Source organism: Mytilus californianus, unplaced genomic scaffold, assembly GCF_021869535.1.
Source record: "Mytilus californianus isolate M0D057914Y unplaced genomic scaffold, xbMytCali1.0.p SCAF_2, whole genome shotgun sequence".
NCBI lineage: Eukaryota > Metazoa > Mollusca > Bivalvia > Mytilida > Mytilidae > Mytilus > Mytilus californianus.
Genome location: NW_026262668.1, coordinates 68,748,116 through 68,872,096, shown reverse-complemented (window position 1 = coordinate 68,872,096; position 123,981 = coordinate 68,748,116). Strand labels below are relative to the sequence as shown.

The 123,981-nt window shown below is 32.3% G+C and overlaps 3 protein-coding genes and 1 pseudogene across 4 annotated transcripts; 1 reads left to right on the top strand and 3 right to left on the bottom strand.

The window, feature by feature from the left end:
* Positions 1-4,128: 4,128 nt before the first annotated feature.
* Positions 4,129-39,537, bottom strand: LOC127728046 (programmed cell death 6-interacting protein-like). Of its 2 annotated transcripts, XM_052235219.1 has the most exons (18): positions 39,305-39,537; positions 33,933-33,987; positions 33,039-33,108; positions 31,767-31,894; positions 31,318-31,471; positions 30,050-30,159; positions 25,584-25,700; positions 24,329-24,554; positions 23,453-23,576; positions 22,352-22,532; positions 20,140-20,361; positions 17,721-17,880; positions 15,195-15,343; positions 14,385-14,519; positions 13,626-13,794; positions 9,853-9,957; positions 7,752-7,796; positions 4,129-6,397 (listed from the first exon to the last, which is right to left on the bottom strand). In XM_052235219.1, the coding sequence occupies exons 1-18, from the start codon at positions 39,505-39,507 to the stop codon at positions 6,159-6,161; spliced, it is 2,592 nt and encodes an 863-aa protein (XP_052091179.1). In that variant the 5' UTR covers positions 39,508-39,537; the 3' UTR covers positions 4,129-6,158. The 2 variants fall into 2 exon arrangements, with proteins under 2 accessions (XP_052091179.1, XP_052091180.1); XM_052235220.1 differs by lacking the exon at positions 9,853-9,957.
* A 12,013-nt stretch (positions 39,538-51,550) lies between these two features.
* On the bottom strand, positions 51,551-85,521 carry LOC127728116 (probable 39S ribosomal protein L45, mitochondrial). Its single transcript, XM_052235353.1, has 8 exons — positions 85,435-85,521; positions 76,716-76,832; positions 74,362-74,503; positions 72,816-72,880; positions 62,173-62,324; positions 59,163-59,217; positions 58,126-58,275; positions 51,551-52,066 (listed from the first exon to the last, which is right to left on the bottom strand). The coding sequence occupies exons 1-8, from the start codon at positions 85,489-85,491 to the stop codon at positions 51,815-51,817; spliced, it is 990 nt and encodes a 329-aa protein (XP_052091313.1). The 5' UTR covers positions 85,492-85,521; the 3' UTR covers positions 51,551-51,814.
* A 114-nt stretch (positions 85,522-85,635) lies between these two features.
* LOC127728099 (eIF5-mimic protein 2-A-like) lies at positions 85,636-119,070 on the top strand. Its single transcript, XM_052235327.1, has 14 exons — positions 85,636-85,760; positions 91,266-91,333; positions 92,204-92,286; positions 92,957-93,050; positions 93,617-93,726; positions 97,868-97,933; positions 98,468-98,603; positions 99,385-99,494; positions 99,845-99,931; positions 101,645-101,728; positions 107,153-107,218; positions 107,920-108,139; positions 115,323-115,445; positions 116,378-119,070. Exons 2-14 carry the CDS (start codon positions 91,273-91,275, stop codon positions 116,395-116,397), a joined length of 1,260 nt encoding a protein of 419 aa, XP_052091287.1. The 5' UTR covers positions 85,636-85,760; positions 91,266-91,272; the 3' UTR covers positions 116,398-119,070.
* LOC127728159 (uncharacterized) lies at positions 94,768-96,289 on the bottom strand (annotated as a pseudogene).
* Positions 119,071-123,981: the final 4,911 nt, after the last annotated feature.

The window sequence follows — 123,981 nt, the reverse complement described above, 5'->3', positions numbered from 1 at the left end:
ATAGTAAGGTGCACATTCCGTCTGGTAGGGTTCATCCGATTTTGACCTCTTTATTTTTGGTTCATTGGTCAAATGTTTTTGTGGTTTGGTCTATTTCTCATACACAAATTATAGCAATGGACGAACTACATTTGATATAAGGTGTATATGTTTCATTCTGTCCAGCAGACTTCATCTGACCATGACCTCATTTTCATGGTCATTGTTACGTATGTGATACTTGTAGAACCTTTTATCTTGGGAGATTTTAAAAATAAAATAATTTGATCATGATCAATCAAGTGCGTGGGACATTACTCACAGAATGCTTGTTTAAATATGTTTCTACGTTTGGATCTGGTGTAGAAGATTGATAATGTTTATGTTATTTATATTGAAATTCAATTTTATTTTTTGTTTTCTCTGGCTCATTAAGTGGTAATTAAGACTCCTAAAAGGATGTAGTACTTCAGATTATGGATGAGCTAAATATACATGGAAACAGGATTTTTCTTCAAAATATAAAACAAAAGGCTTTTAGATTGACAGCAAACTGGATTTTCCTGCATCAAAATGATATTTGCAAATCTGGACCCCCATACTGGATCAAGTAAAAAAATAAATGAATTTTTTGAGGGTTCAGAAATGGAAAGGCCAAAATCAATCGACTTCCTATAATATTGGAATTTAAGAGAGCATATAAGTACACATACATTTGTTCCACAGGGGTGGGTGGGTGGGTAGGCAGAAATCATGAAGTCAATAATGAAAGAAATATATTATGAGATTATAACCTTATTTACTATGAAACCATAGAATCTTGTGGTCACTCAAATTTCCAGTAACCCACTTCAATGATCGAATTTTGGAATGCACTGTATGTCTATAGGATTTTGTACTGGCATTAGTTAAATCTGTTTTTCACAACAGCATATCAGTCTGTCAACATCACTATACAGACTACTGCAGCAATAAATACAGATAAAATTTAGTTGCATAAATGGCAAGAGTGCACTTTTTGGTGTGTGAAAAAATGTTTGTTGTTCTTTTTGAAAAAGTAAAATTTTCCAAGCACCTAGTTTTGTATACCTGGTAAATCTAATATGAAATTGGGCAAGTTTCAATTTTAATTGAATGAAGTTGAACATCAATGATCATGTAGCATCAGATCTATGGTTGATGCCATCCTGTATGTCAAACATACTGTCTTCATGTTAAACTTTTTCACAGACTTGCAATAGGGGCAAGTTAAGTGGTTACTTTATATGTATCTAAACATATTCTATACAAACTTCATAAAGCCTGATAAATAAGTGTAAGGATTCACCATATTACAGATATTTTCTCAAGGTTTGATTAATGATAAAAAAGAAGGCTGTCATGGTATAAAAGATATTAAAAATATATTTTTAACATCCAGAAGACAAAGTTACTTTTAGTATTAAAAAAAAAAGAACCTTCAAAAGAAAATAAGACCCTGTTTCACTTCAATGTTTCCTATTTTGAAATCTTTTCATAAATATCACAATATTTACAAACTGAAAATATTTTTAGTATTTCATTAAACTTGTCATCACAAAAAATGTTTGTTGTTCTTTTTGAAAAAGTAAAATTTTCCAAGCACCTAGTTTTGTATACCTGGTAAATCTAATATGAAATTGGGCAAGTGGAAACATATGGCGTTTAAATTAATGCAGCTGTCCTGGATTAAACTTAAATGCACAACCACCAAAAATTATGCAGACATGTAGTCAATTAAGTTGAAATAACATGAAAATTTGAAGACAAGTAGATATGGTATTATCAATGAGACAATATCCCAAAAATACCATGAGGGACACCTTTTGCAAACAACAATTAATACTTGGTAGACAAGACTCATAAGTCAGTGACAATTGATTCTAACCACTGTTTGTGTCATACATCACAAAATTCTTCAGGATTTGTGTTTGCTGTAGGAAAATGTGTGTCATGTGAAATAGCAGATCAACAAGTTTTAACTTGCAAGGTGATTTAAAAATTTGAGGTGGATAATTCTGCTACACTGTACTTGGTTCAAGGTAGGCCCAACTCATCTTTTCTTCTCCTGTGTGTTGTATAGTTGAGAAAGTATTTGAATACTAAGACTCTATCTTCAGTATTGACATACAGTTTTAACTTTATTTCAACAAGCATTCTGCGAGTATTGCCTGGCAATACATAGTCCCCTACCGCTTAAAAATTCATTGTACTGGAACAAAATGCTAATTTGATCCATAACTTGTCATGGTGTAAACTATATAACAAATATCAAGTCAATATCTTCAAGCATGAAAATTGATTATTTGAGTGAATTTTCTAAGTCCAAGGACCATAACTCTGCACAAAATCATCAGACCGGAACACAATTCGAATTTGATCTGTAACTTGTCATGATAAAACTATATACCAAACATCAAATCATTATCTTCAAGCATGACGAAAAAAAGTGAGGAAAACTGATTATTTGAGTGAATTTTCGAAGTCCAAGGACCATAACTCTGCACATAATCATTAGACTGGAAAAAAATTCGAACTTGATCTGTAACTTGTCATGATAAAACTATATACCAAACATCAAATTAATATCTTCAAGCATGACAAAAAAAAGTGCAGAAAACTGATTATTTGAGTGAATTTTCTAAGTTCAAGGACCATAACTCTGCACAAAAATCGTCAGACAGGAACAAAAATTGAATCTGATCTGTAACTTGTCATGATTAAACAATAAAACAAATATCAAATCAATATCTTCAAGCACTAAGAAAAAAGTATGGAAAACTGATTTGCCGGACTGACGGACGGACAGACAGACAGACAGACAGACAGACAGACAGACAGACAGACAGACAGACAGACAGACAGACAGACAGACGGACGGACGGACGGACGGACGGACGGACAGACAGACAGACGGACGGACGATGTGCAAACCTAAAGTTCCCTTCGACTTTGTCGGTAGGGGACTAACTAGCTGATTTACCTAAAACCATGTTGGTAACGGTGTCTTGAGCACTGCCAAAACCCATACTTTTTCCAGTTTAATGAAGCTTTTCAGTCCCCACTTTTTGTTGATTTGAAATTAACATTAAGGTCACCTTGAAGTAGTCTGTACTGGGATTCATCATATCATGAAACAACAGATAACGAGAGATCTTTATCATATGGTACTAGTACACTACCGTATCAAGATACTTGTAAATAAATGAAAGATGTCGGATATGTGGTGATGAGGCAATAGCTTAAAATTGTCCAGAGACCTTGATGAGTGAAAAAATGACAAGATATAATAAGAACTAATTAATGGCAATAATTTTGCATCGATTTGTAAACTTTATTCATAAATCTTCTCCAATTGAAAGCAAATTATAAGTTTTGTTCTGGTTGACCTACTGATCATTGGATTTTATTAAAAGAAGTTTTCTTCTCTGCTGTTGGCTTTCTTTATAGGTATAAGGTTAAAATTGAAAGACAATTATTTCCAGATCTCAAACATTTTCATCTAGTTGACATAATTGCCATTAGACTTGGAAATTAACACCTTTCTCTTCTGTTGTAAGTATGAACAAGAAATGAGATGTCAAATTGACAGGTATTTCTGTATTGTGAAAGTTACCATTGTTGAACTTTATAAGAGTGCAGGTAGATTGAAATAAATTCCCTTTCGTAATCATTTACAAAATACTAAAATTTGAAAAGCCATGGTTGAACGCTTCATTAGGTATTGCATGGACATAAAGTGCCATTTTCTAATCAATTGAGGACCATAACTCCTGAACAGCAAAAGTGAAAATCGTCAATATCAAACTAGACTTCCAATTTGTCCTCAGTAACAACATATTAAAATTTGAAAAGTATTGATTGAATGGATTATAAGCTATTGCATGGACACAACTATGTTGCCTGTCTAAACAACCCTATTCAATAACCAGATTTCAATAACCCAGTTAATAAAAGGAGATGTGAGGTATACATCTATGAGACAGCTATTAAACACAAATATTCAAAACATCTCAAGGGCAACATCGTCTTCATCGCTAAACGGGTATCTATACAAAATGTCAAGATCTAAATCCTCCAGTCTAAAATACTAGCAAAGGAAAAAAGTATTAGCAATAACAATAAAACAGCTTATTTTCTTGTAGAAATAAGATAATTTAATGATGACAATAACATAATTTCACAATCAACAAATCAGAAAAATTGATATAAATTGTGTATAAATAATTATAACCATCCTGTGTACAACGGAGTGCATACATAACAATATCCCTTTTCTGTCACACATAGCTGATTTATCTGCAGTGCACATGCAGAAAGCAAAATTATAAATGAACCAAATTTTGTGTAAATCTAACATTCTTCAGAATACCATATAAATTAGCTTCAGAATAGAGCTAAAAAATCATTGTTTAGTTCCACATTCAACCCAAATTCTAAACTATTTATCATGTGATGCAAAGAAAGGAAAAAGCTTTCTCTATTACACATGGAATTCTCTATTATGTCAATCCTCTTTGATGTAACAACTGACATATGTATTATCTGTAAGTACTGTTAGAATTTCTGTCAGTCAAATATACACACCATCAAGAAATTCAGTGTTGATGATAACCATGACGGTTTCATTAAGAACAAGGAAAACTAGTTTTCTCCACTGATTCAATTGTCCTACCACAGGATTAAACTTTTACTACACCATGTCAAATACAGTATATCTCATCAAGATCTTTTCTTCTTGTCATACATTATTACTATTAATTATATATATTAAGAATAATTACTTTGAAGTTGCTAACTAGTTGCATAAAACTTTTTGACAATAAATCTACTCAACTACAAAAAAAAAAGAGAATTTCTGTGTAAATTTACATTCAAGGGGCAGTAACTCTTACTTTCAATTTTTCTGATGCAGAAAACAAACATTCTATTAGATGTATATTGAGATTGAATGGCAAAAGTTAAAAGCCACCAATACCACAATAGCTGCTATCAGTACATTTTGGGCAGTTGGTTCTGGAAAAAATCAAAATAACTTTATTGTCAAAGTAGACAAAAATCATTGTGACAACATTTGGTAAATAATATTTGCCAATATTATTTGATTGATACAAACAGTCATTAACTTGTTGTTCCGCTTATGTTTCCACTGAAAACTATTTTAAACAGTCAAACCTACAAATTATGTCAGCAAATATTCAAATAAAAAAACAATTTTTCCTAATAAGTAACACTTTTCAAATCAAATTCACTGAATTACTTATAAAATTAAAGAATGAGCAAAAATTCCTAGCAATTCTATTAAAACTTAAAGCTTGATTGTTTTGTTGCTTAACCTCCAACTAAATATATATCATGTATAGATAAGATGGTATTAAGTGATAGCTAATAATAGTATGCATGATCCTTGGAAATTATGTTTATCTTCAAAATTAAGAATATTTAAGAGATGGTGTACAAATAAACATGGCATTCAGCACTATTTAAAAAAATAGCCTAATTCTTATCTTAAACTAATAAATTAACTTCTTAATATGATTTGAAAGTAATGTTATTTGTGAGTTATCAATTTTTGTTAACAAATATTAAAAGCAAAAAGAAATCAATCTGTTACCAAACTCTTCTATAATAAACAAGATTATGATACCACAATTTTAAAGGTTGGGATTCAACTCTTTTCCATAACACATTCAATTCATTTTTCACAAACTTCCAAAGACATTTTTTCTTGTAATTACAATGTAATAACTGCTGACATAGTTTTATGGTTTCTTTTCATTAAAAAAAATATATCTACTGAAAAACAAATTACAAATTGTCCACTATAGCACTATCAGTTGCAAAATTACCAGCCTTAATGCTTAAAACTTACAATGCTAGGAAAAACATCAATGAATAAAATAGAGAAACCAGGGACACTGGATTCTGTTTTTTTAATGTGTCTAAGATGTAAAAAAAAAAAAGCAACTGTATGCACTGAAATAAACAAATAAATTGATAATTTTACTTCCATTAAATAACAGAACAATACACTGACTATGCATATGAACCAATATATTAACGTAACAACAAGGTTTAACAATGTGTGGTTTATACCAAACCATACAAAATCACCATGAAAAACGGAATATAAAAATCACTGCTGTTTATATATAAAATCATTAACGCCACTGTGGTTGTTGTGGATAGGGAGGATTTTGGTACTGTCCTGGATATGGCTGTTGTTGTCCTGGATACTGTAAAGGTTGTTGCCCAGGATAAGGCTGTTGTCCTGGATAAGGAGGTTGCTGTTGTCCTGGGTATGGTTGCATGTATGGGTTATATGCATTAAACCCTGATGGCATGGCCGGCATAGACATACTCAGTGGATATGGTGTCTGTCCCCAGGCACCAGGTTGTCCTACAAAGTAAGATACAAAATAAAATTGTGAAAACTCAAATCATGTGGAATAATGAAACATAAAGAACAAACATATTTCAGGTGTCAAAAATTTGGACATATAAAAAATAGAACTTTTATTTTATAATTAGTACATGTAGTTGCATTTAACCTTGGGTGATATTCAGATAAGAATTTTTTGTTAATTTTCATAGACAATGACAAGACTTAGCTTGCAATAGCTCTTGAGAAAAAATACTAATATCTCCCTTTATATTACCATGATTACCTTATATTACCTAAACTATCAGTACAAACATGGCTTATGCATTCATAAAAAAGATATTGGATTTGTATTTATAAGCTATCAAATGTCACCAGTCAACAGATGCAGATATCGCATTGAAACCTGTATATCCCTACTCAATAATTTTGTTGTATTTAACATGTGAATTCAGAAATTAATGTGATAAATGTGACAGGATGACCATCTCATTAAGGAATTTAATCTCAAACCTTAATATTTGCTAGTAATATTTACTTCAATAATATTCAAGAACTATATCAAACAATATCACAATATTGTAGACTGTTGAAGATTCACAATAACAAATGTATGCATTAAATTCTTAAATTTACGACAATAAAAAAAATTACAGCTAAAGTTCTCATTCATTTAGTCTCTGGTGATTGCTGAAGGGTAACAAATTCAACATGTTGATGAAAATTTTAAAAAGGCAGTGATAAGGATAAGCATTTGGTGAATTAGATATTATACTCACTTCTGATGTCTTCATTTTGTTTTCCTACATTTTGTGGTGTATATTTAGTAAATTTACGTACTTCTTTTGTTTAATCAAATTGTGCATCATTTTTTTAGTTGTAAGTATGCTTTAAAAGTTTATTAGAGTTTTTCAAAAATGCTTGTATGCATTCAAGATTTTTTTGTTAACAATATATCAATAGTACAATATTTTTCATAATTAATCATATAGTAGGTGTTAACATCTGATCACATACCCAGTACTATTGGTTCCACTTTGTTTGAAATCTTTTTGGTAAAACATGTTGAGTTTAATAATTTTGAAATCATAAAGTAAAATGGTGATAATTTTTTATGCCAGATGTTATAGTTGCTTCAAAAATATTTCACTTAGTTGTAAAATATTTTTTTATTTTCATAATAATAGTCAGGTACTTAGCTTACCTGAAACTCTGAAGAAGATCCAATTTGGAGTTAGAATGAATACCACATTGTTTCTGTTGCAATAAATGCTTTTTACGGTACCCTTTACAATTTCATTCATTTGAGGATAGTTTTGAAATAATTCTAAAATCTATGTTTTACATCAACTAAATGCTGTCATTTACTCACCATAGCTCTGTTGTGCTGGTTGTTCATGTGGGGGAGGAGCATTGGCTGCAAAATAAGGAATTAAGAACAATCTTAATAAAAGTGATTAAAATGTCGAATAATTATCTTTTCTAATAGAATAACTCTAGAATTGTAATAGCTACCACTTTGTATTATCTAAGAACATCAAGAACTTTGTTCCATACAAACTAAAGTAACTATCTGTTATGAAAATAAACGATTTCAACAATACTGGCTTAACTCAATGAAGTCACTGCAGTGATAGTAGCGAAATAAATCCTGACCGTTAATTTTACAGTATAAAGCATATATGAAAGTAGATGATTATTTGTATCAAATTAATTCAATAGGTTAGTGGTGATGTATACCCCTATCTAGTCTTTTGTATTGCTTGTTTCAAAATGATAATGTTTGACCTCTCAAAAGAACTTAACATCCTCAACCTGCTTAGTGGCATTACTACAATGTGTGTTGTTATGGTTTTTTGCCTTTATTTAGTTTGCTAGCAAATTTCTTTTTCTCCATATATGTTTTGTAGATGTCCTGTTTATTTTTTTAGATTTAGGCAGTTATTCCTTTATGTTCAGGTGGATTTATTGTAGGCTATCAAGAACGGAAGGCTACAAGGTCCCCAATGTTACGAAAAATACTGACCTGAGGAGTGTTATTTATGCTTTTCTTTTTTTTTATTTCAGAATAAGATTTGCTGTTCTCATAAGGGTCTCATTGCTTCATTTATGACATCAGTAAATGTACCTTATAACCAGATGTTTACTTGTATTGAGCAACAAAATGGATGCCAATAGTGGAGCAGAACCTTCCTTAGCATACAAGTTCAATCCCACTTTATGGTGGGTTGGTGTTGCTCATTCCTTAGCTTTCAGTGTTATGTCTTGTGGATTCATATTGTTTTTAATGTTTGTCTTTTTTCTTTTGGTAATTTTCAGTTTATAGTGTTTTCCAAAAGCCAGATTTAGTATGGTTAAAGTTCACTGGCCTTTCATAGCAGAACCTTACTGCCTAATGTACTTCTCTCTTAGTGCAATTCATTTTTCAGTAAATTTTGTTCAAACTTTTTCACTTCCCTATTGTTTTCTTTTAAATGCTCAGAGCAAATTGTAAGTCTTTTTAGTACACAGTTAGCTATTTTTTTTGTATTCTTCGCTATAGTAGTTGGAAATACCATATTATGTGCTTTTTTAGTGAAATTTAAATCCCCTTTCAAGTGCAAAAGTTCTGGCAGAAAGCACCAATTCAAATGCATGATCTTTCCATATTTTACCAGTATGTGACTCATTATATTTTGCATTTCTTACATATATGTGTTTAAAAATCAAGAACTTTATCTTCTCATGGTAATGCTACATGTATGTATGATTGGATAATGAATTGTTCCAGATGACGATGAAGACCTCAACGAAAAATACTTATTTTGCCAGGATGTTAACACAAAGTTTTAGCAGACTACTTAAAGTTTTAGTTTTCATAACAGATATTAGTCTGGGAATAAAACATAAGCTCAGCTGGCTAATGCCAAAAGTCATTGTGTGGTTTTTCTTTAAATTAAAGATAGGGTAGTCATTGTAAATTTTGTCTTATGTAGACATGGGTAAATTAGGCTAAACATGAATTATTTTTTACTTGGAGTTTAAATGAAAGGTGATGTGGAATGAACATGAATAAGCCTTTAATGAAATTTAGCTTAATTTATCTTAACATTTTAATCAAAAGCTTTCTTTTGTGATCTGTATATACCAAATACAATGATCAAATAATGATTTTAATGACTTGCGAAAAAATAATATGCATTCCTTTGAAATTTGGGACTGGATTCATTTAATTAAGTGGATTGAGGAAAAGTTGTACTTCTGGGGATACTTGACTTAATGGTTTTCATATTTCTGCAGACAAGTCTTAAGGTAATTTGTTTTTATTAAACAATGAAATTTGTGGATAATATATACCCAAGAACTTCAAGAAAAGTATTACCCCAATTGTAATTATGAATACACTGTAAGCATGCAGAAATACACATGAATTTTCTGGTTTTTTTTTTCCATGTAACTGAACAGTTCATTCAAACTTGAAAAAGAAAACTAACCCTGTGGCTGATTTAAACCCGGTGGGGCATAGCCAGGTGCTGTTCCTGGTGCAGTATAAGATGGAGGAGGTGGCCTCGGTGGTGGAACTCTACTCTGTGTGGACTCTATACAACACCAATGCAAATAAATAAGGTTAAAAAGCTGTGTACACAAAACTACAAAAATTATAAGTGTAGCCAATTTCTGCTAGTGCAAACTTTGAATAGCAAAACAGTGAAAATAACACGTTACCATAGTTAAAAGATTAAAAATACAAAAAATATACATCTAAGATGAATAGTAAATCAGAAATTAATGTGTGCATAATGTGATAATTGCAAATAGAAAATTTCAATACAAAACATCAATACTTCAATTGTAGATATGAACATGGTATTTATTAAGAATTCTAAAATAATTTGGACTAGGCTTCTTAATGAAGCACACATCTTTTATGTAATATGCACGCTCTTGTTTCCTAGAACATTTTGACTTTTGTGCATGTTCTACAGGACAATTCTTTATGAAAGTGTCTAGTTTTTTAAAAGTAAATAAATGGGGAATGTGTCCATAGAGACACAGATGATGCACCCGCTATCATATAATGATATAAAGGGACATAACTCAAGAACTGTAAAAGTGACTCTTCAAAAAATTGAACTTAAACTGAGTTTTGTGGTAAAAAGCATTATATATACATTTCAATACATTTAGTCGAGACAAACTCTAGTTAGAGAACGGAAACGAAAAATTCAGCAATGTTTTCATTTGTAAAGGGGCATAACCCTAGAATGGTAATCAAAGTGCTTGTAATCACTGAATGGTAAAGATTGCTTAAATTTATCAGCAGGAAGTAAAATTGAATATTGCATTGTATAAAGTATTGGTTGTATTTGATTCAACTACCATTCAGGACAAAGAAAGATAACTCAAATTTTAAAAGAAAACTTTAAAATATTTCTAGAAATGAAGGGTAAAAATTGCTTTAATTTATCAGTGGAAGGCAAAATTTAACATTGCATTGTATAAAGCATTGATTGTAGTTGAATCAACTATAATCATGGACAAAGGAAGATAACTCCAATTTTAAACCAGCACCAAAACTCAAACTTGATCTGTATATTGTGGTAATAAGCATTGTGTATAAGTTTCATAACATTTGGTTGAGGCAAACTTAAGTTAGAGAACGGAAACGAAAAATTTAGCAATTTTTTAATTTGTAAAGGGGCATAACTCTAGAACGGTAAAAGTGACGCCACCAAAATTCAAACTTGATCTGTACTTAGGTGTAATAAGCATTGTGTATAAGTTTCATAACATTTGGTTGAGGCAAACTAAAGTTAGAGAACGGAAACCAACTTTGGGACGTACGGACGGACGTACGTACAGACGGACAAGAGTAAAACTTAATGCCCCCTCCGCCACGGCGGGGGCATAACAAAATATGCACCAACACTCAATCATATTGTTTAAAAAGACACACCTCATTGTTCTTTTAAATGCCTCAAGTTACGGACCCAGCTGATTCAAAACAAAAATTCTCAAATTTAAAGTTGCTGCTTATCCACTAAACACAACAGTAAACAGTCTTTAATTTAAAGAGTAGAAGCAAAGACTGATTAACTCAGAGGCAGAATAGCGTGTCTGCATAAGGTGATATGTCTGCCATCTTACATTTTGATCTATCAACTTATACATCTGACTCTGGGTGTGGGTCTAGTACAAAGCAGGTACATTCATATGACATTATCATGTAATCATCTTGAAGATGCATGTTCATTTAATCAAAGAATGTTAATCACCAATCAATCAATTATTTTGTAAACTAGATGTGTGGAGATGAAACAAAATGTCTCAGTCTGCAATCTTAATTCCCAATTTAACATTATTATGATGATTTTTTAACCCTGACTTATAAATAAAAGAAAAACATATTTTCAGTCCCTTTGGTAAAAGAAAATGAGAAAACAAAGTGTCCTCAATACAAAAACGTTTTCCTCAAACCATGAAAGTTTGTAACCACCAGGGTAAGTGCCTCCACAGGATATAAAGTAACATTTTTTTTTATTATTGAGAGCAACACATTAATTTCTAAATTTACAATATATGAAATGTTTAACAAATAGCAAACAAATTCAAATCAAACTGCAAACTATGAAGCCTAAAAATAGCAACATAAAAAAATTAAGAGGCAGAAATCCATTCTGCATCAAAATCATACTTTGGGAGATTAATCTAAAGCATATTTTGTTGTGATTTTAGTACATAATTTGGAATAAACTGCTTTGCTAAGCGCAGCTAGATATGCCCGCAGAGGTCCAACCCTGAACAGTTGGGGCAAAAATGGACACATTATTCAAGCTTGATTCAGGTCTGAATTTGGATTGTAATTAAATATTTGACATATTATAGGTTTCTGAATAAATGTAGTCAAAGAATTTGAAATTGGTTATATGAATTGAATTTATATTCAATTAAAGATTTCTTGCTGTTGTGCAATACTTAGTAAATCTGTTGTCAGACTATAAACAAATAAAGTTCAATTAATTCTCAATGTCATATTAGAAATTTTTGAAAATAAAAAGGGAGCTTACATCAATAGATATAAACAATTCACCAAAGTTTCATGAGAATTGGTGACAGCCTTTTTGAGTTATTGATACGAAAACTGGAAAATCACCCCTTTTTTTAATGAATAAAACCCCATAACTCAGAAATGTAGGATGTAAAATTTATAAAATTCTAAAGGGAGCTTACATCAATACATACAAACAATTCACCAAAGTTTCATAAGAATTGCTGAAAGCATTTTTGAGTTTTTGTCCGAAAACTGGAAAATCCCCCCTTTTTTTATGAATAAAACCCTGTAACTTGGAAACGTAAAATCTTAAATTTATAAAAATCCAAAGGGAGCTCATGTCAATAGATATAAACAATTCACCACAATTTCTTGCAAGTTGGTAAAAGCATTCTTGACTTATTGTCCGAAAACTGGAAAATCCCCCTTTTTTTAATGAATAAAACCCTATAACTCGGAAACTTAAAATCTAAATTTTATTAAAAACGAAAGGGAGCTCACGGCAATAGAAATAAACAATTCACCAAAGTTTTATGCAAATTGGTTAAAGCATTTTTGAGTTAATGTCCGACATGTTGACGATGGACGGACAGACGGACGGACAGATGGTGGGGTTGTTGCATTTATTCATAATAAGAATAAATGAGGAATGTGTCCATGGGACACAGATGATGCCCCCGCTTGCATACAATATAACTCAAGAACTGTAAAAGTGACGCTATCTAATTTGTACTTGATCTGTGTTTTGTGGTAATTAGCATTGTGTATAAGTTTCATAACATTTGGTTGAGGCAAACTAAAGTTAGAGTATGGAAACAATTTTTCCATTTGTAAAGGGGCATAACTCTACAACAGTAAAAGTAACGCCACCAAAATTCAAACTTGATCTGTGTTTTGTGGTAATAAGCATTGTGTATAAGTTTCATAACATTTGGTTGAGGCAAACTAAAGTTAGAGAACGGAAACCAATTTTGGGACGGACGTACGTACGTACAGATGGACAAGGGTAAAACTACGGCGGAGGCATAATTAACTCCTTGCTATTTAGAGATTTCCCATGGTTAAACACCATAAAGTGGCTCAAGATGTCCATTTCTGTGAACTTTTTGATTCTAAGATGGAACCCTACTATCACTAAGCAAAACACAATCACTATGTAGCATTTACTTAGAGCTGGATTAGTAAAAAGGTTCCCTGTACTGTATGAGTGTTTACCTGGTGGGCTCTGATAACTTGGAGCTTTAGGGGCTGGTCCAGTTGGCTGACTTGCAATTCTCTTCTGTAAATCAGACATGAGTTCGTCTTTCTCTGTTTTACGAGCAAAACAGAAATCTGAGATTTTGTTCTGTAATTTCACTAACAATGGAGTCAAGTCATTGTAAAACTGTAAAACAGGAAATACAAGATTGCTGAAATATGGAATATTTGTAAAACAAATATATAACAATACAACAAAATTTAACAGATTTCCATGTGTCTATTTGCTTTATTATGAATACCATTAAAGGTATTTGAAAGCTAAGAAGTTAAAGCTATGCTAGTAACTACACACTGTAGACCATTTCATATTTAGGGTGATTTCTACTTTTTCCTTCTATTTGCTTTTTTGTTTTATGGAATCAACTATTAAACTTGACAAAAAAGACTACTTCTTTCAATCGATACATATGTTTTTCATGATTATTTATCTTCAAATTAATAGTTTTTCCTTCCTAATTTTCAAGGGAATAAAATTTGATATTTGTACACAACTCCATAACAATTCAAAACTTTCTGAACAATAACTTGTGTACAATTCTGAGGCTTGTAACTTTTGTCTCAGGCTCACTACACTCAATTGGAATCATCTAAAGAGACCAGCAGCCTTTTCCCTCATATTGAAAAAACTATTAATTTATTTTTAATGTAACTGAAGTATTTCCTATAATAGATAGGCCAGTAGATACAATGAATTTGAAAACTGGACAAACAAACCTTTGTCCCCTCTTCTAAATTGCTCTTCAATTCCATGTACATGTCAAATCCAGCAGCCAGGTCTTTTAATACTTGTTCTCTTTGTGCTGCTCCCTGATTGGATGCCTTTGCTTGACAGAACTCTGTATTTGTGTTCTGATAAAATAACAGTACAAAGTGCATATAAAGTATGTACTCTTCTTTCATACCTGATACAATGTTAGTTCACAGCTACTGAAGCAAGTACTGTGATTTTATTAAAAAAAAAATCATCTTTGCAATGTATTGCTATTTATGGCTGTTCCATAAAAACATGCATGGTACCCAAGTAAGGCACTTCAAAAATGTGGTAACCACCTATAAAGTGCAATTTTAAAATTATCCTAAAAAATTCAGTGTATTAAAAGTGTTTCATACCAACTCAAAAGCGTCACCCTATATGATTCCCATGTATGTGTTTATAACTTTATAGAACAGACCTATTATTTTATGTTTCTGGTCAAAGAACTTTTGAAAATTTTATAAAGTTTAAGTTGTCTAGAAGATTAAGTGCCAAAATTAATGTTTTCCACTATCAGGATTCATTTTTCTGGTTTTTAAATCATCTATGGTTTTTATGAGGAAGACCTTTTTATTTTTCTGTTGAACATAATGATTAGTTCATGTAAGATGTTTTGTAACTATCATCATCAATTTTGTTCTTTCAGGTGCTCAAATGTCACAAGCAATATTTCTGTTGTATCTGACCTGTAAAGATACATCTTTACTAATATGATTTGCCAAAATAACTAAGCAATTAATTACCAGTAATAACTATTTTATTCAACCTACCTGCACTCTTCCCATTAACATTTCTTGTCTCTGTATACTATCATTCACTTGTTCCCTCAGTGGACCATACATTCTGTCAAGTTCTCCAACAGATATAGATTCTTCATCTATTAAACCATCTGAAGCCATTGCACTGAAAAACTTGCTTGCTGAAAGAAATTCAAGTAAGTTAGGAAGAAATAAAATTGAACTTTTTCTCCAAATAAAACAAATTAAGTTATAAAATTGTAAAAAAGTATTTGAAATCCAAACTATGAAATTTTTATAATACCAACAACATATATCCCACTAAAACTATAAATAGATAGGAAAAGTCTTTCTAGAAATCAAGTTTTAACCACTGGTAACCAACAATACACAGCATGGGCTGTGCAGGAATAAAAATCTGTCAATAAAAACATCAGTCAAGTTTTGTCCCCCATTTTTTCTTTTTGGAGCTAAGGAATCTTGATGTTTTTAAGGATATCAAGTTCTAAACATTTTTTAATCTTCTTAGATATTTTTGTTTTATAGTTAGTTTTTAAACAAGATGTATTGAGCAGAAATCAGACACACATGCATGAACAAAAGAAAACACCAAAACCCATGGAAATCCACAGTAAATAAATCAAAATTTATTGGTTTTTAGATTGAAGAATATTTACCATTATACCATTAAATTTCACAAGTGAACCAGAAAAGACGGAAGGTAACTTTGGTGCTAAGGTTAATCTCAGGGGCCAGTGTTCTCCCCAGGATTTTTGGACAGCACCAGGGTAAAGCGTGTGGACTTCTTGGTGAAATATTTCATGCAATCAGTTGTGTCGCGTCTGGTAGCTCTAGTTACTGTAGTTTTTATGTCTCTTGTTTTGTTTTAATACTGTGGTACTGTGTTATGTAGACATTGATTCAGAAAATTATTGGTAAAAAAGAAGTAAATCAAAAAACAATTTGTATACCGGTACTTTAATATTTTTTTAAAATAAATAAATTATGATTCATAATAAAATATTCATCTGAATTTAAAGTAATTAAATCTTTTATAAAATCCAAAATCAATAAAAATAAAATATTCAAAAGAGAACAATAATGTTCAATTTAAAAAACTTTCTAGTTTCTAGAAAAAAACTTGTTGTATGTGAAAGGATTCCTGTCATAAGAAGATATAAAATTAACAAGAACAATTGCAAATATTGTTTTATTATTTGAACCAGTTTCTATCTTAGATTTTAATAAAAAGAAATTTTTCATAAATTTTAGAACATTTTGCCATAGATTTCATGTAAATATTAACCTTTCTTGTCTTTGGTGATAATCAAACATAGATACAGACTTAATACTGCCCTAAAATCTAAATCTTTATTTGTCATGAACCATTTAAAAAGAATTCCTAAATCTATAAATTTATCTTTGGTCTATAGATCTATAAGTAACCATATTCAATGTCAACAACTAAGTCTCCCTATTTTCCCGCCTAAATGACAGGAAGTAGATATAAATAGACTTAACTTGTGCTTATGGATAAAATTTGCAAGATTACTTCTGTTATTCATTAATTATGGATATAGATATCCAGTTTGAAGGTACAGTCATGTATTTTATTTATAAAATATAATAGATTGCAATTAATTGTAAATAAACTTGAATATTCTACGTGAACTAACTGGGTCATGTGATATGTACAGACAGATACTACAGTTTGAAACCTGACTATCATGCAATAACTATGTCATAATTAAAGATAATATTGGCCATGGTTTAATCAGAGACATATAATACTATAATATAAGAATTGGGAAATGTGTAATTGTCCATTATACGTAATGAGCCACCATTATGATGTACAAAAAATGTACCTATCGGGTCGACACTGTTTGTGTACAAAGTATTTGCCGACTTGTCACAGGTCAGTGCTTAGGTGGAGAGTGAAGCCATATAATAGTTATCTGTGATCATAAAGTTATGAACTCTTTATTAAAACACAAAAGAATCATGTTACAAGTGTTAATTACATCGATTAAATCCAATCAACAAGGTTAACCTCATAAGGTAAATCAATCACGTGGTGTAAACAATCTGTGTTGAACTGGTTTGAACTGGTCAAATTTCACCTGGAATTTTATACAGCACGGAAAATATTTAACAAGTCGTTTAAAACTTTACTGATTTACAATTTTTTAACTGAAAATTTTAGCACCACGGAGAAAATTATACATCACAGTAAGAACGATACCACCACGGTAAAAAATTATACATCGCGGGCCCGCGGTCCTTTAAGGACCTGGGGGCTTCAGTTTCCAAGTGATAACCTGAAAGCATTTGATTGTGACAATGACCAATTTTGATATTTTGTCATCATAACAATTTTAAGGGTACCAGAAAAAACACAAACAACAATTTTGTCACCTGATGATATAAAAAGAGACATATTGGAACTTTTATCCTTGAAAGAAAGCACCAATTTTTCCTTGTTTGCAAGGGCTATTATTAGAACAAATCTTTGTCCTACCATTATTGTCATCATGGTTTTTAATATCATATACTTACACATATCAAATGTAACATCTTTGATTTGTGTTTCTATAACCTCCCTTTCTGCCTTGATTGTGGCGACATCTTCCATCATTTTTTTCAGTTGTTGTACAGCACTATTATTCTGCAGTCCACCAGATGACCCAGCACTTGGTAATCCTTTCTCTATTTCAGCCTACACAGCAGTAAAACAATTGAATCAAATTTAAACTTTTATCTTTTAATAAATGCAATTTACTTATATATCACATCTCAGACTATGTTAATTGTGGAAATGGACTGGATGGCAACAAAAGGTGGTAAATTTCTGACACAAGTAAAGCAAAACTAGAGGCTCTAAAGAGCCTGTGTCGCTCACCTTGGTCTATGTGCATATTAAACAAAGGACACAGATGGATTCATGACAAAATTGTGTTTTGGTGATGGTGATGTGTTTGTAGATCTTACTTTACTGAACATTCTTGCTGCTTACAATTATCTCTATCTATAATGAACTTGGCCCAGTAGTCATGGTAGTTACAGTGGAAAATATTTTGTAAAAATTTACAAAAATTTACAAAATTTTTAGAAAATTGTAAAAAATTGACTATAAAGGGCAATAACTCCTTAAGGGTCAATTGACAATTTTGGTCATGTTGACTTATTTGTAGATCTTACTTTGCTGTACATTATTGCTGTTTACAGTTTATCTCTATCTATAATAATATTCAAGATAATAACCAAAAGCTGCAAAATTTTTTTAAAATTACCAATTCAGGGGCAGCAACCCAACAACGTGTTGCCTGATTGGCCTGAAAATTTCAGGGCAGATAGATCTTGACCTAATGAACAATTTTATCCTGTCAGATTTGCTCTAAATGCTTTGGTTTCAGAGATATGAGCCAAAAACTGCATTTTACCCTATGTACTATTTTTTAGCCATGTCGGCCATCTTGGTTCGCGGGAAGGGTCATCGAACACATTTTTTAAACTAGATACCCTAATGATGATTGTGGACAAGTCTGGTTAAATTTGTCTTAGTAGTTTCATAGGAGAAGATTTTTGTAAAAGATTACAAAAATTTACGAAAAATGGTTAAAAATTGACTATAAATGGCAATAACTCCTTAAGGGGTCAACTGACCATTTTAGTCAAGTTGACTTATTTGTAGATCTTACTTTGCTGAACATTATTGCTGTTTACAGTTTATCTCTATCTATAATATTATTCAAGAGAATAACCAAAAACGGCAAAATTTCCTTAAAATTACCAATTCAGGGGCAGCAACCCAACAACGGGTTGTCAGATTCATCTGAAAATTTCAGAGCAGATAGATCTTGACCTGATAAACAATTTTACCCCATGTCAGATTTGCTCTAAATGCTTTGGTTTCAGAGATATAAGCCAAAATCTACATTTTACCCCTATGTTCTATTTTTAGCCATGGCGGCCATCTTGGTTGGTTGGCCTGGTCATCGGACACATTTTTCAAACTAGATACCCCAATGATGATTGTGGCCAAGTTTGGTCAAATTTGGCCCAGTAGTTTCAGAGAAGATTTTTGTAAAAGTTTACGGACGATGGACGCCAAGTGATGAGAAAAGCTCACTTGGCCCTTTGGGACAGGTGAGCTAAAAAGGCTTCAAACTTAACCCATGTTATACAGCATGTATACAATAATTATTTTAATACCAGTTAAATCTAAATCACATGTGTTTCGGTCCTTTGTTATAAGACCCTTGATATAATTGATTGAAGAATATTGGATGTACAAGAGACAACAGCATCATGTAGCCTGTAATTCTGTGGTTGTCGTTTGTCGCTGTTTATCATATTTGTTTTTCTTTTATTGTTTTGTACATCAATCAGGCCGTTATTTTTCTTGTTCGAATTGTTTCATATTTGTCTATACTTGAGGCAATTTACAACCTGTTGTACAGTGAAGGTGCTTGCCAATAGCTGGAGAGTATGGTGACTAGTCCATGTCTGTCAAGTTGATATGCATTGTTGGCATTTACCTTATGTACCCCTCAATTTTGACCCATTATACTATGATTCAATATATATATGTGCCTGTTCCAAGTCAGGAGCCTGTAATTCAATGGTTGTTATAGGTTGCTGGCAATCATACTTGTTCTCCATTTATCATAAAAATAAGGAGATGTGGTATTGTTGCCAATGAGACAACTATCCACCAATGTTCAAATGAAGTGGATTATTGTTTTGTACATAAATCAGGCCATTTGTTGTTTTACATTTTGTCATGTCAGGGCTTTTTGAAGTTTACTATACAGTTTGGGTTATGCTCATTGTTGGCTGTAATGTGACCTATAGTTGCCTTAATCTACATCATTTGGTCTCTGTTGGATAGTTGTCTCATTGGCAATCATACACATCTTCTTATTTTTTTAAAGAAATTTTACTTCTTATAAATCAACAGATGACTTCAACTTACTGAGGGTTTAGATAACAAAGCAATCGCACTCTTATGCGCAGAATATTTCTGTTGTACAACTCTGTCAGCTCCAATGGCAGTATCTAATATATGTTTGTATTTCATACATTCATCTCTCATTGGTTTAGTTAATTTGTCTGATGGAGTCCTGCTCCATCTTTCTTTAAACTGTTCTCTTAACTGTTTATCTGACTGTTCTTCATCGTCTAGTTGTTTGATGCACTGAAATAACAAAATATCATTGAAGATCAAGGAAAGTAAATGGGCTATGGCATAGATTTTAGTAAGATTTTGCATACAACTTGGACATGTTGTACTCTAAAGAAAATAGAAAAATAATTCATTTAATTGTGATACTTGCTTAAACATCAGTTAATGAAAATCCTTAAAATAGGCAACTGTTGTTAAGAATGCAATGTTTAAAATCTGTGAAGAAATTACTTAAAAGAGAGGCGAAAGATACCAAAGGGACATTCAAACTCATAAGTAGAAAATAAACTGACAATGCCATGGCAAAAAAAGAAAAAGACCAAAAGACAAACAACTGTACACAAGACACAACATAGAAAACTAAAGACTGAGCAACTAGAACCCCTTCATAAACCAGGGGTGATCTCAGGTGCTCCAGAAGGGAAAGCAGATCCTGCTCCATATATGGCACCTGTTGTGTTGCTCATGTAAGTACAAACTCAGTGATAAGTCTAATTTGGTAGGTCACATTCGGGGAAAAGAGGACGGAATTGTGGTTACGACAATTGAAACATATCCGTCGTCATCTGTGAAACAGATATTCTATAATGGTCAACCAACATGTGATGGTGTCTGTAAAATTTTCGAAGGAATGATTTCAACTTCACTACTTGGAACTATTGGTTTAATAGCTTCCTTGTGAGCAGCAGCCCTCTATCAAGGAAATCATGATAGGAAATGCAAGCCCTGGAATATCGTTTCAACTGGGAGATATATACTCCATATAAAGGCGCTGCTGGAATGGAAATGGAAAGTTCACAATTGGGAAGCTGAAATCATCTCTTTTGTGGAAAAGTTTTGTTTAATTGACCCTCATTGTCAATTTCTAGATGTAAGTCAAGATATGAGGCAGACTTAATTGTATCTGTTGTATCCTTTATCTCAGGTTCAATGGGATAGATGTGTTCAACATTATCTGAATTATCAATATCTTTAAAAACTCCTCTCATAACCTGGACCATAGATTTTTTATTAAAGAATCAATATGTTGTTGCAAGATAAATGACCATTTGAATGATGTAAAATACTCGTAGAGTCACCAACTTGGTTTTTGGGGGTATAACATCGGTCAAATTGGTGTTCTTGGTAAAAAATACAAAAATAAACTTTGAAATAAGTGTAATGCCGTTGCACTGTTAAATTACAAAAGCTTTTTCCACTACCAACGCCTCAACAAATTGGTTACTACATCAAAACTGAAGTCCATGATGCATGATTATTTTATATCAATCAAACAAAAACTTATATATATCAGCAACATTTCAATTTATAAGAAAAAACTATGAATCTATGTTAGAGATTTGATGATTTTAGAAAAAAATTTCATCAATGCTACGTGCATGCTATAGAAATGTACAACTTCCTGTAAGTAATTATTCAATACTATTTTTAAATAGAAAATAAAAGAGATAAATGCATTATTTTTTTAATTTTTAGTTTAAAGATTAACATGCTGAAGTTGACTGCAAAATTTTATAAAAATCTGGGTTACAGATCATAATGTTTTTGAGATACTTGTATGTTTTCTTATTATGACCCCCACCCCATTTACTCTTACCAAAAAAACAAAAGAAAACACAAAACTAAAGGATACAAATGTACATAGAAGTTTAATGTTCATAAACAAATCATCAAATAGAGCAGTAGAAACTGAAGTAAACAACAATATCATTGTATGCTAGTATTGTGTATGTTATCATTTCTGATAAAAATGCTAAATCATACATTTGGTAAAATAAATTCAGAAAAGGCAGTCTTTTTTCTCAATAGGTTGTACAAAGGTAGGATGACTAAAGGAGAAAACATTAGTCAGGTTAATGAAATGATCTTGGTGCCTTTTATAGACAGTGATTTTCTAAACGTAGGTGCCTTCTAAGGCAGGTATAAAACAGTGATTTTCTAAACATAGGTGCCTTCTAAGACAGGCACCTCTCTTGCAAAGTTCATAATGGGTCTTACTCACATCATCTAAGATTTCTCTATTTCTACACAACAATTCTGGTAAATCATTAATTAACTTGTCTAGATGTTGCATTCCTCCCTGGTCTTGTACTTGTTTGGCCTTATCTAAGACAGATTGAGGAACTTTGTTACTGCCAGACACATCCTCTAATGCTGCTGGTAGATTTAATGAAGCTAACACACTGTAAAAAAAAAAAAGGCAATAACTATATTCTACCTTGTTCAGCTTTAAGGATATACTTAGGTGAGGTTTAGGAATTTTTGTCAAATGTTCGGACTCCTTGTTTTTTTTCCTACGATACAGGGTAAAATATTTTGCTCCATAACACCCATTTTCTTTTCATATAAGACTTCAATAGCTCATAAAAGGTCATTTACCAAAATTCAGCAGATTCTAGATTTCTTTTCTTTCAATTTGAGACCCAAATAATACCAATGCAAATATAAGGTAAAAGTCTGAGTCAGCCTTAATCTGCCATTTAAAAAAAAAATAAATATCTCGAAAAGGAGCTCCATAACCTCTTATTATTTTTAGCTTATTTTGTTCTTAACTAATGCTCTTCTGACTTATAGTATCAATTTTAAAATCTAGATTTTTTTAATTTCACCTAAGTACATCATTAAGGAAATAGGATATTACTTCTTACTCTTTTTGAGGCACCTCATTTTAAGTGTTTTGGAAATTATAGGATCTCAATATATATATATATTTTTATAATATTCTATGTATTCTACACATTATTTTAAGGAGTTTTCACATTTACCAAATACAGTTATCCTATTACTCATAATACGTGAAAAATCACATGACAAAAACTTTTTTTTTTTCAAGCAGTTGCTGAACCATGAAAGTGAAGGCAAGGACAATGGACACATGAAAGACGAGACTTTGTAACATAAGGTATCTGCATTTTATAATTTTATAGGTTGTAAAAGTGTTAATCATGCATACATTTTTAAAATGCAGCCCTTCTGCACTTCTTACAAAATGTTCTTCTTTCAAAGCTTTTACTCCCCAATAAAATTATAAAAAGAAGCTTTCGTGTTTTAAATGAAGCTTAATAAAATACACAAAGTATCTGTAACTTAACTTAAAACTAACCTATTCATTAAAGTTGACGCTTCTCTAAGGCGACCTATTTCCCCACTTATGATTGTGTTCCTCCTGTTCTCAAATGCATTAAGGGCATCGTATACAGGTATTGGAACCAATTTTGAAAACAAATCTGAAAACATGTGATAATTCTAAAAATACAAGTATACATCAAAGCTATTTCATATTGTTTTTTTTTTTTTAATTTTTACTCAGTCATTGATAAAAATAAAGGATAGTAACAAATGGTAACAATATAAACTAGTAAATCCTACTTTTTTGGTTTGTCTGTCTAAAGTTATATATCAATTGTTTTTTTATTTTTCATTATGGTTTAAACAGTTGTTTTCTGTCATGTCTGTACGAGTTCTAAATTTCAACACAAAACATTCTTAAGCTGATTCGTAAGTATGAAAATATTCTAAATCAAAATAATATGACATAAACACTGAAATTTCATGGTAAAAATTCTATGCAAATTTACTTTATATCCCTGATTTTCTTAATCAAGCTACAGTAATTCAAACTGCTTTATACAAATGTCACCATTTTAATGATCTCAATAAAGAAATTGAAAATTATGATTTTCTATAATTGTGTTTCTTAAGGTTCAATTAAGAATATGTTTAAGGTTCAATTAAGAATATGTTCATACTTTACTTTTCCAGATGGGAACTAATGATCTGCTGGTTTTTGCTTTAATCGTGAATAAATTGAAAAATGTTGAGTTATAGTATAATGGCGCTTCAAAACAATCTTTGTTATGTCTAGTTGCAATTTGAACTATGAAAACTTTAAAATATTCAATTCATGTTTTACATTTTTTTGCATGATAATATTTCCGAGGTATTGAAATTAAGAAATATCACAATTTTAGGTTGATACCTTGAAATTTATCACTAAACTCTTTTGTAGGAAGTGGTGAAGGCTTAGCAATTTGTGCTTTCCCAATTGGATCTAATGTTTTCACATCAGGAACTTTATCATGATAAATAAAATCATTGTCTTTCTTTGCAGACTGCAACTCTCTCTGGATTCTTCCTTGTTCATTCCTAAAATTGAAAGTTGTTCCTCCCCTCTGACTTGATGCAGCCATTAAATCATTGGCATGCTAAAAATAGAATTTTAATTAATAAATCATCTATGAAAGAATGTCTCATTTCTACAATACTATGGATTCATTATCATTCCTGGGATACCATGTTTACGAAGATTTCGTGGGTACAGATAGGTGAACCAAGAATTCAGATGTTCAACAAAGTATAAATTTTCTATAAGCTAGTATGCAGACTTTTTAAAAACCATGAAAAATCAAATATATACAAAAATGCATTTTTTCCTCAATTCACGAAAATTGGTACCCACCAAAATAAGTGAATCCACAGTATCCTAAATAGTATTCTATAAGAATGTAACAAAGCAATGACAAATAAAACATGGTCACCAATAAAACAATACTGTTAGATAAATCTCAGTCAAATATCTGACATACACTAAAAATCATTCATACCAAGCTTGGTTTAAATTGCTATAGTAGCTTCAGATGTGTAGATTTACTCATTGCAAATAATGAGTAAAAATAATTCATTTCAGGGGAATAATTCAGTACTTATATGTGTCAGATTTATTTGTATATCTTGCTTTGTTTATGATAATCCTTTTCACTATTTACAGTTTCTGTCTTATCTATTAGCATTTCAAAAATAACAGACAAAAATGCTGAAATTGGTCAAAATTATCATTTAAGGGCAATACATCCTATAGGGAGTAAATTGATGGTTTTCATTCAATTGGCATTTTGGTAGATCTTAATCATATACATTTTTGCTGTTTACAGTTCTTTTTATTCATTATAGTTTTCAAAAAAAAAAAATTGCAATAACACTAAAATTGGTAATATTTGCAATAAATTTGGGTACAGAAAGGTAGATCTTTACATTTTGAGCATTTCTACCACTGTCAGATTTTCTCTTTCCAGTTTTCAAAATAAAAAAATAAAGTTTCATACAACTTGGGCTGTCTTTTTATTGCTCTTTGATCGGGTTGTTGTCTCTTTGACACATTCCCTGTTTCCATTCTCCATTCTATGTAACCAATATGTTTTTTTTAGGAAGAAACTTAATCAATTATTTTTCAATACCTGAAGTCTTGCTATTTGTTCTCCATAACTTCTTGCCTCTTTACAGACACAACTCTGATAAAATTCTGCCATTGCATGGAATGCTGCTTGTTTCATGACAACTGTAGGAATCCATTCCTGCAAATAAATTAATGATCAATGCAGTTAATTCATAATACCTTCTTTATTGTCTTTTTTCTTCGCTAAGGGCAAAACAATTCATTATTTCATGTAAGGGTCTGATGTATCAAATTCAGGCTTTTAAATACAAATCTGAGAAAAGAAATAAATGGGGAATGTGTCCATGGGACACAGATGATGCCCCCACTTGCATATCATATAAAGTTATAAAGGGACATAGCTAAAGAACGGTTAAAGTGACGCTACCCAAATTTGTTACTGATCTGAGTTTTGTAGTAATTAGTATTGTGTATAAGTTTCATAAAATTTGGTTGAGGCAAACGTAAGTTAGAGAATGGAAAGGAAAAACTCAGCTATTTTTCCATTTGTAAAGGGGCATAACTCTAGAACAGTTAAAGCGACTCCACCAAAATTCAAACTTGATCTGTGTTTTGTGGTAATAAGCATTGTGTATAAGTTTCACAACATTTGGTTGAGCAAACTTAAGTAAGAGAACGGAAATGAAAAATTTAGCAATTTTTCCAATTTTAAAGGGGCATAACTATAGAACGGTAAAAGTGATGCCACCAAAATTCAAACTTGATCTGTGTTTTGTGGTAATAAGCATTGTGTATAAGTTTCATAACATTTGGTTGAGCCAAACTCAAGTTGGAGAACTGAAACAAAAAATTCAGCAATTTTTCCATTGGTAAAGGGGCATAACTCTAGAACGGTAAAAGTGACGCCACCAAAATTCAAACTTGATCTGTGCTTTGTGGTAATAAGCATTGTGTATAAGTTTCATAACATTTGGTTAAGGCAAACTAAAGTTGGAGAACTGAAACAAAAAATTCAGCAATTTTTCCATTTGTAAAGGGGCATAACTCTAGAACAGTAAAAGTGATGCCACCAACATTCAAACTTGATCTGTGTCTTGTGGTAACAAGCCTTGTGTACCGGTATAAGTTTAATAACATTTGGTTGAGAAAAACTAAAGTTAGAGAACGGAAACCAATTTTGGGACGTACGGACGGATGTATGTACAGACAGACAAGGGTAAAACTTAATGTGTATAAGTTTCACAACATTTGGTTGAGGCAAACTTAAGTAAGATTAAAATAATTAGTGCAAGTGTTGAAATGTAACTGTACAGATTTTGGACTTAATATATGGACAATTTGAACAAAACTGGCAACAATGAAAGAACCTTTGTTAGCATGCTCACATACCCCAAACACCCATATTGTCACTGGGCAAACAAAATCTCACCAGATTCCCAAGTTCAAAGACAAAAGTCAACTGATCAAAATTTCTTGTGGGATATAAACATCTACATATTATATACTCATGAACTACAAAGTTTCATGAAATTCTGTTGTGTGGTTTCAGAGGAGATGCAGTAGAATATTAAGGCAAAAATTCTAAATTCAAATGGGACATAGCCCTAGAAAAAAAATTGAATCATAATTTCCTGTCGATATGCACATCAACATAGTATGTCCTTATTACAAAGTGTCATGAAATTCTGTTGTGTGGTTTCAGAGGAGTTGATATGATAAGAACAGGACTGATGGATAGACGGGACAAAAACATCATACAATATGCAACTTTGTTGCGTGGGGTATAATAATAAGTGGTACCTTGGTATAAAGATAACATCTCTTTATAAATACCGAAAACCAACAGATATTTCCCAAACAAAACATTTGAATAACACAGAAATGTACCAAGACCAACAAGAAGTTAAATATAAATGTAAACTATTTGGAAATTTAATAAATGTTCACCTGAAGATTAATTGTTTTACTCTCAGTCTAAGGGAGACAACAACTATCAATTTCAAATTATCTTTAGATGATAGTGTTTGCAATTTATAAAAACTTCTGATATTTTTATAGAAATCAAAACAACCTGTTCTGATAATAAAATGAATACCTCTATAATAGTATGACACACAATAAGAGACAATCAGGTGTTATAGCTTTAATGTTGCACATGTTACAAACAGCACAGTAAACTGTTGAATCATTGATACAATTTATGTCTCCTTGAACAGCCTAATCAATTGTAAAAGTTATTCAGTTGGGCTGTATTATTTACAGTGACATTAAACATGAATCAATTTCATGTAATATACCAAAAACTTAAAATCATCTCTTTTGTCGTAGCTGCACATAAGGACTCAACTCATAATATGTTAACAAAATTAGCTGATAAAATGGTATATAAAGAACAAATATTTTGCAAAAAAATTATTCAATATAATAATTTTTGGTGAGGTATTTACAAATGCTGAAATTTAATATAATTATCAACTTACTTCATGATAATATTTGCTTAAAAAATAAAGAATGAATTGTTTTTCTTTCAATAATAAATTTTCAATCAAAGGGACACAATCAATGTGAAATAATTTTTTGTTAATTTTATTTGTCTAAACAAGCTCAGTGTAGTTTCTTAAAGACCTGATGTCTATGAAATGTATTAGCGATGACTAAACTGACAATACTTCAATCATGCTTTTCACTATTGAATTCACAAGTTAATGTGTTCAAGCTTTGTTGACTGAAATTTATATGTACAAATTTCGAACATAACAAAAGAAGGTAAATGAAGTCTTTCTTAAGTATTTTGATTGAATCAAGCATTTGCTGTCTATATTCTAAAACATGAATCACAACAAACCCTTATGAAAAATTTATGTATCAATATGACCAATTATCACTATTTTACGAATTTTTCCTTTGATCTTGCTGACTGATAATTTCCATTCTCAGCGGAGTCCAGTGATATGAATTATCGCTAGACACTAAGGGAACACGTGCCGTTGTCAAGGAAATTAACAACATCTTCATAGGTAAAATAGCGATAAACAGATTATCATTGGTCATCTCAACTCAATTGCTTTTCTTGCTTTCGCCGTACCGGCTCAAGCGAGAAAACCATTCTCGTTGAGATAACCAACGATAATCTATAATTATATGTTGACTGAAATTTATATATACAAGTTTCGAAAATAACAAAATAAGGTAAATGAAGTCTTTCTTAAGTGTTTTGATAGAATCAAGCATTTGCTATCTATATTCTATAACATGAATCAAAACAAACCCTTAACAGTTTGAAATAATTAAGTTAATACTTTATAACAAATTAATTAGAAATGATAGAAGAAATAATTATTTTTAAGACCTTGTTGAAGTTGAAGCAGTCAATAAAACTCAGGAGTTTTGGTCAAGTTGAATTTTAAGGAAACATTATACCCATATAAATCTGGACTAAGAATTTTAAATCTAAATGAGGATAACAATGTCTTTTATTTTCAACTAACTATCCCCATTAAAAATTATGTTACTCCTGTACTACTACTCTTTCTAACATAAATACAATACTATACATGTATACTATCTTATAATACATGAGAACATTCCCATGTAATGAAACAAAAACTTAAAATCATCTCGTTTGTCATAAATTAAACCACCATAAGAATCATATAACAAAGTGAATATTTCTATGTATGTTTTATATGGTCAATATCGACAAAATATTTTGCTAAGGAATTCTTTACTTCTATCATATTTTAGCATAATGTAAAACAATGTATATCTTCAGAAATACACTTCTTCCTTCACAATAAAAAGTTCTTTTAATTTTAAAAATAATCTATCATATGACAAAAACATTAAACATACGAATTCAAGGGGAGGTAATCCAAGTTACATTTTTTTCTAATTTTTACAGAAATGTTGAAATCTCCATTACTCGTAAGATATAAAATCAAGAGTGTGTGGAAGGTAAAAACGACCATGTAAATAAAGTCATGTTTACTTCACACACATATATGTATTAAGTTGCTTAAACAACTCATCTCATTCAACTGATCAAGATATTGAGCTGGAAGGTGGCGTATTCATCAAAACTAGTTAACCCCTCCACATAGTAATATTCATCTAGTAGATAAGGAACAAAAACAGCGCATGATATAAAGGTTGTCTGATTGCCCCATTCAAGTGAAAGTCATTTTCGGGCAAGTAAAAGCTGCAGCGTACTTGTCAAACAGGAAGGTAAACTAGATTAATAGAGTCACTCTATTCAAATTTTTTTTGGTGGTAACATATGTTCTGAAGCATTACTGTATATTGATTTTAGAGAATCGCATTTCCTCGGTCAGCCAGTTATCAAAATTAGACAATAATGCTTTGCAGTTGGTGACTAATGAATAACATTACAGTCTTAATAATATATATGGTCATAACAAAAACATAAGCAGTAATTAAATACCATGGAAGATACATTTCCACTATCAATACAATCATTTTATTTTGGTTTTTTAACCAACCAACCCCCTTTTTTTTTACAATTGTTACCTTTGGCCAAAGTTCTTTCAAGGTAGACAACTGCATTAATTTCATAGCATCAGCATATAGTTCTGAACACTGATGTACAACTTTGGCTACCATAACATCTTTCATCTTATCTGAAATACAAATTATAATAGCTAAATATCTAATAGTGTTGATCAAAAATATTATTCAATTACTTTTTATTGAAGATTGGACATCGAACTAGATATTGTGATATCTATTTACCAGATTTTGAGTTTCTTTTTTCATTGAAGATTTTGTAAATAGCGATTCGTGGACAAGTTACTGTCTAATACGGGCTTGGAATGACTTCCTGCACAACTAGAATGCATCCCTTTTACTATGCATATTGAACAGTTTAGAAGAAAACTAAACAATAATGAAATAATCGTAGAAGATTTAAAAGAGCACGTGCTTAGAGAAGGAGGTATATGTCAAATCGTGACTTCTTATTGAAACACAGTTGTCCGACCAGAAATTCTCTCTTTAATTATCCCGCTTTGATTAGACAAGCAGGTTTCCGTTTGGGAACATTTTTTGTTTATATCGTGGGGGAAAGGGAAGAAATGGAATGGGATTCACTTCAAAATATTTTACAGTCGCCAGCTGGGCAATCAGGATGATAAAATATATTCGCCTAGACGAAAATCTGATCGCCTTGGACGACTCGGCGAGCGTTAAGTTAGTCCCTGGGAACTCTGTTCAAACTGAGACTAGAAGTAAAGGAGTAATAAACATAACAACATAATTACATTACATGTATGTTTCATTATAATACCTTATTTTGATTGGCTAACAGCAATCTCGCCTCATTCTGAAATTAACCTTCATTTCAAAATGAAATGTAACATTCATGATGACAGGAGCTTCCACAATAAAGTGCACAGTTAAATAAAAGAAAATCTTGATAGAAATCATGTTTTCATGATCCTAGCAAAAAAATTTTATTATAAGTATTGAATGCTTCTTTTAGTAATTTTATAGGGTTGTAAAAGCGTTGAGAGTGCGCAGAAGCTCTTCATACAAAATGTACTTCGGTCAATTCTTTTACACCCCAATAAATTTACAAAAAGAAGCATTCAATTCTTAAATGAAGATTCTGATAGTGCTTACACTAGCATGACTTTATTATTATGAATTATTTTGCCACTATTATATAATGGAAAAAAGTGATAGAAATATATCAAGAAAGTGATATAAACATAAATGATATAAAATATGACTAGAGAGAAAAAATAAAAATTCACTTAATAGAAGAGAAGGTAATTTACCATTTGCACATTTTCTGTAAATAGTTTCCTGGGCCTGAGCAACCATTAAGGCACTGAGAGCATTTAGGGAGTCTGGGTTCATGTCAGGAGTAGGATCCTGTTGTATATGTGACAATACAACATCCTTCAGGTGTCCAAAAATACCACTGGCAGACTGGAATCAAAAAATGATGTCTTAGAGATATGCGAAAAAAAATCCTTTTACTAATATACACTATTTTTAACACCTTTGTGTGTACATTATCCAACTGCAATATTCCTGAGAATTTGACAATAAAAAATCTTTATTATTTATATGATTTATTTATTTAATTATATTTGTTAGTCAAGAATAAGACAGATTCTGTTTGTTCAATCAGTAAGCATTTTTTTTTTATGTTCTATAGACGTTACAAGAATATCTAGACATTATGACCTTTGAAATTTCCTCCATTATTTCATATTCTTACCTGGAAATATTTTGCTGAAGTTTTAAGTCCTTCATCGCTATCATGATTCTGTACCTCAGCTATCTGTGTTTGTAGTGCAGCAATGTTAAACAACATACATACTTTCTCATAGGAACCCGAGGCTATAGCTGTAAGAATCATAATATAGTACTAAATGAAATGTACTGGGTAATTTCATGCCAAGAAACATGTGTAAAGCAAGTTAAAAAATAACTGACAGCATTGAAAACAATTTTTTTGTTTCATCATTTGTTTTGGTATATACATGTGTAACTCCATGATCAATATTTGTCTAATTGTGTTCTATCTTAAAGATGCATTTATCTTTTGAGATTTTGAGCTGTTTGTCTCCCAGAAATGATTTCTCTTTTATATTTCAAACTCAAAGTGAGTCTCCTCATATGAAATATAATTTATATCCAATAAATCAAAGTCGGTCTTTCCAATGGTATTCTTGTTGTTGATGAATATCTTGGTGAGGTTTTTCATCGCATTTATCTTGTGCACAGAGAAAACGAACATAGTGTTTTGTCACTGAACTCTTATCAAATGGCTTAAATCTCCTCCTTAAAGACCATTTGTTGTCATATTTACTCCTAGCTTATTCCAAATAATAGTAACATATAATGTAGACCAACTGTAAATAAATATTGTCTGCTATATGTATTACAAATAATAAGGGGTTTAAAACAGATTTGTTATTGTTTATATTTCATAATGATATATTCTTAAATACAACTTCAAAATGAGAAAACAAAAGTTGAGGTCTGTAGTTTTTCTAATTCATATTTGTATTACTATTATGAAAATCATTGAAAGGTGATAAGGACAGAAATATGATCAAAACATAAAATATAAGTTTAAATTACTTAATATTGATTCAAAACATTTAGATTATTTCAATTACTGATTATTAGCATCATTTAGTTTTTAAAAATAAATAATCAATCATCTGAGATAATTGTTACAATATTACATATATTTTTTCAATCAGTATAGATTGATATGATTCATTTTACATCATAATCATACTGAAGGATATCTGTTATCTGAAATATTTATTGATAATTACATTTGTTTCCTTATTTTTAATATTGGTGTTGTTTTGTACACTTTTTAGGCGTTTACATAATTTATTTATTGTGTACATGTATCGTTACTCGTAACGATCCAGCGCCCTCGTAAGAAAGATTGTTGACTAATATCTAGACGTTTTATATATATGTTATTTTTTTATCCAACTTTCTTTGCATTTGTGGATTTTGTTCTTACCCAAAATCCTCTTCCCAGAGAATAATGATTCTTTATCAAAAGCATCTCTCCACTTGAAATTTACTCTTATCTGAAAATCAATATGAAAAATATTGTAAAATAATATTTTTTCTTTTTAAATGGCCATTCTATATAAAAATAAGAAGGTATTCTATTATTGCACAAATGAATACATTTGTGGCAATTGCCCAAGATTCATATTGGGTTAAATTTACCATCTAAATACTGTTAAACTAAGCATAAGATAAATCCAACAGTATGCATATATAAAGGCACAAACAAAGGCACAAACATACACTATATTACAATTACAGATTTCAAAATATAGCTGAAAAAGGGTTTTTCTTCCAAGTTTTTTTTATTTTGTTTTTAAGGGCTGCATGAATTTTTTTTTCCGAGAGCTTCATGTATTCCATGCTACTGATCATTGCAGGGAAATTTTTTCACTTTCTACAGCTGTTCTTACTTTTTCCTCTAACATTTTGAATAAAGAAATCTGTTTGCTTCATTTCAAACATTTTAATTCAAGAAGATTATCTATTAACATGAAAACTAAAAAAAAAATAATAAAGACTATCACAATTGATTCCAACTCTATAAACACAAAAGCATGAAAAACATATTTTTCAAATGTGTATTCCTATTTAGTATATTTTATTAGTCTTTTTTAATACAACATGTGCAATACATTGTAGTTCTATTTATACATTTTAATATTTTTTTATCCCTGTTGTCCCATGATCAGAAATGGGAAGGGCCCCAAAATAATTCCAGCCTAATACTAGTTCTTAAGACAACCCCTGAGATAGACAAGGAAGACACTTTAATGCCATAAAATGACCACAAAACTTTGGTTTAATACAAAAAAATTCTATCTTTCTTTTTAATCCTCACCTGATTTTCTGCAATTGGTAATTTGTTTTCTATTGCAACAACTTGGTCATAATACCTACAAAAGAGTAAATACTTATAATCCAATTTATAAACATGATTATAAAACAATTAAACTTTGATTAAAAATATGTAAATTTAAAATGTAATACCTAAATATGTACATCAAAATCATGCGTCCATGGTCTCCCCAGATATTTTTGATACCATAATGTTTTTTAAAGTCATACTTTTGCAACGGTGTAAGCTTTGTACTGTCATAAACTTCGTTCTTGTATAATTATATGTTTTTTTGGACACATTTGCATAAAGTATTCATGTATCACACACAAGAATATGGTTACTTTTAAGCTAATGGGAGAACACCATTTTAACAGAGTTGTTTGTCAAGATCAAGATTTTTTTTATTCTTTAATAAAATGCTTCGCTGGGCGCAGCTTGATACGACCGCAGAGGTCGAACCCTGAACAGTTGGGGCAAGTATGGACACAACATTCAAGCTTGATAAAGCTTTGGATTTGGATTGTGATTAAATATTTGACACAGCATAGGTTTCTAACACAGATTGAATGTGGTCTAAGAACTTAAAAATTTTAAATTGGACATTCACCTATTATGGTCCAATATCCAAAATCTAAATACATGGTTAGATTCAGCATATCAAAGAACCCCAAGAATTCAATTTTTGATGAAATCAAACAAAGTTTAATTTTGGACCCTTTTGACCTCAATGTGGACAAAGTTGATAACGGGGCCCAAAAATCAAAAATCTAAATACATGGTTAGATTCAGCATATCAAAGAACCCCATATATTCAATTTTTGTTGAAATCAAACAAAGTTTAATTTTGGACCCCGATTTGGACCAACTTGAAAACTGGGCCCATAATCAAAAATCTAAATACATGTTTAGATTCAGCATATCAAAGAACCCTAAGAATTCAATTTTTGTTAAAATCAAACTAAGTTTAATTTTGGACCCTTTGGACCTTAATGTAGACCAATTTGAAAACGGAACCAAAAATTAAGAATCTAAATAAACGGTTAGATTCGGCATATCAAAGAACCCCAATAATTCAATTTTTGATGAAATCAAACAAAGTTTAATTTTGGACCCTTTTGACCTCAATGTGGACAAAGTTGATAATGGGGCCCAAAAATCAAAAATCTAAATACATGGTTAGATTCAGCATATCAAAGAACCCCATATATTCAATTTTTGTTGAAATCAAACAAAGTTTAATTTTGGACCCCGATTTGGACCAACTTGAAAACTGGGCCCATAATCAAAAATCTAAATACATGTTTAGATTCAGCATATCAAAGAACCCTAAGAATTCAATTTTTGTTAAAATCAAACTAAGTTTAATTTTTGACCCTTTGGACCTTAATGTAGACCAATTTGAAAACGGAACCAAAAATTAAGAATCTAAATACACGGTTAGATTCGGCATATCAAAGAACCCCAATAATTCAATTTTTGATGAAATCAAACAAAGTTTAATTTTGGACCCTTTTGACCTCAATGTGGACAAAGTTGATAACGGGGCCCAAAAATCAAAAATCTAAATACATAGTTAGATTCAGCATATCAAAGAACCCCATATATTCAATTTTTGTTGAAATCAAACAAAGTTTAATTTTGGACCCCGATTTGGACCAACTTGAAAACTGGGCCCATAATAAAAAATCTAAATACATTTTTAGATTCAGCATATCAAAGAACCCTAAGAATTCAATTTTTGTTAAAATCAAACTAAGTTTAATTTTGGACCCTTTGGACCTTAATGTAGACCAATTTGAAAACGGAACCAAAATTTAAGAATCTAAATACACAGTTAGATTCGGCATATCAAAGAACCCCAATAATTCAATTTTTGATGAAATCAAACAAAGTTTAATTTTGGACCCTTTGGACCTCAATGTGGACCAATTTAAAAACGGGGCCCAAAATCCAAAAACTTAATACACGGTTAGATTCAACATATTAAAGAACCCCATGAAATCAAGAATAAAACCCCATTGAAATTGGTCAAGAAATAAGCAATTTATAGGAAGTATCTTCTTTTGCACAATCCTGTGCTATTAAATATTTCTTGCTATTGCGCAATACTGTACAATTGACAATTTCTTGCTATTGCGCAATATTGTGCTATTGGATATTTCTTGCTATTGCGCAATACTGTGCAATTGAAGATTTCTTGCTATTGCGCAATACTGTGCAATTGAAGATTTCTTGCTATTGCGCAATACTGTGCAATTGAAGATTTCTTGCTATTGTGCAATACTGTGCAATTGAAAATTTCTTGCTATTGCACAATACTTATTATATAATAATTTACACATCCTGTTTGGTGTGTATCTCCTACTATATCATTATTATTTGATTTTAAATATAAATCAGAAATAACCAACTTAAAATGGAAAATTTTAAAAGAAACAAAAAAGGAAAAAAAGAAAAAAAAGGAAAAAAAATAAATCCCCCCCCAAAAATTTTTTGAACCCCCATTATGATTCATCACCCCCAAACTCAATCCCAGCCTTCCCTTTGTGGTATGGTACCTTGCAGTACAATTTCAGAGAGATCCATACACTTGAACACAAGTTATTGTCTGGAAACTAGAAAAAAATGTGTTTTGTGGCCCCTTTTTGGCCCCAAATTCCTAAACGTAAAACTAAATACACGGTTAGATTCAGCATATTAAAGAACCCCATGAAATCAAGCATAAAACCCCATTGAAATTGGTCAAGAAATAAGCAATTTATAGGAAGTATCTTCTTTTGCACAATCCTGTGCTATTAAATATTTCTTGCTATTGCGCAATACTGTACAATTGACAATTTCTTGCTATTGCGCAATATTGTGCTATTGGATATTTCTTGCTATTGCGCAATACTGTGCAATTGAAGATTTCTTGCTATTGCGCAATACTGTGCAATTGAAGATTTCTTGCTATTGTGCAATACTGTGCAATTGAAAATTTCTTGCTATTGCACAATACTTATTATATAATAATTTACACATCCTGTTTGGTGTGTATCTCCTACCATATCATTATTATTTGATTTTAAATATAAATCAGAAATAACCAACTTAAAATGGAAAATTTTAAAAGAAACAAAAAAGGAAAAAAAGAAAAAAAAAGGAAAAAAAAATAAATCCCCCCCCAAAATTTTTTGAACCCCCATTATGATTCATCACCCCCAAACTCAATCCCAGCCTTCCCTTTGTGGTATGGTACCTTGCAGTACAATTTCAGAGAGATCCATACACTTGAACACAAGTTATTGTCTGGAAACTAGAAAAAAATGTGTTTTTTGGCCCCTTTTTGGCCCCAAATTCCTAAACGTTTAGGGCAATTACCCCCAAACTCAAACCCAGCTTTCCCTTTGTGATATGGAACCTTGTAGTACAATTTCAGAAAGATCCATACACTTACACACAAGTTATTGTCATGAAACTAGAAAAATGCTTGTTTTTTGCCCCTTTTTGGCCCCTAATTCCTAAAATTTGGAGGCAATTACCCCCAAAATCAATCCCAGCATTCCTTTAGTGATATGGAACCTTGTGGTACAATGTCAAAGAGATCCATACACTAACACACAAGTTATGTCTGGAAGTTACAAAAATGCTTATTTTTGGCCCCTTTTTGGCCCCTAATTCCTTTACTGTTATTACCATAACCCCCAAAATCAATCCCAACCTTCCTTTTGTGGTATTGAACCTTGTGGTAAAATTTCATAAAGATCCATTCACTTAAACTAAAGTTAGAGTGCGAAAACCAATGTGTCTTCGGACGACGCCAGACGACGCCGGACGACGACGACGACGCCGGACGACGACGACGACGACGACGACGCCAACGTCATACCAATATACGACCACAAAAATTTTTTTGCGGTCGTATAAAAAACCATAAAGCTCCAAAGTTAAAAATGTCTTATGTGACAATGTGTTATGCTCAGTGCAGGTATTTTAGCACGTTTTCATTATTTCCAATAGCTACAAGGTCTAAATCACTATTTTAATTCAGTATGATTTTGATAATTTCAGTGTTCGTACACCAAAATGAAATGGAGAGCCACTGTTTAGAACGTTATATTTCAATCAATATAATTTGGTGTATGCTTCTGAAAATATTTCACTCTGAATGCATTAGTCTAAGATTAAAAGGTGAATTCAAGAACAATTCATAATTTTAGAAGGCATACCAATCTTTTTATTTCATTAAAGAATACAATTCTTCTTTTTGCAGTTGGGATGTAAAAGCAGTGACTAAAAGAACAAATTAACTTCAGGAATTCGATTTATGGGTCGTGTATATAAGAGTCCTGTATACCAATATGGTGCACATAATTATTCAACAGGTAGATTGCATTAATCTCTGATGTGTATATAGATGGCTGAACGGCTGTCATTCATCATTTGACTATTTATATAGTCATAAATCGCATATCACATGCATATTGAAAATATTTGAATTTTGAAAATTTCAATTTTTAAAGAAACTAATCCATATTCAGTATTTTAATACTTTTATTTAGCTAGTTATTTTTCATTTGAATAATCACATCCGCCATATTGTTACACAAGGAACCTACATACAAGACACACAAATTGAATTCCTTAAGATAATTTTTGTACCTTTTTAGAGTAAAAATGACATATATCTATCATTATTGATAAATCTTCTCTTTTTTTATAAATTATTTAGTTTTTTAAATAATGTATTTGCTTTTCAAATTGCAATTATTAAAAAATGTAATCCTTCATTACTTTTAATTAGAAAGACTAATCTACATTTTGAATATAAGTAACAGCATATTGTTATACACAAAACCTGCATACAACATTGTACAAGACACACAAATCGAATTCCTAAAGTTAAATAGTAGTTTTATTGAGTAAAAATGACATATATATCAAAATTATAGTCTTTTAAAAAGCTATAAACTTTAAAAATAGAGTTTACGGGATATATCTATCGGTTATTGGGTTCTTAATGAGTTTTCCGGATAACTGGATACCGGTTTTGGGAAATCGAGGTACTGTGAAAATACTCTGTCAATCTTTGCCCTGTATTTATTTACCTAAATGCAACATACACTTATTTCCTCATATCTACTAAGCAAAATTAACCAATTTGTTTCAGACATTCCTACTTCTCAAATTGATTTTATTCTCCCAATGCCATATAAAAACAGGAAATAGCCAAGATGATTCAAGATAGACAGACACTATACACATGAGTACCACCATATATCATATATGTCCAAAGAGATAATTAAAAGAAGTAAGCTGTAATGGATTTAGCATTATCATTTCTCTTTTAAAAATAATATAATATTAACAATCGTATGACGATGATATCTTACCGATACAAAATTTCAAGCGCGCTGTCGTGTTTATCGACAGATTTTGCAATCATGAGATTCCTAAGTTTACTGAATTCATTGAGAGCTTTGTTGTAATCATCTGGGTCTGCTTGGCTAAATGTGTTTTGAATAAAACTTCTCATAGGCTTGATTAATTCAACTTCTTGAGTCTGTTTTAGAGGAACAGCCAAAAACGTCGCCATCTTGAAGTATTTTCTGTTTGGTCACATGGTTCATAGCTATAAATAGAAACACGGAGTGACGTCAAAATGAGTAAGGTGCTCGTTGAAATGAGATCACGCAAGAAACAAGAGGACCACCTTCCAATAAACCACATGTCTAAAAACAAAAATGAATTAATACATTTTGAAAGAAAATGACAAGTTTTATCACGATCTTCTACTTTCTGTTACTTAATTAATAAGTCTTAATTCATTAAAAAAACAATTCTCTTTAAAGAAAGTTATACAGATTTTTATTTTGCTGACAGCGGCCACAAGGAACAGATTAATTATAGTGAATCAAAAATAAATAGACATAACATACCAATTACAATGATTTCTTTTCATTTTTCTTAATTACAATAACAATAGTGAGTCTCCTCATGGGGTTTTTGATTATGTGATTACTATGCCGTTTTTATAGTAATTATTTGATTACCAGACCAAATCTTTCATGATTATTTGATAATCTAGGACTGTATTTTTGATTATTTGATTATCTTGTTTAAAAAAATAATTAATGATTATTTGATTATATTAGCAAAACATTTGTGATTATGTGATTACTTGGACACCCCCATGAGGGGCCTCAATAGTAGTAATATTAATATTGAAATTTACCGTAAACAATCACCAGAATAGTCAGTCAGCATCTGCAAAAATATTGCGAATTATGATGGTCTTTAAGTAAATTCCATAAAGACAAAATATCTGAACAGATATTCAGAAATTGAGATAGATTTGAGCCAATGTATGCACACGGGTGTCATTCGGTATATCGAGAAAAATGATCGTGAAAGAATAAGTAACGGTGGTCAAGCATTGCGATCTGGTATCGGATCGTGAATGTAATAAAATGTAATTCTATTTCAAAATCTGTGAAAAATCCGCTGAATTTTCAAAACGCGGAACAAATCCGAAAAAAAAATATGTCTGTCAAAATGATTCAACTTTCTCAATAATACTGAGATAAAGAAAATATGCTGTACTTTATCAGAAAACATAAAAGGCGCAACACAAGTCCATGGGATTCATTAAAAAAAAACACATGTTTTGTACCTATAATGGTCACATTCCAGTATATCATGATATATTTGAAACTTAATCTTTGGTGTGTCAGATAGTGCAGTAGAATAAAAGTTTTTGTTTGTGTTAAAACCGTTAATTTTGTCTATGAAAACATTGAATTTTGTTGATTTTTCATCAAAATTGATCGTGAAAGATCAGGCAACGCAATATCTTGATCGTGAAAGACAAGTGTGACCAGACTTAATAATCAGAAAACAATATATCTTTTACCAATTGATATACTTGCAACTGGTTGAAGCGCGTAATTATTTTGATAAGAACGAACATTAATGCTTTCATTTTTATTTTCACTTTTTTTTTTAATTCAACACTTTTTCTCAAGAGTTATTAAAATAAATAAAATCGTGTCCTCCAGGAGCGTAAATTGTCGAAAAGTAAAAGTTTATATGTATAAATAATGCTTAATGCATCCGCCTTGGAAATATATGCATGTTGGTTTTATTTTTGTGTAAGGGTTGTTACTTTCAGTTGTATGAAGTGTCTTTCGTGCGTACATAGTATGACAATATTGGCTAATTTATTGTTTATTTCGTGGCTGCGCAGACATCAACTAAAAGGGTACCAAGATAACGTTATTTTTACTTGATTGTTTTTTCAATCTTTTCACGATAGCTATACGTCATTGTACCCAATTTAGTGGGGGAATTACCTATCAACGTACCTCGATTGTGATGCCCATCTTGAACTGTAATTTAGCTGATTCAGTTCTATTCTCAATCGTTACAACTTTTAACGCATGCATATCACAAGCCACTTATCTTGGTGGTATATTCGGTCGAGATCAATTTGGAGATAATTAGTTTACATGGGATTTTTTTCTCTTGGTTTGTATCATCAACATGTTTTAAAAAAAATCTAAACGGATAGTCAAATTTCTTTACGCAAAGCACGAATCACTAAATATAACAGCAAATACTGTCTTACTCAGAGTAAAAATCACACGGATACAGTGATATGTCTGCTGCGAACTGTTCATACCTTTTTCAGTTCGGGTGTGAAAAAAATCAGCTCTGAGAATCGGTCTAGTACAATTCAGGTAGGCCTATCTTCTTATGGTATCATTCAATGTTTTCACCGCTACTATTTAGCCAATATTTGGATATGCAACGTTTAAACACAAAAAGTTAACCATCTACGTTATCTAATAGCGAAAACAACATCTTTCATTTACAATTTGAGGCTGAACGATAACCAACCTTTTGTGTTATAGTACTTTCTTAAGTTCTAAGTATCTTTATATACAACTAAGCAGATGATATAACTATATATTTCAGACCTAAGAATACTAGAGCGCAAATGCTGAAATGTCTCTTCTGCTTTACTTATGATTGCATTTATGTTGAACGTCTGTAATATTAAGGGTTTTATTAGAAGTATCACATACACTTAAGTTTATCAGTGATCCATAAAAAAGAGGTCAAGGACAGATGAACCAAGCCAAACGGACAAATATACTGATATTGTTATAAGGCACCTAGTCGGTGTGGTATTATAAGATAATCAGATCAAATGGCAATGAACGATTACAGCCCTATTCACCAACAAAAGAGAACCGAAGTGAGTCATGCAAATCTAGTATTTGCTATACCAATTACAAATATAAATTATCATATAATTTAAGAATGATTTGAACGATCAGATCTTTCACGATCCTTTTCACGATCTTCAAAAAGCGGTACGCGATCTTTCACGATCCGAAATATCAATTTTTTGTAAATGCTTCAATTTGTGCAAAATTTCTGATTATGCTAACACAAAGTAATTTTGAGAACCATTTGAATCATTAAAACGGAATGACATTTTTAAAGAAAAGTAGTTTAGTCATTCGAATTATGAAAAAAAATCATGTTATTTACATTTTTGATGTCATTGAAATGTCGAAGAGCAATCTGCCTTTTGTAGTTTTGAAAACCGTGTACTTACTTTTAAACCTTGATTTTTCTCAGATACTGATCATAATGATGAACCATTTTGACAGACAGTTTTATTTTTTATGAATTTGTCCGTATAATTCATTAAATTAGATTAGTTAATGATCTTGTATATGTCTTCTCGATAAGATTTCCTTCACGATCCTATACCAGAGCTTTCCCGATCCAATCGCAATACTTGACCACCGTTAGGTATTCTTTCACGATCATTTTTCTCGATATACCGACTGACAGCCGTGATGCAGTTCTAAATATGTAATAATTCATTGATTATTTAAGGAAATACTAAGTGCATCTTGATGTTATGTATTTACGCCTGGAAAACCAGCAAATAATTGTCAATCTGTGAATTTGTTGTTAGATAGGAGAATGTCATGACATAGATATATAACTGAATGAGAGCTTGTCTCCTTTATTTCTCGGACCAATGCGATTTAAAATGACATCGGAATGACTTTTCTCCCGCAGGTAAGTGCGGCCAGCACAGTCAGTTATTGACAAAATGACAGTGAGATCACCAATAAAGCTAACGTATATATCCTTTTGAAACATTGGTTAAACCTATACTAACATATAATAGTGAAATATGTTATATGGACACTTATATTCAATTTTATAGAGCTAAACTGCGAGGTAACAAAAATAAAGTAACACCAGACGTCATTGATTTTATCACTATTTTAGAAAAAAACCGCTGCATTTTGTTAAGCAAGCACTGGGAACAAAAAGCTCAACAAAAGTCAAAAGCTGTAAGAAATGAACTAGGACTTCTGCCATTAGAAAGCAGTCGTTTCTTTTATTAAAGAGTCATTAGAACTGAGGAAAGGAGCCTTTAACATGTATCTTAATATTGCTGAGTTTTTCTTATGTTTGCTTTGTGTCTGTAATTGGTTCTTGTTTGTTTTGCAATAAAGAATTTAATATGTATGTTCGTATTCTGTTTAATCAATATAAACGTATAATAACAGTTTTTTCTTTTTCTTTTCGAATATTATTTGATTTTATAGCTAAATATGTTATAAAGTATGTCAGGTTGAGATTGTCAAGTATCGGTTGTGATATTCTGGAACAATGTTGAGATCTTCTGTTGAATAAAACTTTCCACTAGCTAAGTGTCAATCGGTTACGACCGTCAAAATTGATGAACCTATTGTATATTGGTTGTAATTTTAACTTGTACCTAGTTTCGACATTAGTTTTGTATGGAATCCTATTGGTCTTATACAGATACCAAAGAGTTGTAGTTGTGTGTGTGTTTTTTTTTTTTAAAGTCTAGCGAACGAGATGTAGAGTATAGCGCTTGAGATTTAAATGACTGTTGGTTGCTTAACTTCCAGTGGCAAATGTTTCATGCATGTTCAGGACGAGAAAAAATTTACAATAAATACAAACAGGTAGGCCCTGTAATAGGGGTCTACTGGGATCAAGGGCGGTAAATTTGGACTTCCACTTGAAAATGAAAGTAACTTGGATAGGAACAGAAATTTAGTTGGCAACATGCTATGTACGGACCCCTCAAAGAGTTGTTGCAATCGGTTCTTTACGTGCAGAGGGCATGACACTCTTCCCACACGATGTAACATACTTGTTGCAATGGTTTCTTTAAGTGTATAGAGCGTGGCAATCTCTCTACACGAGGCATCGGATTTAGCTGTCACATTCTGACCGGACGTGGCTGCGAATTTTTATACATGCCATACAACCAAACGGACGCCCCGCCTTGGCAAGGATTTTACTGCTGGTCGGTAGAAGACCAAGAGTGACCATATCTCTAATCCCCAGTCACCGTTGATGTTCTTAATATTTAATATCTAGCGTTGAAGATGTAAAGTACGGCGCTGGAGATGTAAATTCTAGCTCTGGAGATGTAAAGCCTAACGCTCCTTTAAGATATATAAAGTCAAGCGTTGGAGATGTAACGTCCTGTGCTGTAGATCTAGACGTACAACCTTGTTGATGCAAAGTCAAGTGCTGTAAATATAAATTCTAACACTGAAGATGTTAATTCCAAAACTCAGGATGAAAATTCTAGCACTGGAGCTGTAAATTCAAGCACTTGAGCTGTAAAGCCGCTCACTTTTACTGTCCGCTGACTTTATATTTACAGTGCTGGACTTTGCATCTCTAGCGCTGGACTTAAGTTCTACAGCACCGAGCTTTACATTTCCAGCGTTAGACTTTATTTGTCCAGCGCTTAACTTTATACCTACAGCGCTGGTCTTTATATCTACAGCGCTAGACTTAAAAATTATATCGTCAGTGGTAGACTTTAAATCTTCAGCGCTAGACTCTACATCTCGTTCGCTAGACATTAAAAAGCCACAACTCTTAATTACACAATGTATCTTTTTTAGACCAACATGGATCCATAAAAAAATAACGTCGAAACGAGAAACAAGTAAAATGACAAATACTATACAGAAGGGTCATGAATTTTAAATGTCGCCTCTGATTGACACTAAGCTAGTTGAAAGTTTTATTCATTAGAAGATCTCAACATTGTTTCAGAATATCATAACCGATACCAGACAATCTCAATCTGACATACTTTATAACATACTTAGCTTAATAAAATTATATTCGTAAAGAAATAGAAAAAAAACCTGTTTTAATACGTTTATATTGATTAAACAGAATACGATTATACGTTAGCTTTATTGATGATCTCACTGTCATTTTGTCAATAAATGACTGTGTTGGTCGCACTTACCTGCGGGAGAAAAGTCATTCCGGTGTCATTTTAAATCACATTGGTCCGAGAAATAAAGGAGACAAGCTCGCATTCCTTTATCTATGGCATGACATTCTCCTATTAAACAACAAATCCACAGATTGGCAATTATTTGATGAAAAGTCGACCTACCCTGATTACACTTTTGATATTGTATACCAGAAAAGCTCAACAGGAAGTGCCAGTAAAGTTTTTTCTCGCTTAACCATTTGATTGAGATTTGATGGTTTACCAGGCGTGGTATAACACATGCAGTTTCACAAAAGCTTGAAAAAGGAACTTTTTAATTAATAAAAAAAAATCTTAAAGCTTAACTTTTCATCCCTTTTTACATCACTGAATGCGAGTTGTCACCGGATTTTGACTTGTGAGCAAAACCGACGGGCACCACTAGTGAAAGAAGCAAACACTGCTTATCGGCTTCCGACACGCTCCGGTGAGTCCCTCCAGATTTATTGGGCCGGGTACGTGTTGTTCAATTTTTAGTTTTCTGTATGATGTTTTAGTGGACAGTGTTTGTCCATGTTCGTCATTTTCTTTTGTGCACATGGTGTTTATTTTCTGTCTTTCTTTAACTTATGTTTTTTTATTGTCCCCTTGATATCTTCTGCTGTTTTGCTGCAGAGATATATCACAATTCTCCAATATATGTATATTTTTTTTCATTAACAGTAACACAATTTGAAAGTTGAAACTTAAAAATGACCAATGAACCATAAAAATGAGGTCATGGTCAAATGAAACCTGTGACATTTACAACCCTTACAGTGAATTCCAAACACCAAATATTGTTGACCTATTGCCTACAGTATCTGAGATATAGACTTGACCACGAAAACTTAACCTTGTTCACTGACCTAAGGACATTGGACATGTGACCGACGGAAACTTCGTAACATGACGGACATCTGCATATAAAATATGAAGCCACATGACTTGTCTCTGAAAAAAAATCCTATATACCTTCATATAACACAAGGTACCTAACTCGTATATTTGAGAAATGTCACCCGGTCGCGAACTTCCGTTATATTTCAATTTTGCGGTTGTCTATCACACTGAAAATTGTTATCCTGTAAATCTATCTTGAATTATCTACAAAATGGTGTATAACACGCCTATTTCTATTATCGGAATCATTCGTAATAGGCCTACCAAGTATGTCAACTGTAATTATTTCGCCTTCTAACAGCCCTTTGGAAATATTAATCTCGCAGTGAATGATTAATTATAAAAAAGTATTTCCCAAAAACCTGTTAATTTTTCTCTGAATAGACCCTGTCATCCAGATAGTAAATTTACAAAAAGCTTTCATTTAATCTTTAGGTGAAAAAAAGAAATTTATTTTCATCAAATCCCTTATCCCTTTGTTTCCCCTAATTAGTCTATACAACATCTGTGATCCTGAAGTGTTCATAATTTGGCTATGAATGGTGTTTCCGATATCTTGATCTGCCCGTTGAGATTATCTGAACTTTTGCAAAGAGTGGCCCGATTGTTTGCCTATATTGGACCATTTGTTATAAAGAACTTTGGAAATCTCTTAATATTTCTAAAACCTCTGGCGAGGCTATCTGTTTTGGCCCTTTAAGTTGTGTGACTTTGGTTGTAATACACCGATTTGGGGCATTTATGAGCGAATTTGATATACTCTCTATTTACAAATTGATTTTCTTTGTTGGTAATTCGTTCTGTTGCAACTCCTTCAGAAATATTTCTCTTCATCTCTTTTTTTCCCATAAAATTTAGGTTTTCTTTATTTTTCTTTGGTTTCCATTGTGTGTCGAAAGAGGAATAATGATGTTGGTTTTGAGATTGGCAGCACAGTGTGCAGATGTATTGGCATAGGATTTACCTAAATTTTCGGATTTCGTAGGTATATTGTTCCTGTTGGAAAGGATATAGTCGATTGTTTGAATGATGAAAAAACGTTGGTTGATAACCTTTATCGGGTTGAACAAGTGGTTGAACCTCTCGAACAGTCTTTCAAATTTCTAACATGCTTGTTCATTCTTGAGGGAAGTAGTGTCCTATTGAGATCGCCAGGCAAGACGATTACATAATTAGTTTGAAATTTCAAAAAAATTATCTAACCAGACGTTCAGCCTATAGTGTTTCTAAGTTTTATTTATTGTTGGCATATAGGTATTGATGGGTTTAGAGTTGGGGTTTAGTTGCAACCTAAGTTATTGCAATGATACGAATATTTCCTTCCTCTAATTTCTTTACTTTGTTAGACCATTGTTTTGGCCATAAACTAGATACGCCCCTTGACTTCTTTGTGCTTTAAAGTTTGAGATAGGTTCAATTTCATTAGGACATCTAGTCATATTCGCCAGAGATAGAAACAAGTTTGCCATACTAGTTTTTGTTTGTTTTTGAAAGTCTCGAAGAAAATGTTCTTGAAAGCTTGATGGTAAACAATTATATTTTGTAGATTCAAAGTATGTAGGTATTGATGGTTTGACTGAATGCCTTCTATATTGCAGCCTGGATGAGATATAATAGAGTCTGGTTGATATTGCCATTTCTTTTCGTTCTGGAAGGAGCTTGTTAAGACCATTTAAATGAAAAAGGTTGTTTGGTTCTGAGGTTATATTGTCATTGTGCTCCACTTGTTTGTTTGGATGATGAATGAGTTCATTAGGTTGTTGTAAGGCTTCTTTGTTTGGTGTAGGTAGAAATGAAATCTTATTTGTGGTTTCTTGTAGGATCTGGGACTATTATACTAACTGTTATAGGTAGGATATACTTTGTTACTGTATCTATGGAGGCTATGCCATCTTTGGCTCTATCTGCTTCTAGTTGAGTGGTTGAGAGGTTATTGGATGATTAGAAAATGAGTAGCATGTGATTCATGCTGATTTGTTACTCTTGTAAACGGTTCTTGCTGTCTTCCAGGATCAAGTGAATGGGCACCACTTGGAATGTTTTGTGATTGAGTTTGTTCAGAATAATTTAGACTTATGATTAACATAACAGGTCTAAGTTGCAGTATTTGGTGATCTAGATTTATAGTTGGCAATTTTCTTGTTCAGGAAGCTGTTGTGTAGGATTGGAATAAGGCCTATGTTGTAAATGATTGTTTGACTGTTGTTGTTGGTTTAAATATAAAGGATGAGCACCGATCATTAGCGTTGCTTGAGTAGCTGTTTGAACATTCATGAAAGGAATGGTGTTTGGATAATTGTAGGTAGATGACAGTAGATGTTGTATTGTCTGTTGAGTAAGACATTGCATGGTTATACACAGGCACAGGAGGGTTGGGGTGTATGGGTCGATGATGGACTTGAAAATGACAATATGCTGGTAATGGAGAACGAAGACAGTTATTGAGTGCTGAAGATTGGTGGGGCTACTGTCATTGGATAAGATGATCTAAATTGCATTGCAAGTTGGGTTGTTATAGCTGTATTGATGCATATATTTTGTACAATTTGAGTTTCAACATTCTGATCCTGTGATCAATTTGTTGTTGACAACAGCTGTTTTGATGGTGTTGACTTTGGCCAGGTGTATGATCTTTGAGTTTGGTGACCAAAAGTGGAATTAATCTGAGTTGGAGTGATATTTGTATTAGTTTTGGTTAAGCTATTCTCCACTTTTTTAGTTGAATAATTTCACTTTCCAGATTGAGAATTCTGTTCTTTTGATTCGTTAAGATTAGTCTGTAGATTTTTTTTTCATTTCTATTCATATATATTCATATAAATAAAGATTAAACTGTCCAATTCTAGCATGTTATTAAAAAATATGTTACCATGATGAAATCTTAGTTGCAAAGCTATCTTATTCAAAATTCTTCATTGCTACATTGAATATGATCATTTCAATATAATGTTGAAGACATAACTATCTGTGTGTCACAAAGTACATGAGATAGGTGCTAGCAGTTTTCCTCATTCTAAAGGGTTCAGAGAAATGAAATGCAAATCTTGATTTCCTAGTAGAATATTACTGTATGTTATTTCCTATATGTTCTAATCCTAAATTCCCAAAATTTTAGTGAAAAATCATCCATCGGCTCAATTCCAATAATAAAAGTTCCTCCAGCCCTAACAATAATATAGTGCATGTAAAATCTATTAAGAGATTTGAGAGGGAGAGTGAGGGTAGCGTGATAAAAGTCTATCAGATAAACATAGGTTTTCCATGATGACAAAGTTTAACTAGTTCCTGCAACTGTCCTTATAACTAATAGAATCTTTAATAATTTGCTTCGCAGAGCGCAGCTGGATACGACCGCAGAGGTCCAACCCTGAACAGTTGGGGCAAAAATGGACACAATATTCGCGCTTGATACAGGTTTGAATTTGGATTGTAATTAAATATTTGACACATAATAGGTTTCTGACACAGAATAACTGTAGTCAAAGAACTTAAGAATTGGTTATATGATTTGAATTTATATTCAATTTTTTGCTTTTGTGCAATTCACTTTGCTGTTGCGAATTGACCCCACCTCTCCACATAAATTAAAAAAAAAATTTACCCCCCTCCTTTTTTTTTGCTTTTGTGCAATACACTATGCTGTTGCGTATTGACCCCCCCCCCCCCCCCCCCCCCCCCTTCTTTTTAACCCCCTCCAATGGAGTTTGCAACCATAATTACCCATTTAAATACATCATAAAAGTCTTAAAATAGAAAATGACATACATATTCATGGCTAAAATTAATATTCCTTAATAGTAATTTCTAAAAATCAATTGACAGCTAATCATCTCAAGACAATACAAAATTTCTTTATACATAATTTAAAAGCAGTGTAAGGGAGGTTATCAAAACGTTGTGTTTGTATTACCTCCCTTACACTGCTTTTAAATTGTCTTAAGTAATTGTCCATTAACCAGGAAACCCTTGTTTTTCCCCCTTTTTTGCCCCTAATTCCTAAACGGTTTGAGCCATAACCCCCCCCCCCCCCCCCCAAAGCAAATCCTAACCATCCCTTTGTGGTATGGAAACTTGTGTTATAATTTCAGAGAGATCAATACACCGTTCCACAAGTTATTGTCTGGAAACTAGAAAAATCCTTATTTGGGCCCCTTTTTGGCCCCTAATTCCTAAACTGTTAGGACCATAACCCCCAAAATCAATCCCAACCTTCCTTTTGTGGTTATAAACCTTGTGTTTAAATTTCATAGATTTCTATTTAATTATACTAAAGATATTATCCGGAAACCAACTGTCTTCAGACGACGCTGACCAAGAGGTGACACCAATATACGACCGCAAAATGTTTTGCGGTCGATGTCAGGGAAGTGAACTATTTTCAATGCAAAAGGGCTGCAATGCCAGCCATAATGAATTTGTTTGGGTTAAGACTGGCATCAATTTTGGATTGCAGACTTAAATGCAATGGAGTAATTAACTTCAAGGTTAAATTGAATCAAAGTAACTAAATAGTTAAATTACTCCTCAATGACATAATTTTGTTAAAGCCTTATATAAATTCAAATCAATCAAGGTCATTTAGTATCTCAGATCTGGAAGGGCAACTACTTGACTTAAACAAAGTCACTATAACATGAAATATTATGTTGATCAGAGTAACCAACTGTGGCATAAAACTGTTATACTCCCTTACATATACTCTTATATCAAGTTATCTGAACGAAGGTAAATTAGTATCTGAGAACTGCATTTTGACATCACACTAAAAACATGTCACTAAATCAAGAAATGGAGGGATAAGTGACCTAAATTTGACGGAAAACTGCTATATTTCCCAAATGTATCCTTACAGCCTCATGGATATAGGCTACTTTTGATCTTAAAATGATTTTTAACTTCAAACATGAAAGGCAGAAAATCATGGACACACAGACACAGATATGGACTTTGAGACTGCTTGACTAATCCTCCTCACCATTTTAGAGGTGAACTAAACAAGAATGTGTCCATAGTAAACGGATGCCCCACTCGCACTATCATTTTCTATGTTCAGTGGACCGTGAAATTGGTGTCAAAACTTTAATTTGGCATTAAAATTAAAAAAGATCATATCATAGGGAACATGTGTACTAAGTTTCAAGTTGATTGGACTTCAACTTCATCAAAAACTACCTTGACCAAAAACTTTAACCTGAAAATTTTTAACCTGAAGCAGGACAGAAGGACGAACGAACGAACGAACATACTAACGTACGAACGAACGCACGCACAGACCGAAAAACATAATGCCCATAAATGGGACATAAAAAATGATCAGTTAGTATTCATTTAGCTAGAGCAAATTTAAAATGGCAATATACACTTTCAAACTATGAAGTTCCTGTTCAATTAAAATGTCTATATTATCAACTCATATATAAATAAAACATGTACAAAGCAAACAAAGTACAAGTAAAAAACGTATTTATATACAAAAATTATCACTTAGAAAGATGCAACTAATTGGAACCAAACAAACTATCTGCTGGTTAAATATCAGATTTGCAGACATAAAGTGAATGGCATCTTCCTTCTATTCTTCAACTCAAACTGTGTTTTTTAGGGTGATTGTTTGCACATATTGTCCAAATGAGCTATTTCTTAAGATCTATGCTTTAACAGCCTCTTTTTCTGGTTTGTCTTCCTCCTCATCAGGTATTGGCTCCATATGGGGTTTAATGTAAGTTTTATGTAAAGGATCTCTAACTGGTATCCATTTTGGAATAATTTTACTGTGAATTCTCCAGTTAGCATATTCATCAGAAATATGTTTTTCAAACACAACAAATTCTAACACGTCTTTAATCAAATCTTCACTACCATATGCAAGTCTCCCAAATCTATCATAGATAGCTAATGTCTGAAATAATGAATGGATCTATATTAATTTTATTTTTAATTAAATCACAAATACACAATAAATATGCATATGCATATGCAATTAACAATTAATCTATTAATTATAGTACATTTGTATATTTTAAAAACAAAATAATTTGATGTTACACGGTCAACTAGAAATTTTCTTATGTGATGATTGACCTACAACTTACATGACAGTATCTTGTAAATCGAAAAAATCATCAAATTATCAATGCAGAGATATATTCTTGCAATTTTTGTTGCATAATAGAAAATTGCTTTCCTAGTCAAGTAGTGCTAAAAGATATTTCTATAATAAAATACTCCGCAGGGAGTAGCTTGATACGACCGCAGAGGTCGAACCCTGAACAGTTGGGGCAAGTATGGACACAACATTCAAGCTTGATACAGCTTTGCATTTGGATTGTGATTAAATATTTGACACAGCATAGGTTTCTGACACAGAATGAATGTGGTCTAAGAACTTAAAAATTTTAAATTGGACATTCACCTATTATGGTCCAATATCCAAAATCTAAATACATGGTTAGATTCAGCATATCAAAGAACCCCAAGAATTCAATTTTTGATGAAATCAAACAAAGTTTAATTTTGGACCCTTTTGACCTCAATGTGGACAAAGTTGATAACGGGGCCCAAAAATCAAAAATCTAAATACATGGTTAGATTCAGCATATCAAAGAACCCCATATATTCAATTTTTGTTGAAATCAAACAAAGTTTAATTTTGGACCCCGATTTGGACCAACTTGAAAACTGGGCCCATAATCAAAAATCTAAATACATGTTTAGATTCAGCATATCAAAGAACCCCAAGAATTCAATTTTTGTTAAAATCAAACTAAGTTTAATTTTGGACCCTTTGGACCTTAATGTAGACCAATTTGAAAACAGAACCAAAAATTAAGAATCTAAATACACGGTTAGATTCGGCATATCAAAGAACCCCAATAATTCAATTTTTGATGAAATCAAACAAAGTTTAATTTTGGACCCTTTGGACCTCAATGTGGACCAATTTAAAAACGGGGCCCAAAATCCAAAAACTAAATACACGGTTAGATTCAGAATATTAAAGAACCCCAAGAATTCAAAAATAAAACCCCATTGAAATTGGTCAAGAAATAAGCAATTTATAAAAAGTATCTTCTTTTGCACAATACTGTGCAATTAAATATTTCTTGCTATTGCGCAATACTGTACAATTGACAATTTCTTGCTATTGCGCAATATTGTGCTATTGGATATTTCTTGCTATTGCGCAATACTGTGCAATTGAAGATTTCTTGCTATTGCGCAATACTGTGCAATTGAAGATTTCTTGCTATTATGCAATACTGTGCAATTGAAAATTTCTTGCTATTGCACAATACTTATTATATAATAATTTACACATCCTGTTTGGTGTGTAACTCCTACCATATCATTATTATTTGCTTTTAAATATAAATCAGAAATAACCAACTTAAAATGGAAAATTTTAAAAGAAAAAAAAAAGGAAAAAAAAAAAAAAATCCCCCCCAAATTTTTTGAACCCCCTTATGATTCATCACCCCCGAACTCAATCCCAGCCTTCCCTTTGTGGTATGGTACCTTGCAGTACAATTTCAGAGAGATCCATACACTTGAACACAAGTTATTGTCTGGAAACTAGAAAAATGTGTTTTTTGGCCCCTTTTTGGCCCCAAATTCCTAAACGTTTAGGGAAATTACCCCCAAACTCAAACCCAGCTTTCCCTTTGTGATATGGAACCTTGTAGTACAATTTCAGAAAGATCCATACACTCACACACAAGTTATTGTCCTGAAACTAGAAAAATGCTTGTTTTTTGCCCCTTTTTGGCCCCTAATTCCTAAAATATTGAGGCAATTACCCCCATCATCAATCCCAGCCTTCCCTTTGTGGTATGGTACCTTGCAGTACAATTTCAGAGAGATCCATACACTTGAACACAAGGTATTGTCTGGAAACTAGAAAAATGCTTATTTTTGGCCCCTTTTTGGCCCCCAATTCCTAAACGTTTCGGCAATTACCCCCAAACTCAATTCCAGCTTTCCCTTTGTGATATGGAACATTGTAGTACAATTTCAGAAAGATCCATACACTTACACACAAGTTATTGTCATGAAACTAGAAAAATGCTTATTTTTTGTCCCTTTTTTGGCCCCTAATTCCTAAAATTTTGAGGCAATTACCCCCACAATCAATCCCAACATTCCTTTTGTGATATGGAACCTTGTGGTACAATGTCAGAGAGATCCATACACTAACACACAAGTTATGTCTGGAAGTTACAAAAATGCTTATTTTTGGCCCCTTTTTGGCCCCTAATTCCTTTACTGTTGGTACCATAACCCCCAAAATCAATTCCAACCTTCCTTTTGTGGTATTGAACCTTGTGGTAAAATTTCATAGAGATCCATTCACTTAAACTAAAGTTAGAGTGCGAAAACCAATGTGTCTTCGGACGATGCCGGACGACGACGACGACGACGCCAACGTCATACCAATATATGACCACAAAAATTTTTTTGCGGTCATATAATAAAAATAAATGGTCAGTTACATATAAAACAAAGCATCAGTATTGCATTGTTTCATTTTTCAACAGGAATTGGTAGCTAAAACCTTTATTTATCAATATAAAGCAGTGGTTGATAAAGTACTCATCTTTTGAAGAGGTTAATACTGTAATACTGCCTGTGTGTAAAAAAAACTGTAACTCTAGTATATACATATCCTTATTTTATTATTACTAAATCATGGTCACTTTGAATATTTTGTCTAATTTATAAATCTATATATTAATTTAATATCTTGAAAGGAATTATAATTCAAATATCTACCAATTACGTTCTATTGAGTATCAGTCACAATTTCATTCCATTAATTCATTTTATTCAATGTATTTGATTTCTGTGAACAAAGTGTCAGACTTGCAGTCTTATAACCAAAAGATTGTCAAATAGAACTTGATCTGAAAGTCATCTTTAGACAACTTCATATCTGCAGGTATTACAAAATAAAATGCTTCGCTGGGCGCAGCTTGATACGACCGCAGAGGTCGAACCTTGAACAGTTGGGGCAAGTATGGACACAACATTCAAGCTTGATACAGCTCTGAATTTGGATTGTGATTAAATATTTGACACAGCATAGGTTTCTGACACAGAAAGAATGTGGTCTAAGAACTTCAATTTTTTTAATTTACCTATTATGGTCCAATGTCCAAAATCAAAATACATGGTTAGATTCAGCATATCAAAGAACCCCATATATTCAATTTTTGTTGAAATCAAACAAAGTTTAATTTTGGACCCCAACTTGGACAAACTTGAAAACTGGTCCCATAATCAAAAATCTAAACACATGTTTAGATTCAGCATATCAAAGTACCCGAAGAATTCAATTTTTGTTAAAATCAAACTAAGTTTAATTTTGGACCCTTTGGACCTTAATGTAGACAAATTTAAAAAACGGGACCCAAAATTAAAAATCTAAAAACACGGTTAGATTTGGCATATCAAAGAACCCCAATTATTCAATTTTTGATGAAATCAAACAAAGTTTAATTTTGGACCCTTTTGACCTCAATATGAACCAATTTGATAGCGGGCCCACAAATAAAAAATCTAAATACATGGTAAGATTCAGCATATCAAAGAACCCCATATATTCAATTTTTGTTGAAATCAAACAAAGTTTAATTTTGGACCCCAATTTGGACCAACTTGAAAACTGGGCCAAAAATCTAAAATCTAAATACATGTTAAGATTCAGCATATCAAAGAACCCCATATATTCAATTTTTGTTGAAATCAAACAAAGTTTAATTTTGGACCCCAACTTGGACCAACTTGAAAACTGGGCCCATAATCAAAATCTAAACACATGTTTAGATTCAGCATATCAAAGAACCCCAAGAATTCATTTTTTGTTAAAATCAAACTAAGTTTAATTTTGGACCCTTTGGACCTTAATGTAGACCAATTTAAAAAACGGGACCCAAAATTAAAAATCTAAATACACGGTTAGATTCGGCATATCAAAGAACCCCAATAATTCAATTTTTGATGAAATCAAACAAAGTTAAATTTTGGACCCTTTGGACCTCAATGTGGACCAATTTAAAAACGGGGCCCAAAATCCAAAAACTTAATACACGGTTAGATTCAGCATATTAAAGAACCCCAAGAATTCAAGAATAAAACCCCATTGAAATTGATCAAGAAATAAGCAATTTATACGAAGTATCTTCTTTTGCACAATACTGTGCAATTGAATATTTCTTGCTATTGCGCAATACTGTACAATTGACAATTTCTTGCTATTGCGCAATATTGTGCTATTGGATATTTCTTGCTATTGCGCAATACTGTGCAATTGAAGATTTCTTGCTATTGCGCAATACTGCGCAATTGAAGATTTCTTGCTATTGTGCAATACTGTACGTGCAATTGAAAATTTCTTGCTATTGCACAATACTTATTATATAATAATTTACACATCCTGTTTGGTGTATATCTCCTACCATATCATTATTATTTGCTTTTAAATATAAATCAGAAATAACCAACTTAAAATGGAAAAAAATCCCCCCCCCCCCAAATTTTTTGAACCCCCTTATGATTCATCACCCCCAAACTCAATCCCAGCCTTCCCTTTGTGGTATGGTACCTTGCAGTACAATTTCAGAGAGATCCATACACTTGAACACAAGTTATTGTCTGGAAACTAGAAAAATGCTTATTTTTGGCCCCTTTTTGGCCCCCAATTCCTAAACGTTTCGGGCAATTACCCCCAAACTCAATTCCAGCTTTCCCTTTGTGATATGGAACCTTGTAGTACAATTTCAGAAATATCCAAACACTTACACACAAGTTATTGTCATGAAACTAGAAAAATGCTTGTTTTTTGCCCCTTTTTTGGCCCCTAATTCCTAAAATTTTGAGGCAATTACCCCCAAAATCAATTACAGCCTTCCCTTTGTGATATGGAACCTTGTGGTACAATGTCAGAGAGATCCATACACTTACACACAAGTTATTGTCTGAAAGTTACAAAAATGCTTATTTTTGGCCCCTTTTTGGCCCCTAATTCCTTAACTGTTGGTACCATAACCCCCAAAATCAATCCCAACCTTCCTTTCGTGGTATTGAACCTTATGGTGAAATTTCATGGAGATCCATTCACTTAAACTAAAGTTAGAGTGCGAAAACCAATGTGTCTTCGGACGACGCCAGACGACGCCGGACGACGACGACGACGACGACGACGACGACGACGACGACGACGACGACGACGACGCCAACGTCATACCAATATACGACCAAAAAATTTTTAATTTTTGCGGTCGTATAAAAAACCTGTCAGGACAAGTACAATTATCATGAAATTTTAAAGGTCCAACAGCCGTAAGTCATCTCATATACCCGTTGTTATGTACCAAAAGTCAGCTTCAGTTCTGTAGGCATTACCAAATAAAAGTATGAAAACAAATTCAATTTTCATGATTTTTTCTAGTTCTAAGGGCCATTATGCTGCAATAAATCTGAATATAAATGCAAACTCAATCTGTGAGTCATCATTATACACTTATGTACCAACAAGAGAAAACATGCTGAAATGTTTTGTCTGCTTACTAATCTTGACTGAATTTTAGGTAGAAATTCTTTGAAAAAAATCAAAGGTTTTACTACAGGTATCATATTAACATAATAATATAAGTGACCCTTTAAAATGAGACCAAGGTCAGATGAACCAAGTCAGAAGGACATGTACACTTTACAATCATTTTATACACCAAATAAAGTTGACCTATCGACTATAGTACACCATAAATGATTCAAATCACGAAAACTTAACATTATCCAATGAACTAAACATTTGTTGTAAGCCAGACTATAAATCAGGTCAATATCTGCAGGAATAACGAAAAAAAAGTCTGGACAGATATTTGATATTTGATATGCAGAATGACAGACATAGGTAAGTGAATTGGCATACAAATCCTTTCTAGAACTAGCACAGCTTACCTGTCTTGTGTGAAATCTAACTGTTACTTGTGCATATAAATTGTCTTTGGTCAACAAATCTGTTGTTCTGCAATGGACAGTTCTAGGAGGCTCAATTGAATCCACAAAATTCCATCGCAATGTTTTAGTGTCTAAACCCACTGTCATTTGCTACAATTCAATAAAAATAATAATTCTTCCTTCTGCCGCTTAAGAATCTGATTAGAAATGGTTTTGCTTTAATAATTTAGAGGGCCAAATAAACCCAAAAATTTACCTTCTCCTTTGTGTAAATAATTTTAATACATAAAAGAACATAAAAGAAACAAAAAAAAGTATCAATATCAATCCCAAAGGATACAAGACACAATGATTTTAAAACAACTACAGTATTATTTAAGAAATGAATACTTCTTTTTGTAATTTTATTGGGGTGTAAAAGTGTTGACTGAAGCACATTTTGTATAAAGCGCGGAAGCTTATTCTAAAAATGTGTGCACGATTAACACTTTTACAACCCTATCAAATTACTAAAAGAGGCATTCATTTCTTATAAAAACATTTTTATGCTAAGACCATGAAAAAAAGTTTTATCAAGTTTTTCTTTTATTTATCTGTGCACTTTTTTGTGAAAGCACCTGTCATCACGAATGTAACATTTCATTTTGATATGATGGGTTTTTTTTTTAATGACGCTCGATTGTCATTAGCCAATCAAACTAACAGATTCTCATGAAACACACATGTAATGTAATTATTTTAAGAATATTTATCAAACTTTATCAATATGTCAACAAATTAAAAATGAATTTTTAAGAATATTTTTTAACTTGTTACCACTTTTTATTTCTTTTCTGCCAGGGGAATTTACTTTCACAATGCTAGTAAATCCCTTTTTTTGTGATACAATTTGGTAAAATTTTTTACCAATTTGTGATATCTATATCCTTGTTGGAAAAATCTCCTATAACTTTTGTAAAAAATTCTGACTGCCTCTTAATGTGCTTTATTCCATAATCAATTCATTTTCAATTGAATATTAATGTACATATACATACAGGGTAGGCATATTCTGTTACTAATTCATGAAGTCGGTCTTCATTTTTCTCCACACTGAAATATAATGATTAAATTAATTTCAAAGTTTTATGCACTACTTACATGCCTTATCCTTTTAAAACAACTTTGGTACTTAAAAGAAAAGTATACTTAAAATCAAAACTACAATCCTAAAGGAACAAATTTACCAGAATATTGTATGTTAAATATCCACTTAATGAAAACAAGTTGACGGTCATCAAATTGTTTATCATTATAATTACACAGAAGTCATTGACTGATTTTATTCAGTAGAAAACATTGAAAAGTCTAGCAGATATATTTATTTTCTAATATTGAAGATCTACTTTGATCCATCAAAAAAGCTTTTTGGTTTGATAGGCCAACAGTTGTCAATTTCCTAGAAGTGAAAATATCTTTAAAAAATTTTGTTTTAATCTCTTTCTGAAAAAAGTACCATTTGCCTTTGGTTATATCATGTTATCAGAGCAATCAGTGGGATACACAAATTTCTTATTAAACCCTAAACTTAATTACCCCAATCAAAAATATCCCAAAAATGTGAATTTTTATGGATGAAAACAGATAACCATAAAAATAAGTCCTCATTTAAATCATTCTGTAATTTCACTGCTTAAAACATGGTTTGTAGCAAGCTAAATGGCAAAAAAAAATCATTGAAACCATGGAAGTAATATTGAAAGGAATAACAACGTCGTCACTTCAAAGGTTTCATCTGCATTACCGCCCATCTTTCGATAACTCGTTAATTGGTTTAATATATGGCATGGTAATTGACTCTCGGCATGTGATAGATCAAATCACTGACACTTTTCGGTCATTTTCGTGTTCCCGGAAAATTACGAATAGACCAGTTGTTGTCGTATGTACGTACGAAGTAACCCGAATAGTTCACTCGTTACATTCCGCTGCTGTACGCTACCGAATAGAGTCAGTCATTCAATGTTGATTTTAGTCTATTTTTCCTATTTATGTCTTTTTCGATCTTAATAGTTTAGGCCGACAGTTATCACATATTGAATTTAAGAAAAAGGGTGGATCATTTTCAATTTTAATACTTAAAACCATGCAGTTAATTAAGAAGACATTTCTGAAAGTTAAGAAGATGATTGTACAAAAAATATGTTTCGACCCCCTTTTATTAAATACGAATAATCCAAGTCTTCCGTGTATACCAGGCAAATTAAATATTCACAATTTTAAACGTTTCTATTCTTTAATTTGTACATAAACAAATTCATATAAAATAAATTTGCGGTTAGACAGATAGCGTCAAGCTCGTTTTGTATGGTTGATTTTCTTTTTGCTGTAACGTGCTACATTAATATTAGTATTCAATTGTAAACACTTTTTTAAAATGGATATAAATTTAACATGTTTACGAACTTTTGATCCCGATTTTCATTGTCCAGTTTCAATAACGTAATCAATTACTTGTTGAAAGTAAATATTTTTATAAATCTCGATAAACTTGGCACATTTCAACAGTAAAATATTCTATGTCTACATCTGTCTACATTATTTTGTTCAACATCATGTGAAACCTGATCGATTCATCGGTATTTAACTGTTTACTCGGGATCCGCTTTTAACCGGAAAATACTTTTAGAACAGTTTAAAACAAACGGTAAAAAGCAAAAATATGCTAAATTAAATACAATTTTCCGAACTAAACTGTTGTAGGTTGATCAATTCTCGTCCGTTTTTCAAGTTTTTTACATCATACGACTTCTTTCTGAAGGTAGAGGTTTTATATGATACAGCGCCACCTTCTTATTAATAAACCTCGGATTTCACACAGGTGCTTTATAATTACCGGACTCGATAAAATCATGTGACTGATAAGAAATTCCAGATGCCATTTTACAACCGCAGTATCACAGATAGTAACCAAAGGGGTCTTGCCGCTGAGACTATAATTGAATAAAATCATATGACTTTAGTACAGAGCTCTGCAGGCTGTTAATACATGCTAATTAGTCGTTGTTATTCCTTTTAAATATTACTTCCATGTTGAAACATATATATAAAAAAGTTGGCTTAAAGATATTATTTCTAACAGAATGTGTCCTCGCTTGCATATAACATTATAAAGGGACAAAACCCAAGAACGGTAAAAGTGGCGCTACCCAAATTTGTACTTGATCTGAGTTTTGTGGTATTAAGCATTGTTTATAAGTTCCACAACATTAAGTTGGGGCAAATTTAACTTAGAGAACGGAAACGTAATTCAGCAATTTTTCCATTTGTAAAGGGGCATAACTCTAGAACGGTAAAAGTGACGCCACCAAAATTCAAACTTGATCTGTGATTTGTGGTAATAAGCATTGTGTATAAGTTTCATAACATTTAGTTGCGGCAAACTTAAGTTAGAGAACGGAAACGAAAAATTCAGCATTTTTTCCATTTGTAAAGGGGCATAACTCTAGAACGGTTAAAGTGACGCCACCAAATGTTGGTAACATTATTCTTTTATGGAATTTAGAATTAGTATGTCTTAAACTCCACCAAAATACATTTGTAGACACCCAACCTACTGCATCACAAACAAGATCAATTAATTTGAAAAGAAAGAGTTCACTGTTCCTTTTAATTTCTATCTTGAGGGCTGTTTAACATCAAATTTACTTTTGTGATTTTTAAATATTCAGTTTCTTTTGTTCAATGTTGACTTTGATTATGTCTGTCCTTCCTAATGAAACACTTAGACTCACTTTTGAAAGCCAAAAAAATGAAACTATTGATCCCATATTTTGATTTTTACTGTTTTTGTTTGTGTTTTTTCATTCACAAGTTGGTTGTTTATTTGTCATCGAAGCAGACTGTTATTCTGTTGAAATATTTCTGGTTCTTTGCTTAATCTTTAAAAAAGTTAATCATATTTTCATAAAAATTTAATTTTTTTCACTTATTAGTTGCTGTCTACAGCTTATTCTCTAATGACATGTGGGAACCATGTATTTCTATAACATATATACTAAATCTTACTCTTCAATTAGTTTCTGTGCTTCTTTAAAAATCTCTATTGCCTCTGATGGGAATGTTTTACTGGAGAAATACTCTTCAAACTGTTTAATTTTTCTGATCGCATTGTAAGATTTACCAGTTTTTCCAAATTCTGAAAGTTTATCTTTGGCTCCCTGTAAATATAATAAAATGCTCCGCTGGGGCGCAGCTTGATACGACCGCAGAGGTCGAACCCTGAACAGTTGGGGCAAGTATGGATACAACATTCAAGCTTGATACAGCACTGAATTTGGATTGTAATTAAATATTTGACACAGCATAGGTTTCTGACACAGAATGAAAGTGGTCTAAGAACTTAAAAATTTTCAATTTACCTATTCATACATGTGATGGACTGTGAAACTCAGATCAGGAGATTGGGAAATTTTGGTCAGGAGATTAGGACTCAGATCAGGAGGTTTTTAATCGACATTAATTTTGTTGTAAATGTAACCGTGTGCTGTAAAAATGGTCTTTTAAAGTGTGTTTTCTTCAACTTTCCATCCAATTTATTATGTTTATAGTACCCTTGTACTTATAAAGTTTCTCCATCTTTATATTCTACATGTTCAATCTAACATTGTATTTTTCCAGTATGTTCTTTAAATTTTTTACTTCATATTCTATAAAACAATCATTGCAACCAGAACATTTGTTTAGCTATCTGCAAATAGTTTTTTTTTTTTTTTTTCTCTTGCAAATAGTTTTTATTTGCAAACTCAGAAAATCATTTTATCTGTAAAATTAGGGTCATAGCTATTATATAAATTTCAATTTAAGCCTTGAAAGGAAGTCTAGAATCCTCAAATAATTTTCAAATTATTATTTTTTTATTTGTCCTAAGACATTTAAAATCATTTAATAACCATCCTTTTATGATTATTTGTTCAATTTATATTTTATTTATATTCTTTTAAATATTTTCATTATTAAAAGGAAAGTAACTTAAAACAGGATAAATCAAGGGAAGTAACCCAATAAATACACAGTTTTTGTTACACAACGGCAGTTAGCCTGAGGTAAAAATCGTTGATTACCTGTATGTTTGACACCCAAGCTGACAAGTGAAGCCATATAATTATGCATGTTAATTGATTTACAGGTAAAATATAACTTCAGGTAATGTCAGTTACACCAGATGCCTGAGATGATATGTTGGGCAGAAATTTTTCATTCATGAAAAATTTCATGCACGGGATTTTTTCCTCTTCAACGGGAGGTCGGGAGGAGACCCCTGAAAACGGGATTATTGTACTCCCGTCGGGAGGTTCACATGTATGCCTATTCAAACCATATCATTATTATTTGCTTTTATATATAAATCAGAAATAACCAATTTAAAATGAAAAATGTTAAAGAAAAAAAAGGAAAAAAAAATCCCCCCCCAATTTTTTGAACCCCCTTATGATTCATCACCCCCAAACTCAATCCCAGCTTTCCCTTTGTGGTATGGTACCTTGCAGTACAATTTCAGAGAGATTCATACACTTGAACACAAGTTATTGTCTGGAAACTAGAAAAATGCTTGTTTTTTGGCCCCTTTTTGGCCCCAAATTCCTAAACGTTTAGGGCAATTACCCCCAAACTCAATTCCAGCTTTCCCTTTGTGATATGGAACCTTGCAGTACAATTTCATAAAGATCCATACACTTACACACAAGTTATTGTCCTGAAACTAGAAAAATGCATGTTTTTTTTGCCCTTTTATGGCCCCTAATTACTAAAATTTTGAGGGAAAACCCCCAAAATCAATCCCAGCCTTCCCTTTGTGATATGGAACCTTGTAGTACAATTTCATAAAGATCCATACACTTACAAACAAGTTATTGTCATGAAACTAGAAAAATGCTTGTTTTTTGCCCCTTTTTGGCCCCTAATTCCTAAAATTTGGAGGAAATTACCCCAAAAATCAATCCCAGTATTCCTTTTGTGATATGGAACCTTGTAGTACAATTTCATAAAGATCCATACACTTACAAACAAGATATTGTCATGGTCGTATAAAAATGCTTGTTTTTTGCCCCTTTTTGGCCCCCAATTCCTAAAATTTGGAGGAAATTACCCCCAAAATCAATCCCAGCATTCCCTTTGTGATATGGAACCTTGTGGTACAATGTCAGAGAGATCCATACACTTACACACAAGTTATGTCTGGAAGTTACAAAAATGCTTATTTTTGGCCCCTTTTGGCCCCTAATTCCTTAACTGTTAGTACCATAACCCCCAAAATCAATCCCCACCTTCCTTTTGTGGTATTGAACCTTATGGTAAAATTTCATTGAGATCCATTTACTTAAACTAAAGTTAGAGTGCGAAAACTAATGTGTATTCGGACGACGACGCCGGACGACGACGACGACGACGACGACGACGACGCCAACGTCATACCAATATACGACCACAAAAATTTTTTTGCGGTCGTATAAAAACCAAAGAACAAATGTTTATGTCAAATATTACTGAAAAGTGAAAAAATTATAAAAATGTTTCTTCCCAATTACAGGACGGTTACTGTTCTCAATTTATATAGAAAACTTGTCAAATCTGGTTACTAATCTATGCTAGAAATCTTTCTCCTTTTCTACTGTTAATACTCAAGAAAAAGTCAATCAGTTTAAAAGTCAGTTGACGTTTTCATATCAGAAATCCAAGACTTAAGCTTTGACACTAGTATTAATTGAATATTATTTGACATTCTTCTGATATAAAAATTGTCTCATGCATCTCCCTGGCAGTGTAATTTGTACTTTCACCATGTGCATTTATTTTAATGATTCCTGATTCAATGGTTTTTTTCAGTATGTCTAAATACCAAATGCCAACAATTTAGAAAACAAGTAACAATATTATGGTAATAGAAAATCTCTTTGATACATTACACATTTTTTTAAATACTTGCTAATAAGTCAATACTTTGAAAGAAAATACCATGTTCTAACAGTACAAATTTAAGAGAAAAAACAAAATACAGGCGTTTTAAATTTCTTTTTTATTGATTTCTATTAGATGTATGATATATTATGGATACCAGGTTCACACAACAGAATAATAGGGAGAACTTAACTTTTTTTTATCTGACAGGGTGAAGTGGGAAGAACTTGGAGAGAAAGCTCAATCTATAGGTTTGCTACTATTTTTGCTGATTACAAAATCGTTTTATCCTCCTATATTTTGTTGCATACTGCTTTGTTTGCTAAAAATTCAATATATTTCATGTAATGCTTCTTTTTTTTTGCAGTAACATATCATCATAATGAAACTGTTTATTGTTTTGTTACTTCTCAGACATCTGTAACTTAAATAGCCCTGTAGCATGATTTAAAGAATAAGTAAAAAAGAAAGAAGAGAAATTTATCAATTAAATTTCAATAAGAAGTTAATTTCATTGAACATTATTAAGATCCCTTTAAAAAGGCATAATTTATAAATTAATATTGATTTTGACGTCACTAGTTCAAAGGTCAAGGTCACAGTAGCAATTCAGACTGAAATTGGGGCAAAAATTTTGTTTCAGAATGATATCATTTGAAACATTTGTCCAACATTCACCAAACATAGCTAGAAAGTGTCACTTGAGAAGAATAAAGCTGCTATTGATTTTAAGGTCAGGAGGTCAAAGTCACAGTACATATTGACTGTAATTTTGGATAAGTTTTGTTATGAGACAATATTTTTTTAGCCATATATCAGATTTTAATAAAAACTAGAGGCTCTCAAGAGCCTGTGTCGCTCACCTGATTCTACTTTGGTTTTGGAAATCATGTTAAAATAGATTAAAATCATAACAGATACCCTAATAATGAGTGAGGCCAAATTTGGTTTAATATTGGCTCTGTAAGTCAATAAAAAATCCTGGTGGCCATCTTGAACAGTAAATCAGCAACAAAGTAGCAACACTTCATCAACACCTCATAAGAAACATTTATGCCATGTTTGGTTTCATTCCATTCAGTGCACCTCTAGAAGAAGCATTTGTATGTATTTCCAATATGGTCTTATGTTAAAGGAAGTCCCCCGCTGGCAGCCATCATGGATGAAGGATCAGCTTCAAAGTAACAACACTTAGTCAGCACCTCATAAGGAACATTCATGCCATGATTGGTTTCAATCCATTCAGTGGTTCTGTAAAAGAAGACATTTGTATGTATTGTCCGTAGGGTCCTTTGTTAAACACTGTCCCCAGCTGGTGGCCATCTTGGATGATGGATCGGCTTCAAAGTAACAACACTTGGTCAGCCCTTCATAAGGAACATTCATGCCATGTTTGGTTTCATTCCATTCAGTGGTTCTCTAAAAGAAAACATTTGTAAATATTTTGCATAGGGTCCTATGTTAAACTAAGTCCCCCGCAGGCGGCCATCTTGGATGATGAATCGGCTTCAAAGTAACAACACTTGGTCAGCACCTCATAAGGAACAGTCATGCCATGTTTGGTTTCATTCCATACAGTGGTTCTCTAAAAGAAGACATTTGTATGTATTTCCCTTAGGGTCCTATGTTAAACTAAGTCCCCCTGAGGCAGCCATCTTGGATGATAGATCAGCTTCAAAGTAACAACACTTGGTCAGCACCTCATAAAGAACATTCAGGCTATGTTTGGTTTCATTCCATTCAGTGGTTCTCTAAAAGAAGACATTTGTATGTATTTCCCATGGGGTCCTATGTTAAAATAAGTCCCCCGATGGCGGCCATCTTAGATAATGGATCGGCTTCAAAGTAACAACATTTGGTCAGCACCTCATAAGGAACATTCATACCATGTTTGGTTTCATTCAATTCAGTGGTTCTCTAAAAGAAGACATTTGTATGTATTTCCCATAGGGTCCTATGTTAAACTAAGTCCCCCGCAGGCGGCCATCTTGGATTATGGATCCGCTTCAAAGTAACAACACTTGGTCAGCACCTCATAAGGAACATTCATGCCATGTTTGGTTTCATTCCATTCTCTGGTTCTCTAAAAGAAGACATTTGTATGTATTTCCCATAGGGTCCCATGTTAAACTAAGTCCCCCGCTGGCGGCCATCTTGGATTTTTGGATCGACTTCAAAGTAACAACACTCGGTCAGCACCTCATAAGGAACATTCATACCATGTTTGGTTTCATTCCATTCAGTGGTTCTCTAAAAGAAGACATTTGTATGTATTTCCCATAGGGTCCTATGTTAAACTAAGTCCCCCGCTGGCGGCCATCTTGGATTATGGATCGGCTTCAAAGTAACAACACTCGGTCAGCACTTCATAAGAAACATTCATGCCATGTTTGGTTTCATTCCATTCAGTGGTTCTCTAAAAGAAGACATTTGTATGTATTTCCCATAGGGTCCTATGTTAAACTAAGTCCCCCACTGGCGGCCATCTTGGATGATGGATTCGCTACAAAGTAACAACACTTGGTCAGCACCTCATAAGGAACATTCATGCCATGTTTGGTTTCATTCCATTCAGTGGTTCTCTAGAAGAAGTTCAAAATGTAAAAAGTTAACGCCAACGACGGACGACGCCGGACGCCAAGTGATGAGAAAAGCTCACTTGGCCCTTCGGGCCAGGTGAGCTAAAAATGAGGAGATGTGGTATGATTGCAAATGATACAACTTTCCACAAGAGTTAAAATAAAGTGTTAGTAGGCAATTATAGCCACCATACATCCTTCAACAATGAAACAACCGATACTGTATATTCGGCTATTTAAGGCCCCAACATGAAAAAAACAAGCTTTCCGAGAGTATTGCATGGCAATACATAGTCCCCTACCGGGTAGAAATTCATTATACTGGAACAAAATGCTAACTTGTTCTATAACTTGTCATGGTGTAAACAAAAAGAAAATATCAAGTCAATATCTTCAAGCATGACTAAAAACAGAGTGGAAAACTGATTATATGAGTGAATTTTTCAAGTCCAAGGACCATAACTCTGCACAAAATTATCAGACCGAAACAAAAATTTGAAGTTGATCTGTAACTTGTCATGATAAAACTATATACCAATTATCAATCAATATCTTCAAGCATGATGAAAAAAAGTGTGAAAAACACTCTAACATTAGATGTGATTAATAGTTCTCTAAAATTAGATATGATGTAATACAATTTCTCTAATTCTATGGAAATTTATCCCTTTCCGAACCCATTGTATCAAAAAAATTTAATCAACGTGTGGTTGCCAGTGATCTCAGAAGATGATTGGATGAGTTTAAGGGTCATAACCTTTCTCAGCTCACTGGATGCATCAAAATATCCTAACAGGTATTAATGAAATTGACAACTTTATGGAAAGTGGAAGGCACTCGAAGGGGATTTTAGTTTAGCAAAAAAGGAAAATTTATTTTTTAATCATTAGAGAAAAAGATTCTTACACAGTTACTCGTGGATTATCGGATTTATCCAATCTTGATAGTTAAATTATAAATTTTAAAGTCCTCGCCGAGGCTAAGACTTTAAAATTGATAATTTAACTATCTCGATTGGATAAATCCGATAATCCACTGGTATCAATGTAAGAATCTATATGTATATTTATTTTCAAGTTATAATCAAATATAATTAATAGTTCCAAATATTTTTTCTTTCATTTGTCACAAAGTAATATAGATTTGTAACTTATCTATAAAATGTCAACAACTTTTATATATACACAATGTAATGTAATGAAATATATACCTTAATAAAAATAGATTATTATCTAATTAAAAGATTACACTTCATAATTTTTTTTTATGTATATAGCATTCAGAAAATTAGTTTATACAAAATAAAAAACACTTCAAACAATTAACCAAAGAATGTCTTTAATAAAATGCTCCGCAGGGCGCAGCTTGATACGACCGCAGAGGTCGAACCCTGAACAGTTGGGGCAAGTATGGACACAACATTCAAGCTTGATACAGCTCTGAATTTGGATTGTGATTAAATATTTGACACAGCATAGGTTTCTGACACAGAATGAATGTGGTCTAAGAACTTAAAAATTTTAAATTGGACATTCACCTATTATGGTCCAATATCCAAAATCTAAATACATGGTTAGATTCAGCATATCAAAGAACCCCAAGAATTCAATTTTTGATGAAATCAAACAAAGTTTAATTTTGGACCCTTTTGATCTCAATGTGGACAAAAATGATAACAGGGCCCAAAAATCAAAAATCTAAATACATGGTTAGATTCAGCATATCAAAGAACCCCATATATTCAATTTTTGTTGAAATCAAACAAAGTTTAATTTTGGACCCCGATTTGGACCAACTTGAAAACTGGGCCCATAATCAAAAATCTAAATACATGTTTAGATTCAGCATATCAAAGAACCCTAAAAATTCAATTTTTGTTAAAATCAAACTAAGTTTAATTTTGGACCCTTTGGACCTTTATGTAGACCAATTTGAAAACGGAACCAAAAATTAAGAATCTAAATACACAGTTAGATTCGGCATATCAAAGAACCCCAATAATTCAATTTTTGATGAAATCAAACAAAGTTAAATTTTGGACCCTTTGGACTTCAATGTGGACCAATTTAAAAACGGGGCCCAAAATCCAAAAACTTAATACACGGTTAGATTCAGCATATTAGAGAACCCCATATATTCCATTTTTGTTGAAATCAAACAAAGTTTAATTTTGGACCCCGATTTGGACCAACTTGAAAACTGGGCCCATAATCAAAAATCTAAATACATGGTTAGATTCAGCATATCAAAGAACCCCATATATTCAATTTTTGTTGAAATCAAACAAAGTTTAATTTTGGACCCCGATTTGGACCAACTTGAAAACTGGGCCCATAATCAAAAATCTAAATACATGGTTAGATTCAGCATATCAAAGAACCCCATATATTCAATTTTTGATGAAATCAAACAAAGTTTAATTTTGGACCCTTTTGATCTCAATGTGGACAAAGTTGATAACGGGGCCCAACAATCAAAAATCTAAATACATGGTTAGATTCAGCATATCAAAGAACCCCATATATTCAATTTTTGTTGAAATCAAACAAAGTTTAATTTTGGACCCCGATTTGGACCAACTTGAAAACTGGGCCCATAATCAAAAATCTAAATACATGGTTAGATTCAGCATATCAAAGAACCCCATATATTCAATTTTTGTTGAAATCAAACAAAGTTTAATTTTGGACCCCGATTTGGACCAACTCGAAAACTGGGCCCATAATCAAAAATCTAAATACATGGTTAGATTCAGCATATCAAAGAACCCCATATATTCAATTTTTGATGAAATCAAACAAAGTTTAATTTTGGACCCTTTTGATCTCAATGTGGACAAAGTTGATAACGGGGCCCAACAATCAAAAATCTAAATACATGGTTAGATTCAGCATATCAAAGAACCCCATATATTCAATTTTTGTTGAAATCAAACAAAGTTTAATTTTGGACCCCGATTTGGACCAACTTGAAAACTGGGCCCATAATCAAAAATCTAAATACATGGTTAGATTCAGCATATCAAAGAACCCCATATATTCAATTTTTGTTGAAATCAAACAAAGTTTAATTTTGGACCCCGATTTGGACCAACTCGAAAACTGGGCCCATAATCAAAAATCTAAATACATGGTTAGATTCAGCATATCAAAAAACCCCATATATTCAATTTTTGTTGAAATCAAACTAAGTTTAATTTTGGACCCTTTGGACCTTTATGTAGACCAATTTGAAAACAGAACCAAAAATTAAGAAACTAAATACACGGTTAGATTCGGCATATCAAAGAACCCCAATAATTCAATTTTTGATGAAATCAAACAAAGTTAAATTTTGGACCCTTTGGACCTCAATGTGGACCAATTTAAAAACGGGGCCCAAAATCTAAAAACTTAATACACGGTTAGATTCAGCATATTAAAGAACCCCAAGAATTCAAGAATAAAACCCCATTGAAATTGATCAAGAAATAAGCAATTTATACGAAGTATCTTCTTTTGCACAATACTGTGCAATTGATTATTTCTTGCTATTGCGCAATACTGTACAATTGACAATTTCTTGCTATTGCGCAATATTGTGATATTGGATATTTCTTGCTATTGCGCAATACTGTGCAATTGAAGATTTCTTGCTATTGCGCAATACTGTGCAATTGAAGATTTCTTGCTATTGTGCAATACTGTGCAATTGAAAATTTCTTGCTATTGCACAATACTTATTATATAATAATTTACACATCCTGTTTGGTGTGTATCTCCTACCATATCATTATTATTTGCTTTTAAATATAAATCAGAAATAACCAACTTAAAATGGAAAATTTTAAAAGAAAAAAAAAAAGGAAAAAAAGAAAAAAAAAAGAAAAAAAAAAAAATCCCCCCCCCCCAAAATTTTTTGAACCCCCTTATGATTCATCACCCCCAAACTCAATCTCAGCCTTCCCTTTGTGGTATGGTACCTTGCAGTACAATTTCAGAGAGATCCATACACTTGAACACAAGTTATTGTCTGGAAACTAGAAAAATGCTTATTTTTGGCCCCTTTTTGGCCCCCAATTCCTAAACGTTTCGGGCAATTACCCCCAAACTCAATTCCAGCTTTCCCTTTGTGATATGGAACCTTGTAGTACAATTTCAGAAATATCCAAACACTTACACACAAGTTATTGTCATGAAACTAGAAAAATGCTTGTTTTTTGCCCCTTTTTTGGCCCCTAATTCCTAACATTTTGAGGCAATTACCCCCAAAATCAATTACAGCCTTCCCTTTGTGATATGGAACCTTGTGGTACAATGTCAGAGAGATCCATACACTTACACACAAGTTATTGTCTGGAAGTTACAAAAATGCTTATTGTTGGCCCCTTTTTGGCCCCTAATTCCTTAACTGTTGGTACCATAACCCCCAAAATCAATCCCAACCTTCCTTTCATGGTATTGAACCTTATGGTAAAATTTCATGGAGATCCATTCACTTAAACTAAAGTTAGAGTGCGAAAACCAATGTGTCTTCGGACGACGCCAGACGACGCCGGACGACGACGACGACGACGACGACGACAACGACGACGACGACGACGACGACGCCAACGTCATACCAATATACGACCAAAAAATTTTCAATTTTTGCGGTCGTATAAAAAAATGAGTTATCTCTCTTTGAAGGAGAAATATGGTTTAACATACAAAATGTAGTACTCTAACATTAGATATGGACCATGATAACTCTGGACTAAATCATCAGACCGGAACAAAATTCGAACTTGATCTATAACTTGTCATGATAAAACTATATACCAAATATCAAATCAATATCTTCAAGAACGAAGAAAAAAAGTGTGGAAAGCTGATTTGCCGGACTGACGGATGGACAGACGAATGGACAGACAGACGGACGGAGTGCAAGCCTAAAGTCCCCTTCGACTTCGTCGGTAGGGGACTAATAACCTATTTTTGGTGGATAATGTGGGTGAAAAAGACCTCTAATGATTTTTAGGTCACTAGGTCAATTGTCAAGGTTACAGCAGCAGTAAATAGACTGAAATTCTTTGTATTCTTTATTTCTTTCACTTGACGTAAACAGTAAGCAGAACAATGTGTACTTCAAATCCATAAAGATCAAAACTTGGCTTTTATGCTCATGGTGAAAAAATGAAGGAATCAAAGTACTCACAGTTTTTGAAATAAGTGATGTTTTTCCATCTCCTTCTGGAGGAATATAGGCCTCTAAGACATTAGCTAAAATCAAATGAAATCATCTTATTAATAATGTTAAACCAGTCTAAACAAGATTTTGTTCAAATAAGTTTTTTATTTTACTCCTGAATTTCAACTCACATCCTCCTAAATTATGCTAAAGTCTGACTGTCTCCACTTCCTCCTAAATAACATCTGTCCCAATCAAAATTCAATAGCAGTTACTTTCCAATAATCCAACAATAATTCTGAATTAGTCTGTTACTTAAGAACAGTCTGTGAGTACTCTTAAATCAGCACCTTGTGTTTTTTGTATTTTTGTTAGGGTTTTTGTGTCAATCTGATGAATCCAGCCTTTTCAACTGATTTTTATAGTTTGTTGTTAAATATGTTGTTCTGTTAATCACTGTACCAGGTTAGGTGAGGGTTGAGTGCTTACACACATGTATAACCCTGCCACATTCTTTATGTGGCAGTCCCAAGTCGGGAGCCTGTAATTCAGTGGTTGTCGGTTGTTGTCTACCTTATTTGTTTATCATTTGTTGTTTTAAAATCTTTTGAATTGGTTCTCATTTTTTAATGCCAGGGTTTTTTGTGGCACCTTATACAGTGTGTGTTTTGCTCATTGTTAAAGGCCCTACAAGTCTATAGTTATAATATTTACATCCTTGGTCATAGCAACCCATATGCAAATAACAAATGGGGAATGTGTCCATGGGACACAGATGATGCCCCTGCTTGCATATAATGATGTAAAGGGACATAACTCAGAACGGTAAAAGTGACGCTACCCAAATTTGTACTTGATCTGAGTTTTGTGGTAATAAGCATTGTGTATAAGTTTCATAACATTTAGTTGAGGCAAACTTTAGAGAACGGAAAAGAATCAAAGTGCTTGTCAGCACAGAAGGGTAAAGATTGCTTAATTTATCAGAGGGAAATAAAATTAAACATTGCATTGTATAAAGCATTGGTTGTAACTGATCAGTAATTTCTACTTATTTTCATTTAATTGAAAAAACACTGGGGGAAAAGATAACAGATACACCAAAATTCAGACATGTCAAAGATAACGGATATCAGTTAGTTTTTTTTGTGTTTTTTTTTTTTTTGGGGGGGGGGGGGGAGAGAGAGAGAGAGAACAAGCTGTGTGTTTCTGTGAAGGAATTTAGAATTTATTAGAAAATCACCTATATGGTCTCAATACTCATATGGTGCTGCCGGTTAATAACCAAACAAGAATATACTCATATGGTCAGACCCTTTAATAACCAAACAAGCATATTCTCATATGGTCTGACCCGTTAATAACTAAACAAGTATATACTTCTATGGGCTGACCATATAAGTATACACAAATGGTAATGACTATGATCCAAATACTCATATGATCAGGAACATATACATGTGTATTAGTTTTTGTTGCCATCTTTGCCCAGCCATGCAAGCCAAATTATTCTGTGTCTAAAAACAGACATCTCTTTAATGAAAAGCCCATTATTACAAAGCTGCATTAGACTCACATGTGGATGATATGCTTATTGGTTTCACACTAAAGGAAGAAGGGTGTTTTCTTCCATCTTGCTTCATCTTTTTTCTTTCTTCATCAATGGAAGTTTTTTCCTTTTTTCCTTTCACTTGCTCTTCATAATTAGGGAGGTCAAACTGAATAAAGAAAATGTAAAATGAGAAATTAAATAAATGGAGAATGTGTCCCCATGGACAAAGATGATGCCCCCGCTTGCATACAACATTATAAAGGGACATAACTCAAGAACAATAAAAATGACGCTACCCAAATTTGTACTTGATCTTAGTTTTGTGGTAATTAGTATTGTGTATAGGTTTCATGTTTGGTTGGGGCAAACTTAAGTTACAGAACATAAACTAAAACTTTTGCAATTTTTGATTTATAAAGGGGCATAACTCAATAATGGTTAAAGTGACACTACCCAAATTCAACTTGATCTGTGTTTAATCAATGGAAGGCAAAATTAAACATTGCATTGTATAAAGCATTGATTGTAGTTGATTCAACTATAATCATGGACAAAGGAAGATAACTCCAATTTTAAAAATTACTTGAACAATGACATCATTGATATTTTAAGAAAAAAAATGAAAAATTTAGCAATTTTTCCATTTGTAAAGGGGCATAACTCTAGAACAGTAAAAGTGACGCCACCAAAATTCAAACTTGATCTGTGTATTGTGGTAATAAGCATTGTGTATAAGTTTGATAACATTTGGTTGAGGCAAACTTAAATTAGAGAATGGAAACCAATGTTGGACAGACAGACCAGGGTAAAACTTAATGCCCCCTCCACTTCGGCCCCCTCCTCTTCGACGGGGGCATAAAAATAAAAAATATCAAAAAACACATCCAGAAGTAAAAAAAAACAAACATGAATCAATGTTCCGTTTCAGGTCACCAACCATAAAAAAGCAAGTTTGAGCTATTGTCAAGTCAACACTCAGCTTCTCTCTTCTATAAAACAAAAATGTCCAAAATAATCCATTTTGCAAAAAACTGAGACAAGTGCATATATATTGAAACTATCACATCAATTGTATCTTGTTAAATAGTGATGTTAGATCTCTTTGTGGAATAACTTGGCTGTAAATACCACTTGAATAAGGCATAACAGATTAAGAGTATTTTAATTTTTCTCCGCAAATATTTTCGTCTCACTGGAAACAGAGTCATTGAAGCTATCAGGAGGAGCTTAGGACAAATATAGGATGTTTGTACTAAATAATGTGTCAAACATTGATCATGGAAAATAAAGTCCAAAGAGTGACAGAAAACTCTTGCCTAAAATCATTAGTAGATACCGTATAGCTGTTTTTTTTCGCGATTTAGGGGCAACAAAGTATATGAAAAATTTTTGTTTTTTATTTTGGCAAATTCTTAAATACCAATTAAATATTTTGGTGGATACTGAAATGGTTGTAGTTAAAAGGTTGTAAAAATTGACAAGCAAGTGTCTATTGTTATGGTTGAATTGTTGTTTTGCCTGTATGACGTCTTATTTATTGATTATATATTGATACAGTTAATCAATAGAATACCGGTAGCTTAGATATTTGTCACAGGTGTACAAACTTCTTCTAAATGTTACCGCCGCGATATAGCCTTGTTGTGCTAATGCGGCGTAAAGCAACCAACAATCAATCAATCAATCTAAATGTTACAGTTGATTAGTATCGAAATTGACCGGACCTTTGATGTACTTATTAATTTATAAAATAATCAAGACTGACTTGCAACTGTTATATAATTTATTACCTTAGCTGTATTTGGCAAAACATTTAGGAATTTTTGGTCCTCAATGCTCTTCAACTTCGTACTTCATTTGGCCTTTTTAACCTTTTTTGATTCGAGCGTCACTGAATCTGATGAGTCTTCTGTAGACGAAATGCGCGTCTGGAGCAAATACAAAATTTCAATCCTGGTATCTATGATGAGATTTTTGATAGAAATTAATAAGGGTAAATATCTGACAGAGTACCTTACACTTATATAAACTAACATAAACCATTATTGACCCGCCGACAGGAAAAAGTAAATCGTTTACAAAATGCTTCAGCTATTAGAAAGTATCGAACATATGCATAAATTTTCGGGATTTTCCTTTATTCGACAAAATAAGCGAAAATAAACACCCAGCAAAAATAACCCGCTATATGGTACTCTAAATTTTGTGGCACCGATGAAACTTAGAAATGTTCATGCACCAACAGTAACATCATAGTGTAGAAATATACAAAATTTCAGTATCCCAGGTAAAATTTGAGGTGCCATGGACTACAGGGCCCTGATAGTTGTCATCCCTTGTAGTGATAACTATGTTTTGGCTATGATTAGATAATGCACCTTCATGAACTTTTGTCCTCTTTCTTTTTTGAACTTTGGATTCCAGTGCTTTGATCTGTATTGCATCACTAATGCTGACACACAAACTTCTCCATTACAGTTCAACTGTCTAAATTTCTGAAATAGAAAAAAATATAAACTTTTTGTTTCTATTGGATAAAGCTTTCCTTCTATTAGTCTTAAAACTTCTCCTTCATTCCATATTAGTCTTAAAACTCCTCCTTCATTCCATATTGGTCTTATAACTCCTCCTTCATTCCATATTAGTCTTACAAATCCTCCTTCATTCCATATTAAGTCTTACAAATCCTCCTTCATTCCATATTAGTCTTACAACTCCTCCTTCATTCCATATTAGTATTACAACTCCTCTTTCATTCCATATTAGTATTACAACTCCTCTTTCATTCCATATAAGTCTTTCAACTCCTCTTTCATACTTATTAGTCCTAAAACTCCTCATTCATTCCAGATTAGTCTTACAACTCCTTAAATTTGTGAAACCAGTACTAGTTGTGATAAGGATTTGGTTAGTAGGAAAATGCCCCCAATAAAAAGCTCTGTAATGGGAATCCAAATGTAGTTTGGACAGTTAAACAACTTGGAGTTTAATACTTTGCAAGTGACTTAGGCAAACTTTTTAATTTTACTTAACATTTTGAATTTTAGTAAGTCACATTTTTTTAAAATTAAGTGCTTTAAGCAATTTATTTTCATTTCTTTTTTAAGTAGACATGTATGTGTCCATCTGAAGTTAGGAGCCTGTAATTCAGTGGTTGTCATTGGTTGCTGTATGGTTTATTTGTTTTTCTAGGTTCATTCAACCTATGCCAACATTTTGAAATTCAGGTATAAAACAGTCTGAAAAAATGTTGGCATAGGTTGAATAATTTGAAACAGATTCAGTGTTATAAAACCATAAATAAACAAGTGAAACTGCGAGCTACTGCTCACTGATGATACCGCCAGCCCAAATACTTGACGGTAAACAGGAAGTTGTTGAGTGATGAATCTGAAAAAGCATCACACGGTATAGCTAACTTATATAAACACTGAAACCAGATTTCAGAAATCCTTGTAATGTAGTTCCTGAGAAAAATGCGAAGAAAATTTTCAACTTGGATGTCATGTGTAAAATGATATAAGTGTTCAGTAAACAGGAAGTTGTAAAGTGATGAATCTGAAAAAGCATCACACGGTATAGCTGACTCATATAACCCCTGAAACCAAATTTCAGAAATCCTTGTAATGTAGTTCCTGAGAAAGATGTGATGAAAAATATTCATGGGTCATAAACAAGTAAAAGTTTAATGGTCAGATTTTACGACCTATGTAGCCAACATCTGTGTCTGGACATTCACAGAGAGATATTAATGATGTTGTGGCTTCTACATAATGAGTTCTAATGAGCTTTAATGGTTAGATTTGTTGATTTGTAACTATAGACTTTATGCACACTTGTCAATTACACTTGTCAATTTGACAATTCAGATATTAAAACAAAATTTCCCTTTCAAGAACTGAAAATTAAATTGCCAGTTAATTTCACTGGACATTATGTTTAAGCCATGATCTTTGATAGAGATTGAAAGATGTTTTATTGCTCTCTGTTTTCATAATACATAATACTCTTTTTAACTGCATATTTTAGCAAATCTAACAAATTGTGTATTTTTCACTTTTGAAATCATTATTCTTCCGTCAGCTGTGCCATTTGAAAGTGAGGCTTATATTATCATAAGAATACAGATTTCTGTCATAGTTGATCCACCTCCAACTGGTGATTTGTGTAAATTAGTCATTGGCGGAAGCAGAAAAATTGCAAAATAACAATCTTTCACAAGCGATTTTGAAAGGAATATGACATTTTTAATGCAATAAATGGTTCAAACCTTAACTAAGGCAAAATAAAAATATATGTGTGGTTCCAGTTACATCCTCGACAAAAATAGGGTTGGAAGGTCAGCATTTATTAATTTAAAATTTATTTTTTTTGGATTGTCAAAATCCGGAAAAAAATTGTGTGTTCACCAAGTCTGATTCCGGTATTATACACGCCCCTACCAGAAGATCACCATTTTCTACATGTTTGGTTGTAAAATAAACAGACATTTTACATTTTTAGTTAATTTTGTTGCATTGCAGGGATCTCCATGGATGGAAATTTAATGATGACAAAACCCCACATCTACGTCGTGTCGTGATGGAAAGTATTTCATTCCTCCATTTCTATGTAAGGAATGGTGAACAGACTGATATATTGCTTATTATATTTATTTCATAATAGAATAACCACTACATGTATTTTCGTTAATTGTCATTTGTAACAATTCCAATGTCAAGCCTGCATGGCTCCCCTTAGTTAAGAATGACCACAAGCTGTCCTTAAGGTTCCAAAGTTGTTTTCTTGCTATTCTGGTAATTGTTTAGGACTTAAAAATCAGGGGGCTTTTTTTTTCACTGTAAAATTTAGAAGTGATGATCGAACCAGTATCGACAATTTGCAGCATCAATAACAATACAATGTAGTAATAGACTATGCAACATGCACCTTTGATTCTGAATGCTAAACCAGATATATTAATTTGATTGTAAACTACAAAATGAATTCAGAATAACGATGCGAAATTTCTTCAGATTATCAAGTTGTAGTTAATATTCATGTATTTACTTTTAAACTTGTAAATCGATTCAATATTATCGATAATTGTATGTTGTACTCGTGTTATTTGGCATTAAATTATATTCTGTTTTATGTCTTATTTTGAACTCATTTAAAAAGGGGATGCTGATTGCGTACATCAATATTAAGGCATGTGTTCGACTTGTTAACTCATTCGAACCCAAAAGATTTCTGAACCCAACCCTACTGAAAAATTGTCATTTTCAGTCTATTTTTCGATTTTAATGCGACCTTGAGAGGTAAACATTAATCACTAAACTGTGTTTCTTTGTCATTCAAGTAGTACCTTATAGTTACAGCAGTCTATCCATACTGACTGGAAGTAATTGTGACTTGAGAATCTTGCTGGGGAATTATTATTGGCTAGCCAAGTATGCCTAAATGTCCGTTTTTACCGATTTCTGACAAAACGGTGACCTAGATTTTACAGACCACAACTTTTTTGGCCATATTATACCTCCTTGTGTTCCTGTACCAACTATGCATGTATTTATGATAACAGTTGATACCTACAGCCCATACCGGTAACGTAGTGGCCATAAAAAGACTCCCACCCCCACCTGATTTTGGCTACTTTACACGTTTTTCTGATTTTGAACTCTAAAAAGGCCATTGAAGTTGCCATATTTTCATAATCACACATCTGAGAAGAGTTTATGGACCATGAATTGCATGGTGGAATTGCTGTAAAGACAGTTGAGCTGGGGCAGTTCTGAAAAAGTATGGAGGGTCATACAGGCTATCAAAGAATGGTGGTCGCCATCACGACTACAGGCGGGATTGGGGGCGAAGGGGTTAAACCCTTTTCTTCATAACTGGATTTAAAATTTATTTTTAATCTAATTTTTCATTAGCATTTGCTGAAATGTAATTAAATAATGCAATCAATCATCCATCTTGATCAAGTGTTCTCTTGTCAGGTGTGTTGATCTATCTGTACAAGTGACTAGAGATCTTTAGCCGGATATCCCTCAGGGCTTTAAAACTGTAATCAGGAGAACCCTTTGGATTATAATACAATAAGGGTTATGCAATTACATGCAAAAGATTATTATTGCTAACAAAAATGGTTGCGGCTAGCAAAATGAAAACAAATTTTGACAATGGCGGGGATCATTTGACAATGGAGGAAGATAATTTAACGATGACGGGGATCATTTGACGATTGCGGAAGATATTTTAACAATGGCGGTTTTGCCATCATAAAACAGGTCATGGAGATTGTTGCATTCTGTTAAGAATTTTACATTTTTAGATGTACTGAATACTTCTAATGGAAATTCAGATGACCATGATGACAGAAGTCTGTGAATTTAATTATTGAAATTCACATTCCACAAAATGGGATCGTTCAAAATTTATTTTTCTGAAATGGAAAAAAAAGTTCTAGGGTCGGGGGGTGTTTAAACTATGGTCTGTCGGGAAACTGGAACCACACATATATTTTATTTGGCCTGAAGGCATTTTGTAAATCACGTTTTAATGAAGAAACTATTTTTTTTAGCGAAAATAAGAATATATTGATCTACACTCAAGTAATGAGTGCCAGACAGTCAGGGGTACTACTTAAACAAGTGATTTCAGAATCACTCCCTCGAGTAATTTTGGCTGTGAAATATTAAAAATTTTCACACAGACTTTTTAAAATCACTGAAACGAGTAATTTTAGAAGTTAAAATGTAATCACTTTAATAAGTGTTTATAACATTTTCTTGATATTTTTCCCACAAGCTTGATTTTTTTATTGGTAAAAAAACAACAATTCCATTAAAAAAACAACTATGTATATGCAGAAATTGTCTTTTGCTTGATTAGCCTGCATGACACTTTTACAGTTTTTTTTAAATATGCAAAAACTGGAATAGTTTGTAGATCAGGTCATAACCTTGAAGTAGATCATTCTAACTCTAAAGAAAACCAATCAGGTTACCTAATATTGTTGATCTTTGTCTGATAGTAAGAGTAGTTAATGAATTTTTTATTACAGAAAAATTCCCAAGGGTACTTTTAAAAGCTTTAGGCACTAACTTACTGCCCAAGCGCACTGGTGAAATTAATATACAAAGAAAAAGGGATAATTGATTTATGTAGGAAAATTATAGAAAAGATTGTGAAAATATGGAAAATCAATGAAATTAGCATTTGAAGATCAAAGAAAACACTAAAATCACTTAAATAGGTGATAACTGAATTTATCAAATCACTGAAATAAGTGATGATGAAATCACTTGTTTAAGTAGCACCCCTGACTGCCAGAAGTGAAAGAAAATACTTTTTTGTTTGCAGAGAGACGTCTCTGTTTCCATGAATTGATTTTTCTTTTAAATAATCATTCTACAAAGTCAATGGTTTCAACATGGTTTTAAAGAAATAAATTGTCTGTATCTATAAATGTCTTTATCATGTTTATACATAAAAGAGTTGTTTATTCAACTTTTGATAAATATAAAAACCATAGATGTCGCTGGAACGGACCCTATTTTTTACACAGAAGTTGAAAATTTTCGAATTCGAAAAAAAATAGTGTCGATAGTGTTACCTGATACACAAATATATTTTTATTTTGCCTTATAACCAATTCGGGAGATAATCCTCAACCTGACTTCAGTAACTTCGTCCTCTTTCCAATGTATCATGTTACTTGAGTTTAATTGATTATCTCTAAATAATTCGTGCTTGATGTTATTACACCATATAATAAAATGCTTCGCTGGGGCACAGCTTGATACGACCGCAGAGGTCGAACCCTGAACAGTTGGGGCAAGTATGGACACAACATTCAAGCTTGATACAGCTCTGAATTTGGATTGTTATTAAATATTTGATACAGCATAGGTTTCTGACACAGAAAGAATGTGGTCTAAGAACTTGAATTTTTTTAATTTACCTATTATGGTCCAATGTCTAAAATCAAAATACATGGTTAGATTCAGCATATCAAAGAACCCCATATATTCAATTTTTGTTAAAATCAAACAAAGTTTAATTTTGGACCCCAACTTGGACAAACTTGAAAACTGGGCCCATAATAAAAAATCTAAACACATGTTTAGATTCAGCATATCAAAGAACCCCAAGAATTCAATTTTTGCTAAAATCAAACTAAGTTTAATTTTGGACCCTTTGGACCTTAATGTAGACCAATTTAAAAAACGGGACTTAAACTTAAAAATCTAAATACACAGTTAGATTTGGAATATCACATACCTGCCAACTTTTAAAAAATCTCCATGGGGGATTTTAAGCGAAAGAGGAACTTATGTTTCTCTGTTATTGTCATAAGTGTTTTTAATCTACTTCTATATTGTTCAAATGAGTATATATGTGCTTAAATACCCTTTTAACTCATTTTAATGCCTGTTTTGAGGTGTTCAAGTCATAAAATAAAGAATTTCAAAATTCAGGTTGAGACCTCTCATGGGGGATATCCCCCATAAATCGGGATAGTTGGCAGGTCTGATATCAAAGAACCCCAATAATTCAATTTTTGATGAAATCAAACAAAGTTTAATTTTGGACCCTTTTGACCTCAATATGAACCAATTTGATAGCGGGGCCCACAAATAAAAAATCTAAATTCATGGTTAGATTCAGCATATCAAAGAACCCCATATATTCAATTTTTGTTGAAATCAAAAAAAGTGTAATTTTGGACCCCAACTTGGACCAACTTGAAAACTGGGCCCATAATCAAAAATCTAAACACATGTTTAGATTCAGCATATCAAAGAACCCCAAGAATTCAATATTTGTTAAAATCAAACTAAGTTTAATTTTGGACCCTTTGGACCTCAATGAAGACCAATTTAAAAAACGGGACCCAAATTAAAAGTCTAAAAACACGGTTAGATTTGGCATATCAAAGAACCCCAATAATTCAATTTTTGATGAAATCAAACAAAGTTTAATTTTGGACCCTTTTGACCTCAATATGAACCAATTTGATAGCGGGGCCCACAAATAAAAAATCTAATTACATGGTTGGATTCAGCATATCAAAGAACCTCATATATTCAATTTTTGTTGAAATCAAACAAAGTTTAATTTTGGACCCCAATTTGGACCAACTTGAAAACTGGGCCCATAATCAAAAATCTAAATACATGTTTAGATTCAGCATATCAAAGATTAGAACCCCATATATTCAATTTTTGTTGAAATCAAAAAAAGTTTAAATACTGGACCCTATCTTGGACCAACTTGAAAACTGGGCCCATAATCAAAAATCTAAACACATGTTTAGATTCAGCATATCAAAGAACCCCAAGAATTCAATTTTTGTTAAAATCAAACTAAGTTTAATTTTGGACCCTTTGGACCTTAATGTAGACCAATTTAAAAAACAGGACCCAAAATTAAAAATCTAAATACACGGTTAGATTTGGAATATCAAAGAACCCCAATAATTCATTTTTTGATGAAATCAAACAAAGTTTAATTTTGGACCCTTTTGACCTCAATATGAATCAATTTGATAACGGGGTCCACAAATAAAAAATCTAAATACATGGTTAGATTCAGCATATCAAAGAACCCCATATATTCAATTTTTGTTGAAATCAAACAAAGTTTAATTTTGGACCCCAATTTGGACCAACTTGAAAACTGGGCCCATAATCAAAAAATCTAAATACATGTTTAGATTCAGCATATCAAAGAACCTCATATATTCAATTTTTGCTAAAATCAAACAAAGTTTAATTTTGGACCCTTTGGACCTTAATGTAGACCAATTTGAAAACTGGACCCAAAATTAAAAATCTAAATACACTGTTAGATTCGGCATAACAAATAAATAAATGTAATCAAAGATTTTACAAATCTAATGCGCCATACTGTGCAATTAAAGATTACTTCTTGAAATTTTTCAATATTTGAAATTTGAAAAAAAAAAAATATTTGAAGAATATATTCTGAAATCTGAAATGAGAAAAAATTGACCCCCCACAATTTCTTTTTATCCCCCCCCCCTTTTTTCCCCCAAAAAATTCTTTCCCTCAAGATATGGTCATAATCTCAATTCAAATTTCCAATGGAGTTGGCAACCATAATTACCCATTTAAATTTACCATAGTGCTAACTTAATCTATTTTATAATAGAATTAAAAATATAGTGTCAAATCTTTCATATGGATTTTTTTGTAAAAAAAAAAGATGCAACATTTGCAGATATTTTTACTAGTCTTCCTTTATAAATATGCATTTCTTTAAACATAATTTAAAAGCAGTGTAAGGGAAGTAACCAAAACGCTGTATTTGGATTACCTCCCTTACACTGTTTTAAATTATCTTTATTGTTCATTAACCATTACTTTATACATAATTTAAAAGCAGTGTAAGGGAGATAATTTCAATGATGTATTTGATTTATCTCCCTTACACTGCTTTAAATTATGTTTTATACTAAAGTATTTGTCCATTAACCAGGACAACCTTGTTTTTCCCCCTTTTTTGCCCCTAATTCCTACACGGTTTGAGCCATAACCCCCCAAAGCAAATCCTAACCATCCCTTTGTGGTATGGAAACTTGTAGTATAATTTCAGAGAGATCCATACACCGTTCCACAGTTATTGTCTGGAAACTAGAAAATGCTTATTTTTGGCCCCTTTTTGGCCCCTAATTCCTTAACTGTTGGTACCATAACCCCCAAAATCAATCCCAACCTTCCTTTTGTGGTATTTAACCTTATGGTCAAATTTCAAAAAGATCCATTCACTTAAACTAAAGTTACTTAGTTAGAGTGCGAAAACCAATGTGTCTTCGGACGACGACGACGACGACGACGCCGGACGACGACGACGCCTACGTCATACCAATATACGACCCCAAATTTTTTTGCGGTCGTATAAAAATAGTTGGTGGCCTAAGAAATAATTTTCAGAATTCCCTATTTAATAATATCATATGTGAAACATTAATAAACTATTTTCAATGCAGACTTCGCCCTCTTTCATCAGCTGTATCAGCTGCCTCATACTTTTAAAAGGGTTCGTGCAATACTTCGCTAACAACAAAAACTATTAAACTTTACAAACATTTAAAACTCTAGCATAACTTGATGACCAAAATACTCTTGCCATGGGCGCAGCCATGACAGATTCAATATAGTAGTTTTTCTTCAAAACGATAGGTTAAAACCCGAGAAAATAACCATGTGATAATTAATCGGGTTTTGTAAATGCTTAAATTGATTTAGTATTTAGAAAAACGTGGTTTTAAACATAATTGAGACACAGAGTTGATTCTCGCGAGATTTTCTTGAAAAGTGTTACTATATTTAGTAACAGATCTTTTTCTTTCTTGACAAGAACTGCGAAAGAAGCGAGGCTAGACCGGCATTACAAAATTCCATAAAGTTTAAGTAAGAACAACTTTGTAAAACAATGAATTGTTTAAAGAGACTTTCACTCCTGATAAGTAAATAGCTACATATTGAATCTTACTGGGAACATAACCAGATATAAAAAAGATTCGATATCAAATAAATAAATGATTTTCAAACATCATACGTGACTGACTATGGCATCAAGTTTGTGAATCAGTCATTTTTCTTATTTAAAATGGTTTTATCGCCACTAAAGGTTTTAATATGCGATCGGTGCTACTGGAAATGTCAGCGAAGCTATTTTCGACACGAGCTCAAGTTGTATATCAAAATAAACTGCACAACTCCACAAGTTAAAGTTTTTTTTGAATTCTTGTATAATTTCAATCACATTGAATACCAGGAATACCATTGTTCTGTTTGCCCTTTCCCTGGCATTTAGTGTTCCTCTTTTAGTAGCATAACAGCCATTTTGATTGAATCTTGTAAAATCAAGATTAAATGAGAGGTGAAAAAATTCTACTTGATTGTACATGTATATGTACAGTTGTCAGTATTTATTTCAGTTGGACTTGTATCTCATTAGGGCAAGCTTTGCTGGCATATGACATTCGTCATGATCATTGAGCTGTTCTTCTTGAAGGTTGTTTTCACATTCATTGGGGACTACAAAGTACTTGGTTTCTTCGAACTCAGTTTCAGTTTGTCAAGTTTACTCTAGTTTCAATCGAACCTCTGAGTTGTACCTTTTGAACCTACCTGGGTTGATACAGGTTTAGAAGACAAACAAGAACAGCAAAGAAGAGTATGATACAAAATAACTGACATTTTACAAAATGCAGTCAAAGAAGGGGGTCTTTTTAAAGAAATTTATGTTTTTATTTAATGTTGTATTTTGGCATTTACAAATATACTTCATGTCTAAATATAGTCCGTGATGTTTACCAATAGAACAGAAAAAAATATAATTTTGGTGCTCTGAGTTACTGAGGGTTAAATGTGAATTTATTACAAAAATCGATTGGTGGCCTTGCATTGGGCTTTTGTCTGCTCTTCGGTTGGGTTGTTGTCTCTTTGACACATTCCCCTTTTCCATTCTCATTTTTATTCCCTTGACCTAGGGGATGACGGGGCAGGAGGTTTTTGAAAAGGAAGATACTCGCCGGGTAAGGACTGATAATGAATAAATGGTAGAAGTTCTTCAAATTTGATCATTGTCGACATCCCTTTAATAAAATTATATCTATATCTCCATTTTGAGTCAACTCAAGTAGAGTTTTTACTTCAATTTTGGAAGGCTACACACATGCTCATTAGCACATGGATTTTATAACTCTTGTCTATTCGAGTTGAACAAATCGAAGTAGGCCAAGCAGAGCTATCTCACCAGCTCACAGGGACCAAAAGAGTTAACCACCTGCATTAAACCATAAATCTGCTCCATAAACATGATAAATCTTTTAGCAATTATTGTGCTTATAAGGAGGACTTTCACCATGATTAGGCCAAATAAAAATATATTGGTCGTTCCAGTTAGGCAAAAAAAAAATATATGTCTGTTTAAGGTTACATACTTTAAAAAAATAGGGTAGGTAGGTCGGTATTTTATTTTATTTTTTCATTTTATTTATTGTGACATGATTTTGAGTCGTGGTCCGAGTTGATCATGGGTCGAGTTTACCCGTATTTTTGATGATTGGATTATTTCCCTTGGAAAAAAATTGCGGCAAAGTGTTTATTTCATCACACGAGTTGCGAATTTCCTTAAAACAGCTGTCATATTCATGATTGTGAACATAGGGATGTATCAGGCAATTGATTTATATCATTTGCAACACTAACTTCGCTTTTGACACGAGTTCAGGTTATTTTTCACTTTACGACGGAAATAAAATGACTTAGGGTCGGCGCTCAAAAATAGGGTAGGTCGGGTAACCGTAAACAGACATATTTTTTTTTTGCCTTACCTGACCGACCATAGTTTAAACCCCCCAACCCTAGAACTTTTTTTCCATTTCTGAAAGATAAATTTTGAACGATCTCATTTTGTGGGATGTTTCAATAATTAAATTGACAGACTTCTTCATCTCAATTTCCATTAGAAGTATCCACTTTGGCTAAAAATGCAACAAATTCTTAACAGAATGCAACAAAATTAACTAAAAAGGTAACATGTCTCCTTATTTTACTAATAAACATATAGAAAATGGTGAACTTCCGGTAGTATTGGTAGGGGCATGTTTTATATTGGACTTGGTGAGCTCCTTAAGATTTTTTTCCAGATTTTGACAATCCAAAAAAAATGCTGATCTACCAACCCTTTTTATACGCCCGTTTACGGGACGTATTATGGTATACCGTTGTCCGTCTGTCCGTCCGTCCGTCTGTCCGTCCGTCGTCAACATGTCGGACATTAACTCAAAAACGCTTTAACCAATTTGCATAAAACTTTGGTGAATTGTTTATATCTATTGACGTAAGCTCCCTTTCGTTTTTTATAAATTTTAGATTTTACGTTCCCGAGTTATGGAGTTTTATTCATTAAAAAAAGGGGGATTTTCCAGTTTTTGGACAATAACTCAAGAATGCTTTCACCAACTTGCAAGAAATTGCGGTGAATTGTTTATATCTATTGACATGAGCTCCCTTTCGATTTTTATATATTTTAGATTTTATGTTTCCGAGTTACAGGGTTTTGTTCATAAAAAAAGGGGGATTTTCCAGTTTTCTGACAAAAAATCAAAAATGCTTTCAGCAGTTCTTATGAAACTTTGGTGAATTGTTTATATCTATTGATGTAAGCTCTGTTTAGAATTTTATAAATTTTACATTTTACATTTCTGAGTTATGGGGTTTTATTCATTAAAAAAGGGGGGATTTTCCAGTTTTCGGACAATAACTCAAAAATGCTGTCAGCAATTCTCATGAAACTTTGGTGAATTGTTTATATCTATTGATGTAAGCTCCCTTTACATTTTCATAAATTTCTAATACGACATTGAGAATTAATTGAACTTTAATTGTTTAAAGTCTGACAACAGATTTACTAAGTATTGAGCAACAGCACAGTGTATTGCACAACAGCAAGAAATCTTTAATTGAATATAAATTCAATTCATACAACCAATTTCAAGTTCTTTGACTACATTTCTTCAGAAAACTATAATATGTCAAATATTTAATACAATCCAAATTCAGACCTGTATCAAGCTTGAATATTGTGTCCCTTTTTGCCCCAACTGTTCAGGGTTGGACCTCTGCGGGCGTATCCAGCTGCGCTCAGCGAAGCAGTTTATTTTTATCTTCAGGATGCAACTGGAACACCACATTTATTTTTATTTGGCCTTTGCAGGTTATTCTTTTAAGACAACAAAAAAACAAAACTAAATTAATTTTCTCAATAAACTATTGACATCATGTGATTTTTAAGAGATGGGGCCTGATCACCATAACCTTAAATTAGTAAATCGGAAAAATTATCATGTGAAATATATATAATAACAGTGTTCTCCCCAGGATTTTTTTAAGGCGCAAAATTCAAGGGCGTGTAACTCTTTTTTTAGAGTGATCTGAAGCAATAAGTCATAAATCATGACATGCAATATGAATTATAATGCTTTGTGTTATGTGTTTAATAATGCAGAGTATTAATGAATTACAAGAATATATATACGAAATAAATTGATTTTAAACACAAAAGTTATTTATATTCAGTCAATTAAAGAAGTCAAAATATAAATATTCATCTCTACTCTCTGCTCCTTCTAGGGATATTGTTTCAAGATAGTGTTATTTTGTTGGACAGTCTGTTCCTCAACTTTGTCTTTATCCTCTTCAGGGTTAAAAATTAAACCCCCACTCACAATAACTTTTGCTTATACCCCCTTTAACATTTCTAAGCCATGAAAACTCAGTCAGCCACTTGTCATTGAAACCAGAAACATGGTGCTTGCTTTTATCAATTGCTAAAACTTGAGCTTGGTTGGGATTAGGAGAAGCAATGAAATCTGCTTATACTGACAGTGTAGACGGAGGTGTATTCCCCTTTTCATTAGAAGTCATTGGTCTGAAAAAAACTTCTACTTCCATCATCTACCTTTTGCTTATAATTCACCCCTTTGTTATTTGCAGAGAACATGTTCATTCAGAATTAATAAAATCGAATATGGTTAAGCATGTTAAGAAGATATTTGGTATACAACTTTTTAAAACAAATTTTTTTTATAAATGAACAGCTGACCAGTTTCCGTAGTTTCACATTACGCTTCCGTGCGTATTATTGTTTAATCCTATCTTTGGCAGATAGATATAAACGAAACTTTACAAATATGTTAAAGTTAAAACCATTGAAATTATTTACCAGTGACATTACAATGTATACAGAAGCTGCAGCGATTCTGTACCCGTGTTGATTGTCACATATTTCCCGACGCACGGATTCACGATCGATGTTCAATGATCATTTTAAAATTTTTTAAAAATATGACAATTTCAGACGAATTTACCTTGCAAGCAACACTTTTTCACTTTCTATTAAAGTAAATCACTCCTCATTATCTTTAATCAAACTTTATTTTAATTTTTTCAACTACTAATACTTTCATTCATAGTTTTCATCTCTTTAGCAATGTGTATTCAAATTTATCATGTGTATTCAACACGTTCATTGGTCGTGTTTAAATAGATTCTTCTTCTCGACCAATGAAAAAATTCGTTATATAAATGGTCAAGTGATCACACACACGATGCGTAAATACAATGTATTTGCGATCTAATTCTTCAATTTCTGCACTGAAGTTTTTAAAACTTTTAATTTTCTTCAAAAATATCTATCTTCTTGATGATCATTTACGCTATTACCTGATAACATAGTCCGATAAGGCTGAGATAAGCGTGGCTCAGGTAAAACTAATTATCAGTTATTGCGTAACACTGACAGACCCATCAGCGGTGATCAGTAACTTGACAATTTTAACCAACATTTATAAGGAAAATGTGAAAATTAACACGCTGCGGGATCAAGTATGAAGGGACAGCGGCCAATTAAGACGCTGCGGGATCTACAAAAATATTATGAAGGTGCTGCGGCACCGCAGCGTCATATCGGCCTGGGGAGAACACTGAATAATAACATTTATATAAAGAAAATTGCTATGGGTTACAAATTGTAAATATCTTGAAGTTTTATTTAATGCACATGTTTCCATCCATTTATATCAATCTACCTTTAAGTTAAGATTTCATAGTCCCAAATGACCAATCTCTGACCTAGAAGTGACAATATAAAATATAAGTGTGTCTATAGTTCTATGAGTGTTTTCAGGAGGATTGTTATTCTTTTGTGAGAAACCGAATCAGATTTTTAAGAAATTTTGTTCATACTAGAAAAATCTTTATGAATGGACACCTTAGAAATAATACAATAGAATTTGCAGGGCCAAACAAGCACCTAAATGTACCTTGTCCATTTTGAATTTTGTAAAATGTGTAGACATGCATGCATGCAAACATTGTTTTATCCTGTTATATTGTTCATTTTAGAATTTTTATGAGTCAGAAGGCAGAAAAACCGTCATTATCAGGCACGCGTCTGAAGACCCGGAAAAGGGGTAAGTCATTATATGAAGATAGTTTAAATAAATCTTCATTTGTACTCTTAATTTTATTAAAGAATTGAATTTTTGTACATGGATATGATTGAACAGCATAAAATGCAGTAAATTGTATTGTAAATTACTGAATTACAGAATTGTTCCTGTTAAAGTTCATTTAAATACATATAAAATAATCTTTAAATTATTTTGATCAACATTTGGCATAAGTACATTGTATGTGAGAAAGAGGCTTCAGAACATTTTTCATTAAGGGAACTTGATTGGCCTTTTTTTTTGTAAGCATGTCTGTCAACAAATTGATACATGTATACTGCTTTTTAAAACCAATCACCTCTCAATAGTTGTTGAGATTAATGGATTGTTATGAAATATTTATAAAATGTTTGGCTCTTAGAATGTGCCTTTCATTTTTCAAATAGATTAATTAAAGACCTGTTGGTGATGTGATGGGACTTTGATAAAAAAAAAAATGTCAATTTAATTAATCAGAATAATAGAAGTTTGCTGTATTTGGTCTTCACAGAATTACAAACAAAAAATGTATATTGGTTCTAAAAAACAAACTGTCCATTAATTTTGAAGTTTTTAGATTTTTTGTTTCTGAGATTTTGAGACTACAATTGCAATCTTTTAAAAAATTCAGCAATTGCATGCACTGCTGGTGATAACTGAATCTTGCTTAAGAGATTTTTACAAATGTACACAGTCATTGTCAGTGTTTTGTTCTATTAAGACATGCAGTATTGCTCCTTTTCAATTTTGATGAATTTTAGACTTGTCATTTTTGAAATAGATTATTTATATGTTTACATAGATTATCTAATGTTAAACTAACACATAAATAATTTTCAATGCTTCTTCCAGATGAAAAGGAGAAGTACGATCCTTCATTATTCCGAGATGCAATTATCGCTGGTCTTAATGAAACAGATGGTGATTTAGACCAGGTATGTAGAATGTTCAAAATACCTCTTGAAATATATATTTATACATAATAATCTTGCCAAAAAAAACTGAGAATTCAACAAATTGTTAATATATTTTCAAAAATCAAAATTTACAAGCTCATCCCAAATGGCCCGAGAACACAATTATTTCGTAGTGCATTTCTTTTAGACAATAAATTCAAATTAAAAAAATCGCACCTGCTCTATCTCAAAAAGATTTTTACAGTGTAGTATACTACTATTGATACAAATAATATCAAAATTATAGAAACTTCTACCAGCTCTAACTCAAAATATTGACAATTCTGTGTTAAGGGGGGCTAAAATTCAGCTTGACAGCTTCAGACATTCTAATTTTTGACCTTTTTTAACGACCAAATCACTACCTAACATAAAGATTCAGCACCCAAATTTTTTTAACACATAATTTCATCCCCTTAATATTTCATGCATAAAATATCAAGAAATAAATTGGGAAAGTGTATAAAAAAAAAATGCAAGTTATACACTGTTCACACTAGGGACTATATTCGTAGACAACGAAAACCAAAGGACGATAACTGTGTCCTTGGACCAAATGATTAATTGTAACTGCCTTAAAACAAAAATATCTTTTTTATTAAAAAAAAATAATAAATGAAAAATGAGTTCAAATTTCTAACAATTTCAGGTATCAAAATACTTAGACACGGCAGGGGCCAAACTTGATTACAGACGTTATGCAGAGGTCCTCTTTGACATACTCGTAGCTGGAGGACAACTTGGTAAGGACGAAATAATTTAGACAAAATTTGTCCTATGGAAAAGTTTTCGCCTAAGCTCTTAGATAAAAAATATGCTGGTGTAAACATTTTCCAGAACCCTTCTTAACATAATAAATCGAATTAGTCATTGCACTTTTTAACGCTGCCAGGTTTTATTTATTTCCCACTTTTTTTTCACCTTATCACCTTTCATCTTGCCAGATTCATATGTGATGTACATGTACCGATAATACTTTATAGTATTTAAATGTATTTCAATATGCAATTGTTTCAACATGCTTCCATTTTCATTAACAGATAGGTGCTTGTCACTGCTTGATCAATGTAAGAAAGGTAAACAATGTTATAATGATGGTATAGATATATATTTAGAATGATTTTCAACAGTTTCTGACAACAGTTGAGTTGTTCTGTATATGATAAGTAAATTCAACAGTGACAAATTGGAACAAATATATACTCAAGAGATGCTCAGAGAAAGGAGCAAAACATTATATATAAATACTTTCATATTTCATTAAAGAACACTTCCTGTTAGTAAACTGTTAAGTAATTTATATTTTTAGCACCAGGTGGATCTATTGTTGAAGATCCTGACCCTAACAAATTATCTAAGACTCATGTGTGTGTTTTTGGTACAGAAGAGTCCATTGATAAGCTAAAAGCTTTTTATGATGTAAGTAAATAATCTCTTTTAAAGAGGTACTAAAACGCTAAAATCATGTTTGTCTTATTCTAAAGTTCGTATTTAACGTTTAAGAATGCAAAAAACCCGATAAAATTCCGTTTTGTAATTATCGAGATATTTGCAAATTACTGTCAGTTTGTCATTTGAACACCTGAACGATTTAGTAAAACACGCCACTACAACTCACTACTAATATCCAACGGAAGTGACGCATAGTGGGTCATATACATTAGAGACAGATATGTAAACAGGTCAGTTCGCAAAGTGAAAGTACTATCGTAAAGGTGACAATTATCAACTGACATTGCATTTAGAATATTTATTGACGTTTATTAATTTGTTATATTCCCATAATTAACCATGGGAAAGCGTTGTGCAGTTGCAGGGCGCAGTAATTCCACCAAAACTGGACATTCCGTACACCTGTTTCCTAAAGTAGAACGACAACGTGTCTTGTGGATACGTTTTGTAAAACTGACTCGTGTTGATTTTTCTGAGCCATCTAAAAACTCTGCTATATGTAGTGCTCACTTCTCAGACGACTGTTACGAATTTGACCGAATCAAATTCAAGGAGTTATTTGGTTTATCCACAAGCAAGAGACTTTTGCCAAATTCAGTGCCAAGTATTTACCCCAAAAGACCTCTGACGTGCTCAATGAGGGATTTATTGCTGAACCTAAGAAGAAACTAAGAACATCTGCAGCTCTACAGAAAAGAGAAAGGGTCAAGGTAAGATTAAAGAACTTTTTCACAATTTTTGTTCTTTTCTTGTATGTATATGTACGTAATAATACACCCTTTTGTCTATTTATTATTTTGTTTCATTTATTTGCTGTCTTGTTGACGCACACAGTACTCATCTCCTTTTATTCATAATTCAGTAATATGGTTATAACCCAGGCACTTTTAATACATTGTAGCTCTTTATTTATTTTTTAAATGATATGAAATAGCTCCTTGTGATATTTTCCAATTTTGATCGCTTTGTTTAGTGAAGGTTATAATAATATAATTATCTTTCAGGATACATCAACACACTGATGAAATCTGTAGGAAAAATAGTTGAAGGGACAAATATGCGACAATCGCCAAAAGTACCAATGCAAGCACCAAGACCACTCTGTGCTGAGTACATACATCCACTAAAAACAGATGCTATACTAGAAATGCAATCTCGATTTAGGAAGCCAGAAATGTAGATTGAACATCTAATAAAGAACAAGTGCTATTTTTGTAAACATGACATTTAATTTGTATAATAAATATTGAATGCTTGGAATATTTGTACATATATATTAATGTTTGTAAAAAGTCAATTTATGCTTCTTCAAAACCTTTGTACTGGTTTGACTGGAACTTGTTTCTTATTGCAATGGTAGCACATGCTGGGAGTCGAACACGTACAGACTTTCCAAGATATCCCCAACCCCATTTTGCCAACTGACGATAGGCTGTATAACGATTTCTCCTAAAAAAAATTAAAACATTTATATTATATCAATCAGTTTTGGGGAAATGTATCTTGTTTTGGCTTCAGTCAAAGGAAACTATTGACATGTGCATTTGCACTGTATTTATTATTATCTTACCTCCTATACATTTCTAGGAATATGATTGGTTTAAAGCATTCGCATGGTGTATATTTCATATTAGGTTAGTAGGGGGGGCTTATTTCAATACACAGTTAGTAGTGGTGTTACATCCCTTTATAAAAACAACACGGTGTTGAGGAAAAATCTGAAAGGTTTCAACAGATGAAGAAATTGATGATAAACGATTGAAATAAATTCATAAAACACATTTAAAGGTAACAAGTTGTTATTGTTGGCATTTGTTTTTGTGTAGACAAATGGAAGTAGGTTCTAAATACTAAGTATTGAAGACTTAATCACTTTGATAGGCCGCTAATCTAAATACCACATGTGAAGATAGTCGGTAAGATAAATTTGTTACACAGTGTGCTAGTGACCTAATACGATGTATATGGGGTCAGCAAATTCCATATGTGGATTCAAGCTTCGCTCTCACCCCATATGGAATTTACTGACCTCATATATATCGTATTAGGTCACTAACACCATGTAACTAATAATATTTATCAAATATCACCTTATTTACTGGCTGTTAAACAAAATGAGGTCTCTGTAAATTATTTGATGTTGGATTGCTTATGCATCTATATTTTGTCTACGTCTATTATCATGATTATGTTATTATGTATATATACATGTATGTGATGAAGCGTTATATAGTAATGAAAATAAAATTACTATTTATTAAATTATAAACTCACTCTTCAGTTGTCACTTGAATCTCTCCATACTACTGTCTGTACTGGTAATATGCTGTTTCCAGTACATACTGATTCAGACACACCGGCTCAAATCCAGGATGCTCTGTGATGCATAGTGTAGGTGAAGGTAGTTCCTCCATTTTGTCTGTCATTCTGTTTAGTTCTTGACAGCAAATGCCTTCATTTGCTGTTGGCATGGATTCACAATGTCCACAGTCACACCTGCAAAGTAAAATTACATTTTAAAATCTAAGAAAATAAAAGTAGCACAATGTATTACATTAAAAACACCTATACAACTACAGCACAATGTCGCACTAAAAATGCAAAAAATATTTGGTATATATGATGTTGACATAAATGTGGAAATAATTTGTTAAGTCTCATATATGTATGTTGGAATGTTATGGCCAGAGAACTACATGTAGCAAGAGATCTGACACTTGATAATTGGTTTTCGAACAAGTTTAAAAGGATTTTGAAAGATAAAGAAGTTTAGGTTTTTAAACATTTATTTTCCAAAGACAAAAATTCAGAGCCTTCAATTATATTTAATTTAAATAGAGGGTGGTAAATTATAATGACATAGCTGTAAGTTTAAAAGGTGGGTAAACTTATGAATGCCAATAAATTCGTGAATTAGCCTTTGTATCAGATACATGTACATATAGATCTGTCTTTTCAGTTAAATGCATGAAAAAAGTAAAATTTCATAATAGCAATAGTAGAGAAGTCTGCACATGAATGGCTTAATTATTTGTGAATTTGTTGTTCAAATGGGTTTGCTATTTAATCAAATGTATTTTCCTGTCTGCAGCAATTTAAAACCATTTAATATCAAACAATTTTACATACCAGTTTGTATTTCCCAATCAGGGTTCCATATCGACGTCCCCATTTTGCGTAAGATCTTCATCATTTGCTACTTCCCTCTGAAAGTTCTGGCTCAAACTGATAAGGTTGAATATCTTCTGCTCGATCACCATCTTCAATGCTTTCAAATGAAGAGCTTTGGAAGGATAGCGATAATTCAGAGTTGTTTTCATCCATGTTTACGTTCGTACTGATCAAAATGAAACAAATCTCGGGAGTTACTCTGTATACATCACTTCCGGTAAATCTCCTTTTCAGTGTGTTTCCAGAAGTAGCGTTGATTGGATTTTGCATAGGTAAAAATAATCGACCTTCACACGCTATTTTCTCCGTTATTAGACGACCAAATTGAATCGGGTTTTTTGCATTCTTAAACGTTAATTACGAACTTTAGAATAAGACGAACATGATAATAGCGTTTTAGTACCTCTTTAAAAAAAAATTAGAGAGTTGATCTCACCATTTCTTTTAGATGTTTTAAGAAATATTTATTGACATGTAATCTTCTTGTATATATTGATGTAAAGTTGAAACTCTTTTGTTGTATAATAAGCTGCCTCAATGGTCTTGTAGTAGAACGCTCAGTTTGTTGACTGGACCCAAGCTGAATCAAACAAAAGACTTTAAAATTGGCATTTGCTGTCTCTATGCTTATCATGCAGAATCTAGACATAACAGCAAATTGAGAACCACTTGGGAGTGAAAATAATGTATGTCTGTAGAATGACATGTGTTCCTGTTGACTGTTATCGTGTGACTCAACACAAAGATTCAAAAAAAGGTGTCTGTCTAGTGCTCAGCAGGGTATATTCAATATTTATAACATTTCTTAGTAAATTATTTGATATTTTTGCACACAGATAAGGTAGATATTATATCTTACTCATTTATCATTGTAAATAGTATCACTGTTTTTATAATATATGAAATTGAAGTAATGAAACATTGTGATGTATTGTAGATTTTCTATAAACTTTTGAGAAGATACAAGTACTTAGAGAAATCATTTGAGGAAACACTTAAAAAGGTAATAAGAAAAACATTGTAATGGTCACATATCAATGATCTACTTTTAGCTTTATGCTGATGCTGTATATCTGGCAAGATTAAGCAAAAAAAAAAAGTGATTTGATATTCCAAAATTTCATAAAATTGCTACTGTTAATTTATTGCAAGTAAACTTAGTTTGGAACTATAGTCTATTGTTAAAGGTGGCAAATATAAATAAAAAGTATATGTGTCTCAAGTGCAGGAGGTCATGGGTTAATCCCTGGTTGGACCAAATCTAAGACTTTTAAAATTGGTATTTACTGCTTATCTATCAAACATGTGGCATTTAGGAGAAAGAGCAAATACTGGTTGGTTTCAGAGTCTAAATAATTAACTGGTGATATTTCGTCTGCACACTGTTACCTTGATAGCAATCACGTTAAATGTCTGACATCGGGTTGTGCAAAGCAGTATATAAAGAGTATATTCTTGTCTCATTAACATTTTATCCTTCTGAATATGCATGTAATATTTGCTAATAGATTCAGATGTATATTTTGTATATTTTCAGTTGATATTATTCTTAAAAGGATATCATGAATCAGACCAGAGAAAACTGGCAATTATTACAGGAGTATTCCTGGCCACTGGTTTCTGCTCAGCAAAAGTCTTATCCAATTTGTTTGAGGATCATTTGGTTAAAGATGGTAAGATACTGTTACCATTTATTTTTACAGACAGGAAACCAGTATTTCTTCCTGTCAAAGATTTCTGTTACCTTTGCTTTGTGTTTACATGAACATTTATGCTACTTTTTCCATTGTTAAATCAGTAGTCGAGAACATTATACAGCCATTTTGATTTGAACATTTTAAGGGGTGATCATGGTGATACGGGGCATTAAAAAAGCTGCTGTTAACATTTTGCTGCAGTGTAGCTATCTTGTTCATATAGGCCTAAAATATTAGCAAACATTGTCATAGTAATTTCTATCCTCAAAACGCCTGAACAAACAGATTTTAATTTAAAGTCATCTCTGGAGAGACAAACTTGCATAGATTTTTTAACATCTATATTTGTAAAATATATATAAAAATAAAATTTTTTAAAATGCTGGTATTTCACTAAATTTAACAATAACTTCCCATTATCCAACCAATTTCATGGATAATGAGATTGTCTTTGACATGGTTATGGTTGACATTTGATTTTTCTAATAGGATTTAACTTTGATTGTTTTTTCTTGATTTAATGTGGGCTTGATAATTTTATGAATTTCTTTAATTATTGTTTCGGTTTCAGTTGACACATGAAGAAATCTATATAATGGGGAAAATATGGAATTGTTGAGTTTTATCTTTGATGCAATTTCTAATATGCCCGCTCAAATGTATTTTGGAGTTTTCACGCTGACAGATCTGTTGTTTGTGTACTGTGACTCATCCTAAACTAGCCAGTTTGTCCAATATATTTGACCTCTTTATACAGGTTTATCACTGGATTTTGCCACCATGATGTTTAGAGTTTGGCTTGAAGAACGAGACATACAATCAATCAATGGAGCATTGAAAAAAGCTCAGTTAGATACAAGACTGTTGGTAAGTTATCAGATGAGAAACATTTCTTTTAAAAAGATTAATTTATAAAAAGCAGGATTGATGAATTTTAAACAAATAATAAAGACTAGTTTTAGTAAAGACTAAAATATAACCACATGATCTCTTATAGAACAATAAAATAAATAAATATGTTGTGTTTCTGGTATTTGAAGGGTCAGTCATTAACACAGTAAGTTTGATAAGCCAAAAAAATCATAACCCTACATAAAATGTTTCTTTTACCACAAATCCATAAAGATCACAGTTGACCATTGAGGTCAAGGTTCTTATATATTTTTTTTGTAGCATATGTTACCTCATTGTCATTTTGTGTTAATGTTATATTTCAGGAGCTGTTTCCCTTGAACAAGAGAAGCTTGGAGAATTTTGTTGCTCATTTTGAGAAGGCTAAACTGTCACCTATTGCTGACATGCAGGTACATATATTGAACTATAGGGTTATTGCATGAATATTGGTGAATATTGTCCTTAGTATTTTTATACGACCGCAAAAAATTTTTTGGTCGTATATTGGTATGACGTTGGCGTCGTCGTCGTCGTCGTCGTCATCCGAAGACACATTAATTTTCGCACTCTAACTTTAGTTTAAGTGAATGGATCTCAATGAAATTTTACCATAAGGTTCAATACCACAAAAGGAAGGTGGGGATTGATTTTGGGGGTTATGGTACCCACAGTTAAGGAATTAGGGGCCAAAAAGGGGCCAAAAATGAGCATTTTTGTAACTTCCAGACATAACTTGTGTGTTAGTGTATGGATCTCTCTGAAATTGTTCCACAAGGTTCCATATCACAAAGGGAATGCTGGGATTGATTTTGGGGGTAATTGCCTCCAAATTTTAGGAATTAGGGGCAAAAAAGGGGCAAAAAACAAGCATTTTTCTAGTTTCATGACAATAACTTGTGTGTAAGTGTATGGATCTCTCTGACATTGTATCACAAGTTTCCATATCACAAAGGGAATGCTGGGATTGATTTTGGGGGTAATTGCCTCCAAATTTTAGGAATTAGGGGCCAAAAACAAGCATTTCTAGTTTCATGGCAATTACTTGTGTGTAAGTGTACGGATCTTTATGAAATTGTACTACAAGGTTCCATATTACAAAGGGAAAGCTGGAATTGAGTTTGGGGGTAATTGCCCAAAAAGTTTAGGAATAAGGGGCCAAAAAGGGGCCAAAAATAAGCATTTTTCTAGTTTCCAGACAATAACATGTGTTCAAATATATCGATCTCTCTGAAATTGTACTGCAAGGTACCATACCACAAAGAGAAGGCTGGGATTGATTTTGGGGGTAATTCCCTCAAAATTTTAGTAATTAGGGGCCATAAAAGGACAAAAAAACAAGCATTTTTCTAGTTTCAGGACAATAACTTGTGTGTAAGTGTATTGATCTTTATGAAATTGTACTGCAAGGTTCCATATCACAAAGGGAAAGCTGGGTTTGAGTTTGGGGGTAATTGCCCTAAACGTTTAGGAATTTGGGGCCAAAAACAAGCATTTTTCCAGACAATAACTTGTGTTCAAGTGTATGGATCTCTCTGAGATTGTACTGCAAGGTACCATACCACAAAGGGAAAGCTGGGATTGAGTTTGGGGGTGATGAATCATAAGGGGGTTCAAAAAATTGGGGGGGATTTTTTTTTCATTTTTTTTCCTTAAAATTTTCCATTTTAAATTGGTTATTTCTGATTTATATATAAAAGCAAATAATAATGATATGGTTTGAATAGGTAAATTAAAAAATTTTAAGTTCTTAGACCACTTTCATTCTGTGTGAGAAACCTATGCTGTGTCAAATATTTAATTACAATCCAAATTCAGCGCTGTATCAAGCTTGAATGTTGTGTCCATACTTGCCCCAAATGTTCAGGGTTCGACCTCTGCGGTGGTATCAAGCTGCGCCCCAGCGGAGCATTTTATTTTTTAATGTTAGAGAAAGCTATGTTATAGTTCTTTTATATTTGGAAAGTGCCAATCTGAATATGTATATATATATCTACATATTATGTGGGAGGCATATCTCTGTCAACAGTTTTATTACATTTGTTGCAATCATTAAAATGAAAAATGTTTACTTCATTTTAGGATGATTGATTTATATCTAATTGATTTATTGCCTTTTATTACAGAAAGCAATTTCTACTTCTGGGATAAGAAAAAGTTTACAGAAACAGTTGGGAGAAATGATTAAAGATGAAGAAAGTGTTGAGGAAGTAAGATTTTGAACAAGATACTGAATCTAGACTCTTTTTTTTAGGCTATTTTTTTTTTTAACTTTTGTATATTCACTAATAAAAAAAGGTTTTTACTATACATGTACATATAATTTGTATTATATACTATTATGCATTTAATTTATAATAATACAAAGAATCATGATCCTTCTAAATAATGTGGAAAGATATGATCAGTGGTCATTATACATTTCAGGGGTGTACCACAGCACCTCTCTATTTCCATCTCCCTAGGACACTGGAAGGAATTTCTTGTTGTACATGTACTTCAGGCTATTCAACAAATTAAGGATGTTCGCTACTCTGTTTCAAAATAACAAGCTTTTTGAAAGACTGTTATAAATTGATACTATATAAATAAAGGAACTAAAAAAACAGAAAAAAGTAAAGGGTCCATGTGCTTGTTTTTATACGACCGCAAAAAAATTTTTGTGGTCGTATATTGGTATGACGTTGGCGTCGTCGTCGTGCGGCGTCGTCGTCGTCGTCCGGCGTCGTCCAGCGTCGTCCGAAGACACATTGGTTTTCGCACTCTAACTTTAGTTTAAGTGAATGGATATTTATGAAATTTTACCACAAGGTTCAATACCACAAAAGGAAGGTTGGGATTGATTTTGGGGGTTATGGTAATAACAGTAAAGGAATTAGGGGCCAAAAAGGGGCCAAAAATAAGCATTTTTGTAACTTCCAGACATAACTTGTGTGTTAGTGTATGGATCTCTCTGACATTGTACCACAAGGTTCCATATCACTAAAGGAATGCTGGGATTGATTTTGGGGGTAATTGCCTCCAAATTTTAGGAATTAGGGGCCAAAAAAGGGGCAAAAAACAAGCATTTTTCTAGTTTCATGACAATAACTTGTGTGTAAGTGTATGGATCTTTCTGAAATTGAACTACAAGGTTCCATATCACAAAGGGAAAGCTGGGTTTGAGTTTGGGGGTAATTGCCCTAAACGTTTAGGAATTTGGGGCCAAAAAGGGGCCAAAAAACACATTTTTTTCTAGTTTCCAGACAATAACTTGTGTTCAAGTGTATGGATCTCTCTGAAATTGTACTGCAAGGTACCATACCACAAAGGGAAGGCTGGGATTGAGTTTGGGGGTGATGAATCATAATGGGGGTTCATAAAATTTTTGGGGGGGATTTATTTTTTTTTCCTTTTTTTTCTTTTTTTCCTTTTTTGTTTCTTTTAAAATTTTCCATTTTAAGTTGGTAATTTCTGATTTATATTTAAAATCAAATAATAATGATATGGTAGGAGATACACACCAAACAGGATGTGTAAATTATTATATAATAAGTATTGTGCAATAGCAAGAAATTTTCAATTGCACAGTATTGCACAATAGCAAGAAATCTTCAATTGCACAGTATTGCGCAATAGCAAGAAATCTTCAATTGCACAGTATTGCGCAATAGCAAGAAATATCCAATAGCACAATATTGCGCAATAGCAAGAAATTGTCAATTGTACAGTATTGCGCAATAGCAAGAAATATTTAATAGCACAGGATTGTGCAAAAGAAGATACTTCCTATAAATTGCTTATTTCTTGACCAATTTCAATGGGGTTTTATTCTTGATTTCATGGGGTTCTTTAATATGCTGAATCTAACCGTGTATTTAGTTTTTGGATTTTGGGCCCCGTTTTTAAATTGGTCCACATTGAGGTCCAAAGGGTCCAAAATTAAACTTTTTTTGTTTGATTTCATCAAAAATTGAATTATTGGGGTTCTTTGATATGCCGAATCTAACTGTGTATTTAGATTCTTAAATTTTGGTTCCGTTTTCAAATTGGTCTACATTAAGGTCCAAAGGGTCCAAAATTAAACTTAGTTTGATTTTAACAAAAATTGAATTCTTAGGGTTCTTTGATATGCTGAATCTAAACATGTATTTAGATTTTTGATTATGGGCCCAGTTTTCAAGTTGGTCCAAATCGGGGTCCAAAATTAAACTTTGTTTGATTTCAACAAAAATTGAATATATGGGGTTCTTTGATATGCTGAATCTAACCATGTATTTAGATTTTTGATTTTTGGGCCCCGTTATCAACTTTGTCCACATTGAGGTCAAAAGGGTCCAAAATTAAACTTTGTTTGATTTCATCAAAAATTGAATTATTGGGGTTCTTTGATATGCCGAATCTAACCGTGTATTTAGATTCTTAATTTTTGGTTCCGTTTTCAAATTGGTCTACATTAAGGTCCAAAGGGTCCAAAATTAAACTTAGTTTGATTTTAACAAAAATTGAATTCTTAGGGTTCTTTGATATGCTGAATCTAAACATGTATTTAGATTTTTGATTATGGGCCCAGTTTTCAAGTTGGTCCAAATCGGGGTCCAAAATTAAACTTTGTTTGATTTCAACAAAAATTGAATATATGGGGTTCTTTGATATGCTGAATCTCACCATGTATTTTGATTTTTGATTTTTGGGCCCCGTTATCAACTTTGTCCACATTGAGGTCAAAAGGGTCCAAAATTAAACTTTGTTTGATTTCATCAAAAATTGAATTCTTGGGGTTCTTTGATATGCTGAATCTAACCATGTATTTAGATTTTGGATATTGGACCATAATAGGTGAATGTCCAATTTAAAATTTTTAAGTTCTTAGACCACATTCAATCTGTGTTAGAAACCTATGCTGTGTCAAATATTTAATCACAATCCAAATCCAAAGCTGTATCAAGCTTGAATGTTGTGTCCATACTTCCCCCAACTGTTCAGGGTTCGACCTCTGCGGTCGTATCAAGCTGCGCCCTGCGGAGCATTTTATTTGATATATAAGCCATTGAAAATTTGGCGGGAAATAATTCTCTCTAGACTTTTCATACATTTATGATTGGCACCCTTTTTCTATGAAAAAATATGAAAAAATAACAAGGATTTGATAGCATTTTCAAATATGGCTTTTTAATCTATATGTAATAAAATTATGAAAAGAAAAGCAGGGGTTAACGGGGAATTTTTTTAATGGCACTACATGGAGAGAACCAGAGGATTCCGAATATCTGGCAAAAATTCAAAAACAAGAGGAGCGGATATCCTTAACTGTAGGGATGAGTGGATATTTTTAAGGCATTTTCACAAAAAATACCTCAACCATACTCAAGGTTAAGGTGCAAACGTGTCCTGAATGCATTATTTTCTGTCTGGATGTGCCATATCAGGAACCTGTGAGTCCAGGGGACATGTCCTTGTTACATAAGCTGAGTCCTATCATCATCAAGATTATCTTTATGCTGTTAAAATTTATTCTTAAATTAACCATACAGTTTAAAATTGAAATGATTTTAATGACGAATTGAAAATGCCACAGAAATTGTGCCTCTATTTTGAATATAAACCAGATGTATTAAATGAATTATAAACTATGAAATAAATTCGGAATTTTGTTTTGATTGATAATTGTTGTAATCTTGTTATTTGGTATGAAATCATGTTCTGTTTTACTATCTTGAATTTTTTTAAAAGGGGGAATGTGGATTACATTAATCAATAAAGCATGGGTTCTTCATAAGTAAATCTAAATTTTATTTTGCAATCTAAATTGTTATTAGCATTTGCTGAAAGGTAATTAAATACTGCAGTTAATCATCTGAACTTGATCAATGTATTCTCCTGTCAGGTATGTCTACCTGTACATGTGGTTAGCGATCATTAGAGTGATATCCCTAGAGAATTAAAACAGTAATTAGAAGGACCCTTTGGATTATGATACAAGAGGGGTTATGAAATTACAGGCATTTGATTCTAATTGCAAAAAAAATGGCACCAAAACCAATTTCGACTACACCTTTTAAACATGGCACATTATTTTAACGATGCTTGTCCATGGAGGAGATTATTTGAAGATGACAGAAAAATAAGTTAAAAATTCGTAAGGGTTTTGCGGAACCCAGTGTCTCGCCTACTTTTGCTGTTTGTCGCAGGCTCAACAAAAATGGGGAAAAAATTATTTAAAATTTTCCTCTAGATATTATCTTTTGATTGTAAGAAGTTCTGTTCAAGTTTGGTAAAAATCCAAGAAGGTTTATGAATCTAATAAATGTTTTAAAATCTTTACTGCAGACTGTACGTAATGTTAACTGGAATAAAAACCCATTTATAAGTAATATATGGAAAAACAGGAAATAAATTTTTACAAAATTTCCTTCTAGATACTAGCTTTTGATCATAAACAAGCTTCTGTCCAAGTTTGGTACAAATCCAGGATAGTTTAAGAAAGTTATTAAAATTTTGAAAGCTTTAACCACAGAGTGAATGTAATGTTAACTGGCAGAAAAACTCAGTCCATTTATAAGTAAAATACGGATAAACAGGATTCTTTTTTTAACAAAATTTACTTTTGAATACTATCTTATGATCACAAACAAGCTTCTGTCCAAGTGTGGTACAAATCCAGGATAGTTTAAGAAAGTTATTAAAATTTTGAAAGCTTTTACCACAGAGTGAATGTAATGTTAACTGGCAGAAAAACTAAGTCCATATATGAGTAAAATATGGATAAACAGGATTTTTTTTTTATACAAAATTTCTTCTGGAAACTATCTTATGATTATAAACAAGCTTTTGTCCAAGTTTGGTACAAATCTAGGATAGTTTAAGAAAGTTATTAAAATTTGAAAAACTATAACCACAGAGTGAATGTAATGTTAACTGGCAGAAAAACTAAGTCTATTTATGAGTAAAATACAGTTAAACAGGTTTTTTTTTTTTTACAAAATTTACTTCTGGATACTATCTTATGATCATAAACAAGCTTCTGTCCAAGTTTGGTTGAAATGCAGGATAGCTTAAGAAAGTTATTAAAATTTGAAAAACATTAACCACAGAGTGAATATTTGTGGACGCCGCCGCCGACGCCGTTCACGGAATGTAGGATCGCTATGTCTCGCTTTTGCAACAAAAGTCGCAGGCTTGACAAAAATGGTGGAATACCATCACAAAACAGGTCATGCACATACCTGATTTATATATTTGTTCAATTCTCCCAAAATAGAGCAGCAGTAGTCATAAAGTAGTTAAATATAACAGTTATAGTTTTAACATCTTTCATACAGCATAGCGTTGATAACAATTTGTAACGTGCACATACAAAAAATTGAAATGAAATATTATAACCCAGTTTTCACCCTTAACCACAGGCCCAGTAGCCCAGCTTGAAAAATTGTTTTTGGGCCTATAAAAATCATTTCTACATGCCAACAGATTATAACTAAAAATTTTCAAAAATTGAGCTTGGGGCCTGTAGATTTAAAAGTTTATCGTAAAGACTGATAACCAGAACTAATATTAAAAAAGATATTACATTAAAGATAGAATTTTTATTAAAATGTTTACAAAAATTACATTTTAAAGCATTCCAAACATTATTTGTTTTTATCTAATTTCAGATGCTACGGTTTATACATGAACAGATAAAGGACAATAGTTTGAATGATAGTGAAATCACTACAATGGTAAATATAAAAAAAAAATATTACAAAATATATGCTAAAAACACTCACCATAAATGTCATTTTCTGCTGTGAACTTTTTTTTTTTTTAGAAAAACTGAACCAATAAAACAACACTTCAAATGATTTATTTTTAGGTTCTTATTCAAAGACTATTTCTATTCATCATCCAACATGGCTACCATGACTTAAGGTAGAACTCAGGGGAAAATCAAGTAGTTATCTTAATATTTTAAAAACCTAAATAGATAGAAAAAGTCTCACAGGGATCAGAATGTTTAGATCTTCAAATGTTCTTTCCATTTCTACCAATTATAAGATGACTCCTTACAGGATTTATTGTTCTTAAATGATGATTTTTTTATTTTGGACAATTTAAAGTATTTTACCTAATGACTTGAAACTATAGAAAAAAAGATAGACAAAAAATGTAGATAGGGAAAGTTTTCAGCAATACTCTACAGTTATGCAATGTTTTAGTTACTTATACCTTCAGTTTACCTGAATAATTTAGGTTCAGTTCCATTAATAAGATGCACCTTCTGTGTAATACTTTGAGCCCTGTTCTTTCATATTTAGAGAACATTATACATCACAAGTTAATGACTAGAGGCACTATTCTTAACATAACCAAGTTAAACATACATGATATATTTTATCAACAGATGTTAGAAATTCTCTGTTACATGTATTAATATTTAAAGGTTTGGAACACAATTATGGCTGCAGTTGAGTGGAACAAGAAAGAAGAACTGGTGGCAGACCAGGCTATGAAGCACATTAAGATTTACTGCCCTTTGTTGGCCACAGTGGCAAAAAGTGGCAAGGCAGAATTGACTTTGATGGTCAAAATACAAGAGTATTGTTATGGCAATGTCAACTTCATGAAATCATTTCAGAAAATCATTGTCATGTTGTATAAAAGTAAGCTTTAGATTAAAAGTGCTTTTTACAGTTTTAAGGTTGTTGGTTAATGTAAAGTACAGTGGTTTCTTCTACCAATGAATCAGTTTAAAGACAAAAATTTGAGGTTAATGCGATCTTTTTTGGCTATACTATTATTCATAACAAGGGCACTTTTTCCAGCAATAAATGTGACATGAGGAGTAATTACTGGTAAAAAAACAAGCTCTTATTAAAAACCCTGTCATCATAAAAGTTACTAACAAGGGTGAATATGTAGTCCAACAGATTAGATTTACCTGTGCACCTGACACATAAAACTATTCCTGGACATCTATTGGTCTTTTTGAAGTTATTATACGACCGCAAAAAAATTTTTGTGGTCGTATATTGGTATGACGTTGGCGTCGTCATCATCATCGTCCGAAGACACATTAGTTTTCGCACTCTAACTTTAGTTTAAGTAGATGGATCTCAATGAAATTATACCATAAGGTTCAATACCACAAAAGGAAGGTGGGGATTGATTTTGGGGGTTATGGTACCCACAGTTAAGGAATTAGGGGCCAAAAAGGGGCCAAAAATAAGCATTTTTATACGACCGCAAAAAAATTTTGTGGTCGTATATTGGTATGACGTTGGCGTCGTCGTCGTCGTCCGGCGGTGTCGTCCGAATACACATTGGTTTTCGCACTCTAACTTTAGTTTAAGTGAATAGATCTTTTTGAAATTTGACCATAAGGTTAAATACTACAAAAGGAAGGTTGGGATTGATTTTGGGGGTTATGGTACCAACAGTTAAGGAATTAGGGGCCAAAAAGGGGCCAAAAATAAGCATTTTCTAGTTTCCAGACAATAACTGTGGAACGGTGTATGGATCTCTCTGAAATTATACTACAAGTTTCCATACCACAAAGGGATGGTTAGGATTTGCTTTGGGGGGTTATGGCTCAAACCGTTTAGGAATTAGGGACAAAAAAGGGGGAAAAACAAGGTTGTCCTGGTTAATGGACAAATACTTTAGTACAAAACATAATTTAAAGCAGTGTAAGGGAGATAAATCAAATACATCATTGAAATTATCTCCCTTACACTGCTTTTAAATTATGTATAAAGTAATGGTTAATGAACAATAAAGATAATTTAAAACAGTGTAAGGGAGGTAATCCAAATACAACGTTTTGGTTACTTCCCTTACACTGCTTTTAAATTATGTTTAAAGAAATGCATATTTATAAAGGAAGACCAGTAAAAATATCTGCAAATGTTGCATCTTTTTTTTTACAAAAAAAATCCATATGAAAGATTTGACACTATATTTTTAATTCTATTATAAAATAGATTAAGTTAGCACTATGGTAAATTTAAATGGGTAATTATGGTTGCCAACTCCATTGGAAATTTGAATTGAGATTTTGACCATATCTTGAGGGAAAGAATTTTTTGGGGGAAAAAAGGGGGGGGGGATAAAAAGAAATTGTGGGGGGTCAATTTTTTCTCATTTCAGATTTCAGAAATTAAAAAGAATTATTCTTCAAATATTATTTTTTTTTCAAATTTCAAATATTGAAAAATTTCAAGAAGTAATCTTTAATTGCACAGTATGGCGCATTAGATTTGTAAAATCTTTGATCACATTTATTTATTTGTTATGCCGAATCTAACAGTGTATTTAGATTTTTAATTTTGGGTCCAGTTTTCAAATTGGTCTACATTAAGGTCCAAAGGGTCCAAAATTAAACTTTGTTTGATTTTAGCAAAAATTGAATATATGAGGTTCTTTGATATGCTGAATCTAAACATGTATTTAGATTTTTGATTTTTGGCCCAGTTTTCAAGTTGGTCCAAATTGGGGTCCAAAATTAAACTTTGTTTGATTTCAACAAAAATTGAATATATGGGGTTCTTTGATATGCTGAATCTAACCATGTATTTAGATTTTTTATTTGTGGACCCCGTTATCTAATTGGTTCATATTGAGGTCAAAAGGGTCCAAAATTAAACTTTGTTTGATTTCATCTAAAATTGAATTATTAGGGTTCTTTGATATTCCAAATCTAACCGTGTATTTAGATTTTTAATTTTGGGTCCTGTTTTTTAAATTGGTCTACATTAAGCTCCAAAGGGTCCAAAATTAAACTTAGTTTGATTTTAACAAAAATTGAATTCTTGGGGTTCTTTGATATGCTGAATCTAAACATGTGTTTAGATTTTTGATTATGGGCCCAGTTTTCAAGTTGGTCCAAGATAGGGTCCAGTATTTAAACTTTGTTTGATTTCAACAAAAATTGAATATATGGGGTTCTTTGATATGCTGAATCTAAACATGTATTTAGATTTTTGATTATGGGCCCAGTTTTCAAGTTGGTCCAAGTTGGGGTCCAAAATTAAACTTTTTTTGATTTCAACAAAAATTGAATATATGGGGTTCTTTGATATGCTGAATCTAACCATGAATTTAGATTTTTTATTTGTGGGCCCCGCTATCAAATTGGTTCATATTGAGGTCAAAAGGGTCCAAAATTAAACTTTGTTTGATTTCATCAAAAATTGAATTATTGGGGTTCTTTGATATTCCAAATCTAACCGTGTATTTAGATTTTTAATTTTAAGTCCCGTTTTTTAAATTGGTCTACATTAAGGTCCAAAGGGTCCAAAATTAAACATAGTTTGATTTTAGCAAAAATTGAATTCTTGGGGTTCTTTGATATGCCGAATCTAAACATGTGTTAAGATTTTTGATTATGGGCCAAGTTTTCAAGTTTGTCCAAGTAGGGGTCCAAAATTAAACTTTGTTTGATTTTAAGAAAAATTGAATATATGGGGTTCTTTGATATGCTGAATCTAACCATGTATTTTGATTTTGGACATTGGACCATAATAGGTAAATTAAAAAAATTCAAGTTCTTAGACCACATTCTTTCTGTGTCAGAAACCTATGCTGTGTCAAATATTTAATAACAATCCAAATTCAGAGCTGTATCAAGCTTGAATGTTGTGTCCATACTTGCCCCAACTGTTCAGGGTTCGACCTCTGCGGTCGTATCAAGCTGCGCCCCAGCGAAGCATTTTATTGTAACTTCCAGACATAACTTGTGTGTAAGTGTATGGATCTCTCTGACATTGTACCACAAGGTTCCATATCACAAAGGGAATGCGCGGATTGATTTTGGGGGTAATTGCCTCCAAATTTTAGGAATTAGGGGCCAAAAAGAGGCAAAAAACAAGTATTTTTCTAGTTTCATGACAATAACTTGTGTGTAAGTGTATGGATCTCTCTGACATTGTACCACAAGGTTCCATATCACAAAGGGAATGCTGGGATTGATTTTGGGGGTAATTGCCTCCAAATTTTAGGAATTAAGGGCCAAAAAGGGGCAAAAAACAAGTATTTTTCTAGTTTCAGGACAATAACTTGTGTGTAAGTGTATGGATCTTAATGAAATTGTACTACAAGGTTCCATATCACAAAGGGAAAGCTGGAATTGAGTTTGGGGGTAATTGCCCAAAACGTTTAGGAATAAGGGGCCAAAAATAAGCATTTTTATATGACCGCAAAAAAATTTTTGTGGTCGTATATTGGTATGACGTTGGCGTCGTCGTTGTCGTCAGGCGTCGTCCGAAGACACATTGGTTTTTCGCACTCTAACTTTAGTTTAAGTGAATGGATCTCTATGAAATTTTACCACAAGGTTCAATACCACAAAAGGAAGGTTTGGATTGATTTTGGGGGTTATGGTACCAACAGTAAAGGAATTAGGGGCCAAAAATAAGCATTTTTGTAACTTCCAGACATAACTTGTGTGTTAGTGTATGGATCTCTCTGACATTGTACCACAAGGTTCCATATCACAAATGCAATGCTGGGATTGATTTTGGGGGTAATTGCCTCAATATTTTAGGAATTAGGGGCCAAAAAGGGAAAAAAAACAAGCATTTTTCTAGTTTCAGGACAATAACTTGTGTGTAAGTGTATGGATCTCTCTGACATTGTACCACAAGGTTCCATATCACAAAGGGAATGCTGGGATTGATTTTGGGGGTAATTGCCTCCAAATTTTAGGAATTAAGGGCCAAAAAGGGGCAAAAAACAAGTATTTTTCTAGTTTCAGGACAATAACTTGTGTGTAAGTGTATGGATCTTTCTGAAATTGTACTACAAGGTTCCATATCACAAAGGGAATGCTGGGTTTGAGTTTGGGGGTAATTGCCCTAAACGTTTAGGAATTTGGGGCCAAAAAGGGGCAAAAAAACACATTTTTCTAGTTTCCAGACAATAACTTGTGTTCAAGTGTATGGATCTCTCTGAAATTGTACTGCAAGGTACCATACCACATAGGGAAGGCTGGGATTGAGTTTGGGGGTGATGAATCATAAGGGGGTTCAAAAAATTGGGGGGGTGGGATGTTTTTTTTTTCCTTTTTTTTTTCTTTTAAAATTTTCCATTTTAAGTTGGTTATTTCTGATTTATATTTAAAAGCAAATAATAATGATTTGGTAGGAGATACACACCAAACAGGATGTGTAAATTATTATATAATAAGTATTGTGCAATAGCAAGAAATTTTCAATTGCACAGTATTGCACAATAGCAAGAAATCTTCAATTGCACAGTATTGCGCAATAGCAAGAAATCTTCAATTGCACAGTATTGCGCAATAGCAAGAAATATCCAATAGCACAATATTGCGCAATAGCAAGAAATTGTCAATTGTACAGTATTGCGCAATAGCAAGAAATATTTAATTGCACAGTATTGTGCAAAAGAAGATACTTATAAATTGCTTATTTCTTGACCAATTTCAATGGGGTTTTATTCTTGAATTCTTGGGGTTCTTTAATATGCTGAATCTAACCGTGTATTTAGTTTTTGGATTTTGGGCCCCGTTTTTAAATTGGTCCACATTGAGGTCCAAAGGGTTCAAAATTAAACTTTGTTTGATTTCATCAAAAATTGAATTATTGGGGTTCTTTGATATGCCGAATCTAACCGTGTATTTAGATTCTTAATTTTTGGTTCCTTTTTCAAATTGGTCTACATTAAGGTCCAAAGAGTCCAAAATTAAACTTAGTTTGATTTTAACAAAAATTGAATTCTTAGAGTTCTTTGATATGCTGAATCTAAACATGTATTTAGATTTTTGATTATGGGCCTAGTTTTGAAGTTGGTCCAAATCGGGGTCCAAAATTAAACTTTGTTTGATTTCAACAAAAATTGAATATATATATGGGGTTCTTTGATATGCTGAATCTAACCATGTATTTAGATTTTTGATTTTTGGGCCCCGTTATCAACTTTGTCCACATTGGGGTCAAAAGGGTCCAAAATTAAACTTTGTTTGATTTCATCAAAAATTGAATTCTTGGGGTTCTTTGATATGCTGAATCTAACCATGTATTTAGATTTTGGATATTGGACCATAATAGGTGAATGTCTAATTTAAAAATTTTAAGTTCTTAGACCACATTCATTCTGTGTCAGAAACCTATGCTGTGTCAAATATTTAATCACAATCCAAATGCAAAGCTGTATCAAGCTTGAATGTTGTGTCCATACTTGCCCCAACTGTTCAGGGTTCGACCTCTGCGGTCGTATCAAGCTGCGCCCTGCGGAGCATTTTATTCTAGTTTCCAGACAATAACTTGTGTTCAAATGTATGGATCTCTCTGAAATTGTACTGCAAGGTACCATACCACAAAGGGAAGACTGGGATTGATTTTGGGGGTAATTCCCTCAAAATTTTAGTAATTAGGGGCCATAAAAGGGCAAAAAAACAAGCATTTTTCTAGTTTCATGACAATAACTTGTGTGTAAGTGTATGGATCTTTATGAAATTGTACTGCAAGGTTCCATATCACAAAGGGAAAGCTGGGTTTGAGTTTGGGGGTAATTGCCCTAAACGTTTAGGAATTTGGGGCCAAAAAGGGGCAAAAAAACAAGCATTTTTCTAGTTTCCAGACAATAACTTGTGTTCAAGTGTATGGATCTCTCTGAAATTGTACTGCAAGGTACCATACCACAAAAGGAAAGCTGGGATTGAGTTTGGGGGTGATGAATCATAAGGGGGTTCAAAAAATTGGGGGGGGGGATTTTTTTTTCATTTTTTTTCTTTAAAATTTTCCATTTTAAATTAGTTATTTCTGATTTATATATAAAAGCAAATAATAATGATATGGTTTGAATAGGTAAATTAAAATTTTTTAAGTTCTTAGACCACTTTCATTCTGTGTGAGAAACCTATGCTGTGTCAAATATTTAACTACAATCCAAATTCAGTGCTGTATCAAGCTTGAATGTTGTGTCCATACTTGCCCCAACTGTTCAGGGTTCGACCTCTGCGGTCGTATCAAGCTGTGCCCCACTGGAGCATTTTATTTTTCAGGTTTGATTGGTTTTCAGCTATATAATTTTAGCAATAAAGGATGGTGTTTGTCAAAGCAATATCAAAATTGATAAAATTCAGAAAGTTTTTGTAGGAAAAAAATCAACAGAACCCTATTGTTAACATACACACGTGTGCCATGGCAAACAGATGTAAAACTTAATTATGAATTCGAAAACTTTCAAGATAAAGGAATAAGTTATATCAGTTATCTTATGTTCTTTTCAAGTATTTATTTGAAGAAAGGAGGTGAAAAGAACTATAAATAAATCTAAACGATGCTTAACAAAAATATTCACTGATTTCATGTATTATGTTCTAAGCTTCATTGCTATCATGGCAAGATCTGGTATTAGAAATGTTTTCTTAAACAGAAGTTAACAAGAGCATTAATAAACAGTATAGCACAAAATTAAGTCTGTGGATGCACTGTCAGTTAACAGAACCCATATAAAAATAAGAAGTAATCATTTTATTGTGACCAAATTACTTGGCCTTGTTCCCTATGGTTAACTTGATTGTCTTGAATATCTTCAATTACCAAACCAAAAGAGAATAAAAACAGGATAAAAAAATATACAGCTAGCTCAAATTCTTTTTTGAAATGCTGACAGGCTGCTGTAACTCATTGCCACATGGACAGAATAAATATAAGTTGTTATAGCTAGTTACACATTATCCAGAAATGCTTGGTGTAATCTAACTTTGATCACTGAAATTACCAATTTAGGGTAGCCAAGTTAACAGACTATGAAATGTGTTATTTATAGAATAGAAAATATAGATAGAATTTTATATACAATAACTTATAATATTTGTAGGTGATGTTTTATCAGAGGATGTCATTTTAAAATGGTACAAAGAAGGACACTCTTCCAAAGGGAAAAGTACATTCTTGGAACAGATGAAGAAGTTCATAGAATGGTTGGAAAATGCTGAGGAAGGTAACTTAACCAAAAATAAATTAAATTATAAGGGTGCAGGGAAGGATTGTCTCTGGCTTACTCAGTCATAATTTAAACCACTACATACATAGAAAGGTTTAATAGGCCTGGTTAATTGAAAACAAGTGAATTTGAATTGAACATAGATGAGGTAAGTTGGGAAATTACTTGATTTTTCTGTATGAGTTTGCCACTCTATGATAAAAATTGATCTAATTGTATGAGATAGGTGACCCAAATTTCAAAATTTGTATGATTTTTGCAACATGATATTATTGATCAAACACAAACCTTTAAATATTTCAAATAGTTTTAAATACATTTTAGTGTTTTAGAGTATGATGTTATTAATGTTTTTTCTATACATTTTAGTGTTTTAGAGTATGATGTTATTAATGTTTTTTCTAACATGTAGACTAATTCAGAAAGTTGAAATTCAGTCATTTTTGAGAATTTAAGTTTTGTTACATGTATATGACCTTTGATATTGCTTACGAAAACTCCTTTTGAAATTAAAACTATTTTGTGGTGTCATTCATTGTCCTGCAAGAAATTGTTTTTATATTTTCCTTCATCATGCAAACTTAAGTCACTTGATTTTTTAGGTGAAAGCATAGACTCCATGGGGAATTATAATAAACAAACCTTTAAGTCATTTCATTTGGTAATTGCTAGATGAATGATTCTTTGAGTTTTTCTTAGATATTGCATATGATTAACAAAATCCATTAAAAAATAAATGCATTTGAAATCAAATGTGGTCATGATTTGATTCAATTGACCTTGCAAGAGTTTCATTTGAGCAATCTTCATTTCAACAGCCAATCTAAAATATTTATCATTTGAACAAAAAAAAAAACTTATGGAAAAAGCAAACTTTTTTGGTCATAGATTACCTATGTTTCTTTACAAATTCAATGTTTATTTTGTAGAATCTGAAGAGGATGACTAGATGCAGCCCCAGTGGTTATGTAGTTACCTCCCTTTGAAAATTGGAGTTACTCCCCTTTGGATTTTCTTGTACCTTGATGTGCATAATGAGGATAAAACTGTACATGATTTATCATGGTTCTGATGCAAACTATGTTAACTTAATAATAAACAAAGACAAAAAAATGACAAATTGTTGACAGAGATTTGATGCCAATTTTTTCTGCAAATTTTATGTTAAATATTTCTTTGTGTAATGATATGTCCATGACAGAATAAAAAATCATAATAACACCGGCATCAATTTCCATGTATTTTTTTAAACTTGTGTAAGAAGCTGTCATGTATATTCAATCAGAGATTTTCCGTCTTATTATTTATAAACTTTCCTTCCTTTCTTTTGTTTTACATTTTATTGTTGTATTTTAATTGAAAAATGGACAGCAGAATGAAATATGAACAACATAAAAAACCAAGGTTTCTATGTCATCAACATAATTTTGTTTTCTAGATTGTGTACATCTAAAGGAATTTTTTAATAAAATTAAATGAATTGAAATAATTTTCTATTGTTAAAGGTGATAAGATATTATGGATTTGATGCAAAGAAAAAATCTCACTAATGTAAAATGATTAATTGTATGCTTCCATGGATAAATTGATTTCATTTTATTTTTCACTCACCAAAAATATGAAACAAACATTATGCCAGTTGTTTATTTCTAAACAGGCAATCAGGTATTATTACATTGTTTCTGGTTTTACTCATAAATAAGATTCATTGAATTTTTTTCAATGTTATGCTATAAATTGTCACACGACGGACTAGTTTTAAGCCATATTGGTTTATCTTAATACTTTTACCTGTGGGCAGCAAAATACAAGATATTTTTGAAAGATTGAAATTGACTTAAAGATTTGATATTACATTTGTATGTAAGTTTTATATGACTGTAACATTTGGAAAAACTGAATCACAATTAATAGTAGTTAGATAAGGCAAATTAAAAAAAAAAATCAGTATCTGAAAACCATTTGCATTACCATGAGTCTTTACTTTAAAGTTTCACATTCTGGGAAGGAAATGTGTACAAGTTCAATCTTATACCAATGCATTATGGAACATTTACAGTCTCAAATTTGAATTCTGAAAAGAACTATTACTCTCATCCACATTTTTTAATCTCAATTTGCTGATTAAATCACAAATTAAAATGAGTTCATGTTGTTTCATTTAATTGTTGTCTTTAACAATGAATTGAAGAATTATTTAAAATATAAATATGGTGTTTTTGTAGAAGGAATGAACTTTGATCAATTTGTTGAAATAATATATACATGAATTTTAATTAAGATTAATAAAAAAACTTTCTTCATATCCTTGCTAACAGTTAGAGATAACCATTTAATACCCAAATGATTTGTGTGTGTTGTCCTACTACAAAATAATTAGTTACAGCATTCCCTTGTTTTATTTTCACTCATTGAGTCACTCTTAATCTTTTCCATCAATTTCTTAATCATCTTAGAATAACAAATTCTTCATTCACCATTCAAACGTGCTATTTCAAGTATGCATATTGTGACAAAGATTATTACTTTGTCAAAATTTTATTGGGGTAGTTTTAGAATGTGAATAAAAAAAATTTATGTAATTATAATTTATTTGATCCATACATATGTATATGGAGCAGCTTTTCCTTCATTTACCAAGTATATACTTGTAAATTTTATAAAATGGTTATATACCAAAGTTGCACTGTATAACTTAAAAAAAAATTATTATGGACTATCACCATGGTTACAAGCTTTTGATGTTTATTTTAAGTAACTTGTCAATGTTTAAAAATATATATATATACATGTGTTTGTATATAATACAGTACATGTTAATGTTTTTAACATCAACATTATTAAATTATTTTCTGCCACCTTTGTAGAATTTATCAAGTCTACAAGTGCATGATGTGCCAAAAAACGTGTAAAGAAAAGATTAAAACTGTGAGAACATTGGGCTATTAATGATAACTAGTAGGAATACAAATTTTTGTCTTGTCATCTTTACATATTCATGTAAATAGATAATGGCCAGTAAAGCTGATGCCTTTTCATTTCACTGTCTTTTTCAGATATGTGTAATGTGCAGTCCTTTGAAAAACACCAGGCTATTATTATTTTGCTTTATCTAATATTCATAAAATAATTGTGCAATTTCATATAATATCTGTATTTTGGGAGGAAATAGTAAATGTTTTTAACAGACGTTTCAACAAATTAATTCTAGCTTTTAACTTTAAGCTGTTAAATCATGTTTATTTTGGATTTTTAAAGCCATTTTTTCTAATTTTCAGCTGAAATGAGACTTCAGCATGATTGTTGGAAGTAAAACTTACAAAAATAAATTAATTTGGATCTTTCAGTTTCCTGTATCTTATTTCAATATCATATTGTCAAGTAATGGTGGTAATTAATTTTCTGTTCCAAGCATATTTATTTTGATATTTATACATAAAGTATGATCCATCTGCTTTATACCTCTAAATGGTTTTTAACATGATGTATAAATACAAATACTTCTGGTCACCAGAGATCAGGGATGCATCACCATGTGGTGCTAATTCATAGCAGCCATTAAAAATATGTGCATGTACAGCAAATTTGTACCTTCCTTTTCTAAATAAAAATGAATAATTTAGATTTATTATTTATTGTTTAGTTTATGTGAATGTGAAGAAGAAAATCTCATTATTTGTCTGTCTTTTTGGTTCCCATAAATATTTTGTTGTATGCACTCTTTAGATAATCTGTGTTACCCAATGTCATTTTATGACGTGGTTCATCCAGTTTTTATGCCCCCGCCGTAGCGGTGGGGCATTAAGTTTTACCCTTGTCCGTCTGTACGTATCTTTCCGTACGTCCCAAAATTGGTTTCCGTTCTCTAACTTGAGTTTGTCTCAACCAAATGTTATGAAACTTATACACAATGCTTATTACCACAAAACACAGATCAAGTTTGAATTTTGGTGGCGTCACTTTAACTGTTCTAGAGTTATGCCCCTTTATAAATGGAAAAATTGCAGAATTTTTATTTTCTTCTAAATATCAAGTAATTTTTATATGACCGCAAAAAATTTTTGCGGTCATATATTGGTATGACGTTGGCGTCGTCGTCCAAAGACACATTGGTTTTTGCACTATAACTTTAGTTTAAGTGAATGAATCTCTATGAAATTTTACCATAAGGTTAAATACCACAAAAGGAAGGTTGGGATTGATTTTGGGGGTTATGGTACTAACAGTTTAGGACATATGGGCCAAAAGGGGCCAAAAATAAGCATTTTCTAGTTTCCAGACAATAACTTGTGGAACGGTTTATGGATATCTCTGAAATTATACCACAAGTTTCCATACCACAAAGGGATGGTTAGGATTTGCTTTCGGGGGTTATGGCTCAAACCGTTTAGGAATTGGGGGCAAAAAAGAGGGAAAAACAAGGTTGTCCTGGTTAATGGACATATACTTTAGTACAAAACATAATTTAAAGCAGTGTAAGGGAGATAAATCAAATACATCATTTGAATTACCTCCCTTACACTGCTTTTAAATTATGTATAAAGTAGTGGTTAATGAACAAATAAGACAATTTAAAACAGTGTAAGGGAGGTAATCCAAATACAACGCTTAGATTACTTCCCTTACACTGCTTTTAAATTATGTTTAAAGAAATGCATATTTATAAAGGAAGACCAGTAAAAATATCTGCAAATGTTGCATCTTTTTTTTACAAAAAAATCCATATGAAAGATTTGACACCATATTTTAAATTCTATTATAAAATAGATTAAGTTGGCACTATGGTAAATTTAAATGGGTAATTATGGTTGCAAACTCCATTGGAAATTTGAAATTGAGATTATGACCATATCTTGAGGGAAAGAATTTTTTGGGGAAAAAGGGGGGAAGGATAAAAAGAAATTGTGGGGGTCAATTTTTTCTCATTTCAGATTTCAGATATTCATCAAATATTATTTTTTTTTCAAATTTCAAATATTGAAAAATTTCAAGAAGTAATCTTTAAGTGCACAGTATGGCGCATTAGATTTGTAAAATCTTTGACCACATTTATGTATTTGTTATGCCGAATCTAACCGTGTATTTAGATTTTAAATTTTGGGTCCAGTTTTCAAATTGGTCTACATTAAGGTCCAAAGGGTCCAAAAATAAACTTAGTTTGATTTTAACAAAAAATGAATATATGGAGTTCTTTGATATGCTGAATCTAAAATGTATTTAGATTTTTGATTTTGGGCCCAGTTTTCAAGTTGGTCCAAATTGGGGTCCAAAATTAAACTTAGTTTGATTTCAACAAAAATTGAATATATGGGGTTCTTTGATATACTGAATCTAACCATGTATTTAGATTTTTTATATGTGTGCCCCGCTATCAAATTGGTTCATATTGAGGTCAAAAGGGTCCAAAATTAAACTTTGTTTGATTTCATCAAAAATTGAATTATTGGGGTTCTTTGATATGCCAAATCTAACGGTGTATTTAGATTTTTAATTTTGGGTCCCGTTTTTAGCTCACCTGGCCCGAAGGGCCAAGTGAGCTTTTCTCATCACTTGGCGTCCGTTGTCGTCGTCCGTCGTCGTTAGCTTTTTACAAAAATCTTCTCCTCTGAAACCACTGGGTCAAATTTAACCAAACTTGGCCACAATCATCATTAGGGTATCTAGTTTAAAAAATGAGTCCGATGACCCCGCCAACCAACCAAGATGGCCGCCATGGCTAAAAATAGAACATAGGGGTAAAATGTAGATTTTGACTTATATCTCTGAAACCAAAGCATTTAGAGTAAATCTGACATAGCGTAAAACTGATTATCAGGTCAAGATCTATCTGCCCTGAAATTTTCAGTCAAATGTGACAACCTGTTGTTGGGTTGCTGCCCCTGAATTGGTAATATTAAGAAAATTTTGCAGCTTTTGGTTATTATCTTGAACATTATTATAGATAGAGATAAACTGTAAACAGCAATAATGTACAGCAAAGTAAGATCTACAAACAAGTCAACATGACCAAAATTGTCAATTGACCCCCTTAAGGAGTTATTGCCCTTTATAGTCAATTTTTTACAATTTTCATAAATTTTGTAAATTTTTGTAAATTTTTACAAAATATTTTCCACTGTAACTACTGGGCCAAGTTCATTATAGATAGAGATAATTGTAAGTAGCAAGAATGTTCAGTAAAGTAAGATCTACAAACACATCACCATCACCAAAACACAATTTTGTCATGAATCCATCTGTGTCCTTTGTTTAATATGCACATAGACCAAGGTGAGCGACACAGGCTCTTTATTATCTTAGATATCATTATAATATCTAATATCTAATACTATTAATTATGATTTTAACCTTATTTTACATGATTTCCAAAGCATCAGTAAATACAGGTGAGCGACACAGGCTCTTGAGAGCCTTTAGTTTAAATTGGTGTACATTAAGGTCCAAAGGGTCCAAGATTAAACTTAGTTTGATTTTAAACAAAAATTGAATTCTTGGGGTTCTTTGATATGCTGAATCTAAACATGTGTTTAGATTTTTGATTATGGGCCCAGTTTTCAAGTTGGTCCAAGTTGGGGTCCAAAATTACTTTGTTTGATTTCAACAAAAATTGAATATATGCTGAAACTAACCATGTATTTTAATTTTTGGGCCCCGTTATCATATTGGTCCACATTAAGTTAAAAGGGTCCAAAATAAAACTTTGTTTGATTTCATAAAAAATTGAATTCTTTGGATTCTTTGATATGCTGAATCAAACCATGTATTTAGATTTTGGATATTGGACCACAATAGGTAAACTAAAAAAATTTTAAGTTCTTAGACCACATTCATTCTGTGTCAGAAACCTATGCTGTGTCAAATATTTAATCACAATCCAAATTCAGAGCTGTATCAAGCTTGAATGTTGTGTCCATACTTGTCCAACTGTTCAGGGTTCTACCTCTGCGGTCGTATCAAGCTGCGCACAGCGAAGCATTTTATTAAAATTGGAGTTTTCTTCCTTTGTCCATGATTATAGTTGAATCAACTACAATCAATGCTTTATACAATGCAATGTTTAATTTTGACTTCCACTGATAAAACACAGATCAAGTTCAATTTGGGTAGTGTCACTATAACCATTATTGAGTAATGCCCCTTTATAAATCAAAAGATTGCAAAATTTTTAGTTTCCATTCTGTAACTTAAGTTTGCCCCAACCAAACATTATGAAACCATTATACAATATTCATTACCACAAAACTAAGATCAAGTACAAATTTTTTGTTTCTGTTTTTTAACTTTAGTTTGCCTCAACCAAATGTTATACACAATGCTCATTACTACATAATACAGATTAAGTACGAAATTTGGTGGCTACACTTTTACCATTCTTGAGTTATGTCCATTTATAAACATAAAAATTGCTGAATTTTTCAGTTCCGTTCTCTAACTTTAGTTTGTCTCAACCTAATGTTATAAAACTTATACACAACCGTTCTAGAGTTATGCGTGTTTACAAATAGAAAAATTGCTGATTTTTTAGTTTCTGTTCTCCACTTAAGTTAGACTTAACCAAATGTTATGAGACTTACACACAATGCTTATTACCACAAAACTCAGATCAAGTTCAAATTTGGGTAGCGTCACTTTTACCGTTCTTCATTTATATCCCTATATAACTATATGATATGCAAGCGGGGGCATCATCTGTGTCCACATGTGGACACTATCCACATTTATTAACTATTATGTCCTTGCACAACAATGACAATAAGTTATGACCCTCATGTCTATTTTTTTCCATTTTTTTGTGTTACTAAAAAGTTATTTGAGAGGTGCTCAGTGAACTCTTGACCTAATAAGAAAGATTGTAAAAGGTTGCTGATTCATACCCATATATTGATTTAGAAAGGTATACAGGCTCCCTGGAACTTGTTGTTTTATACCCAAAGCCTAAAAGAAACCAAGAGATTAAATATAACCCTTGTCAATTCATATGCCTACTTTTTTTTATGCCCCTGCCATAGGTGACGGGGGCATTTAGTGTTACCCTTGGCCGTCTGTCTTTCCGTCCGTCCCTCTGTCCCATTTTAGTTGCAAAGCTTTAGTAGGGGGATTCATGTCCTCAGACACATTCTTCTTTTATTGTTTACAGTTTAATGAATTGAATACATGTAAGTAAACCATGGCCAAATGATGATCATTTTAATTCTGTTAGTATTGAAAGAAACCAGTAAATCCAGGTCAAGTTCATCCATGACATACATTAGTATTTCACTTTTCTTGTTCCTGAGTTATGAAATTTGGATTATATGTTCTTTTTGTCCAATAACTGCCATAAGCCTCAAACAAATCATAAGAAATTGGGAAATATTGTTATTGACTATAAAACAGAGCTTATGTTAACTGATAATTTTGTTCTAGTTTTTATACGACCGCAAAAAAATTTTGCGGTCGTATCTTGGTATGACGTTGGCGTCGTCGTCATCTGGCGTCGTCGTCGTCGTCGTCCGAAGACACATTGGTTTTCGCACTCTAACTTTAGTTTAAG

Bases quoted from the DNA above. Each gene is read 5' to 3' on its own strand.
- LOC127728116 (XM_052235353.1), bottom strand. From the start codon at position 85,491: ATGGCTGCGCCCATGGCAAGAGTATTTTGGTCATCAAGTTATGCTAGA. The intron at 72,881-74,361 runs GTGAGTCTAATG...ATTTGATTTTAG, and splicing joins AATAAGCATATCATCCACAT to CTAATGTCTTAGAGGCCTAT. The intron at 62,325-72,815 runs GTGAGTACTTTG...TTATATTTACAG, and splicing joins CATCACTTATTTCAAAAACT to GGAGCCAAAGATAAACTTTC.
- LOC127728099 (XM_052235327.1), top strand. From the start codon at position 91,273: ATGAGTCAGAAGGCAGAAAAACCGTCATTATCAGGCACGCGTCTGAAG. The intron at 91,334-92,203 runs GTAAGTCATTAT...TGCTTCTTCCAG, and splicing joins TCTGAAGACCCGGAAAAGGG to ATGAAAAGGAGAAGTACGAT. The intron at 98,604-99,384 runs GTAAGATACTGT...CTCTTTATACAG, and splicing joins GGATCATTTGGTTAAAGATG to GTTTATCACTGGATTTTGCC.
- LOC127728046 (XM_052235219.1), bottom strand. From the start codon at position 39,507: ATGGCGACGTTTTTGGCTGTTCCTCTAAAACAGACTCAAGAAGTTGAA. The intron at 31,895-33,038 runs GTAAGAACAAAA...TGATTCTTACAG, and splicing joins CTCTGGGAAGAGGATTTTGG to CTATAGCCTCGGGTTCCTAT. The intron at 22,533-23,452 runs GTTAGTTTTAAG...TTTTTTTTACAG, and splicing joins GCGTCAACTTTAATGAATAG to TGTGTTAGCTTCATTAAATC.